A 141941-nucleotide genomic window follows, 5' to 3' on the forward strand; every position below is an offset into this window, starting at 1 on the left:
CCAGCCGCAGCGGCTGCTGAACACAGGCTGGATGCGGGAAGGGACAGCACCGGGAACACACGCACGTCACTGGGCCCGTGGGCGCACGCCCAGTTGGCCCCGCAGCATTCCTGAATGGAGGTGCTGTTTTTATCCAGACTGGGTCGCCGAGGACACGGAGGCACACCGCAGAGATGGGCAAGCACCTTGCCTGAGGTCACTGCCCCTCGGGAGGGACAACGCAGGGCCCTCATCCAGGGGTGTCCACCTGTGCTGCCCAGGACACAAGCCCGCTGGAATCCCTGACGGAGCCTGTACACCTGGCTCTGCCAGGCGGGTCCCAGTGTGGCCCGGAACCCTCGAGGCGGGGGCGGGGCAGCAGGCAGGGTCAGCCGCCCGCCAGCCCTGCCGCACTGACCTGGCTTCCCCGAGGGAGGGCAGCCATCCCATGTGGGCTCCTCCAGCCACGGGAGGCAGCTCGTTGAGGCCACGGGTGAGCCCCCACCTGGTGGGAGGTGGCAGCTGCGGCATCCTGAGTGCCAGCAGGCTGGTCACAGTTGCCATTGACCTCAGGGGAGAAGCCACAGGGTCCTCAGGCTGGAGAGAGGTCATCTCTGAGAGAAGGGTCTACAACAGGCTACACGGTCTCCCTCCCCCAGGCACTGTTGGGTTGACCCCGAGGTCTTGTTATCTTCACTTCTTTCTGACCTACAGACCGGGCACTTCCACCGTCCCACCTCACACCAACCCAGTGCTTGAGAAGGTCACTTGGACCCAACAGAATTTGCCCCAGTTGAAATTCTCACATCACACTGGACTCAAGTCCTTTCCCACCCTGCTGACTGTTCTCCAGAGCAGTCCTGTGGAGTAGCTGGGCCCTGGCCTGTGGCCACCTCTGGGCCTGTGGCAGCAGCAGGAGGTGCTGGACCAGAGGTCAAAACTGGTGCCTCAGCTTCCTCTTCTGAACCCCTCCCAGGGATTTTAGACCATTGAACAAAATGACCTGAGCCAAGTCCCCAGCCCTGGCCAGGTTCTCAGTCATTACCCAGTGGGTACATGTGCAGTGAGCCGGAAGCAGAAGAGCAGGTCGTGGTTGGCTCAGGAAGGGGCTGTGTGAAGATGCACAGCCAGAACTGACGATTCTCATAAGTTCCTCCCCAGCCCCACTACCAAGGACGGGCGCCTGCAGGTTGCTGGCCACACTGGCTACCATGGCCTCTCCGTGCTTTTGCTTGGCCTGCCCCATCTTGTCTACCATTCTTCCTGGGCACCATTTTGACCAGAGGCCCCATAAAGGTGCTCGAGCCTGGTGGTGGGGCTCTGGATGGGGGAGATTGCTGACCCCTGCTCTTTCTAGCCCCTATGAGAGACCCCATGGCTCATGAGCCTCTTTCACAAACACTAACAGACTGCACTTACCCCTCCACCACACAGCCACCCTCTCCATCCCAGGACATGCCGACCAGTTAGAACCCTCGTGGTAGGTATAGCTGCCCTACACTACCATCTCTCCTTGGCAGTCACCCCTGTGACACACCCAGCCTCAGCAGCGCACTGCTGTGGTTTAGCTGCTAGATGTCGCCCGAGGCTCATGTGTGAGGCAATGCAGGAAGGTTTAGGGGCGAGAGACTGGTGAAAGATGAACCCAGCAGCAATAATCCCCTGATAAAGATTAACAGGGTGGCAACTGTAGGCAGGTGGGGTGTGGATGGAAAGAGGTGTGTCCCTGGGGGCGTGCATTTGGAGTCTATATTTTGTCCTTATTGAGCTGAACTCTCTCTCTGCTTCCTGGTGCCGTGTCCTGCTTCCCTCCACCACCTGCTTCCTCCATGATGTTCTGGTTCACCTCAGGCCCTGAGGAATCGAGTTAGCAGTCTATGAACCGAGACCTCTGAAACAATGGGCCCCAAATACACTTTTCCTCCTTTAATTGTTCTTGTCAGGTGTTTTGGTCTCAGAGGCAAAAAACAAAAACAAACTGACTAAAACATGCCCACCTTCTGATTCTTCCTGGACCCCTGAGCTGGGGATCCTCCTCTGTCAGCTGTCCTAGGAAAAGATCCAGGCAAGATGGAGCAGTCCCAACTGGCCTCTAGGAGAACCAAGATGGTGGTGAGGCTTTCCCGGATCAACCCCTCTAAGCCTTGATCCTTGTCCCCAAGAGTGAGCAGACATGGGGCAAGAGCTTTCTGAGATCCAGGCCCTGCCCTAAGTATGCACAATACCCATAGAAAGTAGAAGTGCCATAACTCATGTGAAAACCTGACACACAGAGCTTAGATAACTTGCCAGAAACCACAGAGTTGGACCCATGGGGAGCCATGAGGAGGCCTTGAGCCCAAGTCCACGGCTCTAGGCTGTGTTGAGGTGTGGAAAAGCGCCCTCTTCTCACAGCCAAGACGAGCTGTGGCTTCGCACCAAGTGGAATGAAGTCAAACCTCTGAAACCCAAGGGTCGTCTCCACAGACCAGAGATCCCCAGTCCCTGGGCTCATCAAGGGATTTTATCCAGAATTTTCCAAAGCTCCCCAAACCCAGGCTCCTTCAGACTTCCCTGAGATGCCTCCCAACAGAATCCTCCTCCCCTGCCCCAGGCCAGCTCTCACACGGAGCTAGGGAGAGCCTGGGCTTGAAGACTGGACCTAAGCCGCAAAGTAGAAGACTTTAGAGTAAGGCTGTCCTGTTACTCTGAGGGACATGAAGTAACTGGAGAGCTGCCAAAGTACTGGGAGAGTCTTAGAAGAGCAGGGCCTTCCTGGGGAGCACGTTAGGAGGTTTCTGCAGGTTCTTGCAACCTGTTGCCAGTCTTGCCCGCACCACCCCCTCCCCTCCGCAAGCTGAGATATTTCTTTTATACCATTTTGGAGAATTTCGCTTTCTCAAGGCGAGTACCGAGGGAGCTCAACCTTGATTTGTCAGAATTATGAACTTGGAAAAGACTAAAGGATCATCTAATCTTTCCTTTTGTTTTTATAAATGAGAAAACTAAGGTCTAGAGACTGGCACTCGTGATGATTTGATGATGGTGCTGCTGATGGAGGTGGTGGTAGTCACAGTGATGATGATGGTGAGAGCAATCATAGTGATGGGGCTGATAATGGTGATGATGGTGGTGGTAAGGATGGTGGTGCTGGTGGTGGTGGTGGTGGTGTTACTGGTGGTAGTGGTGATGGTGGTGGTGATGGTGGTGATGGTGATGGTTGATGATGGTGGAGGTGGTAGTGGTGGTGGTGGTGGTGGTGGTGGTGGTGATGGTGGTGGTGGTGGTGGTTGTGGTGATGATGGTGGTGGAGGTGGTGGTGGTGATGGTGGTGGTGGTGGTGATGGTTGATGATGGTGGTGGTGGTGGTGATGGTGGTGGTGGTGATGATGGTGGTGGTGGTGATGGTGACAGTGATGGGGGCAGTGATGGTGGTGGTGGTGGCGGTTGTGGTGGTGGTGGTGGTGGTGGTGGTGGTATTCATGATGGTGATGGTGATGGTGATGGTGGTGGTGGTGGTGAAGACGATGGGGTGATGATGGTGGTGGTGCTCAGCTGGGTTCTAGGTACTAGAACACTTGGCATGCAAGGGTTTGGCATACATCTGGCATCTGCTTTATCCCCATGGGTACTTTCACTCTACCTACTTTACAGATGAGAAAGTGAGGCTGGAAAGCAACCTGGCTGAGTTCAGAGAGGCCTGGATGCCACCAGACCCTGCTGGGGCTTTGATTCCACCCAGGGCTCTCTCTAGCCCTCCCACTGCCTGGAGAAGCCGGGAGACTCATGCTTGCCACCAATGGACTCCAGTTACCATGACATTTGTGAGTGCTTTCTGTGGCCAACCCCTTCTTCACCGCCAAAGAAAAGGGGACTGAATGAATCACAGCTGGGACACTGGGGGAGACCCAGGATGGCACTGACCAGGACCAGCAGGACCTTCTACTTCCTGGGTCCAAGTCTGCCAAGGTGGGTTTGTCCATGTGTTTGTGGCCAGTGTCCATGTCCAGTTCTGACTGCCACACACCTGCCTGCACCTGAGTCCTTCCCTGTCTGTTTCCTCAGCTGTGAGGAGGGCACCCAGCCTGTACCTGCTGGGCCTTGTTAAGGTGCCCTGCCTGGCACCCTGGCAGGCCACAGCAGGGCAGTCCACACTTGGCACCATGACTATTAACATAGGAAGTGAGGATGCAGAAGGGCGTCTGTCCTTGGGACGTCCTGGCTGTGAGGAGCCCTTGGTGGCAGGAAGCTGGTCCTGCCCATCTGGATGCAGCCTAGACTGGGTCACTGTCCGCGGGCGCCAGGCGCTGGGCTGATGGTTGCGTGGTCCCAACCTCCCATGGCCTCCCTCTGGCTGAATGAGCAGAGCAGCCCCATGGCCCGTCCTGGTGGCGGGTGGGGGCAGGAAGGCTGGTGCCTCCGCTGATAACCCAGGAGCACTCTCGCAGAGGAAACTGGCCGGGATGGAGCCGGCAGGCCGGTAAAGTGGGCCGTGGGGCGCAGGGCAGGACCCAGCGCACCCCCCAGGCGGGGTCACATCATCCATTCCCTGCCACCAGGCACGATTGCACCGACCATCCATCACTGCCTGGCTGGCTGGCTTTTTTTCTTCCCCAAATGCATTAATGCGTTCTCCTAAAAGACCCAGGCAACGCTGGACAGAGCAAAGTGACAGGTCCTCCCTCACCCTGCTCTGCCCTTCAGACCACCCCTCCCGGGAGGTCACGGCCTCTCCTTGGTGTGTCGCACTGGGATCCCTTTGCTGCGTACTTACACACGTACATGTGTGGGTAACAAACATGAAACTGTGTGTAACGTCCTGCGCGTTTTCCTGCATCCCTGCCTTGTTGCCTTGGTGGGTCCACAGCCCTCCCCTTGAAGTGCCCGTCCTGCAAAGGCAGGCTAGCTTCCTTCCTTGCTCCCTTTCCACCAATGTGCATTAAGGTGCAGGGACAGGAGTACTGCACATTTATCTTTGGGGACGAGGGCATGTTTTGCTGGAGGGTAATTTTCTAGATGTGCAATAGCTAAACAGCATACACAGGCATTCGGAATTTTGAGAGGCCCTGCCAAAAATACTTCCCCCCCAGATCCCTTGTCACAGACGATCCCCGACCTTTAAGAGAGGAATCACTTATGTAATTGGATGTTGGCACTGTCGCCAGTCTAGTAAAACAAAAAAACAAACAGAACAGCACTACTATCGAATGTGCATTTTTCATGCACGGGTGTGGCCGCGCACCTCTGGCTGTGTTCGTTAGCTGAGCAGGGCCGTCTTATCATCTGTCCATTTGTCTCCGGGTGACTTAGGAACAGGAAGCACTCCTTAAGTTTTCTTTGTAGTAATCCTTTGTTATACAAGCACTGCAAATATTTTCTTCCCGTCTGACACTTACTTCAACTTTGATCACATGGCCTTCATGAGGGTCTCCTCTGCAGGATTAGCAGCGAGGCGTCCTCTGCTCCAGGATGTTCAACACGCCTCGCAGCCCCTCCACGGAAGGCCAGGCAGCTGAGCACTGGAGGGCTACTGTCCCCTGCCCCACCTCCTACACTCCTGCACGCAGGCCTCTGATCTGGGAATGCACTTGCAGGTGGGAAACGAGGCACAGGAGCAACCCCCTTGCAGAAAGCCACGTGTGAGCAGGCTGGAGCCGTAGCCCGAGCTTCTCCTCCTGCATCTCATGGCTTTGCTCGTGGCTTAAACCATACTTCCTGAGTCTTGCCTGAGTGAGTGGTTTGGGTTTAATGTCACCATCTATGGCATGTGGACAACGAATAGAACAGAGACTGTCCCCATCCACTCGTGTATTCCACACATGCCCACCGTGCACTTTCTGTGCACTAGACCCTGTGCAGTGGCTGGGCACACAGTGGGGAAAAGACTGCCCAACTCATCAGAGCAGGCAGCCTGGCCACACCGTTCCTCGTCTTGCTTTATGGCCGCTGGCTCGCTCAGCGAATACCCAAGGGTCACCAGGATGCAGGGGTGGTGTGCATGCCGGGGCAGTGGGCCTACTGCCTACGTGAAGGCTCGCACGAGCCAGGCGATGCCATGGGCTCTCACATGGGAAACTCGGAGGTTTCCTGCAATCGAAGCATGATGCCAATGGCAAGATGCTCGCATGATCCCATGATCGTTTCTGCCTAGCAGCCCCAGGGTGGTTGCCATGTGTGCAGGCATCCCACCCCGGCACACGGGCACTCCCACCCCACCTGCCTCGGGGGCAGGGGCATGCACTCTATTTGCTCTCTGGAGAAGAGAGGGCAGGTAGCCCAGCCATGTCTGAGCAAGGCCAAGTCCTCGTGGATCGTGGGAAAAGGTCACTTGCAGGCCAGTGCCATGAGCAGGAGGCTAATTTTATCCGTGAGCAGCAGAGTGACCTTGGTGCGGGGGAACGCTCCCACAGAGGTGCCCCTAGATGGTACCCTGGCCCTCCCCGAGGCATCAGGTGGAGATTAGAGAGCTCCCCTTGCCCTCCTGCCTCCCTTCCTCCAGCCGAGCTGTCAGCTCCGGGCAGCATTCCCTCTTCACCTCATCAGTCCTCAGTAATCTGCCTTCAGACCCATGGGGCTGGCTCCCATCAGCCTCTGTCAGCCTCTGCCCACAGAAGCCTGGAGGCCCAGGGGCCGAGACGCTGCAGAGTGGAAATGGGGGGACGGGACGGGGGTGGGAGGGGGAGGAGGGGCCTGGCAGGCCACGCCCCCAAGTGCCCTCAGGGAAGGTGCCATCTGGCCTGAGTTTCAGCTTCCAAGAGTGGGGGATGGGAGTGTGCATGTATTGACAGCCTACTGCATGCACGACACTGCCTGGAGCTTTGTGTACATTATCTTAGCTCATCCCCAACTTCCTCTTGAGATGGGTCTGCATGTGTCCATTTCCAAAATGTCAAAACTGAGGCTCAGAGAGGTTAAATAATTTACAAGAATCTCACAGCCAGTTTGAGGCACAGCCAAGAAGTGAAGTGATCCGTACCAGACTCCGTCAAAGCCTGTCCTTCTCCCACAACACGACCTGAAACTGGCAAGGAAGTGAGAGGGCGTGGTCCTCGCTCTTGTCCAGTGGCTTCTGGCTCCAGCTCTGGCTCCAGCTGTCTGTGCAACCTGCAGCCTCAGAGCCTTGCTCTGTGCCTGTCCCAGGTCACTGGTTGGAGGAGCTCTGCAGAAGCAGGTGGGGAGCTCAGGCTGACCTGGGCTTGGGTCCCAGCTCTGGGAGCTTACCAGATGACCACAGTAACCTGGGTCCCTGTTTCCTCATCTACAAAACCAGGAAGAGGATCTACTTCTGAGGCACATGATGCTAGTAAACCAGCTTGTGTGAAGCACAAGCTCAGTAACAAAAGGCAGGCAGCACTGTTAGCTTCTGGATTGTTCTCAGCATGCTTGCTGGTGAGCACAGTGACACCCTCATTCTCCTGGACAAAGGGCAGATGGGAGGGCTTCTTGGGAGGAGAGGCCCCGTCTTGCAAGAGCTGTATCTCTTCAGGGTCAAACAAGGGCCCAGGAGGTCACAAAATCCCCATGGTGCCACTTAGACATTTCCGTACACGCCCACAAATTTTAATTCTGCCACTATCTCCTGGACACTCCCTGAGGGCTATTTTTGGGCATTCAGTGATGTCAGGCAGAGTTGTTACTCTATGAATCATTGACAGAGATCCTGAGCTCATGCACAGGGACTCTGGCCACCTCACCTCTCCAGGGACAGTTGTGATGGAATCCAGCGTGGGTCTATTAGGCCTGGTGGCCGTCAGCGCCGGATGTCTCTCTTGCTTCTTTTCCACTGTGTTCCCGAGCCCTCCTGTCATCCTCAGCAAATGGTCTGCTTAACCTTGTTCTCCGCTGTCCCGGCCCTGTGGCCGCTCTGCAGGCCTGGGGGTTATGTCCACCTCGTTCCACAACTTCTCGAAGGCACTTTGGTCTCAGTGCCATTTGCTGGGTCCCTCAGGTGCTAGCAGGGATGGGAGCTCAGGATGTGAGGTCTGGCTCCCCACTTTCTAGGGCTCAGTTGGTGAGGCACAGCCTGAGTCTCTGCCCCCTGCTGTCCAGGATGAAGAGAAGCGAGGACGGCTGCTGGCCTGGGAGGTGTTGTGAGGAGGCCCAGTGGGCGGGCACGGGAAGCCGCTGGTGAACTGTGGAGTGCGGAGCCCGGGAGCCCAATGCCTGGGGGTGAGGACACCATACAGTGCTCCACAAACTGGCCAGGGAAGGAGACAGTTCAGCCTGGAGATTTCTCTGATACACATACTTCTGCTTTTTGAAGTTGAACTCTGACCTGTGCACCAGGAAGCCCAGGTGAGCTGGGGATGCCAGGGAGGTCAGGCCTGGCCGCAGCTCCTGCGGTGTGGCCCTGGTCCTTGGGCAGTTCCCGCCTCCAGGCCTCATTCCCCCCTGTGAGCAGCACGGCTGCCCACAGGGTGGGGGGGGCATTTGGACCCCGTGCCTGGTTCTCAGAAGGCATGCAGACGTTGAGCTTCGTGCTGATGACTCATGCAAGTCAATCAGATAAGTGAAACGGACCAAAAGGAGGGCTGAGTTTGAAGTGGGGGTGGGAGTCCTGCCCCCCTCCTGCCCCACCCCCTGGGAGCCCACCACAACTCCCACAGAGTGAGGAGAACAGTTCAGACATCTCCACCAGATTCTTCCTCCAAGAAGGACTATGGTGAATTTCCCCTCTCCGGCTTCCAGCTGTGTGGCCTTGGGCCAGTCACTCGCCCTCCCTGTGCCCCAGTTTCCTCATCTGTACCGTGAGGATCAGAAGTCCCAGCTCTTAGTGCTCATAAAGTCCCTGGCACTTCATCCTCACTGTGGCGACGGGTTAAAGAGGTCTCTTTGGGTGGTATAAAGATTCTAAACATATCAAGTGCTGATCTTTCTTTAAGTGAGAAGATGTTCTGAGCTCAGCTGGAACAAGCCTGTTGGAGACCCAGGTGTCCCTCCAGCTCCCTGGCACAGCCCTGAGACTGAGGGCCTGGAGCCAGACGTGCTCGTACCTACACCCTGAGAGGCTGGGTGTCAGGCAAACCCTTGTGAACATTCTGAGGGGTCACACACCTGGCCACTGGGATGCAGGTCGGCCTGGGAAGAGCAGGTGGGCCTCAGCCAAGTTCCATGAGCCTCTGGGACAGTGCCGGGGCCCCATGGGAAATCTACCAGACTCCCAAGGTCAGAGCCCAGGTTTTTCCAAAGGGAAGTACTCCTGCCCCCTCTGGGCCCTGAGCCCACTGAGCACCCCAGCTGGGCCCACAAAGTCCCACCCCAGGGCCCAGAGAGGGCAGCAGAACTGCGGAGGCACTGGGCCTGACAAAGCTTGTCAGGAACACAGGGAACACCCCAGAACCCTGAAACACCAGGGGCCTATCAAAGAGAACTGGGGTCCTGTGGGGACGGAACCAAAAAACGTGGGGTCATTACTGTTAAAAAACACCTTCCACCTCACCCCGCAAACACAAACAAACCAACAAACCCAGACAGCCAGGAGGGTTGCGGGGATGTGGAGAAACTGGAAGCCGAGGCACTGCTGCCGGGGTGCCCAAGGCCCAGCGTGTGCGGAGATGGAACTCGGAACCTCCACTTGATCAGGTAGCAGGTCCAGGACAGACGACCGTCCGTCACACCTGTTCCCAGCAGCATCACGCCCTCCTGGCAAAGGCAAAAATAAGCCCACCATCAACAGATGGAGAAGCCAAAGGTGACCATCCGCACAGCCTCAAAGAGGAACAGGGTCTGACGTGCCACCCAGGAGGAGCCTCGGGATCACCCGGGTGAAACAGCAGTCGCAGGAAGGCCCGCGCTGCCGCTTCCACCATGCAGGTAGCAGCGCCGGACTCAGCCCCCGGGGAGCGGGGCTGCAGGGATGGGTGGGGCGCCGGGCGCGGAGGCGGCCAGGCGGCAGCGCGAGTGAGCCTGCGCCACAGGGCGCACCGAAACGAGCCCCGGGTCGCCCACTCTGTTACGTGTCTTCTTCTGCTTTAAAACAGGACGAAGACGACACCATGAGGCCCGGGAAAACTGGAGTCTGGTTTCGAGTATCTACAGGAATATGTGGGGGACACGCTCATGAAATGTATCGCTAACGGCCGTTTTGTCTTTGGAGTAAATCCGGGTTTTCACGTGGGCTCTGCTCACGGCTGGTGCCGGGGACTCCGGCTTGCCTTTTCCTTATTTGTAGATGGGAGGTTTGTTCACACCAGAGATTGGGACAATCAGACCAGAGGACCGTGTGAGGTGAGGACACAGGGACGAGATGCATCCACAGGCCTGGGCAAGAAGCTCAAGAGGACCGGGTGGGGTTGTGGTTCAGTGGTGGAGCACTTGCCTACCATGTGTGAGGCACTGGGTTCGAGTCTCAGCACCACATAAAAATAAATGAATAAAATAAAGGTCTATCAACATCTTTAAAAAAAATATTTAAAAAAAGGGGCGGGGGGCGGGAATCAGCCCTGCCCACACCTTGATCTTGGACTTCCAGCCCAGGACTGCACAGATGAAGGTCTGTTGTCGAAGCCGCCCCGCCGTGGGTTCGAGGCAGAGGCCCTGGCACACCCATGCCCTGCTCCACTTCCGGAGGGCCCCTCAGGCCCTAGAAGGGCCTGCAAGGGAGGCACCATGTGTGGACAAGCAAGGCCGGAGGAACCGAGTGCTCCCCGAAGGTCACACTGCTGGCCAGGGCTGGGGCCAGCCAGGCTCTCCCCTGGAACGGGGTGTGCTCTCTTTGGAGTCCTGCCTGAGGGTGGGGAGATTGTGGAAGTGCTCCACAGCCCGAGGATGAAGCAAGAGGCCTGCAAAGAGGGCCACAGGGGCGGGGCACCGCCAAGGGGCAATGCCTCACGATACTGCTACCTCCGAGCTTCCCAGTGAGCCCAGGCTGGGATGTCCGTAGTGCACCCATTTTACAGATGAGGCTCGGAGAAGTCAGGTAAGAAGTCCTGGGGGCAAGTCCTTGGGTTTGACCCAGGCGTCTGATCCCAGGCCCTGCTGCCACTCTTTTCACGGGGTCTGAATGGCCTAGACATCCAACCTTTCCTGCTGGGGGCGTCTGTCTTGCTGGGGGAGAGATGAAGGTCTGTGGCTGCAACCATGCCCTCTCAGCCTCCGCCTCCTGACCTATCCCCGCTCTCTGCCAGCCCCCTCCCCACCCAGACCCACCGTCTCTCCATCGCTCTCACATTTCACCTCTTGGCTGGGATGCCAAGGGCTTTGTCCCTCTAATCTTAGGTGGGGAACCAAAGTGCACTAGGAAACCTGGTCCCCGCGCCCCCTGGTGGAGAGAGTCTCCCTGGCCTCTCCTCTCCAGAAGACCTGGGAAGGGGAGCAGGAGTGGAGCAGGGCTCTGCCCAATGAGCCCGAACCGAGGGTGCTGGTCTCCTCCAGTCTCTGCAGGTGCCACCTGCACGTCAGAGCTGGGAAAAGCCACAGCATCCGTTGGGCTGTGATTCCAAGGCCCCGGGCGACCCCGAGTCAGCGCGCTGGAAGGGACACTCCCAGACGCACACAGCCCTGCCCAGCTTTCTCAGCCCCGGGTGGGGAGCAGTAGGGAGCCAGGGGATTTTGAGGGCAGCGGAACCAACCTGCAGCTGTCCTTGTCCCACCACAGAGTGAACCCTAATGTGCACGGCGGTCTTTGGTGGTAAGGTGTTGATACTGGCCATGGATCACAGCACACAACCCACCACTTCAAGATGACCGTGGAAGCTGGGGCGGGGAGCACGTGGGCTGTCCACGTGGTGCTTATTTATTTATTTATTGTAAACCTAAACTGCTCCAAAAAAATCTAAGGCTATTATAAACAAAACAAAAGCAGGACAGTGGGGAGCCCCTTGACCAAGGGGAGCCCCCACGGGCCTTGGTGTACCATCCAAGTCACAGCCCTTGTGCCGCCACCGGAGCGGAGGAGCGGGTCTCTCGCAGGACCCCAGACCCTGGATCCCAGGACTCCAGGACACAGGCCCAGAGGCCCACAATTTGTGGGGTGAGGGCGCCCCCTGCCGGCCTCGAGGGACAGGGACAGCTGGGTCCGCGTCGCCTAGGGTTCCCTCATCAGCTCGCGTGTGCACAACCTGCATGCAATATCAGGCGTGTGGCCAGCAATGACACGGAACAAGTCAGACGCTCGTGGCTTTATTACGGAAAAGTCCCCAGCGCAGTGCGCAGCCTAAGGCAGACGTCTGGGAGGAGCCGATCGGGAGCGGCTCCCGCCGAGGCCCCGCCCTCAGAGCTTGCTGGGGGCCGGCCTCAGGTTATGGTCGGCAGCACTGAGCCCTAGGCGATGACAATCACCTAATGGCCTGTCGGGCACTCTGAACTCCTTCCTGGACTTGCTGACAAACACAAACGGTCTATTCCTATTTTACAAACAAGGAATGGATTGCACAGAGAGGCTAGGTAATTTGTTCAAGGGCACACAGCTAGTGAAAAGTAGGCTTCTATTTGGCTCCAGCTCCAGAGTCCCACCTACCAAGCCACTCTACCTCCTGGCTTCCCACCTGAGGAACGGCATGCCATTCTTCCCTGCCTTAGCAGCTTGTCTGACTGGACAGAGAGCTGGAAGTGAATGTGTCAAGTTGGACCTTGGTCCCAGGCTTGGGCATCCTTGGTATGAGGCCAGGGCAGGGAGTCCCTGGAGCCAGCAGTGGCTAGGGCTGCAGCTCATACTGGCCCTCGGTGGCGGTGTAGAAGTCCTCGAGCACCGACTGCAGGAACTCGAAGGTGGGCCGCTCCTCAGGCCGGCTCCTCCAGCACTGCGTGATGACCCCGCGGTACAGCTCCGGCGGGCACGTGTCCGGTCTCGGCATGCGGTAGCCCCGCTCCAGGCTGCGAATGACCTCGGGATTGCTCATGCCTGCAGGTGGAGGGCACAGAGCCCATGGGGGAGGGTGGTGGCCAGAGGGCGTGTGCCACTCAAGTGACCCTCGGGGACACTGGACCTGGGAGGAGGAGAGCCGCCCTCACAGGCTCAGCTCAGTCTCCTCCTGGTTGGTCACCCGGCTGCCCAGCTGGCACTGCCTTTAAACACAACTTAGTTTCCTTTCTATTGTCTGGAGAACTGGAGATGAGGCTGTAGATTTCTTCCTGAATCAGACAATCTGAGGATGGGACCCTGTCTAGGTCCCCTGCCCAGGAAAACTGAGTCTCCTGCCACCGGTAGAGCCTGCTCCCTGCAGGCGGCAGAGCTGCCTGGGACCTTGCAACTGAGGCTGGGGCTCAGCTTCTGCCCAGGGACAGGCTTCAGGAATGCCCCTAGGCTAAGGTCAAAGAGGGCCACTGATCTCCACAGATGGCAAGCTACTGGGTGGACTTCTGCTTAGACCTGACCTTTACCTTGGCTGCTGTTTTTAGGGGGCTTATTTGACCTCTACTGAGCACAGCCCTGAGGCCCAGAGCAATGTTGGTAAAGGGGCAGAATCCCGCAACCGGAGGGGCAGGCCGGGGTCTCAGGCCCAGCGCAGGGGTGGCACTCTGACAAGGGTTGTTCAGGAGAGCAGAGCACTGTGGGGGTTGCAGGAGGAGCCTACCTGGGTACGGCACGCGCCCGTAAGTGACAATTTCCATCAGGAGGACTCCGAATGACCACACGTCCGCTTTGATAGTGAACACCCCAAAGTGGATGGCTTCCGGGGCTGTCCACTTGATGGGGAACTTGGCCCCTGTGGGAGAAGCCCCGGCAGCTCTGTGAGGCCACGTCCGCTGTCCCCACTGCCTCCCCGCCTGCCCTCACTGCTGGGCCTCACAGAGCTCGGCCTCAGGACACTGCAGAGATGCACCCAGGTCACGAGAACCCTTGAGCGCATGTGCCTGAGAAAGTGCAGGACACGAAGACCGCCTCCCACTGCCCTTAGAGTCTTTAGAAAGAGAGTAGGTGGCAGGGACCATGGTGTAGGCCATTTATTAACTTGTCCCAGCCTCAGGTAGTCCTCCAAGCGAAGGCCCTGGGTGGCACTCAGGACAGCCCATCCATGAGCCAGCCGGAAGTCCCCGAGGGCTCCCCCGCGTCTGCTGGTTTTCATGCTTGCTTGCTAAAGGTATCAGATCCCCTCATGAGCAGATTTTGACTCATGGACCGTAAGAGTAAAGCAGGAGAGCCCTGTGGAAACCCTCATCCGTCCAAGAGTCTGCTGCCCGCGCTTCTAAGCTGTTTTCCAAAGCGCGTTCTGTGGCAGCTGAGCTCCAAGTGCACTCATAGGAGCTAAGTGGGAAAAGCATTTGCAACTCAAATCAGCTCGTGAGGCCAGATGAAGCAAGAGTGAATGTGAGCGTGCTGACGTGCTGATGTGCACGTGTCTCCGAGGCCGGGGGCTTGCACTGCGCAGCCCCCTCGCCCCTCAAGGTGCCAGAGCGTGCCTGACGGGAGGTCCTGAGGCACTTCTGTTCTGCCACACACATTTAGGGGAAGGCCAAGTCGGTGGGACCCCAGAGCCCTCCCTTGGTCCCTCAGAGAGGCTCTGCAGCACAGCACCAAGGAGCTCAGGGGCTTCGGGAGTGGGGAAGGTCTCCCTGTGGCTCCGCTCACCCTCTTGGGCCGTGTATTCGCTGTCAACGATCCGGGCCAAGCCGAAGTCTGCAATTTTGCAGCACAAGGTCTCAGACACCAGGATGTTGGCCGCCCTCAGGTCTCGATGGATGGAGTTCATGCGCTCGATGTACGCCATTCCCTCGGCAATCTGAGGAAACAGGCCCCACCGTGAAGGACAGCATGGGGGCCTCCCCTCCCAGGGCCCGCCACACTGGCCCTGGGGAGAGCAAGGACCTGACCACCCTTGCCTGCCACTTGTCTGTGGAACAGGCTCAACCTCTGGCAAGGCTGTGGGGGCAGAGCGGCAGGGTGGGCTCCTCCGATTTGCTTTGTAATGGATGCATGGAGGGCGGCTACCGCTGGGAGGGCCATGGGTCCTCCTGGGTGAAGAAAGAGGCCGGGACTGCTCCCGGCTGGGTGAGCCCAGGGGCCCAGCACAGCAGAGATGCTGTCCTCAGAGCCCAGGGCTGCTGTCGCCCTCCTGCCCTCTGCTTCCAGGCGGCTGTCTCCAGGGCCTTCCAGGGAGGAGTGGCAGGATGGAGGCAGAGCAAGGGAGGCCTCTGAGAGGAAGGGAGGCGAGAGCAGGGCGAGGAAAGCCGAGAGAGTACAGGGCCTCTCCTTGGTGAGCACTCTGCCCGGAGCCTGGAGCCCGTGCAGCAAGTCTCTCAGCCTCCGAGGGCTCCCGACCTGCAACATGGCGGGTGGGGCTCCAGGTCAAGGCGGCGACCAGCCTTCAATGAAGAGACTCGTGGCCAAGGCGCTAACCTGCATCTGCCACACCAGGTGCTCGGAACCCAGGCAAGCAGAGGCGCTCAAGAGGGGCCTTGTCACGGTCCAGGCCACAGCACCAGGCCACCACTGCCAGCTCATGCCACTCTGGAGACTTTTAGCTGAGGTGTCTTTTAGCTAAGGCTTATTCACCCCCCCCGATGGGTGAGGAAATTGAGGCAGAGAACAGAGCCAGGTGACCTCCTCCAGCGTCCAGGGACACCTAATGACACTGACTTGGGTCTTGAGCTGACTGGGATTTTGTAGGGTGCTCTGGGTAGAGGAGGCAGGCGTGGCAGGTACCAGGCGCCAGCTACGGTGCCACAAGGCTGCAGAGCAGGGCACGCGGGGCTTGGCTGGGCGCATGGGGCGGGCCAGCGCTGGCCTGGAGGAAACGCCCTTTGTGCTTTGCACCCCACCCCAGGGAAGGGGAGGAGAGCCCCAAGGTCCCTGCACTTGCGTGTGAGCGCGTGCCTGTGTGTGTGTGTGTGTGCTCTGGCATGTGGGGTGAGGTGCAGTGTGACCCGAATGTGATTAGAAGCTGTCTGGGAGGTCCTGGTTTTCTGGGTTCTTAACCCCCAGATGTTTGACCACATCTAGGTCTTGGGCTCAGGTGGCTTCTCCTGGACTTTCCCCGGGTGACCCAAGTTTTCCTGCGGTGGGGACTGGAAAAGACAGCAGAGGGCGAGAAAGGAAGGAAGGAAGGGAGGGGACGGGCTTGCGCCACTGTGTGGTCCCTGCATCAACTTTCCATAACCATCTCGCCAGTTGCTTAAACCCGTCTCTTGCCTCATGGAAAAAAGGCACAGTGACCTCAGTTCCTGCACTGATACTAGTTGCTGATAACGAGGGACAGGGCGGGGAGGGCTGGTGTGAGGCGTGGGCGGGGAGGGTCCCCTCTAACTCTGTGTGTGCACACGTGCACACGCATCTTGGGGGCTGACCACAGACCACAGCATTCTCGCAGAGAGTTCCAGTTTTCACAGACACACCAGGGCCACCAGATGTGTCTTCCTGCTACTTAGAACCCCCAGCTACAATCCCCAGGGGGGAAAGCTCCTCCCTCCTCATTTATTGCTCCCCCCTCACAGAGTCTGGGAAGTTCTGCATGTGAACCCCAGGGACCCTGAGGACACATCCCCGGCAGCTGAGAAAATTCCCTGACGGTGGACATTCTCTAGGGCTCGGAGAAGCAATGTCCCCAGCACTCCTGTGTGTCCCAGGCCTGCCCAGCTGTCTGGGCCCACCCTGTGTCCTCAGATCCATGCCTTGCTGAAGGTATGGTGGCCCCGTGTAAGGAAGAAAGGCCACAGGAGCACACTTGCTCACCCTTGCCACTCTCTGGGTTCCCCATGACACTTGCCCTCCCTCCCTGCCCAACGGGGCAGCTTCACCCCATCACTGCTGCCCAGGGTGGAGACTGCTTCACAGGCTTGGTTGCTAACAGGTGTGGCAGTAAGACACAGTGGGACAAGATGGCAGAGCATGAGCCACCATCTCGGGCATTAAAGACCCATGCCGAGGTTCCTGATGGACGGAGCCTCCACCCTGCCCACAGCTGGACCTCACCCATTCACGTCGTTATTACTTCCTGTCCTTCACAGTCCATCTGAAACCTAACCAATGCGACCTCTCGTCAGCAGGTTCACTGAAGCCACGGGACTCAGAGGAGGATGCAATCCCCCCAGGTGCCCTCTGCATGGGGTAGTTCACCAACCTGGGCCGACATGTCAATCAGTCGTGGGAGGGACAACCTGCTGCCTTCATCCGACTTCAAGAAGTCCAGCAGGCATCCTGAGAAGAGAGAGGGTGCATGGTGACCTGAGGGCCGGGGACAGGAGGGGGTGCTGCTCTCCCGGGTCTCTGGATGCACCAGGGTAGCTCTGCCTGAAGCGGCCTTGGGACTCACGGAACCCCAAGTCTCACCCCTGAGGCAGCGCCCAGCCACCCAGAGTGAACTCAGCCAGGTTCGGAGAGCTGTCTGAGGTCCCACGGCCAGGGGAGTGGGAGTGGCTCTGGGATTGGGGGACTTCCCGACAGGACATGACATTCCTGCCTTCTCCCAACATCCTCGGTGGCAGGGAAACTGCCCCAAGCTCCAAGCATTACAAGAAGACGCTGGCGTGGAGAGAGCTGATCTGGCACCCACTGTCCCCTGAGAGCACACTGTGGGCCTCAGAGGCTGCCCCACCCTGCCCCTCTGGTCACCTTGCTGTGCAATGTTTACACAGTTGTGAAAAGTCTCATCAATTGGAAGGGTGAGTAGAGCCCTCTGGATGCCTGGCCGAGGGCTCTCTCCACTATGCAAGGCTCTGTCCCTCCCCGTGGGTATCCAAATGCCCTGGGTGCAGAAGATGCTCTCCGGAAGCGCTGGCTGCAGGGCTCCTGAGCCAAGGACACAGCCCTCTTCCCTCCCGCCCCCCTTGCACCCCAACACCTGGTGGAGGTCCTGTGGAGATCCCCTGGTCTGGCAAACCCAGGGATCCGCCCAGACTTCCCTCCCTCTGAGCCTGGTCCTCTGCAGGGGTTGGGGCACCACCTCTGGCCATGTACTCGGTGACAATGAAGATGGGCTCCTCGGTGACCACAGCATAAAGACGGACCAGCCTCTCGTGCTGCAGGGTTTTCATCAGGTTGGCCTCACCCAGGAAGGCTTCTGGAGACATGGTTCCCTCCTTCAAGGTCTTGATGGCCACCTTCACATTGTTTTTGTAATAGCCTAACCAGGGGCGAGGGGTGGGGAATAAAGGAGCCGTTCAGATGCTCAGAGAACAGCCTTCCCCACAATGGACATGAGCTTCCAGGTGCTAGACCCTTCTGTGAGGACCTGAGGCCAGAGCTGGAGCGTGCATCCCCGAGGGTGATGGACGTGTGTCCATCTTGGAGAGGATGGGACCGTCTCCATCCCCTGGCCACACTGGAGCCTCAGACAGTGGAGGGATTTATGGGGCAGGGTGTCATCACACTGAGTAACAGACAACGACAGACCTGCCCTTCCCAGGGAAGCTGCACCTCCCCAGGGACCCGGCTGCAGCTCCTGCCAGGCCTGGGGGGAAGACGTCAGGGGCAGCAGGAGCTGACCCTGACCTAGTGCTTCAGAGCAGGCAGAAAGGAAAGTAGTGCCAGAGTGCCATGTGAGCGGGAGCTGCCCCCAGCTGCAGAGGAGCGGGGAGGACACCAGGAACTGGAGGGAGTGGCCTGACCAAAGTCACACCCTGGCAGGCGTTGGCCTTGGTCTGCAAGCAGGCTCTGGAACTCCCGGTTAGTGGCCCACCATACCTAACACACAGCTCTGCCTGGGGAGCTGAGGCAGGAGAGTCAGCAAGTCAGATGAGGTCACAGAGTGGTGACGAAGTCAGCCGGGGGCTGAGAAGGGGCTTGGGAGAGTGGACTCTGTCCTCTCCGTCACCACCATGGGTGTGTCCCCTCAGCGTCTGGGCCTGGCTTCTGCCCCTCCCTCACGAGGCCTCCAGGACGGGCTGTGCACACACTGGGCCATTGACCTTCGGGGCAACTCCCTGCCTCATGATGCACGGCGGGGAGGGCACCCCTGCCACAACTCACCCATCCAGACTTCACCAAACTGCCCGGCTCCGAGCTTCCGGACCAGCTTGAGGGACTGCCGGGGGATCTCCCACTCATCCTGGACCCAGGGGTTCTGCGACGCCAGGCTCACACAGGGCAGGGTCAGCCTCTGGCATAGACCATCGCCTTTCTCTGTGCCAGGGAAGAAAAGACGGGCTGGAGGCCACCCTAGCAGCCAGCCTTCACGTGGGAGCCAGATCACCCCCAGCTGTGGGCACCAGTCACTGACTGTGAATTGCTCGGTGGAGAGTGGCCGGCTCCTGAGGTCTGGCTTCAGGTCCCCCACCCCCTCCCGAAGGCGATTCACACAATTTGGGATGCTAGCAATAGCCACCCCAAGAGCTCCTCTGGCACAAGCCCCCGGCCCTGCCGGACACCCCCTTACTGGAATAGTGCTGCACCAGGGCCTGGAGGGAGGGAAAGGCGATCCGGGGGGAGATGTAGTAGCCCCCTTCATCCAGAGAGCGGATCTTATAGTGCTTGACCATCTCCCCCTGGGTGGTGACGTCCTTCACAGACAGGGAGAAGGCGCCTGCAGGGTCAACAGACACAAAGGAAAATGAGGCTCAGAGTCAAATGTCAGGACTGAGTGGGGCTCGGTGTCCGTGTCTGAAGGAAAGGTCCCCAAATTCTGGGCTCTGCTTTCACTGCTTTCGACATAAATTCCTTTTCTTTTCGTCCCACTCTCGCCTCCCTGTGGCTCCTTCTGATTGCCTTGACTTCCACCCAAGGCCCCCGAACTTGGTCCAAGAGTCACGAGCTTGGGAGCAGGGAGGACAGCCTCTTAGCAACCATACACGTCCCCTGCTTGAGCACCTGCTCACTCAGCCACCCTGTGCCACGGAATGTTGAGACATGTTGGGGTTCTTGGCTATAAAGGCTGAGGACTCCCCCAGGCAAGAGGTGAACCTGCCTTAGGTACCGTGTCCATGTGGGGAGCACAGAGAGCGTTTCCTGGGGGTCCGTTCCTCCCCGTGGCCTGGCATACACACCCCTATATACTTTTATCTGTGGACAAGTGGGAGCTGATACCAAGGGCTGAGAACAATTTTGGAAGTAAGAATTTTCAGCTGAGAAGCGTCTGTCCGTGGACTTGGTGTTTTTACAAAATGCCTCTGTCCATCTCTCTGGGTACCATGAACACTCCTTCTCCAACTCTTATTTGAGCTGGAGGTCACTCTCCAAGTTAGCTGCAGTACCGCCCCTCCCCGCCAGGGGTCAGGCTCGGACACCTCTTTCTCCGTGGTCCCGTGTCTCCAGGCTGCTTCTTCTGGGGTCAGAACCGCCACCCCACCCTCCTCTCACCTTCCTTGGCGGTTGCGCCTCTCATGCCACCTACTTATTAAAGGATCCGAGAGGCCATGCACTGACTGATGAACCGTGCGGTGGCCACAGCCCCCACACCCACCCCAGCCCCAGACTGGAAGCCGCAAGGTCCTTGCCCACACCAGCCCAGCTCGGCACCCTGGTGTCCCAGTCTGTAAGAACCTCGGCTCCAGTGAGTTCACTGATCCTGGAACACCGACGTGAGGACAAGAGCTTTCCTCCCCTTCATAGTCTGCACCAGCATAAGTGCCTCTCTACCAGCCAGGAGGCCCAGCTCTCCTGCACAGCTGGGGGGCAAGCATGGGGGTCTTCTGCACAATCCCGTCTGTGGCATCTCATGACGAGTGGGTGTTCTTAAGGGGGACCTCCAGCTCTGCCCGGCTTCAGGTGTACAGAACCAGGACGCCGCCTCTGCGGGTGTTGGGGCTGCCCCAGGCACCCAGGGATGGGCTCTCCTAGATTCCAATTTCTCATCACAGAAGGGTCCCCTGCCTTTGGACTGGGAAACCAGGCTGTCCTCACATAGACACCACTAGCAGAGGCTTGAGGAGCTGAGGGACACCAGGAGGTCCCTGACCACTGGAGGCTGCCACCCTACCCACAGGCATCCACTGGCTCTGGCTCAGTGAGGAGACTCAGGGACTTGCTCTGGAATGCTGAGGAGCCTGTGTGTGCCTGTGTGTTGTTGTGTGTGTGCACACGTGTGGAGGACGATACTTGTCCATCTGCTCCATCTGCCGATCCTGGGTGGGTGGGCCAGGACGGGGAGAAAAGCCTGGTCTCCCAGAGAACCTCATCTTCCTCTGTCTTGGTGAGGGTCCGGTCCCTTCCCCTGCAGAGACACGGTGGCGACAGGCCATGGTCAAAACATTTCCAGAGTGAACGAAGTGATGTTTGAGGTTGACTTTGAAAGAAAAGGGGTGGCAGGGTGAGGAGGACACAAGACCGGCTGAGCTGCTGATCGTTGAAGCGGGGCATTGGCCCAGGGCCTCATGGTTCCGTCCTGCCTTTGCGTGGGCTGGAAATGCTCTCCACCAGTAACAACCCCGGAACGTGCCTGTCATCTCCACAGGCCCGGTCGGTCCCTGGACAGGGAGGCTTGGCCAGGAGGAGGGGTGGTGGCAGTCCCCCACATCTCTCCATAACATGCAGGCGTGCAGATACACGTGTGTGCACATGAATCCAGTGCCCCTGTGGGGGCATCGCAGGACATTCTGCCCAGAGCACCCCAGCGTCCTGCGGCCCCTCTGCTTCCAGCCTGGCCCTGGGCCCTGGGGCAGGATGTCCCAGAGTGCTCTGAGCTCTCTGCCCCCAGCTTTTGCTGCTCAAAAATGCAACTCCTGGCTGCCGTTCACTGACCACTAACAGGAACCAGACTCACTCCACTCACTCTGTGCCCCTCCTCCTCCGATGTCACTGTCACCATGTCCTCTCCATAGCATGCAGCAGGTCCCTACAGGCAGCCTGCTGATGAACGGGTTCTCTTCACACCACTTGGAAGGTCCCTTGCTCACCCCAGCCTGACCCAGTGGACAGCGTGGGGTGGGGTGGGGAGAGTCAGAGCCTTTTCCACGAAGCCTTCCTCTCCCAGGGCCTCAGCTTCCTCATCAGTCAGATGGGGGACTGGCCTCGTGTCTCACAGACAGACGGCGATGGCGAGCGCGTACCAAGGAGTCCACATGGCATGATCCAGAACAGCACGTGCACCGTGGTCCCACTGGGAAACAACCCAGTGCCACCAACGTTAGAATGGCTAAATCAGTTGCAGGATACGCACGCAGTACGTCCTGTACCGCAAGGAACTGAACTATCGCCATTCTCTGTCCCACCAGCCCCGAATTCACACGCCGCAGTGCCAGCACCCAGTCTTTCAGGACGCAGCTGAATTTGGAGATGGGGTTTTAAAGGGGGGATTAAGGTAAATGAGGTGAGCCCTCACTCAAAAGGACCTTGTCTTTATAAGAAGAGCTCAGGACACAGACACACCAGGGAGACCTTGAGAGGAGGAGACCGCAAGCCCAGGAGAGAGGTGGCAGAAGGAACCAGCCCTGCCAACCTTGGCTCTGACCGCCAGCCTCCAGGACTGCAAGGAGTTAAGTGCCTGACGTTGAAGCCGCCTTCTGAGGTGCTCTGGTGGTGGCCCTGGCTGGCTGACAGACTCACAGACCACGTTGGGTGAAAGAAGTAGCGCAATAAATAAAACCAGCAGGTAGCAAAATGCAAAGCAGACAAGATGTGGGCGGGGAACCATAAAGGAGGGAGCTCCTTGCAGCAGAGTCACTCAGGGAGGGGCCAACTGGGAAAGCCGGGAGGGGCGGGAGGGGCCGCTGGAGTGCTCAAGTTCACTTGGTCGTGGTTACTTAAAATTACTCTGTGTAATTTATAATTACGCACTCATAATGCATGCATGCTTTATATGTGTTTTATAACTCAAAGGGCAGGAAGAGGGAATGTTGTAGCCAGGGGCTGTGGCACACACCTGCAATCCCTGCTACTCAGGAGGCTGAGGCAGGAGGATCAGAAGATTGAGTCCAGCCTCAGCAACTTAGCAAGACCCTGTCTCAAAATAAAAAATAAATAATAAAAATTAAAAATTCTGCAGATGTAGCTCAGCAGTACAGTGCCCCCAGATTCAATTCCCAGTACCAGAAAGAAAAAAAGAAAATAAAAAGGTTTTCTTCCATTTCTTCCTTTAGTGTTCTATAGTTTTCATTGTAGAGGTCTTTCACCTCTTTTGCTAGATTTATTTATTTATTTTATTTTGAGACTATTGTGAATGGGATAGTTTTCCTAATTTCTCTTCAACAAATGGTGCTGGGAAAACTGGAAATCCATATGTAATAAAATGAAATTAAACCACTATCTCTCACCCTGAACAAAATTCAACTCAAAGTGGATCAAGAACCTACATATTAGACCAGAGACCCTGGAACACTAGAAGAAAATGTAGGCCCAAATCTCCTTCATGTTGGCTTAGGAACCAAATTCCTCAACAAGACTCCTAAAGTGCAAGAAGTAAAATCAAAAATCAATAAATGGGATGGTATCAAACTAAAAACAATGAAGAATGTGAAGAGAAAGCCTACAGAATGGGAGAAAATCTTTACCACACGCACCTCAGATAGCACATTAATCTCCAGGATATATAAAGAACTAAAAAAATTTAGCACCAAAAAAAAAGAAAAACAAAGAAAACCCAAATAACCCAATCAGTAAATGGGCAAAGGAACTGAATAGATACTTCACAGAAGAAGAAATATGAATGATCAACCAATATATATAAAAATGCTCAACATGTCTAGTAATTAGAGAAATGCAAATTAAAACTACTCTAAGATTTCATTTCACTCCAGTCAGAATGGCAATTATCAAGAATATAAGTAATGATAAATACTGGCGAGGATGTGGGGGGAAAGGCACATTCGTACAATGCCGGTGGGACTACAAAATGGTGCAACCACTTCTGGAAAGCAGTACGGAGATTCGTCAGAAAACTTGGAATGGACCTACCATTTGACCTAGTTGTCCCACTCCTTGGTTCATACCCCCTCCAAAAAAACAACAGCATACTACAGTGACACAGCCACATCAATGTTTATAGTAGCTCAACTCACAATAGCTAAACTATGGAACCAACCTAGATGCCCTTCAACAGATGAATGAATAAAGAAATGTGGTACATACACACAACGGAATATTACTTAGCCATAAAGAAAAATGAGACTATGGCATTTATCAGTAAATGTATGGAACTGGAGACTATCATGCAAAGTGAAATAAGCCAATCCCAAAAAACCAAAGGTCAAACGCTCTCTCTGAATGTGGATGCTAACACACAATAAAGTGGGGCGAGGGAAGAATAGAAGTTGATTGGGTTAAACAAAGGGGAATGAAGGGAAGGGAGGGGTGAGAATAGGAAAGACAGTAGAATGATTCGGACATCAACTCCTCTGTTCATAAACGAATACATGACCGGCGAAACTTCACGTCATGTTCAACCCCTCAAGAATGGGATCCTAACGAGAGTAAGTTATACTCCGTGTGCCCAATGTGTCAAAATACACTCTACTGCCAAGTGTATCTAAGCAGAACAAATAAACCATAAAGAAAAGGAAAGAAAAGAAAGGAGGAAAAAAATTTTAAAAAATAAAAAGAAAGGAGGAATGTCATTGAGCTGAATGACCAAGAAAGAGAGGCACAGTGGCCTGAGGGTGGCAGCAGGCACCCTGTGCAGGCCCCATGTGAATCTGCGGACCTCGGGGCGGGCCTCCTGCCCAGCTCTGCACACACCCCTTCCCATCTGTCAGGAGGAGCATCACCCCACACGCCTGTTACCTGTGGTCTCTGACTGAGGTGCTCCCTGGGGCTTCTTTGAGCCCCCAGATCCTTTGATAGGGGTGGGCTGGGCCCTGAGGCTGAAGGGGGCGCAGGCTCCTCGCCCCCACTGTTCGTCCTCAGGGCTCCTGCTGCCTGGGTGGTGTGGCTGGGCTGTGCGGCTTTCTGCCACTCAGCCTGGGTGACGGGGAGAGCCGTCGGGTGCACCATGTTAAAGCCAGCTCCTGGGCAGAGCCCGAACCAGGAGGGCGACCAGGCCGCAGCTGCTGGAGGAGCCGGGGCAGGCAGGTGGCGAGGCCAGCGCTCACCTTTGTTGGTCTCGCTCTCTCTGATGAGGAAGGCTCCCGCCTTGTTCACTGGAGCCAGCAGCTGCCGCTCAGCCTCCTTCCGGCTGATCGACCTGAAGAACCACCTAGAAAATGGCAAAGGCAGGAGCCTTGGAGAGCGGCCATGCTGCTGGGACATCCTTGTCCCTGCACCCCTTCTCCTGGCACCTGTCCACATAAACGCCCCTCCGTCCCACTGGCCTTGTCCCATCCCATTTCCCACCGGCCGCTGGACTTACTGTCCTCCTGAAATGAAAAGACAGCACCGTCTGCATGACCTCTGCAAACGTGCCCTGGATGGAGCGCCCCTCCCGGAAGTGCAGGCCGCAGCCCACCAGAACACCCGCCTGCTCCAGGTGTATCTGAACCACCCAGCCACCAGCAGCGCGGCCTGGGCTCCCTCTGTGTCCAGCACGGGGTTGCTCAACGTGGAGGTGCCCTAGCTTCCTGCACACTCTTCTGGGGACAGACACAGGTCCCAGGGTGCCCAGACAAGAAAGGAACGGGCGCAGGCCGCCCACAGCAACCCCTTCCCCTTGCTGGGACAGCACACGTGCACCTGCACAGAGTGAGCGAGCCAGTGAGCAAGCGAGCGGCTGGCTGCCCTGGCCGGTGTGCCCTGCCTTCCTGGTGTGCTGTAGGGGATGGCAACGGGCACGCTGTAAGCCAGTTCTGAACAGCCCCTGCCCCCGGGATCTGAGCCCCCGAGTCCTGTCCCTGAGGCAGTGGGGAGTTGCTGGTTAGGTCCTTGTTGTGAGCTCTGCAGCCACCACCACGGGGACTATTGCACCTAGGGAAGCAGAGAAGGGGCAGCTCCTGTGTCAGATGGGAAAAGCGACTTCCCTGGTGTCACTCAGTCATCTAGATGTGGTCTGGAGCCAGCAAGTGACCCTTCCCCACAGCTCTCTGGTCCCCTGCTGGGGACCCAAGGCTCACAGGGGAGTCCTCTTTCTGGCCCTGCCCTGAACGGCAGCCCGCAGGGCAGAAGCAGCCACTGCCCCTCTGGCTCGAGAAAACTTCTGTTGGTCACGTACTTTTCCACTTCCAGGGTCTCTACTGGGGCCACAAAGTTGCTGGGCACGTAGCCTTCTCTCCCTGTGACGAGCGACCTGGCCAACCACCAGTCTCCAGTTCTGAGGGGAGAAGGGAAGACAGCGGGATAAACTCATGAGGGCCTCCCTGGGCAGCTCCTGGTCCCCCGCAGCATGCCTTGCCTGGGGAGGGTGGGGACTGTGGAGGTGGACAGTCTAGAGAGGGGAGGGGCTGTGCACATCACTCAGAGAAGCGCTGACCGCTGGCCTCTTTCCCTGTGCAGGGCAGGGAGGGTGGCGCAGTCCCTGAGGAGGATTTGACCTGGCAGCCCAACCAGCCCTGGGGGCCATGCCTTCTAACAGCAAGCTCTGTCCTTGTGAGTGAGACGTGTCCATGATTTAGGGAGCGAGTGGGGACTGGCCTAGGAAAACCAAACCTCAAGGGACCTGCAGCCCATGGGAGGCCAAAAATCAGGGCTTTTGTGGGCTTGGCTCGGGGACATTGCAGAACCTTAGGAACGAAATCAGGCCTCAGGGCTCCAGGACAAGCCTCGTGCCTGGGAGCTCAGGGGCCCGAGGTGCTTCTGAGAAGGACGGCAAAAACGAGTCAAAGCTGAATTTGCCACATGACCACAGGTGGCCTTGTGGCCAGAGGGAGAAAGAGGTGGACACGCTGGCCCCCAGACAGGCTCCCATAGGACAGCCAGGCAACACTGCAGGAGCCCAGAGGAGAGCTTCGCACCGCAGGGAGTCAGGGTCCCACCGAGGCAGCCTGAGGCGGGCTCGGCAGGGCCGGTGGGGTTTCGACAGCCGAGCAGAAGGTCACTCGCAGACAGAAACCACCTCACCAGAAAGGCTCTGGAGGGGACAATTGGTCAAATTCAAGAAACTGCTGGGGGACAGGTGAGGCAGGGCGATGGAGAGACACTCTGGAGGCAGCCACGGAGGGCCAGGTGGTGAGGAGGGGCCGACGGGACTGAGGGGCCAGCTTCCTGGAAACTTACTCCTTCAAGACCTGCAGCTTCTCCCCCTTCAGCATCTGCAAGTCCCGGTCATTCACAGCAGCATAGTCGTACAGGGCCACCACAAAATGCTCCTCTGGAAAGAACAAAGTAGAGATGGCCACCACTTGGGTCCACAAGAAGCAGGGTAGCTGGGATAATGTGTGTCGTGAGCCATCTTCTAGCTACCAGGAGGGTTAGGGGCAGGGCTGATGCTACATAGAAAGTCTCCTCAGGCGGACTGGCTTCCTGATGGTGTGCCTGCTCCAGAGACCAGCCCGCTAAGAAGACCCAGGGCCTAGCTGAGGATTTGGGGTGGCGGATGTGTGGAGGCCACCGCTGCTGCCGTCAGGGGGCCGCAGACCCTCGTTTCCGAACCCCCGTTGGTTGATGCCCCTCTAGTCTTCCTACCCTGCCCCAGCCTCTGAGCATGAGGGCCTCCCCTTTTGTCCCCTCCCTGTCCCCTCCCAGACTTATCCCAGAGGATCACATCTTGGAAGGTGGCAGCTAAGGCCGTCACCTCTACCCTGCTGGTGTCCAAGGCCCTGTGGTGAGTCTGGCTGGCAGCACCGTCTGGGGGTCCCAGGAACAGATGCGTGGGAGGGCAGGACTTGTGGCAGACCAGCTTCCAAATGACCACCCTAGGGATGAAGGCTCCCTGCGCGCGGCCCAGGTCTAGGGATGAAGGCTCCCTGTGCACGGCCCACCCTAGGGATGAAGGCTCCCTGCGCCTGGCCCCGGTCTCCCAGTGGCTCTCTGCCTCCCCAGGAGTCATGACTCGGCTTTGTCCTGATGGGTGCTGTGACCTTGGGCCAGTCTCCTCCCTCAGCTTCTTTCCACTGTGGTTCTGGCTCAAGTTCCAGTGCACCAGGCGGTGAGCACGTTCCCTTCCCCTGAGCTTCCTTCCTGGAGGTGGGAGGCTCCTTGACAGGGGACAAGGATCACCCCTAAGATGGGAGCAGCGGTGTCCCCAGCAGGAGGAAGGACACCAGGCGAGGGTGCTGACTGGTTCAGGGACTTGGCTCATGAGGGGCCCAGGCTGAGGCCGTTGAGGGAGGAGCCTCTCTTACCCCTCCCGCCTGGCCAAGGCGGCCCTCCCTGGGTGTGGAAGCAGGGGAGGGGATGCTGGGGAAGGGGGTGCTGAGCCGGGCCCTGTGCCGCGAGCCCAGACAGCTGAGCTCCTTCATTACGTCACAGCACTGCGCTGCCACCGGGGCAGAAGAGGACTCTGGGAGCCAGGGCGATGGTGTGGGCCATTAGAGGGTCTCCAGGGGGGCTTCCAACATGGCTGAGAAAGTGCCCCCAGAGGAACAGAATCCAGGTGGTGGGGGGCCGAGGAGAACCTGTCCTGTCTCTGGCGGGGGCTGAGGGTGCTCTGTATTTCCTGTAGCCTTTTCTTGGACTCCGTTGTTTTTAACCCCACAGGCCCACCCCACCAAGTCTGCTCGACTCCTTGAAGCCACGGACACAGCTGCTGGCTCCCAGCGCCCCCTGCGGGCTTTTCTTCTCCACCCTGGAGGACCCACGCAAGTGCCCCCATTCTAACTCCAGGAAGCTGGGGCCCCACGGGAGACGCCCCTTCTTACCGTGGTCTGGGTGCTCCTCTGGTGGAGGGGTGAGATGATTAAAGACCACCTTGGGCAGAAACACACACTCCAAGTTAGTGCAGCTCCCTGCTGCTGAACCCAGATGATCCCGGAGGAAACTCTAGAGCATGTCGGCCAGACTCCTGTGGTGACCCAGTCTGAGGAAGGAGGATGGCCCCTCGGAAATCCCACACACGCCGTGGCCACTGCCCAGGTATCAGCGCGGCCCCTAGACAAGCCCCAGACCCTCTGCCATCGAGCCCTGACCACAGGAGATGACCCATCTTTGAGGGAAGAGATATACCCAGTCACCAGGGTAAAAATCCTGATCCTACCATTGAAAGATGTGAAGTGGTTTTTGGTGACACGAAAAGATACTTAGAAAGTGTATTTCCCAAAGGACTTAAAATCAACATACTACAGAGATACAGCAACATCAATGTTCATAGCTGCTCAATTCACAATAGCCAGATTGTGGAACCAACCTAGATGTCCTTCAATTGATGAATGGATAAAGAAACTGTGATATATATATATATACATATATATATATACACACACACACACACACACACACACACAATGGAATATTACTCAGCCATAAAAAATAATAAAATTATGGCATTTGCAGACAAATGGATGAAATTGGAGAATATCATGCTAAGTGAGATAAGCCAATCTCAAAAAACCAAAGGACGAATGATCTCGCTGATAAGCGGATGATGACACATAATGGGGGGTGGGAGGGGGGCAAGAATGGAGGAAGGAGGGACTGTATAGAGAGAAAAGAGGGGTGGGAGAGGTGGGGGGGAGGGAAAACAACATTACCCTATGTAGATGTATGATTACACAAATGGTACGCCTTTACTCCATGTACAGAGAAACAACATGTATCCCATTTGTTTACAATAAAAAAAGTATGCAAATCTCTAAGTCATTATGCTGAGCAAAAGAAACAGGAAAAATAAACAATTACTAACTTAAAAAAAAAGAAAGAAAGTGCATTTCCCCAAAACTCAATGAATATTTTCATAAGTATGTAGCCTGTGGATAAACTGCTGCTCGTAAATACCACAAAACACGATAAGAATGCTCCTAATAATGACAACAAGAATAGTAATACATAATGGATTTTAAAATGTGGAAATAGCCCTCGTGATCCATGATGGAAGAGTGGACAAGCTGAAGTATAGCCATGCAGTGAAATTAGCCAGCCATGGCCACACCCGCCAACACAGATGAATCCCAGTAACATGATACAGAGCCAAAACCCAGCTCTCAGAGGAACACAAGTTGTTTGATTCAGTTGATTTAACGTTCATATGTGAAACATGAAGCTGTGTACTGTTTAGGGATACCTACATATGTGTTGATAAAAACGGAAAGCCAAGGATTGATAAACTGGTTTGGAATAGGGGGTTCTGGGGTGGGTGGAGAGATTCCGGGGAAGGAGTCACTTTTGATTTCTGAGGAAGAGGGTCTATTTCTCAGTGGGGCAGACATAGGAACACATTTTTTGCGTGCTTACTTGATTGTATTCTATCAACCTGACGTAAGTGTTGTAAATATTCCTTTTTTATTCCATACTTTGGACACAATTTTGAAGAAGTTTTGCAAAATGGTGTGCACAGTGTGGTTCCATTAAAAACTTGCTCATGTGATAAGTAAACACACAGAAAAGAGTCCAGAGGCAGAAACTATGAGAACCTGACTGAAAGTATTTCTGGGAAGTGAAATGATGAGAAATTATCATGTTTTCCACAGTTACTGCATAGCATGTGGCCTTCTTTTTTTTTTTTTTTTTTGGTACCAGCATCAAACCCAGGGATGCCTAACCACTAAGCCACAGCCCCAGTCCTTTTTACTTATTTATTTATTTTATTATTTTATTACTTTTTAATTTGTTCTTTTTAGTTACACATAACAGTAGAATGTATTTTGGCAAATTATACATATATAGAGTATAACTTATTCTATTTAGGAACTGACTTCCTTAATAAGACTTCTAAAGCAGAAGAAGTAAAATCAAGAATCAATAAATGGGATCGTATCAATCTGAAAACTTCTTCACAGCAAGGGAAACAATCAAGAATGTGAACAGAGATCCTACAGAATGGGAGAGAAATCTTTACCAGCTGTACCTCGGATACAGCATTGATTTCCAGGATATACAAAAACTTAAAAAACTTAGCACCAGAAAAATAAATAACTCAATCAATAAATGGGCTAAGGAACTGAACAGACACTTCACCGAAGAAGAAATTTGAATGGTCAAAAAATATATGAAATAATGTTCCACATCTCTAACAATCACAGAAATGCAACAAACTATGCTGAGATTCCATCTCACTCAGAATGGCATTTATAAGGAATACAAGTAACAATAAATGCTGGCCAGGGTGTGGGGAGAAAGGCACACTCACACATTGCTGTTGGGGCTGCAAATTGGTGCAGTCCTGGAAAGCAGGATGGAGATTCGCCAGAAAACTTGGAATGGACCCACCATTGGACCCAGCTATCCCACTCCTCGGTCTACACCCAAAGGACTTAAAATCAGCATACTACAGTGACACAGCCACATCAATGTTCATAGCAGCATGTGTCTTTTTTATATTAAAAAATGCCAAGCTATTACTTATTAGCATATAACTTTCAAGAAAGTGACCTGTCTCAGTCTGAATTCACACCGGGGTCATTCATTCACTGAACATCCCTCCACTGAGCCCGGTGCTACATGGGGACGCAGATAAGATGCCCAGGTTCACCACGAAATGGGGTCAGCAGTCCCTCCACCCTATAGGGCCCCTGTTAGAATGATGACCATGTGAACATGCCCACAGTGGTGGACCCAGCAGAACAGGGATCCAGGTGTGACTCTCTAGGACCCTAAACCAAAAGAGGCTCTGTGGTTGGGCAGGGAGTCAGGGGTCAGATAGTCATCCACAATCACCCCCCACCAGGAGCTGGTCCGGGGGGCCTGCGTGCACTGGGCTTTCTTTCCCACTCCGTCTCCTGCTCTGAGGGGCTGGTCACTTACCAGCGGTGGCAGTGGCGGGGGGTCTTTGCTCTGGGTGCCGATCTTCATGGGGCTCCAGCCCTTGCCCTTCTCGGTGCCCTGCCTCTTGCTGCTGAGCAGACCCATCCTGGAGGGAGCACAGCAGACGGATATGAGACCATATGTTCTCAGAACCTCTGCACCAAGGAACCACCGCCACCAGCTTCAACTGGGAAGGTGGGTGGAAGTGGGGCAGTGAAGGCCTCTGGGTAGAGCGTGCTAGCAGGGGCTGGGTGAAGTAAGATTGCATCCATCTTCCTCCTCCTCCTCCTCTTCCTCTTCCTCCTCCTCCTCCTCCTCCTCCTTTGCCCAGAGAAAGAAATGACTGCATTGAGGACAAGAAATGACATGGCCAGAGACAGGCCCCTGTGGACAGGAGGCTGGACAGGGAGGCCACCCTGGGTTCCAGAGGAGCCTGACTTATCTGTCCAGTGGCCTGGGTTTTAGTCTTATTTTGCTGCTGGGCAGGCTGGGTCACTAGGAAAGTCATACTTCCCAGGGCCATGGGCTCCTTTGTAGATGGCAAGGCTTTGTTAGAATGTGTCTGCTGTTCTTTCCTGATCAGATTTCAGGTGGGATACCCTATGTTGGGGGCAGACTGATAATGTAGGCATTGAGGCCAACTGTGGCTTCTCAGAAATATCAAGACTCTTCAGAGGTGAGAAAAGCATGGTCAAGGCTGTTCTTGGGTAAAGAATCATAGTATGGCAGACCAGGAGAAGACCAGAGACCACGCCCTCAACCCCACCCATCCGTCATCACCACGCTGCTCCAGGACTACTGCTCAGGGAGGGGTGATGTTCAAGTTGTTCACAGCCCGTGCTGAACTGGCCCTGGAGCCCCATCTAACCTGAGACCACCCAGCCCGTGCACACCTGACCACCCGCAGGATGTCAACACTCACTGGCCAGCACCCCCCCACACGACGCATTGGAGTATGATTACAAGGGCATCTTTCCCCTCTTTTAGTGACACATGAAATAAAAGCTGGCTCCCTAGAGCAGTGCCTTGGAGTCAATGAAATGCACATCTCTCCTCAAACTCACCTTGAAAAAAGAAAAGACTGTAATAACTTTGGGTAGCGAACAGAGCCACAGTAACTAAACCCTAAGTCTGTTTTTTTTTTTTTTTAATATTTAAAGTTTCTTTATGTTAGTTCAGATCAGCTTTACCACCAAATGAATTGCAGTGCAAAGATTACAAGCAGCGCTTTGACTTGCAGAGGTTTTTGTTTCCAGCAGTTTGATTATAGGATCACAGGTTTGTGTTAGGAACACCTACTGAATTTTAAGAGGTCTCTAAGTAGTATCTATCAGTACGATCATCTTCTTTGTAGTTTGTTGACACAATGAATTGTATTGGTAAATTTTCTGATAACAAACTATCCTTGTAATCCTGAATAAAAGCTATTTGGTTATATTATGTTATCCTTTTTGCTAGCCAAGGGACCCTATTTGATAGTATCTTCTTCAGAACGTGAACCTACATTTCCAAGTGAAATTTGTACGAGGCATTAGCACTAAGGTTCTGCTGGCTCTATCATGTGTTCTGGAGAGCTCTCTACCTTTTTCCTATGGTCTTGAGTAGCTTGATAACATTGGGATTACCTGTTCTTTAAAGGCTGGGCAGGATTCAGCCATTATGTCACATGGTTCTGGGGCTTTCTCAAATAGCAGACCTTCAAATGCATCTCTCATTTCTTCTACAGCAATTGACCCATCTTTCCTCCTCTTTGTGCCATTTTAATGCATTGTATGATTTAGAGGAGACCTTTAATTTCTTCTACAGTTCTCGGTTTGTCGGCATAAAGTTTGTGTAGCGCTGTCTTTTTATGTTTATTTGTCAGGCAGTGCTGGGATGGAGCAGACTGCAGGTGCTAGGCAAGTACGCTGCCACTGAGCCACTCCCCAGCCCTCTAGCATCGTCTTGGAATTAGTCTAATGGTTCTCTTTCGATTATGACTTCTTTCTTGTTCTCAATATAAATTGAGATTCAATATAAATTGAATGTACTTTCTACCTACCATCATTAAAATTCTAATTGAATAAAATTATCTGGACATTAACGCCACCAAATAAAGTTTTAATCTAGCTTAAAAATTGTGAAGAAGAAGACTCATCAAAACAGCACAGGCTGCGTGGGGTAGCTCAGCAGTAGGGCACTTGACTGGGATGCGAGAGGCCCTGGGTGCACTCCCCAGCACGGCACAAAGCAAAACAAAGCCAAAAACGGCATGGAAGTGGAACAGAAGTAGATATCTCATCAGTGGAGTAAAATAATAACCCTGCACATGGATTCCGATAAACACGGGAGCTGCATAGATGAAGCTAGTGCTATTTTAATTCAGTGGAGAATCGATGGTTCACTTTAACAAGTGGCACTGGGAAGATGACTATCTACCTAGATGAAAACACAGTCCTACCTAATGCCATATTTCAAAATAGGTCTCGGGGTGCAGCTCAGTGGTAGAGGCTTGGGTAGCATGTGTAAGACTCTGGGTTCCACCCTCAGTACCAAAAAAAAAAATAAAAAAAAAAAAAAAAAAAAAAGAAAGAAAGAAAGAAAGAAAGAAAAAGAAAATCTGGGTGTACTTCAAAAAAATTTAAAAAAAGAAAACCGAAAAATTGATTGGAAGAAAACTTAGATAATTATACATATAACCCAGAGTTTGTGACAACTATTAACAAAGATAGACAGACTAGCCAGAAGCCGAGAGAACAAAAAGATACATCAATTTATAAATATGAAAAGTATTTCATGACAAAAGAAACTCATAAAGTCAGCAAATAAACAATAGGTTGGGGAAAAGATTAAAACATCGATCCACTCAACAAAAACACATGAAGATTGTAAACAGAAAGTTCATTCAACGCACATCCAAATTGCTAAATGAACACAGGAAAAGATTAAGGTTCTCTACTAAATGGAAAACACACTAGATCCTTAAGACTGACAACCAACAAACAAAATGATAATCCAATTGTCAATGGTAAAGCTAGGAGAATTGTGTCTGCACACATTTCAGAACGAAAAGCATGTATTCTAGGTAACATTGTATCATTTGATTTCCCCACTCATTTCTAATGGTAAAGCTCTGTGAGGGCTGGGCTCTTTGTTTTATTCATTGTTGGTTCCAAATTGCTAAAAAAAAGTGCCTGCCATGGAGTGTGTACCTAACAAATATTTATCAGGCAAATAAAATGTGAAATGCTACCTACTTTTTAGAAAGCAATTATTTGTTTGTTTTTTCAGTGCTAGGGACCAAACCCAGGGCTTCCTGCATACTAGGAAAGCACTCTATTACTGAGCCATATACTCCCAGCTGGAAAGACCTCTTTTACAGTCTGTTAAAATAAACAAAAGGAATTTATTTTCAGTTCCACTCTGGAACCTCTCAGATTAATGTAACATCATTATATAGAAATATATGAGATATAAAAATGTTTTTGCAGCAATAGTTGTAGCAGCAAAACAAACAAAAACTCCCCAAAGTCAATAATGCACCTACCTGTTCACCAGTTAGGGACCTGTTGAATAAATCTGTACTCTAAAATTCTCTAGACTGTTACGCAGCATAACATCTGGTTATGCTGGATCTTTGCCGGGGCTAAGAGGGATTTCCACCACATGCTGACCCTAGAAAGGAGAGATGCCAAGGGGCGCTGAGGAAATCCCATGTTTGGAAGTATGTGAGAATGTGAGAAGAAACCCCTCCCTAGGCACCGGCCTGCGTTTGCGTCACGTGGGAAGAGGTCGGGGAGGAGGAACCGGAGTTGTTCTCCTGGTTATTTTGATTATTAGTAGTGGCAGTGGAAGTGGGGAAGGTAGGCACAAAAACAGATGAGAGGCCAAACACAAAAGCAAAGCTCCTAACATGTCGATATTGTCTCTCTCAGGTAATGAAGTCATGTGACCATTTTAAATATTCCTTGAATGCTCAAATAGGAAGCATATATTATTGGTACAAACTGAGAAATACAAAGGATGTGAATGATTTACCCAGGAGCTGAGGGGTCCAGGGCCTGGAGCCAGGCCTCCTCTAGGTCTGGCAAGGGTGCATGGCCCAGGGATGCCCGAGCCTCAGGCCCTTCCTGACCTCCCAGCCTCCTTAGCTCCTTGGCAGCTGCTCCCAGAGCTTCCCCCGGGCTTGGACACCTGCTTCTGCACCAAGTGGCCAGCCCTGTTGTCTTTCTCTGTTCAGTCAGCCCAATCACCACCAAGTTCAAACTCGGGCGAACACTTACATCCATTTAAACACCATAAATGAACATTTAAAAACCTGTCAGAAAGAATTCCTAACATTAAACAACCCATTACTTACACGTCTGTCCTGCAACTGCTCAGCAGCGTATGCTAGCCTTTAGGACTGCTTGGGATCTCTAGGGAGCCCTCTGTCCCAGCAGCTCTGACTGGGGAGTAGAGTCACACAGGAGGCTGAGTGACAACTAGCACTGTGACCGGGGCTGGTGGGCTGCCCCCAGGCAATTTCAGGTTGGGTGGGGCCAGGAAGTGCAGAAGTCCACCCAAAAGCAGAGGGAGCACCTGCAGGTCTGGGGACTCCGGGGGGCTCTGCTTCCTTGAGCAAACACTGGATTCCTTTCCAGCAGAAAAGGATGGCAGAGGGTGTGAATTTGTGTGCGTGTGTGTGTGCGTGTGTCTGTGCACGTACGAGAGAGACAGAGCAAGCATGTGCATGCACCAGGGGCATGTGCCTGTCTGTGTGTAGGTACATGTGTGTGTGGGAGAGCATGCATGGGCCCTGTGTGCACAGTGGATGGTCAGAGAAAGGAGGGAAAGGCTGTCTTTGTGAAACAAGTGGTCCCTGTCCCCCCTGGGGAGATGCTCAAAGCCCCAAACAGCCTCAGTCAAACAGGGGATGTGGTGGAGGCAACAGCTAAAAATAGAGCCACCAGAAGCCCTGCCTTTACACTTGCCAGGTGTCAAGTTGAAAAGCACTGACACATATGATCCCTTGATACGCACGAAGGGGTCACAGATTGGATACGTGATCCTCGTTTTGCAGCTGAAGAAAGAGAGGTGAAGAGGCTTGCAGAGATAGCTGGAGGGTGTCTGCCTCCCACTGTGCACAGAGCTCACTGCCCAAAGCAGATACACACGTGGCCCTGCCTGAGGCTTGACCCCCTAGGCCACAATTCAGATTCAAGTTCAGATTCCCTTGGTGGGGGGGGGGGGGTTGCCTTCTGCCTGAGAAGGAAGAACCAGAGAGAAGCTGCTGGCACTGGAAGTCTGGCAGCTGAGGGCCACTGTGAAACTCCAGGCAGACCGGATAGACTTCCTGCTTGTCCCTGGACCCAAGAGGGCAGTCAGTGGTTCCAGGAGCCAGGACTCAAAACAAGCTGCTGACTGGCTTGGTGAACCTGGGCAAATCCCTTCATCTCTCTGAGTCTGTCTCCTTACCTGTAAGGAAGGTATGAAATTGATCCTGGTTTACACCAATAGGCTTCCCCAAGGCAGAGCTGAAGAGGTCACTTGACGCCCTGTTCTGTGCAGGGGGCAGTTCTGCAGCTGCAGAGCTGGACTGAGTTGTACGATTCTCACTTACACCTCGCCTGCTTGGCCAGTCTCCACAATCTACTTTCAGCCCTTTGCAGGTGTCTTTTAATTATGCACTTCCACGTGACTATGGGCTCAGACTATTTGTGTAAAATGAGGGGAAGAAGCACCAACATGTGAAAACCAGTGTGCAAACCCTGTCGGGTAAGGCTGAGCAAGGGCAGGTGGGCGCAGCCCCACGGAGGCTGGGAAAGCAGTCACTTGCTGAAGTGCTCAAGTCTGAACTCTCCATGTGGAAAACATTTTGGAAGTTGATACACAAAAAGTAAATAACACAGATTTTATAGACCAACAGCCTGTGTGTAACTCACACAGTTGCCAAGCAAATCAAGCAAGATGAGAATGAGGAAAGAACAAGGTACAAACACGTTGAATATTTTGTCTTCATTTTTCTTCCTTTTTAAAATTTTAGTTTTGATTGACAATTGAGCCTATTTCTAGATGCACATGAACGAGCGGTGGCCTGTGGAACTTGGGTGGTGCCCAGGGAGGTCCCAGTTTGCATTGGGCTTTCCAGTCCCTCCTGCTGGGGCTAAGGCTGGAGTCGGGGGCCAGGAGGTTGTGCAGGGAGGACAGAGGCCTACCTTAGCACCAGCAAAGTGCCGAGCTGTCTGAGCGCCCCCATCAGCACTGGCTGCTCCAGACACCCAAGCAGGTTACTGGGGCAGGGGACAGTGGACTGTAAAGGAATCTCCTACGTGAAGTCCCCTCTGGGAAGTGCAGGAAATGGCAGAAGATCAGCCGGCCCTAGTCAAGGCGTTTGGGCAGCAGGGCTGCCGGGTGCTTGGCATCTCCTGTGTTCTGCGCCCCGGCAGCACACTCTGCCTCAAGCGTCCTGTTTCAGGGAGGCCACACAGTGCAGCAGACAGATTGCAGAGGCTCCATCCAGCCTAGTTTAGCGATTTTGAAATTGCCCTTCCATAAGTAACTTGATGTTTCTGTCTCTTAATTACAGAGTGATAATTTCTATCCCTGGGCTGTTACAAAGACTAGACTGGGATTACGTGTTACCAGTCCACCTCGGAACAGTGCCTAGTTCATATCAAGTGTCTGATAAGCATCTCACTGTTCCTCCACGTAAACTAAACAGGGATAGCGACTGCTTTAGGACCTATGGGGTAGGCGTTACTAGTGCCCTTCTTCGTATGGGATTGGCAGCTTCGGGCAACTTGCTAGTAAGCTGTGGGGCCAGCCTGGAAGTGCCTTCTGAAGACCCGTAAGCCTGAGCCCCAGAGCCCTTGTTAGCTGCACCTAACCCTGAAAGCTGCGCCTTTCCGGCCAGCTGCTCGACCCTGCTGGACCTCACACAATGCTATTGGCACAGCGGAGCTCACCCCAGGTGTCGGCAGCCTTGCGGAGACACAGCCCACCTTGGTGAGGTCACTCCTGGGGCGTTCTGCAGTCATCCAGGACTTACCCAGACCAGCTCATGCTGGACCCAGTCCCTAGACGCACAAAGTAGAGTGGTTGGCCTGTGACTCCAAATTAAAGCAGAGGCCAAAGAACCTGAACAACAACCCATTTTTTCAACTCATCTCAACTCAGAATAAGCCAGCTCCACGAGGCTTTCTCAGCTCTTCCCTGAGATCCACCCTCCCCATCTGAACATGAGATGACCCCCAAGATGCTCTTAGAACCCTGTCCTCTTGTTCATTGGGTCACAAGCATTCTGTCTCTGCTGTCAACCACGTGCTGTGTCAGGCACGGCCGAAGACAGGGGTGAAACAAGGAAGAGTCCTCTGGTGGGAGACAGAGGGGAGAGCCACACGCCCAGCTCACAGTCACTCAAGGGCAGCGAGATCGCACAGAAGAGAGGCTCAGCAAGAAGGACTCTCCAGAGGCCAGGAGGACGGCCGAGATAGAATTGCTTAGGTCGAACCTACTTTTATGAAACATTAAAAAACTAAAATAGTGATGAATCAATCTTAACAGACTTATGCTTATTCTTAAATTTTACTCTTGATCGAAACATTTGATAATGAACAATTTCATTACAAGTAAGTGAAACTTTGAAATGAAACAAGTGACTTGAAGCAAATCATTTCACTTCCTGGTACTTGGCACACATCTCTAAAATGTGGACATATTTTCTCATGACCACATGTCATTTTATCCACTCTGAGGACACTAGCTGTAAAATCAAGGTATCATCTAACCTTCCAGCCACCCAACCTGACCCATGATCACATTCTAACAATCATCCCAAATATGGCTTCTTGCTTGGTTTGTTCTACTTTAGATTCAAAAGAAGTTTCAAATCTTATTTGAATTATTTCCCAAACCGAGGAGATGCTCCACATCTCCTCAAACAGGAGCCCTTCCTGCCCCAGCTTGGGGTAGATTCCTGCCATTGATTCGTAAACTTCAGTCCTATAGAATGTTCTGCATTGGGGATTGTGCTTCCCTGTGATGGTGGTAAGGTGCTTCTCTCTCCCTCTCCCTTACGCATTGAATGAACTCACAGGCTCCACCAGATCCAGGTTCGTCTCCTGGGACGCTACCTGGGCATGTGTGCTCCACGGCACACCCACCAGCAGGCCCACGATGTCTAGCTACACCATCCGAGTGGTGCTGAGAGGGATCGGGTTCAGGTGGTCCTCATCCCTCCATCAAAACATTCCTCACCAACATTTCAACTAACGTCTCTGTTAGGGGCCACAAAATGCCCATGAACCGATTTCATCATTTATCCCACTTTTGTTCGGGAGAAGAGAAGAAAGGACATGAAAGTGAAAACACTAGAAACCTTGCCGTGTGTGATCGCCAGAGTTGGGCTGGATTTGAGAAATGGGTATTTTTCCAAAGACATTTGAGACAGGAAACATATTCAGATGAAAAAGTTTTTCCATTGGCTGGATTTCAGAGCTTGGTGGAATTACTCAAGGAACCACAACTCAGACCTTGTCTGATACTCTTGAAGCCTGTGGCAGGTGGTATCCCCAGGTGGTCTGCCATCCTAGTACTGGCCTGACCCTGCTTAGCTCCTGTATGGACATGTTCCCAGCACCAGCAAAGTGCCCCTTAGATGCTGCTTCCTAACTCCTGGTAGAGGGTGTCAGGGTCGCTGGGCACACATGGCCCCTGCAATGGCTGAGCTAGCAGTGATAACTTACAACTCGTGTGTACCTCTGTCTAGGTGGCTGCTAGTGGGCACAGTGAGGAGAGGACTGTGTGGCTATTTCAATTTTCTAGAACATTTTTGTGTGGAAATTCACTCCCCTCCCCCTCCTCATTGTGGTAAATTTGATAGAAAAGATTTTCAGATGATAAGAAGTTTGAGGGTTCTGAGCAAAACTTCAGGAAGGAAGATGGCATTCTTAGTAATTCCGATGAAGGTTCACTTGACTCTGCAGACTTTGGCCAGCTTGAGATTTATTTGGCAATTATGCAAACAAAATTCCTTTACATGAACAAAATTCCTTTTTTGGAGGGAGACACCATGTAAATTTATATTTTCAAAGCCCTCAAAGTAGTGATAATTAAAACATGTTAGTGAAATGCTAAACCATGAATACAGCGACTGTTGTATTTTGCATTGATAGGACAATGAGCCTTAGTCTACTTTTCAATTTTTAATTTTTTACATTGTTTTCATTTTTAAAAATTAAAAAGAAAAGTAATGGGCTCCTTACATCCTGATGGGGTCCCTTCTGCTTGGTGGTACATGTTTCTGCAAACTCAGCTTGCGTTAGAAACTACTGGGGAGCCTGCTGACCCTGAGTCCTGCCCCAGCACTGGTGATGCAGAAGTCCAGGGTGGGCTCCAGGATCTGCATTTTACACACTTGCTCTGGAGGACGCTAATGCTACCTTGCAAAGATCCTTTCCTTGACTGGGCTTTGCTTCAGAAGTCTGTGTTAAGTTGCAAAAAGAACTAAAGAACTGGGTCCATTTTTTCTTTCTTATGCTTCTTCTCTCTGTAATTGGTGCTTATTGATTATACAGAATAGTGGGTTCCCTTGTGGTGTGTTCATACAAGCATATTACATAATTGATGAATTTCACTCCTTGCCCTTGCACCTCCCCTTGCCCTTCCCTCATCCCTTCCTGGGTCCCCTTCCTCTACCCTGATGGTCTCCCTTCTACCTTCATGACATCCTTGTCATTGTTTTTCCCTCTAGTTTCCACACACGAGAGAAAACAGACGATGCTTGTCTTTCTGGGTCTGGCTCAATTCATTTAATATGATATTTTCCAATTCCATCCATTTTCCCATAAATGACATAGTTTTGTTCTTCTTCATGGCTGAATAAAACTCCTTTGTGCATACAGACCACAATTTCTTTGTCCGATTATCTATTGATGGACACCTGGGCTGATTCTGTAACTTGGCTCTGAGTCCCTTATAAATAATGATAAATGTTTTACTGCTAGTGATCCTCTTGTCTCTAAATGAAATGAATTTTTTCTATCCTCCATACAAACATTTCCTACATAATACTCTATTTCTGCATCCATTTCTGACATGGCAAAATAACTTCCCTTTCTGTAATAACTAGCACGTCTGTGGTACTTTTCAGCTTGCAAAGTATTTTCCCATTCAGCATCTCAAGAGCTTCAGATGATTCTGTGAGTTATAATCTCCTTCCCTTTCCCTCCTCTTCTGAAATAATCAGAAAAAAGGTGTTCTTGCCAATTAAAAATATGACTGAAAAAATACAAGATAGATGTAAATGAAGTTCAAGTTGGTGATCCAAAATGTAAGTCTGGAAAATATCCCAGAAACAGGGTAAAATAACTAATACAAAATCAAGAACACAGTCAGGATGTCACTCTCACCACTGCTGCGTAACATCATTCTGAAAGTTCTAACTAGTGCAATAAGATGAGAAAATGAAAGGTCTACGTACTGAGAAGAGGAGATGGACTGTCTTTATTCATAGATGACATGATCCTCTATGTAGAAAATCCCAAAGAATCAACAACAGCAAAAAGTGCTCCCAGAACTAATAAGCAAGTAAGATCACCAGGTTCTAAGTTGATATGGAAGTTAATTACTTTCTCACATGCTGTCAAGGAACAACAGGAATTTAACATTTAGAACAATACGTCAATACCAAAAACAACTAAATGTAGATATAAATTAATGAAATATGTACCAGGTCTATATGAAGAAAGCTACAAAAACCTAATAAAAGAAAAAAAAAAAGATCTAAGTAAATGAAGGAATATTCCATGTTCATGGATAGGAAGACTCAATATTGTCAAGATATCAGTCCTTCCCAAGTTGATAGACAGGTTCAATTAAATCAAAATCACAGCAACTTATTTTGTAGATACTAACAAACTGATCCTCAACTTTATAAGAGAGACAAAAGACCCAGAAGAGTCAATACAACATTGAAGGAGGAGACAAAGTTGGGGACTGATTCTACCTGACCTCAAAGCTATTCTAAAGTTACAGAGTAGTTCGTTGAGAAACAGAGGAACAGATCAGTAGAAAAGACTGGGAAGCTCCCAAATAGACTCACATAAGCATAGTCAGCTGGTCTTTGACAAAGAACTAGTGTGACTTCACAGATACAGGGTAATCCTTCAACAAATGTGTTGGAAAAATTGGTCATCTGCATGCAAAAAAATTTAAAAACACGAGTCTAGATACAGAACACACATCTTTCACAAGAAATTAACTCAAAATGGGTCATCGGGCTACATATAAAATGAAAACTATAAAACTCCTAGAAGACAAAAGAGGAGAAATTTAGTTGACCTTGGGTTTAGTGATAATTTTTTAAAATATAGTGCAAACAGCAATCCTTAGAAAAAAAATTGCTAAGTTGAATTTCTAGTCATTTATTAAAGAGATATGAAAACATCACCACAGAAAGACTAGTGGTAATCAAAATAGCTTTACTCAGATTCGCACCCAACTGGAAACAGAAATGTCCATCAACTGAGAAATGGATTAAAAATTGTGACTATAACAAAGTATTGTTACCTGAACAAGGAGAGCAGGATACTAAGAGAAGGTAGCTGAACACTAAAGCACACGTCCTGAGAAGGGTTAAAGGAAACATTTTGGGGTGACGAAAATGTTGTACGTGTTGATTGTGGTGAAGGTTGCACAAGTTATGTATTTGTGCAAGCTCATAATAATCATACACTTGAAACAGGTAAGTCTTAGAGAAGGCATTTACTCCTTGTTAAAACTGACTTAAAAATCACTGGGGACCATTGCAGAGTGTTTAGCTTTACTTTTCCTTTGAATGTTGAGTTTTGCAACATGTTAGGAAAAGTTTATTTCTGTCTAGACATCCCAAATTAAACTTAAAAACCAGTAAGAGCCACCCTTGCAACATTGCAACATGCAGGAGACAGAAAGTTACCTAGGACTCTGGAAAGACTGAGAGTGAAGTGCTTCAGGAGTAGCGTGAGATGTTAGGATACTGGCAGCCGAGTGCAGCTCCAAATACACAGAGAAAATAAGAGACGCTCCCCCAGACTTTGGTATTTGGGGAATTCTTAATGACACATGTGAGTGACATCCTGTCCATAAACCTTCTCTGCATGTCTAGTTATTCCACTTGACACTACAGAAAAAATTCACATGGTCATAGTGTTGCAATGCTTGCTTTTCATTTTTTAAATATCTGAGCACTAACTTACTTATGAAGCACCATAAAGGTCACGTAAGCACAGAACAGAATAGAAATGCTCAGAGACTTAATATGTGAAAATAACATAATGAAAATTTGGATGTGAAACTGAAAACAGTGTGTGTGTGTGTGTGTGTGTAAATAATATGTAGAAAGTTGATAAATGACAATATAAGGATTTAGATATATTATTTCAAAGCAGAAATCAATCACTAGAAAGGTACAAAATAACTGACCAAAACGGAGGGGACTGAGAGGGGGGCGCTTGGGCAGCTGGCAAGAGAGAAAAGGCAGCTGGATGCAGCACACACCGTGTGGTCCATTCAATGAGCATGGAGATGTCACTGTTCCCGCTTAGGACAGTTGTAAATATTGCAGAAAGGGGATCTAAAATCAAAACCTGTCATCACTACCTGCTTCTGTGGAGGGAGCGACAGTGTTGGCAGATAGGCAAACTTTGAGTTTTCAGTTTATACCCATAGCATCTGCCCCCAATTTTAAAGCAGCATTCAAGAACAACAAAATTTAGCCAAGTGAATGAATGGATAGAAAAATCTGTAAAAGAATGAAAGTGATATGAATGAAAAAAGTCCAGAATATATTAGGGTCTGGCAAAGAAGTAAACTGTCCAATGTTTTGTATTACATGAAAAAAACCAGGATGGGTTGGGAGTCTATAAATATACCTGCAAATGAAAAGAAATGTCCGGAAGCCTTTGGTATAAATCAAACTGAACACTCGATTCTTGGGAGTAAAATTTATAAGCAAAGGGAGCGGGGAATTGACAGCTTGGGAGGGTCATAAGCTCGCACTCCCTGCCTTTTTAAAATGTGAAACTAAAAGAAAAACAGGAGGTTACTCAAATCTTTAAAAAAAAAAAAAAAAAGAGTGTGTGCCCCGGAACACCTTTAGAGAAAGGCCTAGGGGTGGGATGAAGGAGGCAACACCTGTCTCCAGGTGTCCAGCCCGTGCTTGCGGGTCGGGGCCTCCTCTTAGGAACCAGGCCGAGAGTCCATTCCCCCCTCCCTTTTTCTAAAATTTATTTTTATTGTAAACAAATGGGATACATGTTGTTTCTCTGTACATACACAGCAATTTGCTTTTGCCGTGTAGACTTCAGAACATAGAATGGAAGATGAGAAAGACCTACAACACCATCATTCAGAGAGGACCACTGTTGACTTTCCGGTATGTGATCTTCCGAGGCTATTTTTTTTTTTTTTTTTTTTGAAAGCACCTTGCTAATTTCTTTTTTTTTTTTTTTTTTTTCCCGAGGCTATTTTTTTAAAGCAAAAATGGGATCATTATCTACATCCTGTTTTGTGACCTGCTTTTAGGAGTACGTATGGCGATCAGCTTTTCCTGCCACTACCTGTCTTGTCTGCCTTGTGGTGGGAGAGGCTGTGGAGCATCTTACCATGAGCTTGTGGCACTTACTGTCCCCATTTCTTCCGTCACACCCCAGCTCACTTCCAATGTTTTTAATACCATAAACATGCTGCAAAAATGTCCTTTGCTCATGGACTTCAAGCTGGCTCATTGATTTAGAGGTTCAAATCCTACAGGTGAGATTTCTCGACACTAGGGAGTGGCTTTTGAAAGTCCTCTGACACATGGCCGGGTTGTCCTTTAGCCACTTCACGCGGCCACGTGTATTTACCTGCACTTTCTCTACAAGCCTGTCATTCTTTTTATTCTTTCTAAGTTAATGTATTAAAAAGTTGTCTTTTACTTTTTAATCTCATGTTTTATTAAGCAATTGATACAGGTAGAAAATCAGAAAATTCTGGATCCATCTACACACAAAATATAAAAATCACTTGAAACTGCAGCAATGGAAAACCACCATGAATGGTTAGCATCTGCACCACCACAGGGTTTACATACACACACACTTAAAAATAGGCCAGGCTGTGCACCCTGTTTCATACCGTGGTTCTTTCCGTGAACACTCAAGTGTAACTTATGTATAAGTAAATATGACTTTGAGACCATATTATTACCCGCCTGCCATATTGCCATTGATTTATTTAACCATTATTGGTCAAATAAGCTATTTTCAACCTTGGCTATTTTAAATAGACCCTTGTAAACATACTTACAAAATATACATTTTGCTTTTAAAGTTTTCTGTTTTTAAAGTTTTCTGTTTTCTTTTTGTGTTTTTAAAGTTTTCTGTTAACGGAATTATGGTGTCAAAAATATGTCCCTTTTGAAAGTTCCTGGTGTTATGCTGAATTGACTACGGAGGCAAGGTTGACCTACATCCTCACAGTGTTGAAGAAAACCATCCCTGCCCCCTTGGCTTAACCCAACTTAAAACAGCTTTGCCAATCTGCTAAATGAAGAGTGATGGACAACATGCCTTCGGTTTACTCTCCTATTAATGTTTATCATGTATTTATTCATTGCTGTTTCTCATACTCTGATTGGGTTGTCTGTGTCCTTCGCCCGCTGTGGTACTGGGGTGCTGATCATTTTCTGTGTGACACGCAAGAGCTTTTATCCACCACTTTGTCACATAACATTCTTCTTCATTTGGTCTTTGCCTTGTAACGTTACTTATGGTATGTAACAGAAGTCTATCATATTTTATCTAGTTAATTTTCTTAATTATCTTGTTAATTTTCTTATCAACCTTTATCACTTGCAAATGTCTTTCCCGCCCCAAGATTATAGAAATAAACAACTATTTAAAAATCTCTGCTATTAATGATGAATATTTTTTAAATGCCTAAAAGGCACAGAAATAATGGAACAGCACTAATCAAACAGATGACAATATTTCGCTACTCTCACCTCAGTTCTCTTTCCCACCACCACCCTTTTTTATATTGCAAAGACAAGGCAACCCCCACCTCGTGATCGCTATTTTCCCGCTTCTTTCTCTCCAGAAGTAATGACTGCCTTGAGCCCAGTGGGTGTTTCCACCAGCTACCGTTTCATATGTGTGCTGCGTGTATCAGCAGTCATAGCAATACATGTTTTTGCTTTGTGTTTTGGACTTGTACAAATATGACTTTATGATATATGTGAATTTTTTCAAGTCTGTTATTTTTCTTGCAGATATTTTGTGTTTTTGAGATTTGTTCATTGTGACAGATACCTAGTTCTATTTTTTATTTTTTGCCTTATTCTATTCAGTTAAGCAAATAAATCTCGTTTTATATACCCACTTTCAACAAAGGACCAGTTCTTCAGGAGGAGCAGTATGCTGAGGGGCTTCCTTGTTGTATCCCCTGTGTGCGTAGGTGAGAGTTTCTCTGAATAACAAGGGGGATGTCTGCATTTAGTTTACTCATGGACCACAGGACAGGGCACACGCTCCTTCAGTGACACTATGGACTCCCAGCAGGATATCAAAGGGATAGAGCCAACTCACACCACCCCAAGCAGCATTCAAGGTCTCTGCTTGCCCATATTTTTGCCACATCTGACATCAGGCATTCCTTCCTATTAACAGGGTTGGTGGTAAATGGAATCTTTTTTAACTTGTTCTTCCCTGATTACTTTTGAGGGGCAATGGGCCATATTATGACCTATTCTAATCTTTTGACCATTGAGTAAATTTTTTTCACTTCCAAAACTAACTAAACTGTAAGTTACCTAGAAATGTATATAAAAAAAGATGTGCAAAGTTACATGAAGATACGAACTTCACTGAAAGACACTTAAAAAGTATTTAATCAAAGGGAGAGAGAGACACTGTGATCAGGAGGACTCAGCATGAAGCTCCACCTTCTCTCTCATTCACATATATTCAAACATCAGATGCATTTTTTAGTCAATATTCCAACCAGTGTTTTCAAGGAACTTTACAAACTGGCTCTAAAATCCTACAGATGAGAAAAGGCTTAAGAACAGAAAAGACATCCATAAAGAAAAAGAGTGAGAGAGGAGTCAGACACCCTCACGCTCCTGGGACACAGGTGTGACAGCAGACCCTACAGATGGCCAGCCCAGGAGGAGCTGTTCAATAAAAACTACCGCTCTCAGCTCACAGCCAACATCTACTATGGAATCCAGATTGATCCAAGGTTTAAACATCAAAGGCAAAAACTAAAATTGTCAGAAAAAATATAGCAGAATATCTTTAGAGTAGAGATAAGTATTATTGAATCAATGAATCAAATAAAATATAATAAAATATTTAAAACACACCATTCTGGCTGATGAGAGATCCTACCTAGGACACACTAAATTCCCACATATCCTGGGGCCTGTTTCTGGACTGTAGGTGTCTACCCCTTGCATAAAACCACACGTATCAATTACTCCCACGTAACAATACAGTTTAACTCCTTTTCAAGACTTTCTTCATTATTTTGTTCCTTCATTTTTATACTATAGCTTAAAAAGAATTTTGACAAGTTAAAAACCTTTGCATTAATTTTTGCTGGTACTGCATTTAAATTCATATGTAGTTTTTGAGAACTGGCAATATTAATGCTATTATTGGAAAAAGAAAGTTATTATTTTGTGTATTTCAGTTCTTTCATTAAATCTAATATTTTTCAATCATCAATGTTCCTAGAAGACTAATATGCCATCTTAAAAGCGTCGCCTCTAAATATGTAGACATTTCATTATTTTTTCTTATTTCATCACCCTGGCTAGAAGTTCCAAAACAAAGCTAAATGGTATCACTGCCAGTAGGCACCTCTGACTTCTCCTGAGCTTGGAGTTGGCTGTAATAGCTATTTCCCATTTTCTGTGGGTCATAAGAAGCCTTTTCAGGAATGCCATTGAATTCTGTTAAATGTCTTCTAAAGCACCTATCAGAACAGCTGACAATCATTTTTCTGCTTTTTCTTGCTGATGGGAAAATTTCCCAAATGTATTTCTTTTCTTTTTCTTTTTCTTTTTTTTTTAAGAGCTGGGTGCCAAATCCAGCTACCTCATGCATGTCAGACGAGTCCTCTACCATTGGGCCACATTCCCAGCCCTTCACAAATATATTTTTTAATATATTCTCCTTTCATTGTGCGATGAGTCCTACTCTATCACAGCATGTGAAATATTGTGTTTGATGCAATTTTGCCTATTTGTTAGAAGTATTCTGTTTGGATATCAGTAAGCTAAATTTATCTGTAGTTTATGTATGACAATTTATTTCTAGATAAAGCTCAGAAATTTATATGAAAAGTATGTGCTTATTATAGAAAAATAATGTTCACATAGGAAATTATATAGAAAAATTGCCATAATCCTAATACTGCAAAGCAACCTCTGTTAGTATTCTGGTGTATTTCTTCTTAGTCTTTTTTGGGTGGAGGACTAGTCCATGTGGAGCAGGTACTAAAGCGGCGTCTTCGGAAGGAGACACTCTGCATCCAAATCCCAGCTTGCAATTTACAAAGCAAGGCACAGTTGTCAGCTTCCTTGACCTCGGGCCTCTCATTTTCAGCATCAGTAAAATCGAGATGGTGATAATAACTACTACAGGAGAGAACGAGCAGACCTAAGTGGCAGTCAAGGGTGGGGCGCACAGACTCTCAGGAAACTGCTGTTCTGCTGCCCGGCGGCCTAGGTTCTCCTCTTACCCTCAGTGCTACATCACAAGTCTTTTCCACGTTATTGAGACTCAAGCATGAGTCTTAAAATCTCGCACTATGTGTACACATGTGTGTTTATCTTCATCTAACACCTGTGCTTAGGGCTGCACCTACATTTCACATGTCACTCAGTCTCAGGGGGGAAACTGCTGTGGCCCCGTAGCTGGGACTGTCTCAGGATTCCCAGCCCAGGCTGCCAAGGTGCTTTACAGACAGGTGCAACACCGCCTGCCTCCACCAGCGCCCCCTAATGGCAGCATGGTCCTCGACACCCAGAGGGATCCCAGGGAGTCCAGTTCCTCCCCATGGGATCGCATGGCCCCTAACTACTTTTTCTGATGCACAGGCCCTGCACCAGCTGGGAACAGGTGCTGGGACTACTGGGAGCTCACATTCTTGTCACAGAAGGAGAGTGAAGAGAAGACAACAGAAAACGAGCAAAGTGATGAGCAGACATTTTCAACAGAGGCAAGTGCTGTGGAGAAAGTCAGCCAGGAAGATGTGGGAGCCACAGAGGCACTGGGCTGTTCCAATAGATCCTTCCCAGGGGCAAGATTACCCCGGGTCTGAACGGCAAGGAGATGGTTGTGCAGGGTCTGGAAGAGCAGGAGGCAAGGCACTAAGGAAGCGGGGGCTCCTCAAGATACAGGAGCAGGAAGCAGCTGGGCCCTGAGGGAGGAAGTGAGGGCAGAGAGACCCCTGGGCAAGGAGCTGGGATATCATTTCAAATGCCCAGGTGAACCTGGGCCAGCTTACCTGGTCACTGCGCTGCTACGTGGAGCAGCAACTGGGCGTGAGGGCTGGAAGCAGGAGGTGAGGCGGGAGGCTAGGTGAGAAGCTGTGGCTGGGACACGGTGTTGTCGGCGGAAACCAGGGACGTGGATGGAAATGGTGAGATGCCAACCTCTGCTTGCAAAGGCCTTCCGGTGGGAGGGGCTGCCCATGCAGGGCAAGGAGACACCCCTCTACCTCCTGAAGGTTAGGTTCTGCTGCCCAGCCCAGCTGCTCTAGGGTGTGAAGATGCAGATCAGAACCCAGCATCCTGCAGGCCGCTGACAGGCAACCTTCTATAAAACTGAGCGAGCTCTTGGGAAAAACATCCCATCTGGGTCTGACAGGAGCCACCCTCTAACATGCAGCCAAGCCGTGTCTTGCCCTACGTGGAAAGTCTGGGCCTGAGGACAGAGGTCCCCGGTGTCCACGTGAGGCCGCAGGCTGCTCAGCGTGGCCGCCAGCTCACCTGGCCCTAGAAGGACCAGGTTCTATACCTGATCCACCCAGTGATAGCTGTGTGCCCTGGCACTGTCCCCCTGCCAGCCTCAGCTTCCTCGTCCACAGAGGGAGGTGGAGCTCTGGCGTCCTTGCCTTCTGCCAACAGGAGTGGGGATGAGCCCGGCCCCAGTGCCCTCCGATGGCTCCTGAAGCTTCCCACCCCCAGCAGGCCCACCATGGCACCTCTGGGTGCCGGGTGGGCAGGGTGATGTTCTCTGGTTTTCCAGGGTAACTCTCCTCTCTAAGGGGACCCTCGCCTCAGGTCTCCCTTGTTGGGCCCTGGGGGATAGCATCCTCCCATGTAAGGAGCCTAGGACTCTGACCACAGGACCAGGCTGTGCATGGGCAGATGGGGCCTGCGAACGGCCACTCAGTCGTTTCCAGAAGCCTGCAAGCCCTGGCTTCTCTGAGGAGACCACAGTGTCCTCAGGAGTTGTAATCGTCCCTGCCTTGTCATGGTTGGGCAGCTCCTGCCCTCCCCGGGCCTCTCCCTGGGACTGCTCACTTCCACGTACCCAAGAAAAGCCCTGTCCCAAAGGTCCCACAGGGCTGGAGTGTCGGTGTGCACAGAGGCTGGGGGCCATGACTGCATGCGGAAAAGGGGCCTGAGGAGGGACTGGTGGAGCTCAGAGAAGCCGCTGAGAACCACGCCAGCTGCTGCTGCAACTTCTGAAGGACACCTCAGCCTTGTGCTGGAACAGAGCTCCTGGTCTCCCCGCACCTTGCCTGTCTCTGCACTGCCCCTATCCTGGCCAACATCAGCTCCACCTTCTGTTGCTCACGCTCTTTCTCCCTAGAGTGGCTCACAACCGTCCGCCACTAACTCCTGCTGGTCCACAGTCAGCAAGCAGCCAGGTCTGGACAGTCTCCCCGCCTCCTTGCTGCGACCCCCTTCGCCCTCCCCAGAGCTCCCAAGCTCCCTCCTCTGGTCTCCCTGATCCTTCCCCTGTCCTCCCACAGCCCAGACCCAAAGGCTAGCCGCTTGTGGCCTTGCCGAAGGTAGGCCACCTCATTTCCTGTCTCTACTCAGAGCTCTCTAAGACCCCACTGCCACTCAGTGTCAAATCCAAAGTCCTGTGTGCGGTTCTCAAAAATTAAATGTAGAATTGCCATAAGATCCAGCCATTCCACTCCTAGGTCTCTGCCCCAAATGCCTACAAGCAGGGGTCCCGGGCATGACTCACAAGCTCCCGAAGCAGGAAGCCACCCCGTATCCCTCGATGTGTGAGTGGGTGAACAGAAGTGGTCTACACACACAGCTGGAGTCGGTCCCTCCCCAGGAAGGAGGGAAAGGAAACATGTTGGGAGATGGAGGAACCTGGAGGACAGATGCCAGGCGAAGTGGAGGACAGCACTGAGACTCCACTCCACGGGGTCCCTAGAGAAGTCAGATTCATGGAGACAGAACAGAACGGTGGGTGCCGGGGGCCGTGAGGGGTGGGGTGGGTGCTAGAGGCATGTTAGTGTATTAGGGGTGCTCTCACAAGGTGCCATGGCTGTGTGGCTTCAACAAGACATTTGTTCCTCACAGGTCTAAAGAAGGGAAGTTAGGGAACTCCTTCCTCCCACCTCCGTGGGGTTTTCTGGCTTTAGTTCTTGGGGAAATGGGAGACAGGGAACATGCAAGACCCTTGAGAGGTCCCGACAGGTGTGTCGGGAGCAGATGGGCCAGCTCCTTGCGAGGCACAGGAGAGCTGCACTCCTCGGGGCTAGTCCCCGCACCCCAGGGCTGAGAGCGCCCTCTCTGTGCTGCGTGGTCAGAGGGCACCCACCAGCCAGTGTGGATGTTTTCTCTTTACTGTGACCATGAGCGAGAAAGACGTTGCACATCTGCAGCACAGACACCCCAGATCTTCTATCCTATACCATTTCGTTTTTAAGAGGCTGTGACAACCCATGAAATTGCTTTGACAAACAACTGAAGAGCGGGGACTTCCCATTTGAAACCGAGGTGCCCAGGGAACCCATGTCCTGCCCATGCCACGCCACTCCAGCACAGCACATGTGGCACCAGGGCTAGGGAGCCCGGCTAGGCAGCCCCTTTAAGGAAGAGTGGGATTGCAGGTGCTTACTTGATATTAGAAAAGACAAAAGCCTGGAAATTGATGGGTAAGCAATGGGAGTAAAAAGTTAGAAGAAAACATCCAAGACAACTGCAGGAAGGAGAAATAAAGGCTGGTGGTCGGACTAGGTGACAGAACGCAGAGACGCCAGAGTGGAAGACAAGCTCGTGAGAAATGCACAGAGAACTTAAAGGGAGAGGGGACCCAGCACGCACTGCCTGACACTTCTTCCCAGGCTTTGCGCCAGGCCCTGGGATACAGGCTGAAGCCACCATGTCCCCAGCCCATGGCACCACCTCTCAGCTCCCTCTAGTCCTCACCCTCCCAGGAAGCAGTCTCTGATGGCCCCGCTTTGCAACCAAGAAAGCAGACTGCAGGCAGGTGTGCAGGCAGGCAGGGGGCAACCAGGCCGACTCCCCTCACTGCCAGCCTGGATCAGTTCCCCCACCTGAGACTGCAGGTCACTCCTGCTGATAAAGCAGGGTAAACTCCTGAGACTGGGGCTTCGAAGCGACTGCGGGCCCCCTGTGGCCTGCATGGGGGTACAAGCAGGGAGGGTTCTCCAGGGAAGGCTGGCCCTGTGTGCTGACCCCAACACCGGTGCTGGTCAGCAGTGGGCGGGCTGAAGGTGCTGAGTCCCAGGTCCTGGGCAGGTGCTGGCTGGCTGTGTGGGAAACGACAGGCTGGCAGCTCGCCGCCTGCATGATACCGAGAGTCTGAAGCTGTGCTTTTCTTAAAACTTCCCCACTGTCCCCCACATTTCTGGCACACAGCCAGGGCAGTACTGAGGTCCCTCCTAATCCTGGGGGCGGCCCTGCTACATAGGCACAATCACCAGCCACTGTGCCAGAAGGTGGGTGACCAGCCCCAAGAGGAGGAGGCTCAGGGGCTACCGTAGCCCAGGGAGGGAGAGCAGAGAGTCACAGAGGCCACCGTGGCCAGGACCGCACCTCTGCTCAGGTGCTTTGCAGGCCCTAACCTTTCCACTCCGTCCCTTCCCTGCTCCCACTGCTTGGTGGGATACCCGGGGGGCCTGCACGCCACTGAAGACGCCAGGATGAGAATATGATCTGCTGTCTCCCGTTGCATGACTTCTCGCCACATTTCGGGAAGCTCTTTCCCTGTGGTGACACCAGCCTTCAGTAAGAGTAAGCAGGGAACGCGGTACTTCTGGAGGAAGCAAGGAGAGGCGCCATTCAACTCTGCCCTTGCTTTCTGCCTGCAATTTGCACACTGGAGCTTAAGGAGACTCCGGGGGCTTGCTAACAGACAGAATCCCACACTTACGAAGTCACGGTCACCACATACCAGTTTGTTGTTACTGAAAGCAGCTGCTTGAAGAGGAAGGCCAAGAGCATCCAGGAAGCCAGGGGCTGACATCTCCCACCCTGTGGTTGAACTTTGGGATCTGGCTTCCTGAATTTCAAGGTTTTTTGGCTCCTTGAGCCTTAACGAATAACATGTTGGTTTGAATACAACTTGCCTGCTATGGTTAATGCTGGAGCAGGAAAGAGCAGTGAACCAGCCACAAGTACGTCTATGCCTGTCTGACTCTCTGCTGAGACACGCAGAGCTGGTGGGATGGATCTCTTTTAAAAATCCCCAAACATTTCCTTTCGTTAAGAGTCACCATGGCCACAATCCTAGCCAAACCTCAGGCTTTAACGCGTGAACAAATAGCTTTGGTTAAACAAGTCAGAGTAGAAGGACCCCTCTCAGAGATGAGGCACTTGCGTGTAGAAGGCACCCATGCAGACTCACAGCGAGGAGCACTTGGGCTCACACCCGAGGATCCCGTGTGCCACACAGTGTCCCTTGGAAGTACCTCTACATCTCAAAGTGGGGAGCGTGTGTTCCCCATGGCAGGGCTGACCCTCAGTGTGCAGGTCGGGAGCTTCAGACTCTTTTCATTTCAACTCCACCCTTCCTGGAAACCAAGGGGAGGGGGAAGGAAAGAGAAAGAGCGGGGAGAACCCAGTTTAAAAAATATTCGGGGAAATCACAGCCTGCTCAGATAATCTATTGAAACTATACATCTGTCCCCAGAAGACATTTACATGCCACTTTTAAAAAACAATGACTGCTTTGTGAAGTACAACGGGGGGTCTTGTTCATAAGTATTGTTGATATTTGATACATATAAACAGGCTTTTAATTTAACTTTATGTGCCAGATTTGGCACCCAATTTCAGGACTGATTTCCCGGCAAAGCCCCGCAATTCCTGGGCCTCTGATTAAGAACAATGAGGCCAACACTGGGGTTTGTTTCTTTCTGAGTCACTTCATTTCACAGGCAGGAAAGTCTGCTTTCTGGCCAAAGACCACATCAGCAGCACTGGCCCACAATAGGGTCACCAGGATGCCAGATGAGAGGGGAGGAGTCTCTAGGCCAGTTCCCCACTGAACTGCGGTCTGGTCTGCGGAGGGATTAGGAAAGAGTGGCTTCTTTACTGCGTGGTGCACCGTGCTGGTCAGGGCGGCTTTGCAAGCTGTGCGTTGCTTGTGATGGTGTCCCTCTGTGATGGCAAGCCCGGTGAAACAGTTAACACAAGGAAATAGGACACAGCCTCAAACACGGCTCTTGTGGAGACCTGGAGCCACAGGAAAGATGTGTTTGTTATGGTGGAAAAAGAAAGCAGATTCAAAGAGCTGCCCTGTGCTTCCAGAAACAGAATCTGCATGGGATGGACTGCTTAGGTAAAAAGGCACGCCTGACAGCATTGCCAATGGCTTCTGTCTGTCTTCAGATTTCCCTTCGGGATTACATAATTTTTACAATCTTACAGTCAGGAGACACATGATACATCCGTACAAAATTAGCCTGTTCTTCCAAATGGCCATGGCCACTCCAGCAACTTAGCGTTGGCCGCTGCATTCCTTCTGTGGCTTCCTTGTGGTTGGGCTGTGGAGCGGGCGGGGTGCAGCAGACCCAGCAAAGCCCCCCGACCCAGACGACCACAAAACCCAAGGCTGGCATTGGAGAGCGCAGCAGGGTAGAGTCAGCACTTCCAGCGCCCACCCCGATTGCTTCCTATCAGGCCTTGCTTGGTTGAGCCCTGGGCAGAGGCGGGCTCAGGCAAGCAGGGTGAGGAAGCTCCACATCTAACCCTGTGGGAGCTTCCGGTTTTTGCATTCACACAGGAACAGACTGACACGGAGTCAGACGTGAATTATGTGTTCACCATGTATCTGGGGCGTAGGAGGCATTAGAGTCCCTTGCTGACGAACCCAGGCCCGGTCTAGCTTCCTGCTGGCATCTGCTGAGGCTAGAAGCAGACCTGGGGTCTTCATGGTGTCCTCGTGGGAGCCTGAGGTCAGTTACAACCACAATAGCCACCGAGAGAAAACTGCCAAGTCTTCCTGTGGTGGAGCCTGAGGGCAAAGAGCAGCTCCAACATCAGGTGGGAGGCCGCTGTCACCTAGTCAGGGTCCGGTCAGCGCCGGAGTCACTACTGGGAAGCCTCCTGGGTAGAGACAGTGCCTGCTGCCTGCAGCTCTGACCTTAAGGCCTGGCCTCCCCTCTGGGCTCCTAATGACCTCCCCCTCATCCAGCTCCACCTGCTGCTGAGGAAGGAGTGAGAGCCGGACAGCCCCTCCTGCCCTGCAAACCCTTCCCAAATGCCCCCTGGCCACTGGACACATGAATGGCTCCCTCCTCTGGTGGCCCCAAGTGCACCGCAGGACCTTGGGGAATATGTCCGCTGCAATTTGAGTAGGGCTGAAATGAATGTCGGGCGTGCAGGGCTAACTCTGCAGTGACTTGGTGGCCCCAGGGCCAGGCACAGTGTCTGCCTTCCCATGTGTCCCAGTAAGTAATGACTGAAGAGTGACAGTTTCAGCTCTGGGAGCCAAGGAGGCAGAGAGAATGGGAGAGCGCTGATCAGAGGTGGCAGCATGAAGGAGGGAAGGCATGTGGGGCAAGGGGACGTGGGGGCCTGGGGTAAAGGCCGGGCTCCTGGGTGGACGGGAATGTGTTCCACAGGACAGGAGAGGCTTCTCCCCAAGCCTGTTCCTTCAGGTGAGCTCGTGCCAGAACCTCCATAGCCACAGGCCATGTTGCCTGGGTCGCCAGCCCAAGCTCCTCTTTGATCAGAACTCCAAACTAGTCAGTTCCCGACTCTCAACTTCTCAGTCCCTGTGTGTGTAGTGTGTGTGGTGTGTGCGTGCGTGCGTGTGTGTGTGTGTCTGTGTGTCTGTGTGTCTGTGTGTGCATGCGCGTGCGCAGAAAACTATTCAACATTCCAGTCTGGCTCAGCTTGCGTACACAGCAATGCCTTCTGCCTTACTGCAGTGCCCGGCGCAGCCTAATGAGGACAGGCCAGTGGAGAGGGAAGAGCGCAGACTCTCAAAGCACGCAGACCTGAGTCTGCCTCTCGGCTCTGGTCCTTCCCAACCTGGGGCCCTGGTTGGCCCTGGACAGGCTCCTGGTGACAGCATGGGCTGCTGTGGACATGGAGCCCATGCATAAGGCATCTGTCTTGTTCCTGGCACCCAAGTCCACAGCCCTTCTGCATCTGGCCTGCGTGCCCGAGGTGCCATGCAGAACCACCAGAGGGCCGACCAAACAGAGGAATGCCCCTGGCCCTTCAGGCTGCCCCTGGAAAGGCAGATGAGAAAACAAGCCAGGGGCAACGTCTCCCGGCCAAGACAGTCAGGCTAGTGCCCAGCTTTCGAATCAGTCTCAGGGACAAAACTAGGCTGGCAGGGGCCAACATTCTTTGGCCACCCCTTCCCAGTGCCCCTGGCTCAGGATGCCCCCTCCGGTCCTCATCCGAGATCTTACTAATATCATCTGCACCCCAGGGCCTGGCAGATCTCAGCTCTATGTTGGCACAGACACTTGTACCTGCAAGCCTTCGAGCTGGCCCCCTGGAAATCTCTGGTTAGTGATTCTTAAATTCAGGCACTTGGGCCCTGCTGACCTAGGCCTTTGATCTCCACTGGGGCCACTAGGATGTCCCTTTAACATCCTTCAGAGCCCGGACTCTCCTTGTCTAAAGTCTCCCACCAGCCCTGCAGCATGGTGGTGTCTGCCTCTCAAGCCAGGGTGGCCACAGCTGCCCTCCCCAGGGGTAGTGCTTGGCAGGACCCTGCAGTGCCAGCTGCGTCTCAACACACTCACGGTAGCCCTGGCCAGCGCCCTGAAGATCTAGGATCATTCCCAGAGTTACGGCGGGCCACAGGCAGGAAGGTCAGACCCTGGCTTTCTTCTCTTGAACACCTTCCCGGGCTCTCCCTGGTTTGCAGGCTGTCCTTCCTCCTAGTCCTGCCTCGACTCCCTTGCCCGTCACTCCTCCCATCCCAGACACGGTCACAGGCTCCAGGCTTTGTAAACGCAGGTTGTAGATACAGTGGACTCTTATATTCCGGCTGGGAAAAAACCCCAAGTCACAACTCAGAGCGGCTCCCACAGGCCTATTGGCAGGAGGCGCAGGGGTCTGTGTCCCTGAGATGCCCTCGGACTTTTCTTTCTTCCATCCACTTTTCACTTTGCTCCACACCACACCTTAACCCATTTGTGGGTGAGGCTCTTCTGTACCTGCTGTCCCCAGCAAGTAGAATGCTGTGGTTTGAAAGGGGTTTATGTGCTGGAGGTTTGGTCCCCAGGGCGGTGATGTGAGAAGTGGGGGCAACTTTAAGAGGAGGGGTCTAGTAGGGGGTCCCTGGGGGGTGTCCTGGGAAGAGGCTAAAGTGGCTCCCAGGAGAGTTGTTACGAAAGAGCAGGGCTGGCCTCTCCTCATGCTCTCTGGCTTCCTGTCTTACCATGTGACCTCTTACATGCCCTTACAACTCTGTGAGGCCATCTGCCATGAGCAGAGCAGAAACCAGTACCATGCTCTTGAGCCCCTAATACTGGAGCTAAATAAAGCTTTTTTTCTTTCTAAGAACCCAGTCTTGGGAATTTGGTTATAGCAGCAGAAAATGATCTAATATAAAGAAACTTACTGGGCATGGGCTCACTTGAGGGAAATGCTGTTGGGTCGGTCTGGGCAGACAGGGCTCAGGCAGCCTCACCAAGTCTCAGCTGGAATGAACAGGAGAGGTCCAGTGAGCCGGTGCCCCACAATTGTGGCACAGAAGTTCTGAGGATGAGGTTGGCCAGGGCCAGAGGCTGAAATGAGACATCCTGGCCACCCCTAGGGTGCATGGATTAATGCCAAAGACCAGAGGGGCCACCCCAGAAACCTCTGACCTCAGACTCATGATCCCCCTGGAACTTGGGCCTACCCTTGCAGAAAGCAGGGAGAACCCCCAGCTAACTGGTGTTAGTTTCTACTATTCTGGAGAAATTAAGATGTGTTATGGTTTGAATGTGAGGTGTCCCCCAAAAGCTCATATGTGAGACAAAGCAGAAGGTTCAGAGGAGAAATGATTGGGTTGTAAGCATCTTAACCAATCAGTGAATTAAGCCCTGATGGGATTAACTGAAGTGGTGGGGTGTGGCTGGAGATTGGAATTGGGGTGTGGCTATGCAGTACATATTTTGTATCTGGAGAGTGGAGTCTCTCTCTCTCTCTGCTTCCTGATCACCGTGATGTGAGCTGCTTCCTTCTCCTGCCACGATGTTCAACCTCACCTGGAACCCCGAGGAATGGAGCTGGCCTTCTGTGGACTAAAACCTCTGAAACCATGAGCCCTCAAATAAACCTTTCCTTCTCTATTGTGTTGGTCAGATCATTTAGTCACAGCAGCAAAAAAGTTGACTAACACAAAAATTATTGATTTTGCACATCAAATTGTGGGCTGAGATTCCCACTGGCCACACCTGAATCTGCTCTCTGTCCACAGCTACCTGAGCCTCCTGCATCCTTCCAGAGATTAGAAGCACCTTAGGAATGAATTCACCCACGCTTCAACCTGCTATGAAGCCAGAGTCCCCAACTATTTTAAAGATGTTGCTTGGTGTCATTGTTCTTGCTAGTAGCACATTCTGTTATTGTTGTTGTTTGAAGTGATAAAAAAGCCAAATATGCCCCGGGTGTCCACAGGCTGTGTGACCTTGGGAAGGCCAAAAGGAATAAAGGGTGAGGTAACTCAGAGTTTGAACTGTCCTCCCCTTTGGCCTGCAAACAGGGTGTGGAAGAGCTCCAGGGCCTTCCAAGTCTGCCTCAGACACCCCGCAGTGTGGCCGGGAAGAGGAGGCTCCGCTCCAAGGCCCGGCTGGACACTGACGGTGTGACCTCAGGGAAGGCACTCGGCTCTCTGGATATGTGCAGGAACTGGTGCAAAGTCTGAAGCTCCTTTCACCTTCCCTCCCTCTGAGCCCAGTTCCAGAAACAGTTAGCCATGCCTGGCTGTGCTGGGGCAGCGTGAAGAGGAGCAAAGACTAGAAGGCTCACAGAGGCTGGGACATTAGGTCTGGGCCTTCGTGTATGCATAAGAGGTCTCCAGGGGAGACAGGCACCTTAGGCAAGGAGAGGGATTGGCAGAGACTCTGAGGCACATAGGGAGTCTTTGAGGACAGGACAGCCCAGCATGTCTGGAGAAGCGAGAGGCCTGCACCATCCAGTCTCTGGAGGCCTGGGTGGGAGGCCTGGGCACACATGGGTTGGATTGGAGGAGACTGGACAGAGATGAACCCCAAGGCAATTTTCCAGTCTGGAGGAGGGAGGACCAGAACGACGGCCATGGAGCTGTGGAGACAGGAGGGGACAGGTGCTTTCACAGATGTGCCCTCCGCAGGGACCCTGTCAAGGCCAGGTGGGGCTCCAGGAACTTTGGGCCTTTGCTAAGGCTCCTGCCTCCCCTATGTCTCCACGTTTCTTTCTCTGGGAGCAAAAACCTTCATCCAGAAATGTCGACATAGCTGGTCGCTCACAGCAGGGGTATAAAAGTTGAAGCAGCCATTCCAAGGATTCCAGACTCAGCCTCGGCAGCTCAGTCATGCGAGGATGGCCGGCCTGCCTGCGCCTCAGCCCCTTCCATCCCATGGCCCACTGCCCAGTGTCTCCCCGACTGCCTGCAGCCCTGGGGGGTGCCCGCTGCAAGCACCTGTGCTGGGCACTGGGCCAGTGGAACCAGCAGTGGGTGCTGACTGCCTTCCCCAGCCATTTGGAGGAGAAGGCTGGGGTTTCTTGCCTTCTGACTACAGACTCCGTGCAGCTGAAAGAACAAGAAGGACTCGGGACAGGGGAGCTCCAGGGCCCAGATCTCCACACTCTCTTGACAGGACAGGATTTGTTCGTTCATCTTCCTTGCGGTGGTTTTTGTTGTAGGAGGTGGTTTTGTTGTAGTTGATAGTGGGCTGTGTGTGTGTGTGTGCACGCGTGTAATCTGACACAGGGCAAAGGCCTCTCCAGAGAGGGTGCCCCGCAGGTGCTGGGCAGGCAGGAGCAGGAAAGCCCCCGCTGACCCAGGAACAAGTGGCAGAGCTGCTCCTCTCCCTTGGAGTCACCAGAAGTCACCTCTTCCTGTGCCTCAGCCCAAACCCTCCCCACCTGAAGAACGTGACAGAAGCCCGAGAACCCTGGGAGAGAGGGAGTGCCCAGCTCCTGCTGGTGGACAGGCCCAGGCAGCGCAGGCTTCGGGAGCCTCACCAGGAGGCCCTGGTCTTGAAGGGCAGAGCAGCCCGTTAAGCACAGAACATCTACGTCCTGTGGACGCGACAGGCGGATGTGGTGCCCCAAATGGCCCCGAGCCACCTAAAGCCCTGCAGCCCTGTGCTCTTGCCTTCTCCTAAGGTGGGCAGAGAGGCCAGTGGACAGTGGAGACGAACCCCCCAGATAATTTCCACACACCACACAGTTGTACCAAGCAGCTGCCCTCTGGTGAAGGGGCATCTGTGAGCCGGACAGTGGCCGGCCATAACTGGTGTAGCGAGTGACAACTGCAGGAGGAGCTGTCCATTAGGCAACACCCGCTCCCCCATGCCTGCCATGAGCAGCGAGGGACTCAGGAAAGCCCAAGAGGCAGGTCACCCTCCACCCTTCCCCACTTAGCAAAGCCGAACGCAAGCAGGCCCCAGGTCTGCAGCGTGGCATCAAGGACCAGCTTGTGCCAGGTTGCAAGAGCCAAGAGCGACTGTTTCAGGAATGCTGTCAGCTGGTAGTTCTGCACATCGTCATTCAGAATGAAATCATGAAAATTATGTAAAATAAAACGATAGAAACTTTATATTAAGCTACATAAAATATGACTTAAATGACTTACATTAGAAACAAAGGCAATCAACATGTAGGATGCACTGCCTCCTAACTATTTTAACTACATTTTAATGCTCTCTCTGCCCTTGTGGTTGTTAGGGTCAACTGTACCTGCACAGCAGAAGCACTCGGCACGAATGTATCGTCCTATGCCTGATCTTCACAGCTCCGCACCCAGCCACGCCTGGTTGGCACTTGAAGTCAGCCGCTGTGGGAGCGTTTACACCACCATGGCCAAATGCTACCACTCTGCAGGCGATTTGATTATGGAACTTTCTAGACTTAAAAGTGTGTCCTATGTTAGTACACTGTGAACATCACGAAAAATGGAGCAAACTCTCTTGGGTGTGTCAAGTCCATTAATCAGTTTGGTGCCCAGGTCAGTAAGTAGACATTGGTTCTCACATATCTTTATGTTTCATCTTATCTTCCTAACATAAGTGAAAACATCAGCCAATGTTGATCAGCGGCAACCACAGCTCGGCAATCCACAATGGCAAAAGCTTTCATTGGAAATCATTCTAAGGGCTTCAGTCGGCTACATAGCATTTATAACAAGGAATACTGCTGTTATTTGCAAATTGTGAGTTACATATCATTCATGATAATAAGTTTCATAATGAATACATGTGAGTACAGTACATTTGTTTCCCAGAAATCTGGTTGCTAAACCTTTCCAGCACACTCTGCTTCAATCGACAAGGAAACTACCTTGACCAAACAATAGCCCCACCCACTGACAGGTGCAGGGAGCCCATCAGACAGATGCCACAGGGTGGAAATCATTTCGTTTCCATATCAATGTGTAGAGGAAGGAGGGTCAGTTTTTCTCATAAAGTCACTGATAAAAATCACGAAAATGGTTTTTACTTTGTAATCTGTCTTAATGCATAATATTTTTAAAATTTTATTCTTAAAATGTGTTTGTGCCACTGAGATAGTAGGAAAAAAAAGGAATCTTAAAATAATTTTATGTGATTTTTGACAATACAAGGTGGGACATCTGTAAAAGCAGGCAGTAGGAACTTCCGCTGTTGATCTGACCACGGGAGACTTGCAGCTGACCGTTTCACAATAGGATTCTTTCCATCATGGACGGGAGCTAATTCTTACACTACATATCAGTCTGCTTCAGAAATGCTGGCTTGTTTATGCTTATTTATTTATTCATTTCCTGGTGTTTCCCAAAAAAGACCTGAGGCCACTTACATAAACATTCGGCACAAGGGAAGAGGGAAATAGTCCACCAAATCAGACCAGAAGGCAAATCAGGGCAGAAAGCAAGAGTGGGGAGAAGCTGGTGGAGACACCCAGCATACCACCTCGGACCGTGGCTCACGGTGAGCGGCACACCTCGCCCTGAGTGACCTGGAGTCCAAAGCAGAGAGTGGAAAATGGTTTTCCCATAAAGTCACACCCAGGATCCAGAGAGGCACACATTTCCCAGATCTGTAGTCGGAAGAATTCTCCCCTGACTCCTTCCAGGAGGGTCCTGGGAGGATGCTGAGCAGCAACAGGCTCCTGGGAGCCCCCCACCTCTGCCTGAGCACGAGCAGAGGACAGCGTGCCTACACCAGGAACGTGCGGCCAAGCCTGACCCAGGCAAGTTCATCCTCCGAACAGCCCAGGCACTGAGATCCAGACACTTGGCTTTTGGACGGGCTTGATACAGGGGCAAGACCCAAAAATATCTACCTTCATGTTTTTGCAATCATGTTAAATTCATTTCCTCTTTTGAGAAATATCACCAAAGCATGCTGCCCTTTTTGAGATTTCAAAATAAACACTGTACATAAAAAATAATCAAAGAACTTGTCATGTAAAGGTGTCTTTTCTAACTGCAGGGCTCCTCTGGGATCTGACAGTGAGAACTGAGTGGGATCTAGAAGGGCAGGAACGGTGTTTGCCCATCAAGTTTCACGTGCCTGAGAATTAGGGCTTTGGAATTTAATTCTGATAACCCTGTGATGTGTTATCATCAACAAGTAAAGAAACCTCAGAGGCTGTGGTCAGCTCACCTGAGGCAGGTCAGGATGCCAGTACCCGGGGAGGCCAAGTCACCTATGAAGAGACTCAGTGACTTGCCAGGGCACGAAGTCGGGAGCGGCAGGGCTGGAACCTGAACACAAGCCTGCGTCTAAGCCCCCCCCAGGAGACCCCCTCGCAGACACAGCTGCTCCATCTTGCTGCTTTGCTCCTGCCCTTGCCACTGCTCGTAGTCCCAGCACGCTGAGAGGGGACAGTGATGCCTCACTAAATAGCAGACTTGGTGATTCCAAATGTTGCTGGGTTGCGGACCCTCCGGGAAACCATTGAAAGTCACAGTCCTCTGTGGAAGAGTGTGCGCACACACACACACACACACACACACACAGAACTCGTGGACAGGTCCAGGGCACTTGGACTTCACAGAAGCACAGGAGTCCCGGGTCTCAAAGGTCAGAACCGACTTGGCCCCCTGAGCACAGAGCAGCCACAGCCCTAGGGACACTACAGACTGGTGTGCCTTTGGCAAATGCTTCTGCACTTGAACCACGCTGCTAGCAAGGCCTTCCGAGCCCCGCCTCCGCATGCGGATGTCAAGGTGCGCAAAGAGGCCAGCAGCGTGGTGATGGCAAGGGCCCCAGAACTTCCTCGTGTCATACCCTCACCAAAGGGGGACCAAGAGCCACACTGCGCCATGGCCTTAGGGCCCAGACTCCCATCGCGTGGCTCTATTGAGGTCACTGCCTGGGGAGGGGTGCACTCTGAAGGCGGCTGCCTCATGTGCCGCCAGCTTCCCTTCACCCGCCTTGCAGGAAGCAGATCGTGCCAGGGCCTTGGAACACCTTGGCCCCTTTGGCAAGGGCTCCCTCCTGTAAGAGCCCCCAGGGGAGGCACCAGAGTGTGTCTGCAGGGTGATCGATAGCTCTGTCCACAGCTCTTCCTCACGCCTTAGCCTCCACTTAAGAGACTTCATTCAGGTTCTGTCCTTGTTTCTTTCAACCGAGGCCCGTTTACAGGTTACCCCTCTGTGGGCCGGACACCCGCGCTCAAAGGGCAAGCAGGCTCTGCCAGCCACCCTTGAGGCACTCAAGGCTGGCAGTCCCGCAAGCCAGAGCCCTAGCACGCGCTGAGGCACTGAGGACACAGGGATGGCCTGGGGCACTGTGAGCAAAGAGGAGGCGTCCACACTGCCCCTGAGCTAGAAAGTGAGACCTGCCTCTCTGAGGAGGCCGGAGGGACTCCAGGCCAAGGCCAGCAGAAGCATGCCAGGTAAGGCCAGGCGTGCAGGGCAGCTGTGTGGCTGGAGGAGTCCGGGGGAGGACAGCTGGCGGTGGGGAAGCAGGTCTGACGGAAGGTCGTGGGGGCCCACGGTGATCCTCACTCTTCAGCTTTGGCGCTCATCCGATTCTGTGATTCTCATCTCAGTGTCGTGATTTCATCTAAGCGCTGTCTTCCTGCAACTTGGTGATTCTGTTTTCTTCCTGGACAGATTCGAAGCATCTCTAATCTGGTGAGGCATCACTTTTGAGCAGGGCGCACCTGCCCTGTGGAGCCTGCAGGGGTTGGGGCTAGGCTGCTCTGCCTGCCGTTCCCTCTCTGCACCCTGAACCTCACAAGTGGGCCACTGGCCTCCGAGGCCTGTGCCTACAGCGGCACCAATAGGGCGGCAGGATGGGGCCCCCAGGTCAGGGTCTCCGCTCAGCAGGGAGGGACTTCCAGTCCCTATGCGTTTTCCCACAGAGAAAGCAGCTACTTGACAGGCCACCGCAGAGGCCCCAGACCCCGTGGGGATGGTGGAGCCTGAGGGCGGCAGATTCTATGCGGTGGGAGGCAGGGTTTTGTGTGGGCTTTGGGTGCTCCTGTCCTCCATTCTGGGCCTCCGGCTTCCTTCCTGGAGAGGACTCAGGTCTGGGAAGCTGGGTCTGCACCAGCACAGTGAGCCCTGCAGGGCAGACCAGCCTGTGTTCAGCCCCTTGTCCTCCCAAAAGTGAGGGCTTGGAAAGTGTGCTGAATGAAAAATTAAGTGGACACAAGTGGAGTCCCCAGACACAGCACTCTCCCCCAAGTAAGGCAGGGATCGGGAGAGAGAATGCAAAAATGCGAAAGGCCTCCCACAGTACAGAAGGCTCAAAGAGAGTGGGGACCATCAGGCCACAGACAAGAGTTTTCCAAGACAAGGGGTCAAATTCAGCTCTTGACCCCTTCTGCTCTAAGGCAGGATGAGTGTGAATATTTTCGAACTTTTTATTTTGTTCATGATTCTAGATTCATAATTCTAGTTTAGATTTAGACCCTAGTTTATAATTCTAAATTTGTAGAGAAATTGCAAAGATAGTAAAGAGAATTCCCATACACCCCTCACCCAGGTTCCCTGCTCTCTGCATCCTACCTCACCAGGGTACATTTATTTGCCAGGACTAAGGCACTGATGTTGGTACAATGATATTAATGAAAACCTAGGTTTTGTTGACATTTCACTTATCTTTCCACTGATAACTTTTGTCTCTGGGATTCAACCCAGGATGCAAACTCAGGATCTAGTTGTTACACCTCTTTATTCTCCTCTGAGCTGTGATTCATTTCATATATTTTCCTGTTTTATGACCTTGACACTTTTGAAGGTCAGATATGTTACAGACTGTCCCTCAGTTTGGATTTATCTGATGTTTTCTCATGATTAAAACCAGATTACAGACTTGGGGGAAGACTAGCATGGTAGGAAAAGTGACTCGGCCCTGGGGTTTGACTTGGTCCCGTGGTTCAGCTGGTGTCTGGAGGGCTCTCAGCCGCAGAGCCATGTTCTTCCTCTCCACCTGCCAGGCCCCTCCTCCCTGCAGGTGGGGAGTGAAGTGGCTACGGTACTGGGGAATGTTTCACGCATGCACGTGGCCACAACCTTTGATTTCACGTTGGGAGGGTCAAGGAGGGTAAAACCCGTGGCCAGTTACAAAATGGACAGAAAAGTGGTCCAGCCCCTAGGATCGAAAACATCTCTCGAAATATGTTAGCAGCTCTCCTTTCCTTTTCACAGTTGGCTTTTCCTGGCAAAATAAATCTCTTAACCAAAGGAGTCATCATTACATCTATTCTGAATGCATGGAAAAATGGAACAACCTCGTTCACGAACAAACAAAACAACACCAGCCGTTGACCTTGAGCCCGTCACTCCCATATGTTACTGCCAGCCCTGCGGTCCTTCACGGGACGCTGAATACTGTGCCTCCAGTCTGCCTCTGGCCTGGTGTCCCATCCCACCTCCCATATCCAGCCACATCCTCTGTGACACACCCTTGGCCTTTTCCAGCTCAGAGCCCAAGACACAGAATCTACTACCCTGGATGGATGAGCTTCTAGAAACAACAGAAATCCCTGTGAAAGAGAGGTGGCCATCTCTTCCTAGCCAGGGTGCAGACCATACAAATCCCTCTTTCTACACCCAGAGCAGTGTCCCTCCTACTCACCCGATCGAGGGCTCAGAGCACTGTTGGCGCAATGTACAGAAACAACGAGACGGCCATTAACTGCCAGAGGCAGAGACCTACCTTGTTGGCTCCCGTGGCTTCTCACCAGAGCTCTTTGGAGTCCAGTGCCCTCACAGCGGAGCCACTTTCTGGCGGTGACCAGCAGCCCTCCATGCAGTTGGGAAGGAAAAGCCCAACCTCAGGTGGAGTCCCCTCATCTCAGGCAGAGCGCGTAGCTCGTGGCTTCCTGCCAGCAGCAGGCAGAGCGTCTGCACCCCAGTCCGCATCAGCCACCCTCCCAGAGCCAGGTCAACAGAAGCCCTGAGCCTGCAGCCCTCAACCCTGTGGCCGCGCAGTGCGAAGGCTTCTGTGGGCTCGCAGGGTCTTGTGGCCCCTCTGTCCCACAACGGCCTGTGAGGATGGTCCGCAAGCTGCTGGATTTTCCCCAGCCTCGGGCCACTTGGTCAAAATGCCCCTCTGCCGCCCCGATGTTTTCTCCTGGGGCCTTGGTTTGACAACATGGCTGATGTTTTCCTCGCCGAGTCTGGTGGGGTGAGTGAATCTCTAGCAAACTCTACGAGGCATTTTGTTCTGCCATACAGACAAAAAGCCTGGCCTCTGCTTGTGCCACCTGTGGGAGCCAAGGCAGCTGTTCGCTCGGCCTCATGGGCTTTGCTTTGTCTTTTAAATGATGCTAATAATAGCCGAGTCACAGGACGCTCTGAGCACTGCATGGTAGAATGGGTACTGATGGCGGGCATGGGACTGGTGCTCGAGAAACATGAATCCCCATTTTTATAGCCCCGCAGCTGTGGCTGGTTCTGATCTCGGAGCTCCTTCGACTGCACCACTCCCCTTGGATGAACACTCGGCAGAGCAGAGAGAGCGGGGTGACGGGACGAGCCTGACACCAGGCTGAGATCCTGGAGGCATTCGGGTCAGTCAGACCCTCAGTTTCCTCGTGGACTTTCCTGCCTCACAATTTAGGACTAAGGGAACGATTCGCTGTGAGTTCTTGCGGGGAAGACCTTTCGGCAGGTGTTCGCAGCAGCAGGAGCGGCAGCAGCAGCAGTATTCAGCTCTCGGGTTTTAAGTCACTGTGAAGACAATCTGCTTCTTTTCCTCAAAGGGTTTTGTGAGAATAAATGGATTGACGTATAAAAATTACCCAATACAAAGGACTCAGAACAGTGTCCAGAATACTGGGCATGCTCACTGCATGACAGCTATTATTAATTTACTATTATATCAACTTCCTGATGCCTAAGAGTTGGACCTAAGCCTTAAACACAAATTGAAAGAGCTTCAAAAGCCTTAAACTTACGATTTATAAAGTGACTAATTTGAGAGCAGGGCACAGTGTCGCAAGTCTGTAATCTCAGCAACTTGGGAGGCTGAGGCAGGAGGATCCCAAGCTCAAAGCCAGTCTCAGCAATTTAGGGAGATCCTAAGCAATTTAGCGAGACCCTGTCTCAAAATAAAAAATAAAAAGGACTGGGAATGTGGCTCAGGGGTAAATCCCCCTTGGGTTCTATGCTCAGTACCAAATAAACTAACAAAAAGTTACTAATTCGAGATGAGATTACCCAGGCTTATTATTTCAATTCAATTAACAGAGCAAACTTTTTTGAACCTCTCCTCCACTCTGTGGCAAGCTCACACTGGGGGAAGGTCAGTTATCAATAGGCACGTTCCCCTCCCAGGGACTCAGCCTAAGGGCATCGAGTGGCTTCTCCTAAACAGGCAATTGCAATCCGGGAGGCAAGTGTGGCTAGAGAAGCCCCAGCAACACCCAAGATCAGAGCAAAGGCGGGAATCGCAACCCCTCGGAGATCACTGGGAGAATTACCCAGGAGGCAGCCTTAATGTGATTGGTGACTAAGAATCCAGCACTGCTTCTCAAAGGCAGAGCCCTGGGCTGAGAATTTTACTAAACAGGGACCCTGTGATGCTGCTGGAATTGCCTCTCATGATTTATCAGTGGAGCCTAAATGTACAATTTTCAAACAGCTTTATATGCGTGAACCCTAGTATTAAAGAATGTAACAGGGAAGAAGAAATCCAGGTCCCTGGGCAGGAAGCCCATTTTCCTGACTCGGCCCATCTATGCAAGGTGACAGTAGAAAGGCGTGTGGAGTTTGTACGAAAGCAGCTTGTCTGCTGGCCCTGGGATTCCTGGGGAAAAGCCGCCTCTCTGCCCAACCCCTGTAGACAGAAGGCACAGAACATGTGCGCACACACGGATCCAAGCAGTCACTCAGAAAAGAACAAGGAAATGACGTTGCTCTTGGGTTCCAGATATCTGAACAGAAGTGAAAGTTAATTTCAGCCGTTTTCACCTTCACGGAGTCACAGAGTCCTTGAGAAAGGGGAGGTGGGGAAAGAACTCAGGGGAGTTAGAAAACGGTGAGATGGGCCAGGAGGCTGCATCCTTGGCCAGACACTTTTGTTAGAGAATCTCAGAGAGGTCCTCTCAGGCCTGGACTGGACAGACCCCAATTCAGGAGTTTCAGTTCTGCATTCAGCCTCACTGACTCCCCCATTTATTTTTGCACATTTAAGATGTCTTATGCAAAATTCAGAATTCTCCTTCCATGAGTCTGCATCAGCCTCCTGATACAAGTCATCTATGATCAAAATCAACAGCTGTGGGCATAGAATATTTGAGTGGAGACTCATCAAAATAATTCAGTTCAAGATTTACCTCTGGAATGGGGGTGTGAGAAGTTGGGCAATTTCCTTTGGATGAAAACAAATATAAAATTAGATAAAACTGTTTAAAAAACATCGGGGCACTGATAAATGCACCAGGGCAGACAACAAATCAGGAAGTCTGATCTTTAAGATCTGCAACAGTATCAGACAGCCAGGAGAGTGTGGTCTTCTTGCCGGAGGTTCCTGCCCTTATCTCGGGTAAAGAAAACCACAGGTTTACTAGTGGGAATGGTGGACTTGGTTTGAAGTCTGTCAGCAGACACCAGCAGCTGTGCCAGCTGTAGGTAACAGATTTGATCTGAGATGGGGAGATGAAAACCTGCAGTTTTATGGGTTAAAGCTTATGCAATCAGTTCTATACAGATGCGAAAAACTGCAGGCCTCCTGGCCTAGGTTATAGCCTGGGTTCAGGTTGGACAGAAGATCAGCCAGAATTGGAATGGAGAGATCCCAGAGTAAGGGGGCTATGCAAGAAAGGGCTGAGACAATAAACTTCCCATACATTCCGAACTGACTGCCTTAACATGCAAGAGTGGGTCGGTGGATGGGGGAGACTCAAGAGTATAGCAGCAAGTGAGAGTTAAGGGGGTCCGAGCTTTGGCTGCAAATTTGAATGTGCTTCTCCAGTCACACACAGTGGGCAGCGGAGGGTGAAAGGCTTCCTCATTCAAGATGTCTGAGCATAACCCGGGTCCAAATGATTGCTTGGTCATTACACAAGGCAGAAAGGAAGGTCACCCTAGGAAACCAGACTGAGAAGCAAGTAAAATACTTACAATAAGCACTACCCTGTGATTTTAGTGGCTGAATGTCATGGAGAAGACTAATTCTGACCTTTAAATCCAGATAAGTCACTAAAAGTTTTAAAAAATAGCTTCCAAGAAAACAAACACTCATTCAGAATCACTGTAATATTCAGTTTTCAACCTGACATTACTAGATATGCAAAAATCTAGGAAAGTATAACTAGAAAAAAAAATTAAAACAAAAGCAGTCAATAGATTCTGACAACCCTTGAGAGCATCTGTTATATTCAGGTAATTGAAAAAAATTATGTTCAAAGAGTTAAATAAAATTATGTTTACAAGAGTCAATGAATAAAAATATATCAAGAAATGAAAATTATTAAAAATAATCCAGTGGAATTTTTAGGGCTGAAAACTACAAAAACTGAAATTGACAATTCATGAGCGGGGCTCAACAGGAAATCTGAGATGGCAGAAGAAAGAAACTGTAAATTTGAAAAAAGAGCAGTATAGTTTTAATTCCAAAGAACAGAGAGCTAAAAGAGCAAAGGAAATGACCAGAGACTTAGAGACCTGTCGGATAACGTAAACTGTTGGAACAAATGTAATAGGAAGCCCCAAAGTGCAAGGAAAGAGGAAAGGCACAGAAAAAAATTACTTGAAGAAAAAATAGTCGAAAATTCCCCTATGTTAGTGAATACCATTAACTTAAAGGTTAAAGAAACCGCATGAACCCAAAATAAGACAAACACAAAGACCTCATGGTCAAAATGCTAAAAAACAAAGAAAGAAGGGGAGGGAATCACATTCATGGCAACAACCCTATGACTGATGGCTGACTTCTCATCAGAGACAATGGTGACTGGCGGGGTAAATGACCTATTTACAGGGCTGAAGCAATGACAAAAACTATAGGCCGCAAATTTCCTATCCAACATATCTGTCCCTCAAAATGAATAGCTCAGAGATAAACGAAACTCAGAGTATTTGTTCCTCTCAGACATTCTACAAGAAAAACTAAAGTCCTTCCAAATGGTAAAAAAATTATATCAGATAGTAACCCAGTTCACAGACAGGAAAGAAGGGCAGGGAAAACAGCCAGCGTGTGGGTAAGTTTAAAAGACATAATATAATCACAAAAATATAAAGCGTGTGTATATGTTAACTCTCTTAAAAAATTCATGATTGTTTAAAGCAAAAATTATAACATGGTATTGCAGATCAGTAAACTATATAAATAGAAAATATATAATAATAATAGCAGAAGAATATAAGGTATGGAGCTATAATAGTGTGAAGTTTTCATTTTTCACCAAGTATAAATCAGTATTAATTTAAATCAGATTGTTATAAATTGAAGATGCATATTATAATCTCTGGAGCAAACACTAAGGAAAAGAAAATTCAGAGCAATATAGTTTTAAAAATAAAGGGCCGGGGATGGGGCTCGGTGGTGGAGCCTCAGCACGTGCATGGCCCTGGGTTGGCCCCAGCACTCTAAAACAAATAGCTTAATGAACAGAGGCATTTAAATGGTGTACCACAAATATTTTTTAATATAGAAGCATACAGTAAAGGAAGACTAGGGGGACCAACCAAGAACTTGACAAGTAGATAAAAATGAGCACAATGGTAGATGGGAATCCAAACATAAAGACTGCATTAATTATAAGTAGATTGAACGTTCCACATACAAGGCAAATATTGGACCAAAGAAAAGAGGAAGATCCAACTCTATAGCAACTACAAAAGATTTACTTCAACTTCAATCACTAACACAGATCGAAAAAGGATAGGAAATATACAGCTTGTAAATAATAAACACAATAAACGGAGTACTTACATTAATATCAAAGTGGTCTAAGAGAAGAAATAGCATTGGGGAAAGACGGCGGCTTCGTGGTAACAAAAGGGTAAACGCAGCCAGAGATGTCAAAATTATTTGTATGTTCCTCTTTTAAAATCCCTAGAGCATATGAAGCAAAGACAGACAGAATTAAAAGGCAAAGCACACCATGGAACACTTATTTGAAGATTTGGATACTCCTCATCCTGTAATTGATAAAGAAGTGCAAAGCAGATCAGTAAGGACTGAAAGAACTGACGGGCACTACCAACCAACTGGACTAACTGGCAGATCCGAGAAAGCCTTACCTGTTATGTGGCTAGGACAGATCCAGCGTGGGCCAAAAAGCTGGCCTCACTGATCATGAAAGGAAGAAAATTATACCAAGTGTGTCCTCCAGCCACAAGGGAATTCAATTAGAAATCAATGCCAGAAACAAATCTGGTCAAACTTTAGATTTATTTAAGGTGCACAAATCAAACAACATAATTCGAAATAAACTCAAAGGAAAATATTACATGGGAAATTAGGAAAGATTTTGACCTGAATCAGAATGAAAGTGTAGCATATAAAATTTTATGAGAGCAGTGAAAGCAGTAGTTATGTGGAAATTTATGACTTTAAATGTGAATATTAGAAAATTATAGAAGCGTGGTCTGTGATCAAGGAGAAAGAAGAGCAAATCAAATCCAATGTAAGTAGAAGAACATTAATAATAAAGCTCAGAACAGGAATCAATGGAGTAAAAGACAAACGAAAGAGATAACCATGACACCAAAGATGGTATTGACCAATCCTTGGTTATACCAATCAAGAAAGAAAGGAAGGTTCTGTTTTCATCGCAGAATCCCCCAAAGGCTCAGGGTTTACCAGTGAGGGTTGTGGCGAGCTGGAAGGTGGTTACAAAGCAGTGAGACCCCCACCTCCCTCTGCCTGACCACTCCCTTGGCATGTGCCCTCCTCCCTGCCCAGGAGTCTGAAGGCTGTTCCCTGGTAAGGCTGCCACAGAAGGACTCTGAGCTGGGAGGCGAGGCCCACTTGAGACATACTGAAACCAGAGGAAAAGTGGACGTCAGCGGGGGGCACTGCCAGCCCCAGCCTCCTTCCCCACGCTGCAACAGGCCCAGGACTCCAAGGAATAGAGTGACAACATCCTCTGTGGGAAATCTGACCAGACCAGAGCCTACACATGCCATCACCCAGGTGGGAGAGCGTTCCATGGAAACTCCCTCAGTCAAATCCCTCTAAATGAGGAAAGCTGACAAGACCCACATGTGGGCTCGAAGTTCCCAAACAGCTGTTTCTGCCTTTCGGCGGAGATCCTAGTTGGGGTTGGGAAACTCCTGCAGAACTCGAGAGCAGGAAGCCGGCCCACATCCCAACCCCCACCCAAGCAACCCACTTTTCTGCGGGAGGCCACTCCACATCCGCTCTCACCCGAGAGAGAAATTCGGCTGGATCCTAAGTGACTAATGAAGGGAAAGAAATCATGTCAAGCAGAGCCTTGAAAGCACTGCCCTGAGACACTGCCCCTACCGAAAGGCGCCTATCATCCGCCATTTGCCTGCCTCTGGCCGGTCCATCGCCTACCTTACACCTATCCATCACCCAATGCTCGAGGTTCACCTCCCGATCGTCCAACAGCTGCCAGCAGATTGACCGCAGACCGCCAGTGGAGCACCAGCTGCCTGCTGCTGCCTGGAAGTTCACTGTCACAGTACCTGCAGGTTTGATTACACGTGGCTGCCGCCATTTTGAGACAACAGCCAGGCCCGGTAGGACCCCTGGCCGGACTGACTGAGTCCCGTCTCCAAGATCCCTCAGCCTGACCGATCATTCCCTGCCTCTGGGGCCCTCACATCTACTGACTGCTCCCTGCCGCCAGGACCTCCAGACCAACTGACTGCGCCCTATCACCGGGATCCCAGACCAACTGATTGCACCTGACCTCCATGATCCCACAATCACACCAAACACACAGGACCTCCAGGACCCCTGCCGAACCAACTGCATCCCGTCTCCAGGACCTCCAGCTGACCACGTCCACCCCCGAGCTGCAGCTCCCCATTTGCCAACACATTTCGATGCCAGAGTAGCCATCTTGGATAATCCTGGAAGCCAATCTTTGGGTGGGGCAAATCCCATCCTGTGACGCCTGCTGGAGGCTTGAAGCTCATTGTCAGGTACCTCTCATGCATCAGGCTACTGAACACTGGGAGGTTTCATTAGTATATGACTGCTATACAGTAGATTTTCTTTTTTCTCCTTTTTAAAAATTTAAGTTTTTATTTCTTTACTTTTCTTGCTCTCTTTTCCTTTTGTTTACCTGTTCCCTCAGACTCTCTTTCTCCCTTTTTTGCATGATAACATCCAATTTCTTTTGATTACACTCTCACCCTTTCTATTTTCTAGAACTGTATATTCTTTTCTTATCCCATTAACAGCCACATTCTACATCCCTCTGCATTCTCTTTGTCCTCCATTAGAAACTGCAGACCTTATTGCAAACCTGTTTGTTTTTCCAAAGATAATATTTGAATTTATTCTGTTTATTATGACAATTTTGTTATTGTCCCCATAGGGGCTATTTGGTCTAGGATTGCATAGTGTCTGATTTGGGCACTGCTAATATTGATCTCCCCTTAAAGAAAGGGTTTTGGAAACCTATAGGGCCACTATAAGCCTATAGGGGGAAATCTGCAATACCCCAGATCTGCACTGCTAGAGGGGAAGATACATGAACAACGTGAAAAAACAAGGGAAGAAAATGATCCAAACAAATCTAGATTCTATAGTAATAGGATCCAATGACAGTATGTTAGAAGAAATGTCAGAAAAGGACTTCAGATTATACATGATTAAGATGATTCACAAAGCAAAGGATGAGATAAGAGCAAATGCAGGCAATGAATGATAATACCAATAAGCTGAAAGAGCACCTGCAGGAAGCAAAAGATCATTTCAACAAAGAGATACAGATTCTCAAAAAATAAATAAATAAATAAATAACAAACAGAAACCCTTGAAATGAAGGAGACAATAAACCAAATAAAAAACTCAATGGAAAGCATCACCAACAGACTAGACCACTTGGAAGACAGAACCTCAGACAATGAAGACAAAATATTTACTCTTGAAAATAAAGTCGCCCAAACAGAGAAGATGGTAAGAAATCATGAACAGAATCTCCAAGAACTATGGGACATCATGAAAAGACCAAACAGCTGTTTCTCCTCCCCCTCCTCCCCCTCCTTCCCCTCCTCCTCCTCCTTCTTTTAGTGCAACATTCTGAAATTATGAGCAATTGGCCAAGAACAAGTAGATAAGTAGGTATTTGAGGGGAAAAAAATCTAAAAAAATCTTTAAAAAATCATATAGAGAAAAAATAGGAAAAAAATCATCTAGGAGGATACTGCCTATGCAAGGAACTTCAATAAGGTTATGATAGTTATTCATAAAGAGTTGAGCAGGTAATACTGAATCATGAAACAAGCAAAACAGGATGTTTAAGGAAGAGGAGCCAGAGATTTTTTTCAAAGTTTTAGAGATTAATACAAAAAATGAAAAAGGTGTAAGACAAAGTTGAAGAAATCAAAGAAATAAAGCAAAAGAGAAAAGAGAAATAGTAGAGAAAAGAAACAAAAATTTAAAAATCATTCCAGAAGGTCTAACTTTTAAATAACATAATCTTATACAAAGATCGAAAAAGGAAACAGAAGGGAGAAGATTTTCAAATACATAAAGAAAATTTCTTAGAGTTGAAAGATGTAAGTTTCCAGATTGAAAGGGTTCAGAACAGTGATAAAATCAAAATCAAAGCTATACCAAGGCTCTGTACCATAAAATTTCAGAATAATGAAGTAATGAGAATATCTACAACTTCCAGAAATAAAAACAAGTAGAAGAGAATCAATAACCAAAACAGCTTTGGGCTTCTCCAGACAACACCAGAAGGCAGAAAATAACAGAACAATGTTTTTTAAATGCTGAGGGAACATTGCTTGCAACATGGAGTCCTGTCTTAAGTCAGAATGAGCCAGGGATAAAAGTGGAATAGAGATATTTTCAGGCACATGGGATCTCAAAACATCGGTTTTGTATCCCCTTTCTTAGAAGGTACTGGACAAGGTGCACCATTCAAGGAAGTCATAAGACAAGGAAGAAAAGATCAGGAATCCTGGCAATAGAATAGACAACAGGAGAGAGGCAAAGGGGTCCCCAAGAAGCCAGTGAAAAGAAATCCTAGGATCCAGCTGTGCAGCAAGCCTGGGAGAAACCCACCCATCCTGGAGCAGGTGAGGGGCTCTGGGGGCATTTCTTTGGGAAAGTGATATTACCAAATTGCCTACTATGTTCGAATGTATTGAAAAAAGATTTACACAGTAGGGGCAACTAGTCTGGAGGTTGAATTATCTAACATGTTGATAGTGAAGCGAATGAAAATTCAAATCAGTCATAGCCAGGACAAATGTAATATTGTGTTCGAAACAAAATAAGCATGGTATACCATGAAGCTCATGAGTTGTGAGTACAGTTTATTGTAATCATTATAATATAAATACGGAATGTTGATCTACTCAATTTTAATAGCTACCCTGGGAAGATGGTGGGTTGGAGAGGTGAAAGAGGTAAATTTACATTATAGAAAGAAGTCAGAAATTATGCCTAAAACTGAAAAATCAAGAGGTAGAAATCCAAGCAGTTATTTAAGTGAAGCAGAGGTCAATGTCCCAGTATCAGCTGAACCAGCTAAGAGCCGGGACTCTGGGGAGCAGAGGTGGTAGGGAGTTGGCAAAACCAAGGGAGCCTTTTTCAGAGAAAGTTTCTTTTCATTGTTAAAGTCACGGTCACCTATGACCTTGATAAATTCTAAAACTAAATTTTGAAAACAGAGTACCAAGGGAGAAAGGTCAGGATAACTCACATTGGGGAGGAGAGCTCTCCTGACCTCACGGGTGACATCTTGCCAGAAACAAAGGGAGAGTCTGGGGTGGCCCTGAGGAACATCTTGATGCTAATGTAAGGCGCAGCAAGGAGACATAACTCAGCACCCAGAGTTCACCCAGTTGACAGACTGGACCATAATCCTTGGGATGCCAACAGGAAATGGATTCGTTTTTCAGAAATTGCTCTGTCCAAAGCTAGGAGGGCACAGGGACACCATTAGGACATGAGACCATCATCCCTGGGCCATAAACGAGATGCTGCATACAGAGAGCAGTGAAGGAAAGCAGCAGAGACTTCCAAAGTCTTTTTAGTGACCAGAGTTTCTGTTACAACCACATTGTTCATATTAACACGTGAACAACTAAACCAGTTTCCCCAAAAAGCAGTTTGCCTCACCTTCTATCCTATCCTTTCTATTCCATACCTATATCTTCTTTTGTGCTCTTTGTTCTTTTGTTCTATTCCATTTTTATTATTTAATTTTTCCGGATTTGTTGAGATATAAATAACAGGTAAAAATTTGATGTAAGATACATATATAAATACACACAGACACAGTGAAATAATCACCACAATCAAGCTAATTGACAGATCCATCGCCTCACATAGTTCTCATTTTTTCTTGTGTGTGTGTGTGTGTGTGTGTGTGTGTGTGTGTGTGTGTGTGTGTAGAACACCCACTATCTACTGTCTTGGCAGATTTCAAAAACACAATAGTATTGCTAATTCTGTTCCTATTTTTGTGCGTTAGATCTCCAGAACTTACTCACCTTGTGTGACTGTCACCTAGTCCACTTGACCAACATCTTCCCATTCCCCTCAGTCCCCAGCCTCTGGCAACTGTCTGTTTGCTCTCTGCTTTTATAAGTTTTACTATTTTATGTGAAGTCATGTGTTTGTCCTTCTGTGTCTACCTTAGTTCACTCAGCACAATGTCCTCCAGGTTCATCCACGTTGTCACAAATAACAGGATTTTCTTCTTTTTAAAGGTTAATTTTCCATTGTGTATGTATAGCTATATTTCTCTTTGTCCCTTTATCAATCCACCTAAGCATTTTATCATTTCCATTTCTGAGCTATTGTAAATTAATGCTGCAACAAAATTGGGAGTGCAGATGTCTCCGAGATATTCATTTATTTCCTGTGGGGTACACCTAGAAATGGGATTGCCAGATTGTAATGTGATTTGACTCAATGGTTGTTTAAGAGTGGGTTATTTAATTTCTGCGTATTTGTGATTTTTCCCCATTTTTTTTTTTTTACTATCACTGATTTCTAGTTTTTTTAAATTGTTTGTTCTATGTAGTTACACATGACCACAGAATGCATTTTGATTCATTGTACACAAATGGAGCACAACTTTTCATTTCTCTGGTTGTACACATTGTAGATCACGTCATTTGTGTAATCATACATGTAATGTAATCATACATAGGGTAATGATGTTTGTCTCATTCTACCATCTTTCCTTGCCCCACCCTCTCCCCTCCCCTCATTTCCCTCTACACACTCCAAGTGATTTCTAGTTTTATTCCAGGTGGTCAGAAAAGGTACGTGGAATGATTTTGATCTTTTAAGTCTTTTAAGCAAGACTTAAAAGTCTATTCTGCAGACTTTTCCACGTCACTTGGTGCGGGGGCGCCTAGCACATAAAACTCATGCCAGGGAAGTGTGCCTGGCGCATAAAGACCCATGCCAGAGGTTGGTAATCTTCCTCTGGAGGATGATAGCAAGGACTCGTCATAAGTTGGGTGCTGCCAAGGCCTTCCCTGGAAGACGATAGCAAGGACTCGTCGTTAGTTGAGTAAAGCTGGAGCCCCTTCCTCAGAGTGTTAATCTCTCTTCCTTTTTTGTTTTTCACCAGAACTCACAATATTACGCGGATTAATCATGTTTAATAAAGTTCTTCGGTTGAAGGATGATGGGAACACAAACAGTTCATATGAGTTAACTCAATTCCAGTAAAATAAAGTTCATTTGTTTACACAAAGCACTAATATTCCTATAGGGAATGGTGGACATTCTGAAGCAATATGTCTTGTGATGTTTTTGCTAACTTTTACAAGATTCCCAGACATCTAGTTGCATATAAGTGATTCTCTTAGCTTCAGTGATCAACATATTTGTTACATCTGGTTTCTTCTGCAAAGTAATGAGCCTCCCACAGAAATACATTATATTTAGTTCAAAAGAAAAGTTTTAGTTCTTTTAGATAAAGATTTTTACTCTGAAGACAATAACTTGGTTCTTAATAGTATAATATGATTTAACATAGCATAGACATGTAATTATAGTCATGAAAAATTAATAACAAATTACTAGAAGTTATAATTAATCTTAGCAGTAAGAAATCAAATAGAAGTTAAACTTCAAGGAGAAACAGGTGGTATACAACAACTTGCCTTTGTCAGTTTCGAGTCAAGGATACTTCATTGTGGGGAAGTGTCAAGTAAGATAAGATATTACCAGATGGCGCCTGTCGGCTAAATGCCCAAGCTAAATGCCCAAATTCTTCTTCTGTCCTTGAAACTCCCTGCTTTATTCTTAGTAAGTTTGTAAAGGGTATAAAAATTGCTTGTGAATTCAATAAACTTGTCAGCAACCTAACACTGACCTGAGTCTGTGTGGTTGCTGTCCATCGCCGACGCTGCGCCGCCTAATCTTTTGGGGCTTTTACATTTCAGGCCATCAAGGACCCCTGGACTCTGCTGCTAGGGCTGGTCCCCGGCAACTTGGCAAGAATGCTTATTCATCTGTTCAGTAGAAAGTTCTGCATATGTCTGCAAGGTCCATATGGTTTATGGTTTTGCTCAAGTCATCTATTTATTTACTATTTTTCTATCTGAGTGTTCTATATACTATTGAAACTAAGATACTAAGGCCTCCTATTATTGTAGTATTGCTGTCAATTGCACTGTTAGATCTATCTATATTTGCTTTATATATTTGGGTACTCTGATGTTAGGTGCATATATATTTATATTTCTTATATCTTCCTATTAATTGACCCTTTTATCATTATATAATGACCCTCTTTGTTCTTAAAGACAGTACAGTTTTTTTGTTTGTTTGTTTTGCGGTTTTTTTTTTTTTTTTTGCTGGGAATTGAACCCAGGGCCTTGTGCTTTTGAGGCGAGCACTCTACCAACTGCGCTATCTCCCCAGCCCCAGTTTTTTTTTTTTTCTTAAAATCTGTTTTGTCTGATACAAGTATAGCTGTCCCTGCCTTCTTTTGTTTACCATTTTCATGGAATATCTTTTTCTACTCCTTCACTTTCAGCTTATATATATTCTTAAATTTGAAGTATACAGTATTCTTGATTGGCAGTTTCTTTCTTTCAATACTCTGAACATATTCCACTCTCCTTGCCTGAAAGATTTCTGCTGAGAAATATGCTTATAGTATGTGGAAGTTCTTTTATATGTAATGAGTTGCTTTTCTTTTGCTGCTTTCAAATTCCTTATTCTTGACTTTTGGCAATTTGATTATAATATGTCTTGCTGTTGTCTTCTTTGGGTCAATCCTATTTGGTGTCTTCTGAGCTTCATGAATCTAAATGTCCATTTTCCTCCTGAATTTTTGGAAGTTTCCAGTCATTATTTCTTTAAATAAGCTTTCTACCTATTTCTCTCTTTCTTCTCCTTTTAGAACTCTGACATGTGTATATTGGTTCACTTGATGATACTCCATAATTCTCATAAGTGATACTTACTCTTTTTCACTTATTTCTCCTCTGACTAGATAATTTCAAATGATTTGTCTTCAAGTTTGCTGGTTCTTTCTTCTGTTCAATCAGTCTTCTGTAAATTACTTGTATTGAATTTTTTCACTTCATTGTTTGTATTCTTCAACTTCAGAATTTTTTTTTTTTTTGGTTCTTTTTAATGATTTCTATCTCTTGTTGAATTTCTAATGTTGCTCCCGTATTGTTTTACTGACAGAGTTGCATTGTCTACCTATGTTCTTTTATAGCTTGTGAGCATCTTTAAGACAATTATTTTGAATTTTTTTAATTTTTATTTATTTATTTTTTTTTTGGTCAGGCAATTTGTAAATCTCCATTACTTTCGGATTGTTAACTGGCAATGTATTATGTCTTTTGGTGATGTTTCATTCCGTGATTTTTGTGTGTTCCTTGGAACCTTGTGTTGATGTCTGAACATTTTAAGAACAGTCATTCTTCCCAACTTTATGGATTAGCTTTGTTGGGAAAAGGCCTTCACCCACGAGTAGGCTTAAGGGTGGTGGTTGGATGGGGTGTGGAAGATGCCAGCTTCTTGGATGTGCAGGGACACTGGTTCCAGGGCATGCAAGGTGCCTATTCTGGGATCAGGCAGCAACAGCAGGTTTGGTGTTTGAGCACTGGTGATGTTAAGACCAAAACTGGACAGGCTTGTGGGGGGCAGCAGCAAGAGGGCTGGGATGCTGGTATGTGGGTGGCAGGTCCAGCCCGAGGAGGGCAGAGAGGCAGCTCTGGGAGTTGTGGAGTGGTGGTTCTGGCCCTAGGGGAGCACAGTGGTGTGGACTTGAGGCAGCTCCAGCGGCTGGGGTCAGCATTCGTTAAGACTGCTGGAATTCTCAGTGGAGAAAGCTACTGGGTTCCTCCTGCTCTCCTCTTCCTATGTCAGGAAGTTACAGCCAAAGAGAAAGCTCTTGGCCTCAAGTTACGCCAGCCTGGGATTAGGGCGATCCATGAAAAATGCTTCCTAGACTTTCCTACGTTGCCACTCTCAGTTTTTGTGTCCTGCTGGGACATCGCAGCTTCCTGATTGTACTCTGGAGCTCTCCAGAGCTATTTTCATCTGCGGGTAGTTGTTAAATCCTTGCCTTTGTGGGTAAACAAGTGGTAGTCTGCCATCTTGCTGACATCATTCCATCTCTATTTCATTTTTATAATGTTAGTCTGACCAACTATGTTGATTTTTACTGTCACTCAGGCATCAAATCCCAAAGAGAAAAAAAATAATGCTGGTGTGGAGTTTCTGGAAGGGAGTTTGTTGAACCTAGGAAGCCCTTGCATCCAGCAGGACAAGTCCAGGCCTTAACACCATGCAATATGAAGTTGAAATCCCAGCCGTATAAATGTGACAGTTTTGAGAGTTAGCTGTATTGTCTAACTATCCAGGCCTCAATTTCCTCATCTTTAAAATTAGGATAACAAAATGCAGCTCTTAGGGTTCTTGTATCAGCAGGTCTATAAAGTGACTTGCCCTCAAAAAGCACCCAGAAAGCATTTTAATCTGTTCTTTAAAATAGAAGGCACCCTGCCCTAGGACTCACTTGTGAGTCCTTTTGTGTCCCTGGTGTAGCTTAGAGGCCAACAGCGTGGAGCTGCCAGCCTGGCTGGGTCTGTTTCCTTGCCTTGTAACAGGAATGATACTGACGTCTACCGTTTGGGGTTTTGTGGGGATCTGATGAGCTGATACACTTAAAGCTGTTAGAATAGTTTCCAATGCACAGATGTCTGTAGACATCTGCCACCGTCACTGTAATCCCACTGGCAGGACACATGAAACGATGATGGCAAGTGGGGACAGGGAGGATAGGCAGCTCCCAACGCTGAGCATGCTCACACCGGCACAGCTGCCATTTGCAGCCAGATCCTGCCGGTGTCCGTGCCTGCGAGTGGCTCCACCGTTTGAGCAGCATCGAAATCCTGTATCATCTTAGGACTGTCTCGTGGCATCCCCGGAGTACCCCACCCTGCCACCAAGCGGAAGCCGAGTAGCCCAGGTGTGTGGTCAGCCCCGGCAGATGCGATGTCTTCTGTTTGCCCCTCACTCACGAGCCCGTTTATTTCAGGTTTGGGATTTGTCGATAGCTATTTTAAAACAGGAGGTTTAGTTTTAGATCCAGATTCCCATTTCATTTTGGAAACTCCTGGGGATTGCACTCCCCGTGGCCCCAGTTAGGGGAGGCAGGCAGCAGTCAGACCAGGCAGATGTCCAGTCTACCCGGTGCAGGCTGACTTTCAGTCGCCATTTCTCCCCGAGCTGCACTGTGGCTGTGGCTTGCTTGCTGTATCTGGGCCCATAGAGGGCAAAATCACTTTTGTCCCCATTCTTCTATCATAAGTGTGACAATGAATGGCAGAGAGAGAGGCTGCCCTTAACCTGGATCTGCTCCACCGGTCACAGGTTCTGGATTGATGGGGCCCTGGGTTTTTGACATCTCATCTGCTCCAACTTCTGCCTTCTGGAGCTAAGGGCACTACGACCCAAAGAAGGAAAGGGATTCGGAGTGACTCTGTGATCCTGAGTCCCTGCCCCTAATTCCTTGTCCAAGTTTCAGTTGAATTCCCTGCCAGGTGTCCCAGGAGGGCTGTCTGCACACTGGTATGTTGTCTCCGTGCTGGGACTCTGGGGGCAAGTTGGTGTCTAAAGGTTCCATTCTTGGACAAGTCCCTCCTCGAGTCCTCAGCCTCTGCCCTGGTGGTGGGCAGAAAGAGCGTAGGCTGTCATGGCAGAGAAAACTTCCTGCACCCTCTGTCACTTGCTCAATGTGACCTTGGTCAAGTTACTTAAGTCCTCTGAAGTTTTGCTCTATCCTTTGCAAACTGGGGTGTGATCTCTGTTCTCGCAGGGGCTGTTTTTAGGGGAGAATGTTTTAGGTTTATGCAGAGGTCTGAGACTGTCAGAAAACCTGTTCCCCTGCTCATCCTGAGTAAGGAGCATACTTGAAAGCTGAGTGTCCCTGTTACCAAGCCCCCACATGCCTATGGTAACTCTGCGTGGACCCCATTTGGTCTGTGGTGGCAGGCTCTGTGGCAGAGCCCTGGCCCGACTGCTGTCTAGCGAGTCCTGACCACCACTTACTTCCAACCACCAACGGTCACCAAGCTGAACGCTCCACTGTCCAGTAACACTACATTTCCCCAGGTGCAAATCAAGCCTTGGTGGCGGAGTGTAAACTGCCGCTGGGCAGTGTGCAATTGAGTGCCTCTCCACAGGTTCAGGTCCACTCAGCGAGAGCCCTGGGGTATGTGCCACTCCTGGTCTGGGCCACCCAGCCTTGCTCAGGAAGAGCCGTCTGCTTCCGGAAGGACAGCCTTCTGGTCTGAACATGGATGCACGCTCTTGACTCTTTTCCCTCACAAGCAGCAAACCCCATGGGCTTCACCACCAGGAGGATCTGAAGCTGTGTCTACCTCCCAGTACCGCCAGGTCGAAGGCACTTGACTTCCCATCACTTGTAACTCCCTGCCCCTGGAGTCACCCATCTTGTTTCCTTCATGATATTTATCCGGATCTAAAGATACCTTGTTCATCGGCTTATTTGACCATTGCTGCCTACTTTTGCTTACAAGGATGTAAGCATGACCCACGAGAAGGAGCCCTGCCATTCTTGTCCATCACTGTCCCCCAGTAACCTCGAAGAGTCCTTAGCACCTGGAAGGTGCACCATCAAAATTACAGAGTGACTGAGGGAGCCTCATATCTGGATCTTGCTGTCCCGTTTTGCAGGGTTAAGAAAGAAAAGAGATTTGCTCAAGGTCACAAGACAGCAAGCAGTGATGTCAGACTAGATCCCAGGCCTCTCCACCTATGGTCCAGTTCCCTTTTCGCTCCAGTGGTTGCCTGGTAGAAAACACTTCCCAGACCTCCATTCCACAGTCCCACTAATAACCAGTTTGAGTCGAGAGCAGATGTGCTGGGAACTTCAAACCCTGGAGGCTGAGCTGCACAAACCGAACTTTCTCAGTAATTTAAGAAGAGGTCAACAACCTCCACAGCTTGGCCACAAGGGCCACCCTGGCCTGGTGGGGCCCACCCTGGTGAGTCACAGCCCAGTCTGTAAGCTCTGGCAGGCCCAGTGCCTATGAGGATCCTAGTCCAGGGCAGCAGTAGAAGCTGAGGCCAAGCCAGGTTCTCTCCCTGAGACACAGGCTAAGGCTCGTGAGCATGACAGAGCAGGCGGGAGCTGGGGTCGGGCCGGGCAGAGGCTGCAGGACTTGGCATGTGGCAAGCTCACTCTGAGGAGGAGGAGAAGGCCCTGGATGGGGAAGAAAAACCCCCAGAAGACCTCAGAACCTCCTAGCACACAGGGATGGGACCCCAGATAGCTCCTAGGACCACCCGAAATGCTTTCCTTTCACTTTGTATTCCCAGATCACATTGCTACAGCAGGCAGGGGACTCAGCAGACAGGAACTAGCAAAATTACGTCGTCATCAATATATGACAAAGCTACAAGTAAAACAGTGCGGCGCCCCAGACTGCCATCTATGATGCAGCAGAGGAGGGAGTAGGGGGGACAGAGAAGGAAGAGGAGGAGGAACAAGGGCAGCAGGCCGGAGCCCCTGGGAGGCTTCTCCTCTTGCTCAGGGGGGCTACTCACTAGCTCTGGGTTTTCTAGAGCCCAGAATGGAGAGCACACAGAATGCTCAGCAGCCAGTCTCCAAAACAGAAAAATAAACCTGCTGCTCTAAGAAGCCCAGTTCTCCGGAGGCTGAGATCACTAAAACATCCACCCAGCGTTGCAGAACAGCCAATGGATCTTCCTGGGTGCGGCCACTGCATAATGTGGGACACAACGCCCCAACACTCACAACAGAATGTGGAGGGAGGCTCACTGGTCATTCCCGGCAGCACACACATGTGTCAAGGGGAAGAAAGCCCAAGGAATCAGCAGACGAGGAACCGCAGAGTTGTGTGCATGTCAAGATCCTAGAAAGCTGCAACAACTCAATATCATGGTGTTGACTCGGACTAGGCTAGATCAGCAGAATTGAGCACCACCACCCGTGCATACATTGAAATAAATTGTATTAAGTGTTGGCATTTGAAACCAGTGGAGAAAGGAGAAAGGAGTCAATAAATGACATTGAAGCACTTGGCATCCTAATGAAAAAAGTAAATTATACACTCAGCCTCAACCACAACCAAAGAAAAGTGACGCCAAGACTCCATTCTCCCTGGTCACACAGGAAAGTCAGCCACTCCCTGAGTTGACCTGGTTGTCAGGTCAAGGGGTCCTCCTGGCTGGGATGTGGATGTGAATGACAGGGCCACAGGGAGGACTCTGCCAGCACCTGGTAAAATGTGTGGGACCGTCACCCACAGCGCCATCTCCAAGAACCTGCACTGGGGAGCCAGATGCCACCACGGCCGGCTCTGGGAACAGGCAGACACCCATCAGGAGGCACGGGTTGTTCATGTGTGTGATCTGTGCTTGTCAGCAGCGAGTCCCTACTGGTAGGAAGAACACAAGCCACAGAACACACAGATGACACTCCACCACGAGGAAAAAGTACCAACCGACAAAACGAAGCCGTGTGCTTGGTACACATGTTTATAAAAGCAAAACAATGGAACAGGAAAATACACCCCAAATGCATAGCAACAATATCTCTGGGGAAGGGGGAAGAGAAGCAGGGGAGTGAAGAGGCCTGACCCAAAAAGACTCAGCCTGAAAAAAAGCACTGGGCCTCACCTACAGGGCTCTAATTTTTTTTTTTAGAAGAATCAATTAGCTTAAACCAGCATACTTTAAAAAGCAATACACACACACACACACACACACACACACACACACACACACACACGTTACATAGTAATATATATATATGAGAAACAGAGAAACCTGAGAGAAATACCCAAAGCCCTGCATTGTGCATTTTCTTCACTTCCAAACTGCATGAAAGAAGAGTCACACAAACGCATGGGCAGGCAGATCAAGATCAAATCCAACACACACCTAGCCAGGAAGATAAGCAGAATCTACAGCTTCCTTTAAAAACAAGCAGTAATCAGCCCTGCTCTAAGGAGGCTGTGCCAGAAGAGGGTTCCAGAAAGGAGATCCACTACAATTCCACTGCTGAGCTAGTACTGACTGGATGTGTAAAGAACACACCACCAGGAGGATCCAAGATGGCGGACTAGAGGGAGGCTGTGTTCCTTGTCGCTCTGTAACTCCGGTTTCAAGCAGAGGATATCTGTTTCTTGGTGAGGCAGTTTTTGCTGCTTATCGATTCCCTGGTGTTTACCCCATTTGTCTGCTGTGATGACCTGCAATCTGCCAGCATATCGACACCTTTTTAAAGTGCAGATTGCTCTCTGTCATCCGCTATTTGCCTGCCTCTGGCCGGTCCATCCCCTGCCTTTCACCTATTCATCACCCAACACACGAGGTTCACCTCCCGATCTTCAGACAACAGTCAGCAAACTGATCGCCGACCGCCAGTGGAGCACCAGCTGCCTACTGTTGCCTGGAAGTTCTCTGTCACAGTACCTGCAGGTTTGATTACACGTGGCTGCCACCATTTTGAGACAACAGCCAGGCCCGATAGGACCCCTGGCCGGACTGACTGAGCCCCGTCTCCAGGATCCCTCAGCCCAACCGATCACTCCCGCCTCTGGGGCCCTCACATCGACTGACTACTCCCTGCCGCCAGGACCCCCAGACCAACTGACTGTGCCCTATCACTGGGACCCCAGACTGACTGATTGCACCCGGCCTCCAGGATCCCACAACCACACCGAAAAGCAATATACAGAATGAAAAAATACAGAAGAAACTGCACTGAAATACCGTAACAGTTCATTATTGGTGGCAGGACTATGGATGGCTGTTTTCTTTGGGGGGAAGAACAACCCTGAGTCTGTGGAGATGCCAACATGCTGAAATTCTCCAGTTAGGTCCGTTGGTGGAGGATAGCTCTCTTGGAAGGCAACCATTCTGGAAGGGTACAGGAAAACTGCATTACCTCTCCCACATGGCTTCCTGCCCTCCCTGGTAGCCAGGGCTGGTCCCTCTGAGGGAGGGACACTTTATACAATGCCGAGTGAGGACAGACTGTGTGGAAGGAGAAGGAGGAGCAGGGCTGGGCTCCCTGCGTGTGAAGTGGGGTGTGGAGGACAAGGGCAGCCTTGGTGGCGGGGATGTGAGGAGGGGCCCAGGGGCCAGGGGACACAGAACAGGAACCCAGAAAGCAAAGAGAAGGGGGTATCTGGGCACTACGCAGGGCAGAAAGGCTGGAGGGGCCCTCCTGGGAGAGGGGCTGAGAGGCACCAGAGCAAGGATGGGCCTTTCCCCCTTCCTTCCTGCCCGAGGCTGGCTCTTCTCAGCCATTAGCTCTCTGCCACCTGCCCATCTGGGTGGGGAGAGCAGTTGCTTGGCTCTCTGGGGAGCCATCTTGGCCCTTACCCATCTTGGGGAACTAGCTCTGTGGGGAGCCCAGAGTTGGGCTAAGGAGCAAAGGCATTTCAGAGTGACCTCGGATCCAAGGTTCCTTGGAGGCCTCAGGTCCTTTCCAGCCTCCTAAGGGGCAGGGAGCTCCTGCTTTATCCCTCCCAACACCCCTTTCTTTCCCACAGTCCTTGGTCTCACCCATACCTCATCCCAAAGGGGTTCCCCAAACAAGGCCATAGGGAGAGGGCTTGCGGCCTGCACAGGGCCTCTGAGCCAGAGGCTGCCAAATTCCCATTCTGGCTCAGGCCAGGCTCTCACCCGCCAAGGGGTGATGTCAAGTCCAGGACACGCATGGGCCCTGTGTGCCCTTCCTCTTCCTGGCTCTGACACACAGGCGTCTCCAGAAACTGGGTGCAAACACCTCAGCAGCCTAGGCCTGGGGTGTGTGTGTGTGTGTGCGGGTGTGTGTAGGGCAAGTTGTGGAATTCCCCAAGTCATCGTGGCCACTGAGGAGGAAATATTTCTACGTCTCACCCCTGAGCTCGGGGCCCAAGACCGCAGGAGGATGCCGGGAGAGATAAGACCAGGCAGGGCCCTGGCCCAGTGCGCAGAGCTGGAGGAGCATGGGCAGTCAGTCAAGGGCAGCTTCCTGTGTGAGCCACCAGGAGGCACCTTGCAAAGGGACCTTCCTCTAGCCTTCGCCTATTTCTCTGCAGAGACTCCCACTTCAGAGTTTGCTCCTTGCTGACTTCTAGAGAAGGAAGATGGAATAATCACAGCCCCCTTTGAGCTCCTCAGGAAAGAGGAGACAGCATGCCAGCCCTTCAAAACAGGGCAGAGGCTTGTTCCTGTGGTCGGTTTAGGAGCCAGTGGAGTGGACCCACATCTCAGTTGAGTAAGGGAGCCCCACAGAGCTTCTTACTGCTTCCTTCCACAGCTCCTTCCTCCTGCCTCTTTGATCCTTGGGTGGAGAGGACAAAGGCCCAACTCACCCGTCACCCATCCCATGGCCAAATGTCCGACTGGAGCATCCCTGGGCCAGCACAAGGCCCCTCGTCCCTGCATTAACAGAGGCTGAGCAGAAGGGTTATGAGGAGGCACGCTCACTCAGCACTTCTTCCCCACCCAGCCCGAGGCAGGCAGCAGGAACATTTCCAGGAAAGGAAATCAGTACAGCACCATCCCTGACCTCACAGGACAGAGGGTGGACAAGAGGGGAGCGACCACCGGCAAGTGTCAGAGTGGGGGCCTGCCCTGGGGAGCAGAGGTGAGGGGCAGCAATCCCAGCTAGGGAAGTGGATGTTGGGGGAAGGGGAGAGAAAATAGACCCAATGTATTTAAGGGAAGGTCAGAGAATCTTTGTACTCTAGGACATTTGACCAGGATGAAGTCAGACCACATGATCTGTTCTATATACATTTGGGTGGGTAAGTTTGGGTGTGAGTGGGCTTTAAAAATGGGGGCAAGAAGTCTTTTATAGAGGGAGAATTGGAAGGAGTATAAAGTTGAAAAGCTTATTATCTTAACTGTATTTTAATCTCGGCCTCTACCCGACTTCTTTGGGGCCCCATCTGATTTCCTTTAGTCTATGAGATCCTGTAGGCCTGAGTCGCTTGCATGGCTGGACTTCAGGGTTTGAAGGTCCATGGGGTGGGAGAGGTGGTGAGGACAGTCTGCAGTCACACTGAGGCCTTGAGCTCCAACTGCCCATTGGCGGTTTTCCCTCTTGGAAAACTTCAAAGACAATCCAACGCCCTCCATCCATGAGCATGTCCGAGGGTCGGAAATGGAGGTGAGGGTGGAAGAGGATGAAGAGAAGTTCTGCAGGGCAGAAGACAAGCACCGCTTGCAGGAGGAAGCCCTGGTGAGGCCGTCCTGAGGTGGGGGAGCCCAGGTTGGGGCCCACCGCAGAACTATTAGCCCCAGGCTGAGCAGGCCCTCCCTGGACAGCTGCCTGCCTGGGCCTGCCTGGACCACGGCCTTGGTGAGCAGGCAGAGGAAGCGTCAGGGTGTTTCCAGTCTTCCTGAGAGTCCTGGCCACATACCCAGGCTCCTGGCTCCAGAGCCACAGGCTGCTGAGGACACACCTCCTCGACCCTCGCGGGCTTCGTCATCGTGGGCCTCTTCCTCCTCGCTGCCCTCCCCTCCTCCTCCTCCTCACAAGCCCAGGCATCATCCCAAACAGCATTTTCAAGGAAGGCTGATGTGTTTGTAAACATCTGGCTCACATGAAACTCAGCCCAGGTGGTCCCCGGGGTCCTCGCAGCAGCGACTCCAGGTGAGCTTTCCCCAGAATGTCCTTCCCCGCACGTCCGCGCTGCGTGCCTGGGTCTCGTTCTCACCCTTTCTGACTCCAGTTCTCTCTGGGAAGCACATGGAGGCCTGGTCCTAGCTGTGAGTCAATCCAGGGGCAGCCGACCACGCTGGAGTGGCCCGCCGCATTTCCCGCAGGCGGTGCTCTGCAGCCTGCCCCCAAACCACCGCTGAATGGCGGGTTTGCCTGCCTGCTCGGCGCTCCCTCACGCCTTGCTGGTGTCAGATCCCAAACAAGGCCACCTCACACTTGGAAAGGACAGACAAGGCAGCCAAGCCGCTCAGGGCTCTGCTGGCGTGGCTGTGGGGTATTTGCGCGTGCTGGGCCTTAATGGGAAGCGGGTGAGAGGCTTGCCCGGTCAGGTGGTGCTCCATGGAGGCCCACAGTGTGAGGAGCGGCACCGTCTGCCTGTGCCCTGCCAAACAGCGTGACAGGCGCTCGTTCTAACACTCCCAACCACCCGCCGTTAATGGAAGATATTGTCAGCCCTGGTGCGTAGACGAGGAAACTGGGGCAGGACGGACTCTGCACAAGGACACCCCCCCACACACATTGCTGGTCAGATTGGGGCTGGGAAGGGGGCCTGAGTCCGTTTCGTTTCAACATCTCTTCAACTGATTTCAAGAGAGCAGCCAGAACTAAGGGGGTCTCGCTGATATCTCCTCAGGCTGCAATTCCTGGAACGAGGGTGAACAGGAGGGTCCACAGAAGTTCCCCCCAGACTCCCTCCTGGGCTCTGCTCCCTCCCAGCAAACACTCATTGCCTTTGCCACTGGTCTGGGTCCCACCTGGAAAGCTTGTGCTTCTGTCCAGGTTTTCTGGGTGATAGAATCGTTAAGTTTGAATTTGTCCAGTGGGCAGCAGTTTCTCTCCCATCCCACCTCTAGGGTCCACTATCCTCGGGGATTGGCTGGTAGAAATGAAATCACCTCATGGGCCTTCTCTCGCCAGTACTGACATGGCTGTTGGCTCTGCCAGGAGCGAGCTGTTGAATGGGGTAAGCTGTGGGCATCCCCAGCCTCACTTCCTCAAGGAGCAGAGTCCTACTGAGGTCCTCAACTTCTGGGCCCTGCCTGCAGGTCCAAAGCCACCGCACCTGACCCACCTGAGTTTAAAACAGGGCTCAGGACAGCCAGCCTCTCCCTGGCACTGGAACCCTCTCCCTACCTTGTTCATGAGCATCTCAAGGCTAGCTCTCTGTGGGCACCAGAGTAAGCTCTTCTCTCCACCCAGCGCCATCTCTCTGGTCCAGATCTGTGGGATCCCCCTGAACTTCTGACTTTGCAGTTTCTGGTGTTATCTCCTCCACTGCCCATCATGAAGGATTCTGGGAGTTGGGTGCCAAGGACCTGGGGTCAGAGGATGCCAGAGTTGTACTCTGTTCTAGTGGGGAGGGACCAACCAGTGGGGCAAAGTGACGTGACAAAGGTCTAATTAGTACCAGGGCTGAGACTAGACCCTGGATCTCTTGGCACATTCCCAGGCCTCCTTCCATTATTTAGGGAGCCCGTCTCTTCGGAGATGACGTAGAGAATTACGTCTAGAAGGTCGTGTCCTGCCATTCAGGGTTGTGCACCATCTCCACTAACGGTGCCATTTTTTATTTCCTTCAAGTGCTGGAGACCTCTGTTCAGTTGTCACCAGTCATGTGCTAGTGCCAGGACTGGAAACACTTTCCCAATGATGATTCTTAGGAATGCTCACGAGAGGAAAGAGCAAGTCCCCAGAGGCCACGCTGGAGCTGAGAGGGAGGATGGCAACAGCTCGTCCTTATGTGCGCGGTGCGTGTCATTTGCTCCTTAACCAGACCAGCAGAATGGACGGCAATCACGCCCGCCCCTGACATTTGAGAGGTCTAGAGCAAATGCACAGAAGGAGGCCCACACACCATGTGCCTGAAGATTCCAACATTATGAAGCAACCTAATACTCTGTGAAATAAGGTGTGTTCTTCCCTTCTGCCTTACAAAATACACCTTTAAAACAACCTTGAAGGCTGGGCTCTGATGTCACTTTGGACTCCTGGGACTTGGAGGGACATGGGGAGCAAGGCCTCGGCCCCCATCCATGGTCTCCTCTTCCCCCACCCCAACAGGGACTTGTACTTTGGTGGAGGGGATCCCCAAGCTAAGACTCCAGCATCCATGCAGCCTCACAGCCCAGGAACAAGGTCGAACAGGCTGGGGTGTGGGCCCTTCAGACTGGAAATTCCTGGGTCCTGGTTCCTAGAACACAGACAAAAGGGAGGGTGTGGGCTGAGTGGCACGTCCCCAAGGCCAGAGCAACCCAGGTCTGGGGCAGGCCCCTTTGCTCATGCATCAAGTCAGAAGTAACGAAGCCATATCCATTCCATCCACAAGTGACTGCAGACTCAAGAGACTGCTCCAGGCACATGCCAATCACCAACAGAGCCAGGACTTGACCTGGGGGCTACCTGACTCCAGATCCCCTGCTGATTCCTGTCACCATCTGCAGTCCCCTCATCCCATCACCTGGAATATAGCCAGCCACAGTCCACAAGCTACCCCCACCACAGTTTAGATGGTCATCACCTCTGGCAAAATGGAAGCCATGTCTCTGTGGGCCTCCTGCCCCAGGCCTCCTCATTCAGCTCCCTTGACACCTTGAACCTGACCTAATCCCATGACCTTGGGATTGAAGCAGCCCTTCACATCAGGACTCACCACACCCTCCCCAGACAAGGCCTCTCCTCTCACCAGGGCTCCGATGACCATGATGTGTCACCTCCCTGACCCAGAACAAACCAGCAGAATTTGGAAGAGGTGGAAGATCAGTGAATCCTCTTCCTCCTCTTAAGTTGTATGCACCAAGCTCCCTGATACCTAGCACTGCATGGCACAGAGTGACTAAATGGACATGACAGGCTCCCTACAGGCAGGACACTCACCCTCATGGCTGAATCAGCCTCTTTTGACAGATAAGGGCAACAAAGTGCTATTGCTGGTAAACACGCCTAATGACAACCACTACCTGGTTCCTCTTGAAACACGCTATACTATTCCCCCAAGTGGAAAAGTCCCTTCCAAAGACAGATGGCAGAAGCAGGTGGACTCTGACCCAATCCTAATTTCTCCCTGGAGCGGAGAGGGATGTCACCTTCTCAGAATCCTCTGGATTACAGAGTCAAACAAAAATGTTGTTCTTCTTCCTCTCATCCAACAACTATGGAGCAAACCACAGGGACAGTGAGAGAGGGACACAGACTTGGATATGGCGTTTGCCTTGAGTACTGCAAAATTCAAGCAGGATGGGAGAGACGGATTTGAGAGGGCTCTGTGCCCTGCGAGGGCAATGAGGCAGAGATCCTTTCCATTCTGTGGTCCCCTGGGGGAAGTTCAGTCCTTACGCTGGTCTGCCAGGCCCTGCCCTGTCCCTGATATTATCTCCCATAATCCTCTCCACTCCCTGCTCACTGCACTCCGTCTGAGAGGCACCCTCGCAGGCATGTTTGTTTGGCTGGGGACTTTGCATTGCCTATTTTTCTCCTAAAACACCCTTTCCCCCACACCTCAACATCAACCTCTTCTTTTTCATATTTTTGCTCAAAAATCACCTTATTAATGAGGTCCTCCCTGACCCTGTTTAAAAGTGCTTTTCTTCCACTCCCACCGTTACTTCCACCCAAGTCCGCATTTTCAGTTTTCTACGACAATATTTAATTTGTCTAGCAGACTTACTGCTCATCAGCCACCTCCATTCCCCTGCTGGGATACTAGGTCTCCAGGGCAATGGCCTTTATCTAAGATGTTCCCCAACAGCCTAGATCAGCGTCTGGTACTGGAAGGCACCGATCAGTGTTTATCAAATGGATGAATAAGTGAATCTGGAGAAATGGTGAAAGATAGGTAGTCATTTTGAGTTTAAATTTTAAAACCTTCAAAGTAAAAGTTTCCTTAAAGTGGCTGGAAATGAGACTGTGATAGGGGGACCTGAGAAGGGTAGCCGGTGGGAGGGAAGCCCCAGAACTTCTGCCACTCCAGGGTTTGCTTGCTTGCTGCAGTAGCTCCCCTCCCATCCCACAGGACATGTACAGGACAGAGAGGACTTCTGGCCTGGGACAGATAGGGGCCTGTAGGTGACATTCCAAAGGAAAGCAACCCAAGTGATACGTGACCAGGTCAAATCTTTGGCTACTGGTATCTTGGTTACTGGTTCCCCAGAGAAGGGAGTTCCATCCTCCCATCTCCATGCGGCGGTTCCATACTCTGAAATCCCCATCCCTGACACACAAAATCCCTGAAATACACTGACAATATTTCTGAGCCACGTTCCATGCTGTTTTTCAACTTGCACTTCTTTGCCGTCATGCTAGGTGATTGACAGGGGATCTCTAAGGTCGTCCATGTGTTTGAATGTAACTGGCAGCTTTATGATTTGCACACACAGCTGTACATATTCATAAATGCTTGTGCAGAACCCAGCCCACTCAGAGCCAAGACACAGCGGTGGGTAGAGAGAGGGGTGTGTCTGGAGTTGAAGGTCGAATTAAAGGTCACCCTCCAAGTTTCTTTTCTGGCACAGCAGGCAAGGGCACGCGGCACTCCCCAACAGCAATTCCTGGAGCCAAGGGACAGAAGGCACCTGTGGGTGGCCAAAAGGGGAGATGAGATAGAGAATGGAAGGCTAGATAGCTTTGGGTGACCCTTTCCCTCAGGCATGTGGTCTGGGAGAATGAGGCCAGACTCCAGTAATCAGCTTTGGAACCTGAGTCCTGGGAGAAGGCAGAGCCTCCTGCACCCGAGGACCCTGTCTACAGCCAGGATGGGTCCTCAAGGCTTGCGAGAAGGGGCATCCCCAGCCTCTGTCCTGTAGGTGTGTTAGGTGCAAGCCGTTCGTGCAGCTGGAGGCTCAGACAGAACAAGGACTGAGTCATAAATACAGAAGTGATTGATGCCACTGAATGATGAACGTGGAGAAAACTGGCTCCGGATCAATCCACCGGACTACTCCCCGCTGGCTTCTCGTAACCTTTCTGAGCCTCGGTTTCCTCCTCTGTGAGCCGGCGGTGCCCACATCTGTGCTGTGAGAGCTTTCGAGGGCGTGGCGCACGTCAGGAGCTCAGACATAGTGGTTGTTGCTGGGATTAGGAGCCCTAGCCATTTGTGGGTGGAGTACAGGCTCGGGCGTGGGGTTCCCCTGCCCGCTCCACGCAGGCAAACTGCTGACAGTGGCAAAGCCACGTTGCCATGCTTGGGGGGAAACTGCCTTGGTTTCGGCTTAATGAAAAACTGGATGTTTGGGTTTGGTTTCGTCTGGGGGTTGGCAAGTGCGCGCGGCTGCTCTGCTCTCGCCCGCCGAGGCCGCCCGGGCAGGGTGAAGTCGGGGGGCTCTAGGACCCGGCCGCCGCGCTCGGACCGGCGGGCCCGGGGCGGCCGAGCGGGCCGGGGCTTGAATGGGAGGCCGGGGCGTCGCGGCGGGAGGCTCGCGCCGCCGTCGCCAGGCAACCGCCCTGACGCAACGCACCAAAGCCTGCCTTCCAAAAGAATAGTGCCGGGCGTTCTCGGGCGCACGGGCGCAGCGAGGCGGGCGCGCAGAGCGCCGGGGACCTGGCCACGGCGCCACGGGCCTCCGGGCGCCCGCAGGTGGGTTCGCGCGCGCGGCGACTTTCCCGGGGACGGGGGACGGGCTGTGGCGGCGGCGCGGACCCGCAATGGGCTCCACTCCCCCCTGGGCAGGCGGCGGGGAGCGGCTCATCCCGCGGCCCTGGAGGGGACACGCCCGCGGAAGCGCGGGGTGCTGCCCCACCTGCTCCGGTGGCCGCGCGGAGTGGGCAGTCACCGCTGGACTCCGTCCCTGAGCTCCCAGCTCCGCTGGCCCCTTCCAAGGCTGAGATACTGGTGGAGATTCGGGGTCCATGGTCTTGGGGAAGGGACCCCACTCAGGGCTCCTCCCAGACGGCTGGTGACCTCCACACCCACCCTGTCTCCTCTGTGGACTTCACCTGGGGCGGGGTGGAAGTTTCTGACCCGAAGGATGCAATCCCTCGCAGGGTTCTTGGTGAGGGTGCTCTAGGCCTGAGGCCAGGATAGTTCAAGGGACCCTGCTTAGCCATAGGGCCCTGGGGAACGAGCAGGTCAGCCCTGAGGTGGGCACCTAGGGTCACCAGGACAAGGGGCCACAGTTTGCATGGAGGGGAGGGTGTCTTTCAACCAAGTCGGGTGGATCGCTGCTTCTTTGAAGACCCCTTATTTCCTGAACCAGCTGGGCTGTACATGGTCCTCCTGGAAGATCTGGAAGGTAGAGGGGCTCCAGGTTGGTGGGTCCTCGCTGCTGTCTTATACCACAGCAGGTGCTCCCAAATCAAGTTTCCATGAACTCCCCTTAAGGTCCCCATCCACACTGACCAGGGGAGTCTGGTTCCAAAGCAGCTTCTGGTGGATGCCTCCGAGACCACCCCACTCCCCTGCCCAGGCTCAGTAAGTGCTGGGCAAAGTGCTGGGAAAGCCGGTGGCCCAGCCTGTGGTCGGCAGGATGGGAGCGCCTCCCAGCTGGTTTTAAAGGGGCCTGGCAAACAGCAAGGAGCACAAACTGCTGAGAACCTTTGGCATCCTTGGTCACCATTCCTCACAAATCTCTCCTCAAGGGGATGTTATCCCGTTTTGTCAGAGGGAGTCTGAGAAGTTAAGTAACTTGGTGCAGCTCATGTGGCTGGTGAAAGAGCAGAGAGATTCCCAACCACCAGAGCTCCTGAGGCAGTTCTGCAAGGAAGGCCACTGTAGGGGACCCACGGCCTCCATGGCCCAGAGAGTGGGAAGGAGTCGGTCACCCCCAGATGAGATGAGAGCTCTGTAGTGGAGCTCATACCCTAGGAAGGTCCCCATCATCTCAAGGGAAACTTTGGAGCCAACAAAGCCATTTCTTGTATCAGGAGCTTGGAAGCCTTTGCCATCAGTCCTGGCCAGCCTCAGAAGTGTCCTCCCTCATGCCCCTTCTTGCTGACCCACAGATGCCCACCTCCCTGCACACTCTCCTGTCCTTGTCCTCTCCATTACATGCATGGATTGCCACTAAATGACCAGTCCCCACTTCCATATCTACCAGCTTGGCCTCCCTCCAAGAGGACTGAAATAAATTAAGGCCGTGCCTATTTGCTGAGAAAAAAGATCCACGGTGCCCCAGGCCCATGAGAAGGAAAACCACTTGTCAGGCCACTCACGCGCTGGGGCGGGTATGTCTCTAGGTAAATCTTGCTGTTGGGAAACCCTGGTGACCCAAGGGAAGCATCTGGAATTTCCAAGCCCCCTGGGAGCCGTGTTCTGCCCAGCTATGGCTCTTCGCTTGACTGGGACATCGACCTGCTTGCAAAGGCAGAAGATAAATAAATGATTATCGGGTTGACAGATGGGGGCTGGAGAGTCCTCAGGTGCCCTTATGAACGTCCCTTACAAGTAACCAGTGGATGGGGTGAGGACAGGCCCATTCCGAAGCAGACCTGGAAGGGGTAAGATGGCTGAGAACCTGGGCCGGACAGGGTTTGAGTGAAACAGGAAGGATGAGTGGGCAGGAAAGGGGAGACTGGCAGGAAAGCGGCAGGTGAGCCTTGCTGTCGTCACCTGTAGAGTCTGAGCTGCCTTGGAGGACAGGGTTGCCGAAAGGAGCCTAGAAGACGGGATCTCAGCTTTTTCCTGGTTAGGCCAGTTGCCTTGCCTGCTAAAGCCCAGTTCCCCACCTGACCACTGCCACTTCTCCCGTGAGAAGGGAGGAAAGACCAGGAGAAGGAAGAAGAGCAGGAGTCAGAGGCTGTGCTGCCCCGAGTCCACCCCTTTCCTCCCGGCACTCCGACCCTGCCTGCTCCATCCAGAGCAGAGCTCCTCCACCAGCAGCTCCTGGGAGAAAGGAGTGCGCTGGACGGGAGCCCCAGCTCCTGTGGGCATGGGGGGGGGCTTCTTCTCTGGGGAATTCTCTCTGGCATCAGGCCCTCCTCATGCCTCAGCCCCTGCCATGCGGGAGCTCCCTCCAGTGGGCTACCTCCTGGGCTGGAAGGCCTTGACCAGGCCCTCCTTCCTGGAGAAACTTGCGGAGTTCCTAGGGTGCCCTCCAACCTAGCCTCATCCCCAGCAGCCTTGGCAGAGACCCAGGAGATGTCGGGGTTCAGCTTCTCCCCATGGGCTCATAGACTGAGCTCCCCACTTCCTCAGGCAGTTTCTCCTGTGAGGCAGGGATTCCTTTCAGGGCATTCTGATCCAATGTGAAAGCTGGCAGTGAATCCCCAAAGCTCCCTTATAGGGCTTGTCCCTGGAGACCTGGCGAGCTGACTCAAGCCAGAGCTCGTTTTCCAGGTGGAAAGCAGGCATCAGTAGGCTCCAGCAGTGGCCTCCATGGTGACCACAGCTCCAGGGCTTCTTGAAGGTGGGGCATTTCCTCATTCCAGGAAGCCAACAAAGCCTCTGAGTGCAGAGTGGGAATGGCAGTGGAAGGTCAGAGGGGCCCTCAGGATGTTGAGTACCCAGGAATGTTCTGGATGAGTGTCTGTACTAGCAAGGCCGCTTAGGAACCTCCCCGCCACCCCACCCTACCCATTCACCATTGTAAAAAACTACAGCAGATGCCTCTTCCCCTGTAGATGCCTCTTCCCCTGTAGATGCCTCTTCCCTGTCCCCGGTGCTTTCGCAAGTGCTGTGCCCTGGGGACACCACGACAGGTACGAACCAACCTGAGCCTGTTGGTGGGGCGGGCAGAGCACTGGAGACTGACTGTGTTGTCATTCTCATTGTTTTGTGTATTCGGGAGCAGCTGCTGGAAACCTGGGGGAGGGCGAAGATGACCCTATTATCAGTTGGAGAGAAAGCAAGCCTCAGAGCAAATCCTGCCACAAGTGCAGACAGCTTCTAGAGACATTCATTTGCACACAGGTCCAGCAGATCCAGACAGCCTGACCCCAGGGCTTGGTGAAGTCCCAGCCTCTGTCCTGGTGTCCTGATTACCCCTCCCTGGAGGCCTTTCTAGATCCTTCCACCAGCTCCTTTCAGGGTTGAGCTGTCCCCAAATTCATTTGAGCAGCCCACACCTCAAACACCTCTGTCTTCAAGGGGACATTCACTTTGCTAATTACTGAATGCCTGGTACTGCCCAAGATAAAGAAGCACGCCTGCCTGAGTGGGAGCTCCAGCTGCCAGACTCGGGGAGGGGGGTCTCAGCCTGAATGCCCCTGAGTTGCAGCTCACCCAGGGAAAACACACAGAACGTGTCCCCATCAACAATGGTCCATCAATAACTTTAGGATCAATAATGTGCGTGGTGCTGAGGACCCTAAGATAATGGCCCTGCCCTGGAGCAACGAGGAACTGTGTCAGGGTCCCTGAGGAGTCAGTGCAGTTTGTGCAGCCTAGGGCCGAGTGACAGTAAGGTGGCGCTCTGCACGCTCTGGAGCGCACAGGCAGGCGTTTGTGAACCCTGGTGTTTGGAAGCTGCTTCCCCTGTGACAGGCCCAGGAGAGTGCCAGCCAGGCACAGTCAAGGGCAGGAGGTGGCCGGCTCATTCTTGGTGCGACTAATAAGACACACCTCGCTGGGAACTGTTTCCTGTTTGTATGACCAGGACGCCTGCCTTCTGCCTTCATCTCCATAAATTGCTCTAAAGGCCCCCCTGCATCTCCTTTCCCTAATGCCCACTGCCACTCTGGCCTTTGGCTGGAAGAGTCCTGTGGTCACCTGTGGCAGTTGGCTGGGACAAGGACAGGCTGCCTTCGCCACCTCCTGGGCATCCTTGCCTGGTCACTCGTTTTTGTGAAGGGTCCTCTTCATTCTCTGCATTTCCCAGGGCCTATTCTCACCCCCATAACCGACCCTGGGTTCTCAGGCACCTGTCTCCCTGCCTGCCAGGGCAGCCCTTTCCCAGGGTCTTGGAGGGGACTCTGGGGATTCTCAGTCCCCCACAGCCCCACCTACCTCATCAGCCCTCTTCATCTCCTGTCCTCTTGGGAGGCCATAAATTAGAGGTATGGTTCCCAGGACTCAGGGCTTCTCTGGACCAAGGGAAGCCCAGCTCTCCCTTTCACTGGGCAAAACAAAAAGGACAGATTTCCACACCCCCAGCCTCCACAGGAGGCCTGTGCGTCAGCTCAGCTCCAGCACGAGAGCAGAGCCCGTCAATTATTCAGCACTGACCTAGCACTCTGCATTTGCAAAGGTCTTAACAAGTATTTTTATAGATTCTTTCCTCATAATGTCCTAGCGAGACCAAGCAGTTTTCCCATTTCCTAGACAATAGAAGCAAGGCTCGACTCGGAGTCAGAAGATTCCGGTGCAAGCCGAGCCCGCCCCTCCAGTGGAGCTGTGTGGCCTGCCCCAGTCTTGTTAGCTTCTCTGGTCTGCAGTATCTCTGTGGTCTAGCTCTTGGAAAGGTCCTCTAGCCCAGGCCACCACATGTGGGAAAACAAGATGTATAAATGCTAGTGTGACTTAAGAATGCTGTGATTTGCTCTTGTCAAACCAGGTATGCAAATGGAAGCTCTGGATTCTGTGCAGAGGTGCAGCCGTTAGCACGGGACCCTGCACACCAAGCTTCCCTGAGCAAAGATCTCCAGGAGGACACGGGTGAGTGGGATCCTTCGCGCCTGCCCCGGGGCAGCTCTGGGACAGGTTGGTAGCCCCCCTGCTGCTGTGGTCGAGACCCGGAATCTGTCAGGAAGGAAGGAGAGGCCGTTGCAGGGACACCATGGTTCCCAGAGCACGCAGCTCCTCAGAGCAGGCGTGAGGCCACAGGCACTGGAGCAGAGGCGGCTGACTCCTCTCGTCCGCCCAGCTGGTCCTGTCTAAAGAGTCCTCTGGTTCCCCTCTCCAACAGCAAGGCTGGGCCCGGGGGGGGGGGGGGTTGGGGAGACGCCCCGAGCAGCCCCCAGAGCTCCTGCCCGCCCCCATCCTCCCCAGCCTCACCTACCTGAGCTCCACGCTGGAGCCGCAGCCTCCTTTGCAGAAAGGGTGAAGCTCAGGAGGCTGTGCCCCCCGGAGGCCTGACCCAGACAGCACCCAGCTGGGTTCAGGAGGGAGCAAACCCCCGCTTGTCCTGGCAGGGCAGCCGCACCTGTATGGGGTGCCCCCTCCATGCAGACCACACATGCACGTGAGGAAGACCCAGGGGCACTGCCCTGCAGAAGCCTGAACCACCCCACATCACAGCCACCACCCAACCCAGAACACACAGCCTCCAGACCACCACCCACTTACACAGCAAGACAACCCCCCCACTCACATACCAAGACAACCACCACCCACTCACACAGCAAGACAACCACCACTCACACACCAGGACAACCACCCACTCACACAGCAAGACAACCACTACTCACACAGCAAGACAACCACCCACTCACACAGCAAGACAACCCCCCACTCACACAGCAAGACAACCCCCCACTCACACAGCAAGACAACCCCCCACTCACACAGCAAGACAACCACCACCCACTCACACAGCAAGACAACCCCCCACTCACACAGCAAGACAACTACCCACTCACACAGCAAGACAACAACCATCCACTCACACACCAAGACAACCACCACCCACTCACACACCTACATAACAACTACCCCCTTCTCACACACACCAAGACAACCACCCACTCACACACCAAGACAACCACCCCACTCTCACACCAAGACAACCACCCCACTCACACACTAAGACAACCACCACCCACTCACACAGCAAGACAACCACCCACTCACACAGCAAGACAACCCCCCACTCACACAGCAAGACAACCACCACTCACACAGTAAGACAAAAACTACCCACTCACACAGCAAGACAACAACCATCCACTCACACACCAAGACAACCACCACCCACTCACACACCAACATAACAACTACCCACTCACACACCAAGACAACCACCCACTCACACACCAACATAACAACCACCCACTCACACACCAAGACAACCACCACCCAATCACACACCAAGACAACCACCCCCACACTCACACGCCAAGACAACAACCCCCACTCACACACCTACATAACAACTACCCCCTTCTCACACACACCAAGACAACCACCCACTCACACACCAAGACAACCACCCCACTCACACACCAAGACAACCACCCCACTCACACACCAAGACAACCACCCCACTCACATACCAAGACAATAACCACCCACTCACACACCCAGACAACCACCACCCACTCACACACCAGCATAACAACTACCCCCTACTCACACACACCAAGACAACCACCCCACTCACACACCAAGACAACTACCCCACTCATACACCAAGACAACAAAAACCCACTCACACACCAAGACAACAACCACCCACTCACACACCAAGATAACAACTACCCCCTACTCACACACATCAAGACAACCACCCCTCTCACACACCAAGACAACAACCCCCCAATCACACACCAACATAACAACTACCCCTACTCACACACACCAAGACAACCACCCCACTCACACACCAAGACAACAATCACCCACTCCACACCAAGACAACCACCCCCCACTCACACACACCAAGACAACAACCACCCCCACACTCACACACACCAAAACAACCACCCCCATTCACACACACCAAGACAACAACTACTACCCCCATTCACACACCAAGACAACTACCACCCCCATTCACACACACCAAGACAACCACCCCCACACTCACACACACCAAGCCAACCACCACCCACTCATACACACCAAGACAACCACCCCCCCACTCACAACACTAAGGCATCCACCTCTACACTCACACACACCCAGACTATAACCATGACCTAATCATACACGAAGACAACAACCACCCACCACACTCACACACCAAGACAACAACCACCCACCACACTCACACACCAAGAAAACAACCACCTATCACACTCACGCACACCAAGACAACCATCCCCCACTCACACACCAAGACAACAACCACCCTCACACTCACACACATCAAAACAACCACATCCCACTCACACATACCAAGACAACCACCCCCCACTCACAACACTAAGGCATCCACCTCTATACGCACACACACCCAGACAACAACTACGACCTAATTGTACACCAAGACAACAACCACCCACCACACTCACACACACCAAGACAACCTCCCCCACTCACACACACACACAACCACCCCACACTCACACACATCAACACAGTTAGTCCTATCACACACATACAACTGGGTCCAGAGTCTGGTCTCTGCCCAGTGTCTGTCCCCCATCTCTGGGGCTCCTAACACCAGCTCTGACCAAGAGCTGGAATGAAAATGGGCCTGGGAAGGGGAAGATGGCTGGCATAGGGCCAGACTAGCCATGTCCCTCCTGCTTCTGTCGCCATGGCAACTCTGAGGCAGAGGCAATGGGCCCTGGGCAGCTCCAGGCTCCTGCCAGCAGCTCTGTGGGGCGCACAGGGCTGTGTGCCCTCCTCTCAGCTGAGCAGGGACAGTCACATCCCAGACTGACCTGCCATGTGGGTGGAGGTGGGAGGTCAGCCCTGTCCCCACCTGGGGCTCAACAGGTACCCTAAGCACAGGGTTTGATTAAACCAAGACTGAAGTGCCCACCTGTCCCAGGCCTGCTCACCCTCGTGACCTGTGGACCCCTGGGCCTGCACCAGCCTGGGAAAAAGCAGTGCCTCTTTAGAAAGTGGAGGGACAATGCCAGGAGCGCCGTGTCCGGCCACCATGTCTTTGTGGCCGCTGGCACCTGCCAAACCCCTGCCCCACCGCCTTTTATCCTCCTGGCAGCTCTGTGGTTTTCAGAGGAAGGTCCAGGCCTGGCAGCTGGGGCCAGGGCGCTGGCTGCATCAGCCCTGAGGGCCCTTTGGAGCTCAGCCCTGTGGCCTGGGAAACCTTGAGGCCAGCAATAGTGCTCCAGCCGTGCCCTGGCCAGCCAGTGCTCCCTGTCCACCCTGCTGCGGCAGGTGCTCTGAGGAGCAGAGCTCCTGTCCTTAGCAGGGCTGACTGATGGATTGCCAGGCCCACCCGGCTGTAGCCCAGAGCAGTGAGCAGTGCAAATGTGTCCAGGCCCAGTCTGGCGTAAAGGCCAGACTGACCTGGAGGACATCCCTCCCCCTGACCTGCCTCACTGAGGAAAGCCAGACCTACGGGGCCCGAAGCCTGCGCTGCCAGTTCTTCACTTCAGAAACTTCTCAGAGGACCAAGTGCCACTTGCCAGTGGAAGGTGTTCCACATCTCTGGGGCCCGGAGGGGTGGTAGCCAGCCTTATCCAGATAGTATGTTCTGGAAAGCAGCCCGTACAGCAGCCCCAAGGAGTGTAGGGGAGAGTGAGAGGCACTGGGCTGTCACTGAGGAGCTCTGGGGCCTTAGGTCAGTCACTTAGGCCCTCACCCCAGTTTTCCCAGCTGCAAGGGGACTAGAACACCTGCCCAGCTTCCCTGCCATCCGAGTATGGTCCACAGTCACAGTCAAGGGGTCCTCTGTCATAGGGACCACCATCAGAGGACAGCGTGGAGCCAGAAGAGCACTGGCCTTCTCCGGGAACCATCGGCTCCCAAAGGATGCTTGTGACTTATTCTGTTTGGTAGACCAGGGGGACGTCAGAGCCTCAGGCTCTGTCCTGGCCTCCAGTTCAGCCTTGCTGGCTCCTGCCCTCCAAACCCATCTGGTCCAGCCCTGGCCATGCTGTGTGCCATCTGAGTTTCTCTGGGCCATCCCCTCCTTGTCTCTGGGCCTTGGTTTACCCATTCTGCAATAGAGAATCATAGTACACTGTTCACAGGGTTCTTGTGGACAGGAGACCGTTTCCTCGTGCCTGGTACATATGCATACCTGATAAATATTAGCAGCTTGGCAGAGCAGTTAAAATACTCCTTAGTAGGACATTCACCGGGGCAGGATCTGAATTGCAGTTTAGGAGATACCCGGCCTATGACCGAGGGGTCCCGAGGACACATTCCAGGGGGGCGTGGACACAGCTCTCCCAGCTCTCCCCCAGTGAATCCGCTTCCCGAGAGACACCCCTACAGCCCAGTGTTCTGCACGGTGTCAGGGTGACATGAGGTGTGAGTGTGTGAAGACCATCCTGAACTATGACAAGGTGACATTACTATTCTTCCTGTGCCGGTGCTGGGGAACACATCTGCAAGGTCCCATCCTTTGTATGTTCTTGATAATGACCCTTTTCCTGGGCAAGGATCTCAGCCCCCTCACTAGTGTTCATGGGAGCTTGGGGCTCGGTTTCCTAGGGGAAATCCTCCATTTCCTCCCTGTATAATAGGGCTTCTAATAGGGTTAGTGGACCTCTTTTTGCTGCAGGAATTGGTACAAGGTGACCTCAGGGGATTGTGGTTAATTGTGAGAACACCTGAAAAGCAGAGGAGCTGCAGGAACCAGGCTGGCTATATAAAGAGCAGAGCAGCCTGCAGGAAGCAGACAGCAGCAGCAGGACCCTCCTGGGCATGCCCTCTCGCTCCCGGACTGTTGCTCTGCTCAGGAAGCCCGGGGGTTGCTCCCCAAAAGGGGATACTTTGCCAGGCTGGAGGCCCTGGTGTGTTGGCCTCAGTTCCCAGGCATTCGGCTGTAGCCCAGTTGGGAAGGCCGCGTGACCAGAGCACAGGGACCTGTGGGTGGCACTTCTGAGAGGGTGCAGAACAGGTGTAAGTTTACACAGACAGAAAATCGTTAGTCTGTCCTCATCGAGCGTTTCTGTCACTGTGAACTAGGAAACAGACCGGCTCTCAATGCAGGTGGACTCAGCAAAATTTCACTCAGAGGACAGTGACCATCCACTCTGTGGGTCTCAATTGCAGGTGGCAGCCCCCTTGGGGACTCATGGGGAATGAGGGAGGGGAGCCTTTTCGGCTGTCACAGTGTTTTAGGTCACTGCTTAGTTCTCAGTTATACGTGTGGCTTCTCCGCCTCTCCAAGTGAGTTGTCTGCTCCCCTCACTCCAGCCCTTGGGCTCCTGAGTGCAAGCAACGGAAACAGCATGACTACAAGGCCGTCAGGTGCTCGGAGACTGGCAGCGGGCAAAGACTCACAGGAGTAAGCAGGCAGAGCCAGGGCAGAGGAGGAGGCCTACAGCAGCTCTCCAGCAGGGGCACTTGTGAATCCCAACCATCAATTCATCTGGGCCTCACACAGGCCAAATTCAGAGCCTGGCCTCTGATTGGCTGAGCTTAAGTCACATGCTCACACCTGGTTGCCAGGGCCTGGGCGGGGGAGGAGGGAGAATCTGGTCCTCTGATTCCAGAGAACAAATGAGAAGGGCGCCTGCCTGCTGCTTGCACGGAATGGGAGCCTCCCACAAACAGGAAAGGAGGGAGGTTGGGGTGACAAGCAGCAAAGGCGGAACGTCAACAAACACCCGCATGCCACATCCTTCTCCAGCTCCAGGTAGCCAGTCAGCTGTGTGTGTCAGAAACCCAGCTCAGGGTAGCGGAGCCCAAGAGGAGGATTTGAAAGCTGTGTAGTCGAAGTCAGGGGGCGGCTTCTGACGGGCCTGATGGAGACCTTCAAGCCTCCCGTCTGCCAGCTTTGTGTGCCAGCAGGTCCCCTCCATGTGAGCAAGAGGGCTCCTGATGCCTGGGAACAAGGAGGGCTTCTGGGCCGGCCTAGCAGGAAAGCTTCAGAAAGGCCCCGATTGGCCCAACGGAGTCATGTGACCTCCCCTGAGGTGAGAGGGGATGCCAGTGCCACAGGGACCCCAGGGACAGGCTCCCCACAATAAGGGAGAATGCTTTTCCAGAAGGAAGAGAGACGGTGCTGGGCAAAAATGACCTCGCATGATGCCAGATGCCAAGCAAGTCCTCTCTGGCTACAGTTCAAAGCCATGGAATTTGGCACAAGCTAAATCAGGTTGTTCCTGCTTTGTCCCAGGAGCCGGGTCTGCACGCTTGTGTCCAGGCACACCTTTGTCCAGGCACCTGTGTCCAGGCACTCTGCAGCCAGGTTGTGGGGTGGGGGGTGGCCTCTCATGAGGACAGGTGCAAAGGTCCTGCCACAGAAGCCCAAGGGCTCCTCTGCCCCTCTGAGCCCGTTCAAGCTGGCTTACTGTGAGCAAGCACAGGCTGCAGCAGGAGGCAGGAAGCTCTTCTATTTGCCCGTTCACTCCATGTTTTAGAGAGAGCAGCACCTCACCAAGTGCAGGAGGATCCAGGATAAAAGAAAGGCCTGGCTCCTACCCTCATGAACTTGAGTCTGGTAGAAGAGACCATCGAGAAGGTCCCTGGTATATATGTGATGGTTTAGCAGGGGCAGGAAGCCCAGTGGTCAGAAGCTAACCTGGAGCCAGCTGGCAGGGTCTCAAATCCCAGCCTCACCACTTACTAGCCCTATGACCTTGGGTAAGCTACCAAAGCCATCTGTGCCTCAGTCTCTCCACCCGTGGTAATCCTGCTCCAAGCATTAGCTCACCGTGTGATGGTGTCACTGTTTCCCTCACGTGCTCTGGTCTGGGCACACACAACCGCCCAGGAAAACAAAGGGGAGGAGAAAATGCCTGAGGACTGAGGCAGAGGAGGGAAGGAAGGGCTTCTGGGTTGTACCAAGCAGCAGGCACAGAGCAAGCTTGGGATTTGGTGGAGCAGGAGAGTCGGGCAGAGGTTGGAAAGACAGCGTTATGCAGAAGAAAGAAGCTGTTCTAGTGAGGCCTCCGTGACTGGGGAAAGCATGCAGGAGCCCAGGGAGAATTAGTCAGCAGCCCCTGCAGCCTTCCCGGCCCGGGCGCCCATCCGGGAAGTGGGTTTGAGGGTTTTCCAGGTGCGCAGGTGAGGTCATGATGAGACAAGGCGTTGGCCGCCTGACAGCGCTGCACCCACTCGGCTCCTCGGGCAGCTGGGGGATTAGCTCATGGCTGGCAACTCCCGCTTCCTGGGCCAGGAAGCCAGGAAGCACATCTGAACCCCAGTCGTCCCAAGCCCTGGCATGTTGCTGGGACAGGAAGTCTGGTGCATCCCCAAGGCTGGTCCTTGCTGCTGCCTGGCTGGAGGGTAGTAGATATGGAAAATGAAAAAATCCCCAAGATAATGTGGCCTGGGAAAGGGGAGTGTCATCTCCCAAGACAAATGTTCTCCAGTGCCGGCTGCACACAGGGAAGAGGTATTTTATCACCCCTAAAGTAACAGTCTCTGGGAGGCGTTAGTCTCCTCCAAAGTAAATCCTCTCCAGCCACTGCCCACAGAACCCCGACCCAAAGAAGCTCAAATTCCTGAGTGCCAAGGAAACTGCTGTGTTCACTATACCACCCCTCAAAATAACCTTTATAAACCCAGTTCCTCTGTTTGTTCTGTGGCTCGTTTTCCACCAGGAAAGGGGGTCCGCTGATGCCATTGCTTCCCTGCATCCCCTGCTCCTGTGTGAAACTTTGTTCCCGAACAAACAGCTGAGATGATTCGTGAGGTTTGCATCCTGCCCAGTCTTCTTGTGCTAACAGTGGCCATGCCCAGGCCTCAGGGTTACGGAATCTCAGGATCTTATCTTGTTTTCCAGGGCTTCCCGTGTCCCAGATCTGGTGGTGTCCAGTATCTTCTGCCCTGTGCTCCCTGGACCTAGGTCATCGGGAAGCCCATTGACCCGCATGTTGGAGGGCTGTCCCTCCCTGGGCCCAAGCCCCAGCAGTCAAGAAAGACTTCCGCTGCTCACCCAGCCCAGAAAGTGTCCAGGTCAGGCTCCCTTCCCACACCCGGCCAGCCTTCTCTGCCAGCAGACACATCCAGCTCATCGAGTGGGCAGTGGACAACAAACCTTCCTGCTAGCACCTTCCAGGGCCTGTGTGGGTGACATTCCAGCTTAGCTCCTGTGCCCAACTGCAGGGGAGAGAGGAAACCCCCCTGGGCCTCTTCAGGCACCAGGGTGACCAGGTGGGTGGGGATCCCTGGGACACTGCCTGGTGGCTCTGAAAGTGAGCTTGTCCTGAGCAGGAGCAATAGGAGGTGCCCCAGGGCTCTGCCTCAGTCCCTGCCAGGTGCACGTGATCACACGATCTACAATGGCAAGTCCCTGCCTGGGGCCTCTCCTTGCTGCCCGCCTCACCGAGTCTTCGGGTGGGTAGGCCTTTCTTGTGTACAGAGCCTTCGCACACAGGACGCCACCAACTGCCAAGCACAGGCTGGAAAACTGAGGTAGACCGAACCCAGGTCCCTATCCTGTTAGCATTGTGATGGGACTTGGGCCAGGCTGCAGCCACACTCGGGCTCTGGCATGGGTAGCAGGCTGTTGACCCTGGGTCCCTCCAGCACCAGGAGCTGGGGAGGAGGGAGCAGGCACAGGAGCTGTTCTGGTCCGCTGGGCTCTCTCCCTTCCAGGGCAAGCCTGCTCTTCACTCACCCAGACCTTCTGAGATCTAAAACTGCAGGGAGAGAGGGTCAGCACACCGCATCGGAGGTCTTCAGGGAAGCGTATAAAGATGCAGAGATGGGCTCAGGACACCCAGCATTTCCAGGACCAACCAGGTGGCTGCTCAGTGCAGGGAAAGGGTGATGTGACTGTGATGTGGCACCAATGGCTTGCAGCAGCTTAATAATATTTCTAAAAGCATAACTGTCTAGGCTTCACTGTATACCAGCACTGTGTGTGCTACCAAGTGTTTGTCACCCTGTGAAATCCTGGCAATGACCTACAGAGTTGACACTGTGATCCCCAGGGCTTCATGGGCACGGGACCTGGGGGGAGGCACAGGGACCCTCACCTGGGTTAATGTTCTGTTGTACCATCCTGAAATTCCTGGGACTTTTTAAAAGAAGGGACCCGGCACTGAGCCCTGCAAATTGTGCAGCTGGTCCTGGTTGTGCCCACTCCTCAGAAGAGGACTCAGAGGCATGGGTGGTCAAGAAGCCACATGCCCATCCCGTAGAACTGGTGACTGCCCTCGGGCTCTGACCCCAGAGCCCATATGCTCTAGGGTAGAAAGAGGCTGATCACAGTCACGTGGCTGTGCCCAGGCCCCCAGCTAGCACCTGCCTAGAGGAGGGCACTTCACCTCTCCTAAGCAGCCCGCATGACCATGTATGAAATGGGTGCCCCCACCTGCCTTTTGGGATGGGGTGAGACTGGCATGAATGAGGGGCACCGGGTGCCACACACACAAGGCCCACCAGAGCAGAGGCCCGCCCTCGGCCGGCTCAGCTCCCGTTCATGGGCCTCCATTGAATCCAGTCAGAAAACCACTCATTAAAGTGAGCTCCCCACACTGCACAGTCATACAGTCGCAGACTCTCCGTGGTTCCCAGCCCAAGAGGAGCCCCTTCCCTAAGGGGGCAGGATGTGGCCCTCTGTAGAGGGAGGGCACAGCTTCCCGCCATGTTGTCTCCTGCAGGACCCAGGTGGGGAGGGCATTGCTCACCAGTCTGTCCATGGTTGGACCCTCTCCAGAAAACTCTGCTGGCTACAAGAGCACCTCTGTCTTTGGAAAAGAAGCCCCACAGGATTCAGCCACCCAGGCACACTCAGAAGGGATTCTGGGCCCTCAGCAAACAGACAGACGGCAGGTGCCTGGGAGGGCCCCAAAGAGCAGCTCCCAAGTCTTCAGACTTGGAGAGAGCTAGGAAAGTTGTGTCCCAGGAAACTGCACAGAGAGAGCCCCATCCCTGTGTTCTCGGAGCATGCTAGGATTCAGAGAGCGCATGTGAACCTAGTCCTGCCAATCCCCCAGAGCCTAGGAGATTGGCAGAATCCTCACTCTATATATAGGAAGCTGAGGCTTGGCAAGCCCCACAGGGCCTAGAGCCAGAATCTGACCCCAAGTTTGGTGTCTCTAAGGGGACCAGCAGCTCTCGGTCCTGACCGCATGCTTGTATCTGCACACTCGGATCGCCTGGGAACCTCAGAATGCGCTGCTGTCTGAGTCCTGGGCCCAAATCAAGGGAATCAGAACTACTGGCAGTAGATCCTGTGTCCTCCAAGTTCCCCAGGGGATTTTCGCTTGCCCAGAGCAGGGCGGGAGATGACGCTGAGTTGCTCTGCTCTCAGTTGGGGTGGCCCACTCTTCCTCATTCCCCAGGGATGCACCCCACTCCTGCAAGAGCAGGCCCAGAAAATGGGGTCTGTCCTCCAGCCAGACCTCCCTTGCTGGCTGGGCTCGTAGGAGTGTCCAGAGCGGAAGCTCTGCTGTCTGTCTTCCTGAGCACGTCAGGCACGTCAGGAGGAAACTCGGCCTCCCCCATCCTAGTCTGCTCCCCTTAATCCTCTCCTCAGCCTGCCCATTCCCACCACTCCAAGCAGGCGGCACGATGATTATTGCTTTTCTTTTTTGGGCAGGGATTTTAAAGGCACACCACTCAATAAGCATCTCTCTCCCTTTCTGTCTTTTTACCCAAGGTGGTGCGTGCACCAGGCGACTGAGCATCTTGCTTTTTCTTTTAGCCTTATGTTGGACATTGCTCTGTATCAATTCATTCTTCTTTACACCTGCATGCCCTCAGCACAGATTTTTAAAACTAGCCCTGAAAGCCAAGTTCAAGTTCAAGACACACATCTCCCACCCTGAGCTGCCCATCTCTCCACTTGCCCAGTCCCTGTAGACACAGAGACACCGAGAGGCTGGAGTCTAATTATAACTCGGAGCTACTTTCCTACCCACCCTGGCACGGTGGGGTGAGAGCCTTGGCTTATACCCTTCACTAGGTCCTGGCTGGAGCCCTTGTGGAGGAGGTGCTGCTGTGTGGGCACCTTAGGTAACCCTGAGAGCCACCGTCCTGGAAGCCCGAGTCGCTGGGCTTCGCTCAGTTCGACAGTCCAACCTGAGTGCAGCCAGCTCTCTCCCTCTGCAGCTGCGGGTTTATTTGCTTCCTCCCCTGAGGCGGTGAGACCAGGCACTGGTGGTGGAAGAGGAAGCTGAGTGTGAGCCAGACCAGGTGTGCACAGGGAGGGGCGCTGAGGACAGCAGCCCCTGTATGGTGCAGGCACCCCGGAGTCCGTGTGGGGCTCCACTGGCCTGGCAGCTGGCTCCGGGGACCCTCGGGCAGCTGTGACCAAGAGGAGACACCTGTGATCAGATTCAAGTGACAGGCTCGTCTCCTGCGGGAGTTCTGTCACCATGCGTCATTTAGCCTCTTAGGGACTAGGGGTCCTTCCATGTAAAATGGGAACAGAAACAAAGGGGCACAGACTTGCTGTGAGCATTAAGTGAGATAATACAGCAGAATTGTAGGTGAGCCGCGTTTTACCAACTTCTCTGCATCAACTTAAAGTGGTAAAATGATCTCACTCTCATCCTGGACTAGAAGGCTTGTCACTGACCTCTCTGGGGTGTGGACACGCCCGCCATGCGGGGAGGGGCGGGACTGACTGGGTTCTCATTCTCCCTGCAGGGCCCGCGCTGCCTGCCTCCCCGGGAGGGCTTCTGGACCGTCTGCTCTGTGCACACCTCCGGGGCGGGTAGATCTCCTTGGCTAAGGCTGCCTCTCAAGGATCCTGCCAGTGCGTGTCTGTTCCTGCCTTCCGTGGAGCATGGCACCCACAGGCCTCCGGGAGGAATCGTGCCCTCGAACCCCGCAGCTGCTGTGAGAGGATCCCGGGACTCGCCCCACAGTCCCTCTCAGCTCCAGGGGCTGCCCAGTCTCTGAGGCCTGCCGCATCCCTGCCATGCCCTCTGGAGCCACGGCCCCAGCTGGATGAGGCCCTTCCAGAGCAGGACCCCACCTCGTCGCCCAGCAAGCCTCCCACACGGCCCACCACCACCTCCCAGGTCTGGCTGCCAGGGCAGACTAGAGAATGTCTGTGCCCGAGATCCAAGTGGAAGAAGTGGGTGAGGAAGAAGGGCCGGCAGGGGCCGCCGCGCCTCCTGATGACCACCTCCGGAGCCTGAAGGCCCTCACCGAGAAGCTGAGGCTGGAGACCCGCAGGCCCTCCTACCTGGAATGGCAGGCCAGGCTGGAGGAGCAGACGTGGCCCTTCCAGAGGCTGGCCGCTGAGGAGAGCGTGGAGCAGGGAGAGCATGGGGGAGGGGAGCCCCTGCTGCCCCCGAGGGAGCCCAGAGAGCACCCCCCGCCTGCCGGGAGCACCAGCCAGGGCGACAGTTCCCCTGGCAAGCTGGAAGGCTTCCAGAGTATCGATGAGGCTATAACCTGGCTCAGGAAGGAACTGGTGAGTGGCTAACCCTAACCCTACAGACGTCCCCAGAAAAGAGAGGGTGCCATTCTGTCTTTCTCTCTCTGTGTCCCTGTGTCCCTGTCTCTATCTCCTCTCCTCCACCATGTATTGGTCCTCCCATCTTTACAGACCCACCACTTGCACATCTGTAATCTTCCTATTAGACAAAGGCAGATCTTATTTCTGTGGTTGCATGGTACTGTGTCAGCCAGCCCCAATCTCGGGCACCGTGGAGGAATCAAGCAGTGTCCGTGAGAGTCTGAGCCCACATTAGGGTGTCTGCACCCTTCCCCTGACTGGCAGAGCCTCACTCTCGTGCCTGGACTGCTAAGGGGGTGCCTGGAGCTTCCCTGCCCTCTGCAGCCCCCTCCCCCTGCCATCTGTCCCAGCTGCCTGCACCTCCTGTGAACTCACTAAGAGGTGGTTGCTCTCCCTCCTGGGGTGCTAGTGCTGAGTTGCATGGCAGGCAACCTGGGGTGGGCTGACTGCAGTAGGGCTCCTGAGTCCAGGGGTTGTCCCTGTGCAAGGAACTGCTGTAGGTACTGGGGCCCAGCATGGAAAGCGCTGTTTTAATACTGCGTGAGCAGGAGCTGCCCGGGGGCTGCGTGACTGATCCTGCGTCAGGTAGAGGCTTTGGTGAGGAGGCTGAATAGGAGTCTGCCGAGAAGTCAAGGCAGGGATGGTATCTGGGTGGGTTGAGTGCAGGCCAAGGGAATGTTGCTCAGCCCTTTTCCTGCCCATGGTCAAAGCAGATTCCCAACAGGAATCTCACCATGTGCAGTGAATCTTGGCCTGAGAAGGAGCCGAGGGTGCAGAGATGGGCACTGCCCTTCCCCCGGGGAGAATCACGGGTCCCCAGCAGTGGCCTCTCAACAAAGGTAGACATGAGTCTAAACCTCCCAGAGCTCTCAACCCCTGTCCCCCTGGCACCAGAGGCCAAGGTAGCACCTGCCAGTTCAGGCCATCTGTCCCCAGGGAGCCAGGAGTCTCGGTCCAGCTGCTGTCCAGAGGCGGAAGTGATTCCCAAGATGACAAGATTGGCAGAGGAACACTTGGTTTGCTCTGCAGAATCCTGAAAACAAATCCCTGTGGGGGCCTGGAATTCATCATGGGCTAAAAAGCATCCCCTGGGTTTGGGATGGGAAGGGGCTCGGGACTCAGGTGTCTGATGGATCGGGGGCTGTTGTGGTCTCGATCCTTGTCAGTGAGAACGCTGCTCAGAATCCAGCGTTCTGTTATGTGTGATCGATCAGTAACCGCATATGCGTGGCCATTGGCTTTCATAGACGATGGGGCGCCTGTGGATTCTTGTTCTGTGGCCCCAGGGGGCTTGTGGAGATACAAGAGCTGAGGACGTGGACACGCAGTGCCCCAGGTCACACCCTGAAATCTGCTCTTTGAATTCCTGAGGCTCAGCTGCTTTGATCTGTTTTCATAAAGAAGAACAAAAAATATTCCCATTAATCAAGGATGCAATTTGTTGGCTTCAGGTTCATTTGAGGTTTATTGCTTCTGAGAGCGGAGGTGTTTACTCTCTAAACAAGTTCACATTCCTCGTGGGCCCCCTGTGGAGCAGAGGGGAGAGAAGGGCTCCTCCTCTGCGTGCGGAGCAGTCGGGACTTCCTCAGGGCTTGTCCCATCATCTTCAGACAGAGATGTCTTGCAACCCCGACTGTGTTTTAGAACCATGTGGGGACCTTTTAAGACTCCCAAAGCCTCAGTCGTACCCCAGACCAACCAAATGAGTGTCCAAGGCAAGGTGTCCGCTCTCCCCTGCTTCCAGTGTGCAGCCAGGGCTGAGACCGTCAGCCGAGACCTACCGGGCATGCTCTTTTCTCTTGTAAGGAAAGTGGTGGGAGGTGCCTCTGCCCCCACAGAGGTTCTGGCAGAGAGCACCTGAGGGGGACATGGACAGAGGGACCCTCAGGTGGATAGCAGAGTACTCCTTGCCAGGACTAATTTGGCTGCTAGGGGTTGATGGGAAACTGGGGCTCCTAAAAGGTAGCCCATGCAAGCAAGACATGGGACTGGTAAGTGGCAGAGCCGGAGCTCAGACCCAGGCTTCACCATAGGGAGGAGAAAGCTGTGGGAGAGGCAGTGGATGTGGCAGGGAGGCAGCCCAATGGCAGAGGACTCACTGGTATGTTCGAAGAGCAGTGACCCCCAAACTCTTCCTCAGTCACCTTGTAGAATGAAGATTCTGGGTCCTCATGATGCAGAATCGACCCTATATAGCTGCTCCATGGACATACTCTGAGTATCAGGAAATGAAGGGACCCTCGACTGGGGCCAGGAACCTCTGAGGCCCCTCAGGGGCAAACCTAGGGGTCCCCAGGCTTGAGCTTCAAGTCTCGTTCCTGCTGTATCTGCCCCCTGTGGCTTGGCACTCGGCCAGTGGAAGGGCCTCAGGGAGCGAACTCACAGCATCCCAAACCGAGTGGTCCAGGAGCTCTGGCCAGCAGCAGCCCGAGGCAGACTGGAGGCCAGCGATTCTGATACGACATTCTGCCTGCCTCGGAATTCAGCAACAAAGGCACCTGTGAAACCCTTTGACTGAGGTGGATGGTTCACATTTGAACAAGTCCTCCTGTCCTTACGTCCCACCCGAAGCCAAGTTCTGTGCCCTTGGCTTTCTAATTTATCTCTGATCATCACTGAAGATGCCTTTAAAATTGACCTATTTTTAACCCGAGAGAGGTTTGCAAAACCTCTACTATGCCGTACTGAATGTAAGCCCAGAACCAAGTTTTTTCCTCCTTGTTCAGGACTTCCGTTTCTTGTATGTGAATTTGACTTTACTCCCACAGATAGAAACGCTGAATCGGTCAGTCGCGTGGGGTTTTCTTCTGTACTATGCCAGATACTCCCAACCTAATGGAAGTTTGGGGTTCAGTGGGACAGGTCCCTGGCAGTCCAGGGAGGCTGTTGTCAACCAGTGTCAACTAGTGCCCAGGGGAAGCAGAGAGCCCTGGGCCTGGGAGCATCGTCTGCCTTCCTCTACCTTCTGCAAGGCCAGCAAGCGGGACTGCCTAGCATGATGGCTTCCAATAGGAAGGGCCCGGTGCCCCCGCCCCAGCTTCCCTCTTGACTCCTCCCCACAGGCTTTCACTGCTGCTCCAGACACCCCTCCACTGATGCTCGGTGGCTTCGAGGAGCTTGGAGACCCTCAGAGCCTGTTAGCGTGCTGGTTGCCAGTGTCCCAACCTCCAGCTCTCCATCCTCTGGGTGGTGGCCTTCTGTCTGAGTGACCAGGGGTGGCGTGGGGCAGGGTCTAGCCCTGGAGCCTCCACCCCAAGCTGAGTGTGGAATCAGGACATCTCACGAAGGCCCCTGACTGGGCCTGAGTCAGCAGCCAGCTCCAGGCCTGGCCTTGTGTGTTCACCCTTCAGCAGGAGGAAGAGGGACCCCCTTTGGGTCTTGTCTCTGTAGTTGTGCTCAGAAGTCCCCCTTGCCCACCTGGGAGATAAAGCCCAGAGACAAGAAAGCATTCCCCTTGCTCTGTGGGTGCCAGAACGAAAACAAAACATCCCCCATTCCTGCTGGGCTCTTTGAGGCGAGAATCCTTGGGTGTGGACAGACTTTTCTTTCAGGCAGGTGTTGGACCCCAGCAGAGACAGACCGAGCTCCAGCTCTGGTCCAAGAACGTGTTTATAGTTGTTAGAAAAAGGGAAAAGGAATCTGATGGGTTTTAATCAGGGCAGGTCTACGTGGCAGGAGGCTGGAGACCTGGGCTCAGCCGGCGCCCCCTGGTTACAGCTTGGGTGCCAGCCGGAGCCCTCTCCCAGCAGACCCTCTCTTGCTGTGCCGCCTGCTTGGCAAGCACAGCTCTGGTGTATCTAGGCACAGCCCCCTGAAGCCAGGAATTATCTGCCCAGCCAAATGACAGATCTCCCTCGCCAAGATGGGTATGGAGGTGAGGGATGTGGTGACAGCCATCTCACTTTGTGGTTCCAGCGAACCTTCACAGTGTCCCCTAGAAAGGCTTAGACGTGCTTGCTGTTCCCACTTTACAGAGAAGAGGGGGGCTCAGAAAGATTGTAGGTCTGAGGGACTGAGAGGTTAAGTGACTTGCCCTAGGCCCCATATGCCAGCATGGGGCAAACAGACCCAGACCACTGGGCCCTGGGCCCAGAGCTCCTTCCTTTCTCCAGGTGCATCAGCTGTTAGAGTCAACTGGCCTGCAAAAGCCTGCGTTACCCTCCTGATTTCAGAACAGGGTACTTGTGAAAGGTCACAGAGATTGCCAGCACGACTCATGACAACCCTTAGCCAAGACCAGGCCTATTTCTCCTTGAGGACAAGAACAAGCTCAGAGCCAGCCTGCAGGGTACCAACTGAGCTGGGCTGGCTTCACAAGAGGGCTTCCTGTCCAGGCCAAGACTGTCTTCTCCGTGAAGCTTAGGGCTTCCAAAGAGGCACACCACAGGAAGAAGACTGCTCATCTGGGCAGATGCGACTTCTTGGGGGTCGTTAAAGAATTCATAAACAAAGGCAAAGGAAGCATGCCACATCGTCCGTGGACTTTGCTTCTGGGTGGTAGTATCCTTCTTCCTACTTTTCTGTAGCTTCTGAAATTTCTAAATAGGGATATGTTATATGCAATCAAGGGGTGAATGATTTTAAAAATAAAAGACCAAAGAAAGAAAAGCACCAGGCTCCTCTTACCGGTGTAATTCCTCACCCCGTAGTCCACAGGTAAAAGCAGCACAGGAAACTGAGGACTTCGATTCCCAGAAACGCCCTCTGCGCCTGACAGCTGACAATCTGGGCACTGCTGGCCAAAGGGGTGACAGGGATCCCCATCACCAGGCCCTGCCCACTACCCTTCCACATCCAGGGAAGCAAGGAGAGTTCACCAGCAGAACAGCCCCAGGTGCTCCTGGGCCCCAGAGGCGGTGGGGGCCTTCCCTACAATCCCTTGTGCCTGGGCTTTGGCGCTGGTGTAGTGCTGAGCCCCCGTGGGTGGGCAGTGTCCTGCCTTGGTGGAGTTTCCCCCCAAGGAGGAGGCAGACACCCCAGGACCTGCACCAGGGCATTTGTTAAGCACAGATCCCGCTGGCCCTCCCTCCCTGGAAGCTCAGGCTGTCCCTGTGGGGCGGTGGGGCGTACTTAACAAGTATCCACAAGTGACTCCCCTGCAGCCTGCTAGTGACTGACTGGGCGGAGTGGAAAATGCATAGCATTCGTAATTAGATTAGACTTCACGCCTAGTTCCACACACCCTAATCCTCCTTGGCTTTGTCCTTAAAACCTTACCTGGCAGGGGGTTGGGAAGGGAAAATGAGGATGAGCAGCCCCAGGGCAGTGACCACCTGGGGACTCTGAGATGGCAGGTGCTGAGTGGGAGAGGTGCACGTGGCACATCATTTAATGCTCACGTGATCTTCCACAGTGGCCCACTGGCCTATTACTCTCCACATTTTACAGACGGCAGAACAGAGGCTGAGAATTTGCCCAAGATCAACCAGCAGAACGGGGATTTGAACTCAGATCTGCCCAAGCTCAGAGCCCAAACTTCAGAACTGGCTCCTGCCCTTGGCAAATGAGCCTGACCGCACCTTCCGCTCTCTCAGCAGGTCCTCCTCACTGCTGGGGCTTTGGGCTGTTATTCTCCAAGTCTATTTGAGTTTGCCCTTTCCAAGAACTCATCTCTCTCTGAAAAAGGGACACTTGCTTTTCCAATACAAAGGCCAGGTCTGGTGGTCCTCAGGCTCTGAGGGGGCTGTTCAGCCTGAGGTATTAGTCTTGGCTGGATCATTTGTCTGACAAATGTTCTTTTTAAAAATTGACATATAACACTTGTGCTTATTGATGGGGCATGGTACTATAATTCACAGACAATATGTAATGATCAAATCAAAGTAATTAGTATTTCCAGCTCCTTGACTATTATCAAGTCTTTGTGTTAGGAACACAAACTCTTCTAGTTACCTTGAAATGCATAATCAATTACCCTTCTGTGTTACCGGACATTAGGATTAATTCCCCCATCTAACTGTATCTATCAACTCATCTTCCCAGCCTTTAGTGACCTCCATTCTCTCCACTTCTAGATCAATCTTTTTTAGCTTCCACAAACATGTGGTGTTTGTCTTTCTATGCTTGGATTATTTCCTTTAAAACCCTGTAATTCCAACTGTGTTACCACAGATAACAGGATTTCATCCTTTTGATGGTTGAATAGTATTCCACTGTGTATATATAGCACATTTTTTATCCATTCATCTGTCAATGGACATTGCAGCTGATTCCATATCTCGGCTATTGTAAGTACTGCTGCAGTAAATATAGAAGTATAGGTATCTCTTTGACATAATGATTTCTTTTCTTTGAATATATATTCCTAGATCCCAGTGGTAGTTTTATTTCTGGTGTTTGGAGGAACTTCCATCTGCTTTCTATAATGGCTGTACTAATTAGCATCCCACAGTGCACAAGTTCTCTCTCTGCACCCTCGCCTGCAATTATTTGTCTTTGGATAGTCGCTGTTCTGACCGGGGTGGGAGGACAGCTCACGGAGGTGTCACTGGGCCCTCCCTGAGGTTGGTGCTGAGCGTTCTTTACATAGATGTTGTGCACTCGCGTGGCTCCTTTGGAAGTGTCTGCTCAGGTCCTCACCTGGCCCACAGCAGCCCTGCCTTCCCTGCCGTCCCTCTGGGGTGTCGATTCCAGGCACACACCCCTTCGCTGATGAGGTAGGAGCTGCTCACCTCCCGGGGACTGGAGGCAGCACCTGGCGGCAGGGCAGGGGCTCTTCAGACTGCATTTGGCCACAGAATGTTCCAAGTGTGGAAAATCAAAGACTGTCCAGAGGTGGAACTTCATTCCCAAGTGTCCTCTGCAGTCCTGAAGGGTCTCCTGCTCTCTGCCCCACCCTGGGCTCTGGTTTGGCCTTTGGTCCCAGCACAGGAACCCCTCTGAAGGGAGAGACCAAGAGGCCCGGCCCAGACAGAGGAGTTGCCTGCTTGGCTCCTTCCTGCCCCCCAGAACCAGCCCAAGGACAGGAGCAGGTGTGTTTACCTCCTTCCCACAGCCTAGACCTGGGCTGCAGAGCACAAGGCTGCCACCCAGCTGGACAGGCAGCTCTGGCCCCTGCAGCTGGGCCACTGCCTCTCAGGGATGAGACCCTGTGAAATATTCAGCCTCTCCGGGCCCATCGCGTCCCCTGGAAATCAACTCACAGACCTGGTTTGGCTTCTAGGTACCTTTGAATTGTGTTTTCTTTTACATTTCCCCCAGAAATTCAAGTTTCCATCAGCAGCCCATTTCAACCACACGGCCTGCCTTCCCCCTCCTAGCATTAATCCGCTCTTTTCAGAGACCAAAACCAAGAGCAGGTCACGCTTGGCCTCTGGATGGAGACCCTGCACAGTGCTGTTTTAGCAGTGGGGCGGACCCCGAGGCAGAGCTGAGCAGATACTAAGACAGGTTGCAAAGACCGTTTGCAGAGTTCGGCCATGAAGTCCTATTCCCCAGTCGGGAAGGAGAGGCGCGGGCTCGTCCCTTCCCTCTCTGAGGATGACCTGCTCTCGTTCCCAGTCTCTTCAGCGTCAGTCGAAGACCAAGGGTAGCTCTTAGGCTGGGGTAGTATAGGTTCGAACCCCAGGGATGGGGTCTGGACAAAACACCCTCACCTCGGGATTCTCAGTGCCCCGGTCTGTGCCCGCCAGGACTCCAAGCAGCACGTCCATGTGCCAGGCACCAGCTCCCCTCCCGTCCTGAAGCCCCTGCAGCCCCGCTCCACTCTCCGTCCCCATGAGTTTGATCCCTCTAGATGCTTCGTGACTGGCCTGTGCCACAGCAGTGTCTTCAAGTTCACCCCTGGGCAGGCGTCAGAACTCCCTCCCTTTTAAGGCCAAATGAGGTTCCAGCGCAGAATGGACCACACTTCTGCGGTCGGTGGACGCTGGTTGCTTCCACCTTGGGGCGGTCGTGAATGGCGCTGCTGTGGACACGGGTGGCGTGAACGCGGGTGCACACTCCTCTGGAGCCCCCACCTTCCCGTGGCTCAGGTCTGCGTGCCCAGGCGAAGCTGCCAGTCTTGGGATAATACTGTCTGATTTTTTTGGGGGCTCCGCCTGCCGTTTTTCCTGGGTCTTCCACAGCCTCGGTTTTAGTCCTCCCAGCCCCAGACAGGCTTGGCCCCTGCTCGCTCCCCAGGAGGCAGCAGGTGTGAAGAGCCCGCCAGCCCACCCACCAGGGACCCATTCCTGGGATCTCCCGCTTCTGAGTTTCCTCACCAGCCATCCTCTTGCTTCCCCCGACCCTCCCCTCGCCTGGTCCCCTGGAAGTCCCTGTCCTCTGCAGAGCCCTTTGATCAGTGCTGTTGCTCAGTCTGCCCAGGGCGGCTCCCCTTCCACCTGCAGACGCCAGCAGGCTCTCCTGAGGCCTCATGTGTGCCTCGCCCACTGTCTGTGGTGCCAGTCAAGCCCAGACCACCTCCCCGCCCTGTCGGGCGCCACCTCCCTTTCCTTCGCGTCCGGGGGCGCCCACCATCTCCCTACAAAACACTGACAGCTGATAGCCCCTGACCAGTGGCATCTCGCCTCCTTTCACCAAGTACGTGCCTGATGTGGGGCTTGCTGAGTGATCGGCGTCCCTCTCAGAATCCAGCAAGTGCCTCATCCCCAGAGGACAGCAGGCCTCCTGGGAGAGGGGTGGGACTTCGGCGCCCTGTGAGCCGTGGCGGGGACAGCACGACACACGCTCTGAGAGAGGTGCGTCACCCGGGCCCGGATCCAGGCCCAGTGTCCAGTCTCTTTAAGGAGAGTTTAAGCCCAGGAGGTCCTGGCTGGGTCCTGTGTCCTGCACCTTCCTGGGGCGCTTGAGCGCTGGCGAGCCCCACCTTCTTCGGCCAGCGAGGCTCGTATTCACAGAGTGCCTCCTGTCTGTCCCTAGGCAAGGGACAGACGTTCAGGGAGCATTAGTGACTTTGCCCAAAGTCGCTGAGCCACAGGAGGGGGCCTCCACCTGACTGCTCACCTAAGCCAGGAAGCCCTGCGTCTGCTGCCTCTGGGGGACAGGAGCCCTGCAGGGGCCACTGCATGGCCTGGGCCAGCCCAGGGGCCTGAGTGCCAGTGTTCCCAGCTGGCTGGTCCTGAGCGGTCCCTTAAGCCTCAAAGTCAGTTTCCTCACCTGTCACGCCGCAGATAAAGGTAACGCCTAGCCCTGGAGTCGCTGCTGAGTGTTAATACGCCTGAAGAGCTGGGAAGCATGACTGGTTCACAGTAAGAAACGCTCACCTACTTTTGTGTTCAACTCCTTTGAAACTTTATTAAGAAATATTTCAGCATTCAGGGACATTTAAAGGATAATATAGCAGCATGCCAGTCCCCCTGCATATGACCCAAAGCCCCTGAAGACCCCAACATCACCTTCCTCTTTCCCACTTGGAGGAACCACGTTCCTGAACTGGGGTTTGTCCTTCTCTTCTTTATCCTCATACTGCATCTCAATGTTATCTCTAAACAACGGGAATGAACTGGAAGGGTTTTTGTTTGGTTGTTGTCCTTGGTACCAGGCATTGAACCCAGGGGCACTTAACCACTGAGCCACATTCCCCGGACCTACATTTTTTTTTTTTTTTTTTTTTGAGATAGGGTCTCTCTAAGTTGCTTAGGGCCTCACTAAGTTGCTGAGGTTGGCTTTAAACCTGCTCTTCTCCCACCTCAGCCTCCTGAGCCACTGGGAAGACAGGTGTGAGCCACTGTGCCCCGCTGGAGCACCTTTCAGCCAGGGCTGCGTGCACCTCTTTCAGAAGAGAAGGATTTAGATAGTAACTAGCCCAGCACAAAGCTCTGTGGGGTACACACAGCCTCATCTGTCACCTCCCTAATGTTTCCAGATGTACCTCTCGATGACCCGAGGCATCCATTAGGACTCCTATTGATGGGTCTGTGCTTGTGAGGGACTGAGGAGCGGCCACCCCACCGCTCTTGCTGACCCTTCCCTCCTCCCTTCCAGGCGGAAATGCGGCTACAGGACCAGCAGCTGGCCAGGCAGCTCATGCGCCTGCGGGGCGACATCAACAAGCTGAAGATCGAGCAGACCTGCCGCCTGCACAGGAGGATGCTCAACGATGCCACCTACGAGCTGGAGGAGCGAGACGAGCTGTCAGACCTCTTCTGTGACTCCCCGCTGGCCTCCTCCTTCAGCCTCTCCACGCCGCTCAAGCTGATTGGGGTCACCAAGATGAACATCAACTCCCGGAGGTTCTCACTCTGCTGAGAGGCCCCGGGAGGGGCAGAGGGCCAGAGCCCACGGGGAGGGAGGGCAGTTACCCGGTGGGGTCCCCCAGGCAGGGCCCCAGGACTGGTGGAGTGTGCTCTCAGGAGCCCCAGCTGCGGACCCCAGTGTTTCCGTGACCCACTCTTGTTCAGCACCCAGAGTGCAAAAGCTCGGTGGGCAGGGTCCCATGGGTTCCACCTCAGTCCCCCTCTCCGCAGCCCACATTGCTGCGTCCTGGATAGCTGGTGCTATGAACTGGGACCCCCAAGGGAGCCCCTCAAGTCTGCTGTTCTTGCAGAAGGCTCTCCCCCGGGGGCAATTAGAGGCGTCAGACGCACCCTTCTCCCCCCGTTGCCACCCTCCAAGTCCTGGCTCAAATTCACCCTTGGTAGGTGACCTAGCAGCCTTGGCAGGGACCCACCAGGGAAGGAAAACCAGGACAAAGAGCAGAGTGGCGCTGGAACGCAGGCTCCCTGGGGAAGCCAGCGCCTGGTGGCACCACGCAGGCTGCTCTCAGTCTTGGGCCTGGGCACTGCCAGGTCAGGTAAATTATTGGCAAGTGTGCCAGGACTGTGCTTGGTGCGTGCTTGTGTAGCTGGGCTGGGGCCCTCTTGCCTTCCCTGGCCACACGCATCACCGACAGCCAGGGGAGTACCCAGGAGGTCGCTGGCCACTGGGCCAGGCTGGTCGGGCACAGATCACCCGTAACTGAATTCCCCAGAGGGTATGCAACAGTGGCCTCCGGGAGCCCAGAAGTCCCCCGAGCCTCCTCCAAGACAGTGCCTGACCTCAAGCTGATTGTAATTGACTAAGACTGTCATACTAATGTGTTGCTAACGCGTTAACTGTTTGGTTCTCGTCCAAACTGGAAACCAATTGAGCAGGTCAAGCACAGAGCGTGGGCATGGCTTTAAGAGTTTCTCGCACACAGCAAGTGTGAAGGTGGGCCAGGTGGAGCGCGTTGGTGAAGTCACCTGGTCTAACACCACATGCCTCAGGGTGTGGCCTGAGGGCAGAAGCTTCTTAGACGTTTGATGGCATCTAGCAGAGTCCTCTCACCAATAAAGGAGCAAAGCGATGCTGGGGCAGAATGACCGCCCTCAGGTCAGTCACACAGCTGACCGTTGGCTGTAGACTACGCAGGTGAATCTGCGTCCAGACCAGCTAACTTGCACCCCAGAGACAGCTGGTGCTGTGCCAAACCCATAAACCGCCAACCCCCTGCACTGCCCCACCTCGCCCTCTACCCTATCCTCCTACTTCTCAATCCAGAGTATTTGAGTGGGAGGTAGAGCAGTGCCCGGATGGTGGCCCCTGGGGCACACGTCACTGGTCACCATCCTGAAGCAAGCACACTGACTCTCCATGTTCTGTGTTTCTACTTCTGTGGAATCTCTGCAGGCCATGCTCACGCCCCTATGGCCCCCCGGGAGGGGCCATGTTTTGGGGAGACTGGGAGTGGAAAGATGCAAATGAGGGGCCCCAGGTAGCCAGAAGAGAATGTGGTCTCTTCCTGTGACTTCAAGGAGACCGAGGGTTCACCCTGCCTGCAAAGCAGGTAGAGCAGCACAGCCAGGATTTGTTATTGGCCCCACATACCAGAGGATTCGTCCCGCGGTCTCTCCACGGAGGCCACACCGCTTGGCCAGGCCCTCAGAGGACTTTCTCTTCCGCCACCTCCTTCCATGCCAGGTCTGCAGGCCAGGGGTCCTCCACTGGCCAACACCCACCCACCCACCCTGCAGAGAACACGAAGGAAAACCCAGCCCACGTTCAGAAAAAAAATGCCAAACTGGTTCTCTTTTTAGAAATCAGTCATTGTAGTAACTGAAAAAAATTGTAGTGAAGGAAAGAAGAGTGACAGAGATGAAGTGTCAGTGCCATGGGCTGTGTCCGGCCGAGCAGTCTGTCCCCATGGGCCCAGCAGGTTCCTTCTACTTTTGTTCTCTGGGAGAAAATGAAGACCCAGACAAAAGTGGTGGGATAGGTTAGACGTCTCAGTGACTTTGTGTGGCTCATCCCAGGAGAATTTCATTCTGGGTTAAGGAGGAGAGGTGGGGGAGGGAAGGACCACTGTGTTTCCCCACGTGGTGTCCTGTGTCTGCCTTCCGCAGTGGGCCCGCGACTCGCCGATTCCTTCAGCTTTGTGAAGTCCCTGCTGTGTGGGGGTCGGATGTCCACGACCAGCAGCCACATGGGTCCCACCTCCATCCCCGACTTTCTAGCTCACCACATGTATACAGTGCTATTTGCAGTTTCACCCATGAGCCATCTCTGTGTCCCCCCCAGGATGTAAAACGCCAAGTCCCCACTGTGCTGTCACATGTGGTCCTGTCCGCTGCCTTTGTAGGCTCAGTAGCCATCACAAAGGCCTAGAGGGCCTGGGCAGGCTTGACCTACCCCTGTAGCAATACCAAGTGCTATTACATAATCAATGGACAATTTTATTTTTTATGATTGTTTCTATATTACTGTTAGAAAAAGTGAAATAATAAAAAATTTCAAAAGAAGATATCCATATAAAGAAGAAATATTTGCTTCCTTTTAGCTTGTTCTTATTACAGCCCATGCAGGGCTCTTTCCCTAATTGAAATGGATGGATGGATGGATGGATGGATGGATGGATGGATGGATGGATGGATGGATGGACGGACGGACGGACGGATGGACGGATGGACGGATGGATGGACGGATAAATGTATGAGGGATGGATTGTGGCTGAATGGATGGATGATCAATGTGTGGATGGACAGTGGATGGATGGATGAACAGATGATCTGAGTCATCAGGTGAAGGGCCAGGAGGGAGGAAAAGAATCACCAGTATCATTCTCTTCCTCCACTGTGCCTTCCTCCAAGGAAATGGCTTGGTGACAGTTACCATCAAATTCTGCCAGGTACGTGATGTGAACTCAAGATGTGGACTTAAGAGATGCAGTCATTCCCCTGCATCTGGCCAAAGGCAGAGCAAAGAAAACCCATTCTGTCCTGCTGTAGCCTTTTCCACAGGAGAACACGGTCAGGCTCCAACAGAGACCTGTGCCTAAGGTTTCTTCAGCCTCTGACAGCTTCTCTTAGACCTGACGATGAGCACACTTGAGAACTGCCCGAGGTGCTTGCTCCAACGAATGCTCCTGAGAACACCATTCCAGCTGCGCAGCTCTGGGGCCTGGGAAACTGTTCTTGGCAAACACCCCAGGCAGTAATGCAGGTGGGTCCAGAGATACATTGGGAAACCTTCAGGGGACAAAACAGGCTCGAAGGGAGGCCTGGCCTTAGAACTGGTCCTGCCTGTGATCCCAGAAGAGGCCACATCAGAGATCAAAGCAGGTCGGTAACCCCACTGCAAGAAGGAACACCTGGGAGCAATTGCTGTCTAGCAGCCCCTGGGATTGTGCCACCTGCCTCTCCATGGGCAGTAACCATGGTCTCTCTCCTCCAGGGGCATACAGGTACAAATGGCACGTGGCCTCAGGGTGTAAGGAGGAAACCCACTGCTGCATTTGCTGGAAGCCACTGGCCACCCCACCCCTGCAGCCAATGTGGCATCACTGAATCAAACTAATTAACTCATCCACCACCTCAAACACCCCTGAATTCCCTGCCTAGCCATGGCTGTAGCCTTGACCAACGTCTCCCTACCCCCCACCCACCACACAGCCTGGAAATCACTGTCCCTCTGCTGCTTCTAAGAGTTCAACATTCTCAGGTTCCACATAAGTGAGACCATGCAGTCTGGGAACTCCAGCTTTTGAAGATCCGAGAGGCAAAGAGGAATAGTTAGAAGGAGCAGCTAGAAAGGTATAAGAAAAACCCTGGGAACAGGCCACAGAGAAACTTCCAGAAGAAAATATGGCAAGAAGCAAAGAGCCATCCACATCATATGCAACACTGAGTAAGATGAGGACAGAGATGGGCACTGGCTCCAGCACATGGAGCCCACCAAGCACCACAGCGAGGACAGAGGTCCAGTCACGAGTCAGAGAGAAAGCAGGAAAGACAGGAATAAAAGCAAGCGGCAGACAGGGGCCCTTGTGTCCAGTCACCTTGCTGTCGAGGGAGCAGGGGAGTGAGACTGAGCGAGGACACAAAGCCAAGGGCACAGATTTGGGTTTCTTATAACGATGCATCACAGTGGTGTTGGCACAGGGGACGTGCCAACGGGCTGATCCCGTGGGAGGGGAGAGACTGTCAGGCATGGGCAAGAAGAAGGCTACTGTGGCAGTGAAGCAGGTGGGATGGAGTGCAGGGGAGGCTGGGCCCAGGGAGGGCAAGGACAGCTCCATCTTCGCAGAGGCAAGTCCAGGGCCACCCAAGACATGCTGTCGGTCAATGCCAGGAGGAGGAGAGCTCTGTGAAATGGCGTGAGCTGGAGTGGGTGGAATGTGACAGGTTTGAAGAGAGAGTTTTTTTGAAGTAATTATCTGAAAATGAGTCGGTGAGTTTGTGAGCAAAGGGTGGTGAAGTCGTCTGATGGGGCTGAGGTCACAGGTACCAGGCGAGTGCGTGACCGTGGCTGTGTGGTTCCTCTCCAGCCACCTTTAGCTGCTCTTGCCAGGCGCAGACGGTGAGCAGGGGGAGAGGGGATTTGTTAGGCCATAAGTCGGAGGACAGAACAGGAAAAGGAAGGTGTGTGAGGAGCCATCACAGGGTGGTCCAAAGAGCCAAGCTGAGGAGGGAGGGACAGGGCAGAGGGGGCAGGGCAGCTGTCGTGCTGGAGGGGTGGGGCGAGGACTGGACGTCCCCAGGCCACCAGGATGCTGGAGGAGCAGAGAGGTAACCACAGGCAGCAACCCAGGCTGGGGAGACTGGGGGAGATGTTTCAGAGGTGAGGTGGCCTCTGCATTCAGAGGCCCACCTGCCGCCTCATTAGTCACCAGGCTGGCTGAGTGCTCCTGATGAGCTGGTGACATCGGCCAAGAGTGTGGCTTCCACAGCTCCCAAGTTCTTACCATCTCCTTGGAAAGGGGGTGTTGAGCAGGTCTCCACCCCCTGGCTTCTCAGAAGGCAGAGCATCTCCTCTTTGCTCATTGCCCACATCTGAGCCCCATATCTGTGGTCCTCCAGCTTGGGAAGGAGGCCCAGCTGCCACAGAAGAGAATGATGACAGGTGACAAAGAGGAAGAGGCCCCACCAGCCAGCACAGGCTTGCCCAGGCTGGGCCCTAGCTGATGGGAACTGAGCAGATTGAGCGTTGCACAGACTCGAAGTGAACAGCAACGGAGACGGCTAGACAGGCTCTGGAGGAAATGGATGCAGGAAGAGAAACCTCAGAGGAGCCAGAGGGCTCTGGAGGGTAGCTGGCCACACCCACAGGGGGAGACAAGTCGGCCATGAGGTTTCCTTCCAGCACCAAGGAAGACTTGAGGCTCCTACAGGACAGTGGGGCATCTGCCAGCCAGGTGCTGAGCAGAGGCCCCGCTGCTCCTCCCTCACCCACTTCCCCAGGCAGGGACGGCCAAGCACTAAGGAAGGGGCGCTTGCCAAGGAAGGTGCAGAGTCCGGACAGGAACTATTGGCTAGGATCACCAGCCGTGCTGCAGAGCTAAGGGTCCATGGTCTCCAGACTTCTTCACACCCTCCTTGTGGAACCACAGCAGAAGAGCCCTGTGACTTCCCTCCCCTGTAACGAATGGAGGTTTAGACTGTTGTCAGGCCGACACTGCGCTAAGGAAGTCCTGAGGCGCCCCCTGCTGGAGAAACAAGGACCACATTTAGTGGTTCTTTGTCAGTTTCTCAGTCAGTAATCGCCATTTTCTTGGCATGAGCTAATTGTCACTGCTTGCCAGGTTCTCTGGAACATTCAAATTTTGGATGCTGTTTTCTACTGATCAAAAACTAAAACCTGGCTGGGTGTGGTGGTGCACGCCTGTAATCCCAGCAGCTTGGGAGGCTGAGGCAAGAGGATCCCAAGTTGTTTTGTTTTTTTGTTTTTTTTTCCCTTCTAATTTTCTTTTTTTTTTTTTTTAATTTATTTTTATTGTAAACAAACGGGATACATGTTGTTTCTGTTTGTACATGGAGTAACATTGCACAATCATACATTTACATAGAGTAATGATATTTGATTCATTCCATTATTTTCCCCCTTCCCCCCCCACCCCTCTTTTCCCTCTTTCTTACATTCTTGCCCCCCTCTCACCCCACATTACATGTCATCATCCGCTTATCAGTGAGATCATTCGTCTTTTGGATTTTTGAGATTGGCTTATCTCACTTAGCATGATATTCTCCAATTTCATCCATTTGCCTGCAAATGCCATAATTTTATTATTCTTTGTAGCTGAGTAATATTCCATTATATATATATACCACAGTTTCTTTATCCATTCATCAATTGAAGGGCATCTAGGTTGGTTCCACAGTCTGGCTATTGTGAATTGAGCAGCTATGAACATTGATGTGGCTGTATCTCTGTAGTGTGCTGATTTTAAGTCCTTTGGCTATAGGCCGAGGAGTGGGATAGCTGGGTCAAATGGTAGGTCCATTCCAAGTTTTCTAAGGAATCTCCACACTGCTTTCCAGAGTGGCTGCACTAATTTGCAGCCCCACCAGCAATGTATGAGTGTACCTTTTTCCCCACATCCTCTCCAACACCTAATGTTGTTTGTATTCTTGATAATTGCCATTCTAATTGGGGTGGGATGGAATCTTAGTGTAGTTTTGATTTGCATTTCTCTTATTACTAAAGATGGTGAACATTTTTTCTTATGTTTGTTGATTGCTTGTAGATCTTCTTCGGTGAAGTGTCTGTTCATTTCCTTAGCCCATTTGTTGATTGGGTTATTTATATTCTTGGTGTAGAGTTTTTTGAGTTCTTTATATATTCTGGAAATTAGTGCTGTATCTGAAGTATGAGTGGCAAAGATATTCTCCCACTCTGTAGGCTCTCTCTTCGCATTGCTGATAGTTTCCTTTGCTGAGAGAAAGCTATTTAGTTTGAATCTATCCCAGTTATTGATTCTTGCTTTTATTTCTTGTGCTATGGGAGTCCTGTTAAGGAAGTCTGATCCTAAGCCAACAAGGTGAAGATTTGGACCTACTTTTTCTTCTATAAGATGCAGGGTCTCTGGTCTGATTTCAAGGTCCTTGATCCATTGTGAGTTGAGTTTTGTGCAGGGTGAGAGATAGGGGTTTAGTTTCATTCTGTTGCATATGGATTTCCAGTTTTCCCAGCACCATTTGTTGAAGAGGCTATCTTTTCTCCATTGCATATGTTTGGCACCTTTGTCTAGTATGAGAAAATTGTATTTATTTGGGTTTGTGTCCGTGTCCTCTATTCTGTACCATTGATCTACCTGTCTATTTTGGTGCCAATACCATGCTATTTTTGTTACTATTGCTTTGTAGTATAGTTGAAGTTCTGGTATTGCAATACCCCCTGTTTTGATTTTATAGCCTGCTATTTTGCTGAATTCATTAATGAGGTCTAGAAGTTTTCTGGAGGAGGTTTTTGGATCCTCTAAATATAGAATCATGTCATCTGCAAATAGTGACAGCTTAAGTTCCTCTTTTCCTACTCATATCCCTTTAATTTCTTTAGTCTGCCTAATTGCTCTGGCTAGAGTTTCGAGGACAATGTTGAATAGAAGTGGTGAAAGAGGACATCCCTGTCTTGTGCCCGTTTTTAAAGGGAATGGTTTCAGTTTTTCTCCATTAAGAATGATGTTGGCCATGGGCTTAGCATAAATAGCCTTTACAATGTTCAGGTATGTTCCTACTATCCCTCTTTTTTCTAGTGTTTTGAGCATGAAGGGGTGTTGTATTTTGTCAAACGCTTTTTCTGCATCAATTGAAATAACCATATAATTCTTATCTTTAAGTCTATTGACATGATGGATTATGTTTATTGATTTATGATGTTGAACCATCCTTGCATTCCAGGGATGATCCCCACTTGATCCTGGTGCACAATTTTCTTAATATGTTTTTGGATACAGTTGGCCAATATTTTGTTAAGAATCTTTGCATCTATATTCATCAAGGATATTGGTCTAAAATTTTCTTTCCTTGATGTGTCTTTTCCTGGTTTGGGTATGAGGGTGATATTAGCTTCATAGAATGAGTTTGGTAGGGTACCCTCCTTTTCTATTTCCTGGAATACTTTGAAGAGTATTGGAATGAGTTTTTCTTTGAAGGTCTTGTAGAACTCGGCTGAGAATCCATCTGGTCCTGGGCTTTTCTTTGATGGTAGATTTTTAATGGCTTCTTCTATTTCATTGCTTGATATTGATCTGTTTAAATCGTGTATGTCCTTCTGGTTCAGTTTGGGAGGAGCATATGTCTCCAGAAATTTGTCAATGTCTTTGGTAGTTTCTATTTTGTTGGAATACAGATTTTCAAAGTAGCTTCTCATTATGTTCTGTATCTCAATGGTGTCTGTCATGATATTTCCTTTTGCATTATGTATTTTAGTAATTTGAGTCTTCTCTCTCCTTCTCTTTGTTAGTGTGGCTAAGAGTTTATCTATTTTGTTTACTTTCTCAAAGAACCAAATTTTTGTTTTGTCAATTTTTTGAACAGTTTCTTTTGTTTCAATTTCATTGATTTCAGCTCTGATTTTAATTATTTCCTGTCTTCTACTACTTTTGCTGTTATTCTGTTCTTCTTTTTCTAGGTCTTTGAGCTGTAATGTTAGGTCATTTAGTTGTTGACTTTTCATTCTTTTCAGGAATGCGCTCCATGCAATGAATTTTCCTCTTAGTACCGCTTTCATAGTGTCCCAGAGATTTTGATATGTTGTATCATCATTCTCATTGACCTCTAAGATTTTTTTAATCTCCTCCCTGATGTTTTTTGTTATCCGTGTTTCATTCAATAGCATATTATTTAGTCTCCAAGTGTTGGAGTAGTTTCCCTTTTTTATTTTGTCAATGATTTCTACTCTCAGTCCATTATGATCTGATAGAACACAAGGCAGTATCTCTATTTTTTTGCAGTTCCTAAGGGCTGCTTTGTGGCATAACATATGGTCTATTTTCGAGAAGGTTCCATGTGCTGCTGAGAAGAAAGTGTATCCGCTTGTTGATGGATGGAATATTCTACATATGTCTATTAAGTCTAGATTATTGATTGTGTTATTGAGTTCTATGATTTCTTTGGTTGGATTTTGTTTGGAAGATCTATCTAGTGGTGACAGTGGTGCATTAAAGTTGCCCAGAATTATTGTGTTGTGGTCTATGTGATTCTTGAAATTGAGAAGGATTTTTTTGATGTACAGGGATGCACCACTGTTTGGGGCATAAATATTTACTATCATTATGTCTTCCTGATTTATGGATCCTTTAAGCAGTATGAAATGTCCTTCTTTATCCCTTCTGACTAACTTTGGCTTGAAGTCCACTTTATCTGATATAAGGATGGAAACCCCCGCTTTTTTACTGAGTCCATGTGCATGGTAGGTTTTTTCCCATCCTTTCACCTTTAGTCTGTGGATGTCTTTTTCTATGAGATGAGTCTCTTGCAGGCAGCATATTTTTGGGTCTTTCTTTTTAATCCATTCTGCTAGTCTATGTCTTTTGATTGATGCGTTTAGGCCATTAACGTTCAGGGTTATTATTGAGAAATAATTTGTATTCCCCGTCATTTGGATTATTTTTGGTTTTTAAATTGGCTTGGTTTCTCCTTTGGTTTTTCTCTAAGGTAGTTCCTACCTTTGCTGACCTCCATTGCTGTTTTTCATTTCCTCCTCATGGAATATTTTGTTGAGAACATTCTGTAGTGCAGGCTTTCAATTTGTAAATTCTTTTAACTTTTGTTTATCATGGAAGAATTTTATTTCATCTTCAAATCTGAAGGTTAGTTTTGCTGGGTATAGGATTCTTGGTTGGCAACCATGTTCTTTCAGAGCTTGAAATATGTTGGTCCAGGCCCTTCTAGCTTATAGAGTCTGGGTTGAGAAGTCGACTGCTATCTGTATTGGTCTCCCCCTATATGTAATCTGATCCTTTTCTCTGGTGGCCTTCAAAATCCTATCTTTATTTTGAATGTTAGGCATTTTCATTATAATGTGTCTTGGTGTGGATCTGTTGTGATTCTGTGCATTTCGTGTTCTATAAGCCTCTTGTATTTGATTTTCCATTTCATTCTTCAGGTTTGGGAAAATTTCTGATATTATTTCAATGAATAGGTTGTTCATTCCTTTGGTTTGTATCTCTGTGCCTTCCTCAATCCCAATAATTCTTAAATTTGGTCTTTTCATGATGTCCCATAATTCTTGGAGATTCTGTTCATGATTTCTTACTATCTTCTCTGTTTGGGCAACTTTATTTTCAAGATTAAATATTTTGTCTTCATTGTCTGAGGTTCTGTCTTCCAAGTGGTCTAGTCTTTTGATGATGCTTTCCATTGAGTTTTTTATTTGGTTTATTGTTTCCTTCATTTCAAGGATTTCCATTTGTTTTTTTTGTTGTTGTTGTTTTGTTTTGTTTTGTTTTGTTTTTTGAGAATCTGTATCTCTTTGTTGAAATGATCTTTTGCTTCCTGCAGGTGCTCTTTCAGCTTATTGGTATTATCATTCATTGCCTACATTTGCTCTCTTATCTCATTCTTTGCTTCGTGAATCATCTTAATCATGTATAATCTGAAGTCCTTTTCTGACATTTCTTCTAACATACTGTCATTGGATTCTATTACTATAGAATCTAGATTTGTTTGGATCATTTTCTTCCCTTGTTTTTTCATGTTGTTCATGTATCTTCCCCTCTAGCAGTGCAGATCTGGGGTATTGCAGATTTCCCCCTATAGGCTTATAGTGGCCCTATAGGTTTCCAAAACCCTTTCTTTAAGGGAAGATCAATATTAGCAGTGCCCAAATCAGACACTATGCAATCCTAGACCAAATAGCCCCTATGGAGACAATAACAAAATTGTCATAATAAACAAAGTGAATTCAAATATTATCTTTGGAAAAACAAACAGGTTTGCAATAAGGTCTGCAGTTTCTAATGGAGGATAAAGAGGATGCAGAGGGATGTAGAATGTGGCTGTTAATGGGATAAGAAAAGAATATACAGAAGTTCTAGAAAATAGAAAGGGTGAGAGTGTAATCAAAAGAAATCGGATGTTATCATGCAAAAAAGGGAGAAAGAGAGTCTGAGGGAACAGGTAAACAAAAGGAAAAGAGAGCAAGAAAAGTAAAGAAATAAAAACTTAAATTTTTTAAAAAGGAGAAAAAAGAAAATCTACTGTATAGCAGTCATATACTAATGAAACCTCCCAGGGTTCAGTAGCCTGATGTATGAGAAGTACCTGACACTGAGCTTTAAGCCTCCAGGCATCACAGGATGGGATTTGCCCCACCCAAAGATTGGAGCTATGGCTTCCAGGATTATCCAAGATGGCTGCTCTGGCTTCGAAATGTGTTGGCAAATGGGGAGCTGCAGCTCAGGGGTGGACATGGTCAGCTGGAGGTCCTGGAGACGGGATGTAGTTGATCCGGCAGGGGTCCTGGAGGTCCAGTGTGTTTGGTGTGGTTGTGGGATCCTGGAGGCCGGGTGCAATCAGTTGGTCTGGGTTCCCGGTGATAGGGCGCAGTCAGTTGGTCTGGGTGGTCCTGGCAGCAGGGAGTATTCAGTCGATGTGAGGCCCCCAGAGGCAGGGAGTGATCGGTCAGGCTGAGGGATCCTGGGGATGGGGCTCAGTCAGTCCAGCCAGGGGTCCTACGGGGCTTGGCTGTTGTCTCAAAATGGCGGCAGCCACGTGTAATCAAACCTGCAGGTACTGTAGCAGTGAACTTCCAGGCAACAGCAGACAGCTGGTGCTCCACTGGCGGTTGGTGATCAGTTTGCTGACTGTTGTCGGACGATAGGGAGGTGAACCTCGAGCGTTGGGTGATGGATAGGAGTAAGGCAGGTGATGGACAGGCAAGAGGCAGGCAAATGGCGGATGAAAGACGCCTGACAGTGAGCAATCTGCTCTCAAAAAAGGCGTCGATATGCTGGCAGATTGCAGGTGATCACAGCAGACAAATGGGTAAACACCAGGGGATCGATAAGCAGCAAAAACTGCCTCACTGAGAAACAGACATCCTCTGCTTGAATCCGGCGTTACGGAGAGACAAGGAACGCAGCCCCCCTCTAGTCTGCCATCTTGGATCAGGATCCCAAGTTTAAAGCCAGCCTCAGCAAAGCAACTTGGTGAGACCCTGTCTCTAAATAAAATATAAAAAAGGTCTGGGGATGTGGCTCAATGGTTAAGTTCCCTTGAGTTCAATCCCTGCTACCAAAACACAAAACAAAACAACAACAAAGCTACTTAAATCTACAGTTGGAGTACCTGTCACAGCTGAATCACCTTCTGCACCTGCCTTCTAACACCCCGCATGTGCCAACACTGGGGAACCAGACAGGACACGCTTTCACTGGTGCCGCCTGAGCTGCAGTTCACGCTTGACCTCTGCTCTAGGGCCAGTCCCGTAAGGAAACAATGGCCACTGAGTTTGTGGGAAGGAACCCAACTATCATGTATGGCCATGAAGATCTAATTAAAAAATGGGGAAGAAAAATGGCCATCCTTGTCCTGAAAATAGTGTGACAAATTTTTTAATCTACTGCTTAATTAGGTGCTTTCCTTCTAACTTTTAAAGCTACAGTTCCTAAAGGGTGCAGCCATTTTCCCCATCACAATAAAAACCAAGACCCCTTGCAGCTTTCTGTCATTTGGTCTCCAGATGGGAACCCCTGAGCTCCTCCATATTCCCCCCAATCTATCCCCCTTCACTGTTTCAAAACTTGGCTTTGACTTTACTGGCCGGCAGCTGAAATTCTGGCCTCCTCACGCTGTTACCCAGCCTCTGTCCTCTGGGGCTCAGGTCGATCTCCACCTTCCACCCATGAGTCCAAAACAATAAGGTCACTTTCACAGAAGGTAGCATTTCCTTAACATTGTTCTTGTGGCAGATTTTCCCTAGTTACCGTATCTCCATTCACCTGGTGTTTGTGGCCTAGTTTTTCACCTTCAGGAACAGAGGCCTGCAGATTCGCACCCGTCTCCAGAAGTCTCCCTTCTAGAAAACAGCCAGTACTCTACACCCAATTCCCACTGCCAACCAGATAAAAGTTCCCCCAGCAAGCAGAGTCCACATGATAGGTCACTATCAGAGTCTGTATCCCTTCAACACAAAATAAGAGGGAAGGGCCAGGAGGAGCTCGAGAGCAACTTCCACCAAGTTAAGCTATGTCCCTGTCCCTCACAATGAGTCCCACTTTTATGTGTAATTATTCACACTAATTAAAATAATAATCATAATGAAAGGGTAACCCATGGAGAAGAGGAAGGGATCAGGGAGGAGGGGAGGGGAAAGGGAGGCACCAGGGAATGACATTGATCCTATGACGTCATGTGCATGCAGAAATGTCTCAATGAATCCCACTATTATGAATAGTTAAAATGCAATAATAGAAACCATTTTTTAAAAGCTTTCTTGAGCTCAATATGAGCCCCCAGCTTATTACCATTACCTCAGACACCTGTGGTCCTACCATGTTTCTCTGCAATCCCTCACTTCTTCCAGCAGACTTTGCATGAAATAGATATTTTCAGTGGATATTTGGGTCTTCATTTTTTAAGGCTCTTGTGCTGTGTGAACTGATCAGCTGTGCTCTTCTTTCCTTCCCCTGCCACTTGTTCAGCATGTCAGCCCCAAACCTCCTGGTGGGTGAGGAAAGGGTGAGGAAGTTCCCAACCCCAGCCAGCTCCAAAGGGCTGGGGAAGACCTGAGATCCCGAGGGCTGAGGAAGGGCTCAGGACCAGCCCCCGGCACAGGAAAGACTTTGCCCCCTGTTCACCCCCGCCTCTGCCTGCTTGGTCCTCTTCTGAGGGCTGCTTCTCTTCCCAAGATACCCTGGGAAAGATACCCAGGTTCATGTTCTCGCAGCTTAGCGAGTCTGGCAAGAGAATTAGCTCCCTCAGCTGTTCCCTTGCTAGTTCCAAGGGCTCCGCAGCAGCTTGCTGGCATAGGCTGCGTGGCGTGACCTCTCTGGGTTCTGGAGGCTGGACGTCCAAGAACAGGTACAGGCAGGATAGGTTCCCTCTGAGGCCTCGCTCCCTGGCTTGCGAATGAGTGTCTTCTCCCTGTGTCTTCATCGTACCTTCCCTCTGGGCATGTCTGTCTGTCCAAATGTCCTCTTCTTATGAGGGTGCTCATCACATGAGAGCCACCTAATGACCTTAATCTAACAATAACCTCTGTGAAAACCATATCTCCCGATAAGGTCACACCTGAGGGGCTGCAGGTTCGGACCTCCGCAGGTGAAAGGCGGTGGGGGGGCACAACTCAAGCCATAACAAACCTGCTTCCTCTCCCCAGATCACACTGGACACCTCTGTCCCCCAGGGGATTGACAGTAGGACTGGGCACAGCATAACCCTATGGCAGAGGATGAGGTTCTACAGAGTAAGTCCTTCCCCAAACGAGAGAGGAGCGTCCCCAAAGAAAGGGTGCTGTGGAGGCCATGGAAACAGACCAGCACAGTCCACAGCAGAGGGCTCAGCAGACGTCCCTCTGCCTTGGGGTAAGGAGGCTTTGAGACTTGACATCTATGATACAAGTGTGCCACAACTGCACCATCACCAGGCACTTGTTCAGTCCCTGGCGTAAGTAGTGTGTGTGTGTGTGTGTGTGTGTGTGTGTGTGTGTGTGCGCGCGTGCAAGCGTGCACACACATGCTGTACAAGGGAGTGCAATTCTGGGGTGGGAGTGGCATTTCAAATCTGGTCCTTTTCACCTTCCATAGAATGGTGTCTGCAGGCCCTGAGCCTGTGAGCTGGTGCTAACGTTAAGATAATTAATGGCGCTGCAGGGCAAAGGAGCCCCGCTCGGGTCCTGCTGTCTGGGAGCAAGAGGTCTGTGTGGAGGCCCAATGACGGGACTCGGGAAGGCCCTGCCCCTCCCTGGGACTCGGAGTTTTCCTGTGTAAAATGAGTCTTTAAGGTCTCTACAGTACTGTTGAGTAGAAGGGTGCATACATACCCAAAGGACAGAAAGCGGGCTCTCAGAGAAGCACTTGCAGACTTGGGTTCACAGCAGTGCTAGTCACAACAGCCGAAATGTGCCGGTGACCCAAGTGTCCACTGGCAGATGCATGGATATGCAAAACACAGTCTCAACTTACAAGATCTGACCTTAAAATGAAGCAAATTCTGATTCAATACATTGATGAATGTAAGGACATTATGCTAAAGGGAATATAAAGATAGGTACTGTGTGATCTCACCTACGCGAGGGTCACAGAGTAGTCACATTGACAAAGTAGAAGGGTGTTTGCCAGGTGCTGGGGGTGGTGAGGGTATTATTAGCGGATAGAGTTTTGCAAAATGCAAAGAGCTCTTTCAGGTGGTGGGCTGTTGTTGCACAGGGACATGAATCACTTAAGGCCACGGAATGTGTGCTAACAGTGTGCAGATGGCAAGTTTTTTGTTACTCATATTTTGTCACGGTAAAAAAATATGGGGAAAAAAAAACTAGTAAATATATGTAAATATAGGGGGAAAAAAGGCAAGGTGCAAAGGAGCGTTCAAATGTCACTTTAGTGCAAAACAGGGGAGGGGAAATGCAAACCTGGTATTTTATTTGCTCAGATATGCATTTTGAAAGTTTTGAAAGATGCATAAGAGGCTAAAAATAAAGTGACCTGGGGAGGTGTGGGAACTGGGCAGATGGAGGGCAGCGACATCTGTCAGTGTCCTTTATTAGAAGTTCTAATTCTACTTGAACGACTCAGATTCCCAGCGGCCTATGGAAAGCAGAAACGTCTCAGTCCGAGGGTTGCCTGATGGCCGCATGACAGACCCCACCGACTGGGTTCACCTTGACCTGTCATTGACCAGTGACGCGTTTTCTGTCTTATCTCACTTGGAACCCAGAATAAGCTCTCAGGCAAACCAACAAAGCATTTTCCCTTCAGAGAGTTGGGCCAGCGCCCACAGAGCTGGCTCAGCAGGGAGCCGCCCTCTCCCCGGCTTTCCCTCCAGGGCAGGCCCTCAGGGGCGGCCCAGCGCTGGCAAGTGCCCAGACACACGAGGGGCTCCTCGCTTAACAAGAAGTCGAGGCGCCTCTCCCAGGCCGTGGCTGAACCTCTGGCCACTCTTGGCACTGACAGGGAGGTGGGGGGCTCTGGTGGGTCGAGGACGTGGGACACACTTCCCTTCACCCCATCCCAGTCCAGTGCTCCCTGGGGAGCCGGTGAACTTGCCTCATCTCAAAGTCCTCGTAGGTAAAACAGGCCCAAGAATACCCCGCTGGCAGGACGGAGGCCAGGATGGAAGCGAACAGCATGCAGGTGCCTCTCGGGCAAGCAAGCCTCTGGCACTCCACGGGCGCCTTGGGGGCTGCAGCCCCTTGAGCCGGTGAGTATTCAGTCCTTGGCTTCATAATCACTGCCATCGCCCCGCCATCGCCCCGTGTCCTCAGGGCACTGGTTCCAGGACCCCCGGACGCACATCTGCAGGCACTCTCACACCATATATAAAACGACTGGTTTTGCATGCAGCCTCCGCATAGCCCTGCGCACTTCAAACCACCTCCAGATCATGTTTGATACAAAGTGCAAGGTCAACGCCGAGCGAGTAGTCGTGACGCCATGACAGTCAGGGAAGGGTAGGGACCCGTGTGCGTGCTCAGGGCCGATGCAGGGTCCCCTGACGTTCTGAGCCACGGTGGAGGGACCCAGGCTGCAGAGCCAGGTTCAGGGGCCAGCACATCTGTTCCGCTTACTGCTGTATTGGTTAAGCCGTGCGTTTTAGCCTGATTCACTTTCTCTGTCTGTTGTGTGCATTACATGGGCTCAGAAAACGACTTTAAAAGTGAAACCTATAGAAAACGTGAGGAGCTAAATAAAATGCTCTTTGGGGTCCCGGACTGTCCCAGGCCCTCGTCCCTGAAGCCCCATTCGTTCTGTGCTTCCTCAGTGCCTTCCTTTCCCAGCCAAGCTCCTGAAATGGCTAATCTGAAGCTGCCTTCCCCCTTTCTGTGAGCTCCAGGGCTGGCTGAGAAGGTGCCACGCCCTGTCTCCCACCCAGGCACCCCCGGTCCCCTCCCTCTGCAGGACTCTCCTTCCCCAGCCTGAGTCCGCCTTGCCTGGAGCACAAGGGCGTTCTCTGGGTACAAAGCCAGGTGTCGGATACTGTAAATGATAAGAAGCCGGTCACCTGGCCTTCATCAGAGCCACCTGGAAGCGTCTAAAAATACCCACTCCTCCGCCCCACCCCAGAGAATCTGCCAGGAGGGCAGCCCCTGGAGGGCCCTCAGCTGCAGCACCTGCCACGGCCAGGACCTTCCCACACCTTGGCCAATTTAATTTCCCCCCAGTCCTGGGACGTTGGTGCTGTGACCATCCTCGTTCTGCAGGCGAGGAAACTGGGGCTCAGGGAAGCTGAGACCCTGAGACACGTGCAGGGGTCCCTGGAGTGAGGGAGGGTGGAGTGAGACCCTCACAAGCCTCATGTGCCACAGGGAGGGCCTCCTCCGGTCACTAACTCGGTATTGTCCACCTGAATGACAGAGAGACTCTCCGGAGAACACGGATGTTTATTGGGGGTCAGCAGGGAGCATCGCAATGCAGGTCGGGAGCCCTGGGGTGCTCAAACTGACAGGGTAAAGGGAAACCCTAAAAGGCAGAGCAAGGAGATTGCCAAGTTACTCTGAAACGATGATGTCGATGACGTCGACCACAAGGGCAATGACAAGGGTGTTCAAGGCTCCATCAGATGATGAGTGCCCGGCAGAGGTCTGTCGGACCAAGTCCTCGAAGGATCAGCCTTCCTGTGAGGCAGCCATGCTCTGAGCAAGGCTGTGGGGAAGTTCTCGGGAAAGGTCTTGATGATCAGCCACAGGAGCGCGTATCTCTCCTCCT

General features: G+C 51.6%; 2 protein-coding genes and 1 long non-coding RNA gene across 10 annotated transcripts; 1 reads left to right on the forward strand and 2 right to left on the reverse strand.

The window, feature by feature from the left end:
• Window positions 1–11683: 11683 nt before the first annotated feature.
• On the reverse strand, window positions 11684–67831 carry BLK (BLK proto-oncogene, Src family tyrosine kinase). 4 transcript variants are annotated; one of them, XM_079142351.1, is made up of 13 exons: window positions 36902–37043; window positions 31466–31571; window positions 28429–28477; window positions 26846–26939; window positions 25845–25943; window positions 24793–24896; window positions 19209–19355; window positions 18803–18955; window positions 17778–17957; window positions 16956–17032; window positions 14468–14618; window positions 13473–13604; window positions 11684–12799 (listed from the first exon to the last, which is right to left on the reverse strand). In XM_079142351.1, exons 2-13 carry the CDS (start codon window positions 31568–31570, stop codon window positions 12594–12596), a joined length of 1497 nt encoding a protein of 498 aa, XP_078998477.1. In that variant the 5' UTR covers window position 31571; window positions 36902–37043; the 3' UTR covers window positions 11684–12593. The 4 variants fall into 4 exon arrangements, with proteins under 4 accessions (XP_078998477.1, XP_078998475.1, XP_078998474.1 ...); XM_079142349.1 differs by lacking the exon at window positions 36902–37043 and adding an exon at window positions 67214–67831 and having other exon boundaries at window positions 11685–12799; XM_079142348.1 differs by lacking the exon at window positions 36902–37043 and adding an exon at window positions 49964–50206 and having other exon boundaries at window positions 11685–12799.
• Window positions 67832–94782: 26951 nt separating this feature from the next.
• LOC306662447 lies at window positions 94783–101941 on the reverse strand. The gene is made up of 3 exons (XR_013764112.1): window positions 101729–101941; window positions 99504–99594; window positions 94783–95431 (listed from the first exon to the last, which is right to left on the reverse strand). It is a non-coding gene; the product is annotated as an uncharacterized lncRNA (long non-coding RNA).
• FAM167A (family with sequence similarity 167 member A) lies at window positions 96030–126144 on the forward strand. Of its 5 annotated transcripts, XM_079142125.1 has the most exons (6): window positions 96116–96432; window positions 97797–98018; window positions 99432–99491; window positions 101285–101385; window positions 113083–113857; window positions 123827–126144. In XM_079142125.1, exons 5-6 carry the CDS (start codon window positions 113486–113488, stop codon window positions 124088–124090), a joined length of 636 nt encoding a protein of 211 aa, XP_078998251.1. In that variant the 5' UTR covers window positions 96116–96432; window positions 97797–98018; window positions 99432–99491; window positions 101285–101385; window positions 113083–113485; the 3' UTR covers window positions 124091–126144. The 5 variants fall into 5 exon arrangements, with proteins under 5 accessions (XP_078998253.1, XP_078998252.1, XP_078998251.1 ...); XM_079142124.1 differs by lacking the exon at window positions 97797–98018; XM_079142127.1 differs by lacking the exons at window positions 97797–98018; window positions 123827–126144 and having other exon boundaries at window positions 96030–96432; window positions 113083–113488.
• Window positions 126145–141941: the final 15797 nt, after the last annotated feature.

Source organism: Sciurus vulgaris, assembly GCF_902686455.1.
Source record: "Sciurus vulgaris genome assembly, chromosome: 5".
In the NCBI taxonomy this organism is placed as follows: Eukaryota; Metazoa; Chordata; class Mammalia; order Rodentia; family Sciuridae; genus Sciurus; species Sciurus vulgaris.

Coding starts and splice junctions, on each gene's coding strand:
- FAM167A (XM_079142125.1), top strand. CDS start 113,486: ATGTCTGTGCCCGAGATCCAAGTGGAAGAAGTGGGTGAGGAAGAAGGG. Junction 113,858..123,826: donor CCTGGCTCAGGAAGGAACTG/GTGAGTGGCTAA, acceptor CCTCCCTTCCAG/GCGGAAATGCGGCTACAGGA.
- BLK (XM_079142348.1), bottom strand. CDS start 50,151: ATGGGCAGCCCCTCCCACCGGAAGGCCTTTGCAAGCAGAGGTTGGCAT. Junction 31,572..49,963: donor CGTAGCAGCGCAGTGACCAG/GTAAGCTGGCCC, acceptor TGCTCCCTCCAG/GATGGGTCTGCTCAGCAGCA. Junction 19,356..24,792: donor AGAGAGCGAGACCAACAAAG/GTGAGCGCTGGC, acceptor TTGACCCTGCAG/GCGCCTTCTCCCTGTCTGTG.